This window comes from Hyperoodon ampullatus (assembly GCF_949752795.1).
Source record: "Hyperoodon ampullatus genome assembly, chromosome: 6".
NCBI lineage: Eukaryota > Metazoa > Chordata > Mammalia > Artiodactyla > Ziphiidae > Hyperoodon > Hyperoodon ampullatus.
Window position 1 is genome coordinate 39,988,190 of NC_136919.1, and position 144,179 is coordinate 40,132,368.

A 144,179-nucleotide genomic window follows, 5' to 3' on the forward strand; every position below is an offset into this window, starting at 1 on the left:
GAACCGCGGCTATCAGCACGGACGCCAGAGACAGGCATGAGACGCTTAGGCTGCTGCTGCAGCCACCAAGAAGCCTGTGTGCAAGCACAGGTCACTATCCACACCTCCCATCCCGGGAGCCTGTGCAGCCCTGCCACTGCCAGGGTCCCGAGATCCAGGGAGTTTCCCCGGGAGAATGCACAGCGTTCCTCAGGCTGCTGCAGTGTCATGCTGGCCTCTGCTGCCGCAGGCTCGCCCCGCATCCGTACCCCCCCTCCCCCACGGCCTGAGTGAGCCAGAGCCCTCGAATAAGCTGCTCCTTGAACCCCGTCCTGTCTGAGCGAAGAACAGACGCCCTCAGGCAACCTACACGCAGAGGCAGGTCCAAATCCAAAGCTGAACCCCAGGAGCTGTACGAACAAAGAAGAGAAGGGGAAATTTCTCCCAGCAGCCTCCGGAGCAGTGGATTAAATCTCCACAATCAACTAGATGTACCCTGCATCTGTGGAATACCTGAATAGACAACGAATCATCCCAAATTGAGGAGGTGGACTTCGGGAGCAACGATATATATATATATTTTTCCCTTTTTCTCTTTTTGTGAGTGTGTATGTGTATGCTTCTGTGTGTGATTCTGTCTGTATAGCTTTGCTTTTACCATTTGTCCTAGGGTTCCGTTTTGGTTGTTTTTTTATTATTATTACTTAAAATTTTTTTTCTTAATAATTATTTTTTTATTTTAATAACTATTCATTTTACTTTACTTTATTTTATTTTATCTTCTTCTTTCTTTCTTTCTTTTTTTTTTTCCTCCCTTTTATTCTGAGCCGTGTGGAGGACAGGATCTTGGTGCTCCAGTCAGGCGTCAGGGCTGTGCCACTAAGGTGGGAGAGCCAAGTTCAGGACACTGGTCCACAAGAGACCTCCCAGCTCCATGTAATATCAAACAGCGAAAATCTCCCAGAGATCTCCATCTCAACGCCAAGACCCAGCTCCACTCAACGACCAGCAAGCTACTCTGCAGGACACCCTATGCCAATCAACTAGCAAGACAGGAACACAACCCCATCCATTAGCACAGAGGCTGCCTAAAATCATAATAAGGCCACAGACACTGCAAAACACACCACCAGACTTGGACCTGGCCACCAGAAAGACAAGATCCAGCCTCATCCACCAGAACACAGGCACTAGTCCCCTCCACCAGGAAGCCTACACAACCCACTGAACTAAACTTAGCCACTGGGGACAGACACCAAAAACAACAGAAACTACGAACCTGCAGCTTGCAAAAAGGAGACCCCAAACACAGTAAGTAAAGCAAAATGAGAAGACAGAGAAACACACAGCAGAAGAAGGAGCAAGGCAAAAACCCACCAGACCTAACAAATGAAGAGGAAATAGGAGGTCTACCTGAAAAAGAATTCAGAATACTGATAGTAAAGATGATCCAAAATCTTGGAAATAGAATGGAGAAAATACAAGAAATGTTTAACAAGGACCTAGAAGAACTAAAGAGCAAACAAACAGTGATGAACAACACAATAAATGAAATTAAAAATTCTCTAGAAGGGGGCTTCCCTGGTGGCACAGTGGTTGAGAGTCCACCTGCTGATGCAGGGGACATGGGTTCGTGCCCCGGTCCGGGAAGATCCCACATGCCACAGAGCGGCTAGGCCCGTGAGCCATGGCCGCTGAGCCTGCGCGTCCGGAGCCTGTGCTCCTCAATGGGAGAAGCCACAACAGTGAGAGGCCCGCATACCACACACACACACACAAAAATTCTCTACAAGGGATCAATAGCAGAATAACTGAGGCAGAAGAATGGATAAGTGACCTGGAAGATAAAACAATGGAAATAACTACTGCAGAGCAGAATAAAGAAAAAAAGAATGAAAAGAATTGAGGACAGTCTCAGAGACCTCTGGGACAACATTAAACACACCAACATTCGAATTATAGGGGTCCCAGAAGAATAAGAGAAAAAAAAAGGGACTGAGAAAATATTTGAAGAGATTATAGTTGAAAACTTCCCTAATATGGGAAAGGAAATAGTCAATAAAGTCCAGGAAGCACAGAGAGTCCCATACAGGATAAATCCAAAGAGAAACATGCCAAGACACATATTAATCAATCAAAAATTAAATACAAAGAACAAATATTAAAAGCAGCAAGGGGAAAACAACAAATAACACATAAGGGAATCCCCATAAGGTTAACAGCTGATCTTTCAGCAGAAACTCTGCAAGCCAGAAGGGAGTGGCAGGACATATTTAAAGTGATGAAGGAGAAAAACCTACAACCAAGATTACCCAGCAAGGATCTCATTCAGATCTGACGGAGAAATTAAAAGCTTTACAGACAAGCAAAAGCTAAAAGAATTCAGCACCACCAAACCAGCTTTACAACAAATGCTAGGACTTCCCTGGTGGCACAGTGGTTAAGAATCCGTCTGCCAACACAGGGGGCACGGGTTCGGGCCCTGGTCCAGGAGGATCCCACATGCCATGGAGCAACTAAGCCTGTGTGCCACAACTAATGGGCCTGCGCTCTAGAACCCGCGAGCCACTATTACTGAAGCCCGTGCACCTAGAGCCCATGCTCCTCAACAGGAGAAACCACTGCCATGAGAAGCCTGTGCACCACAATAAAGAGCAGACTCTGCTCACCACAACTAGAGAAAGCCCGCGTGTAGCAACAAAGACCCAACACAGCTGAAAATAAAATTATATAAATAAATAAATAAATAAATTTATAAAAACAAAACAAAACAAAATGCTAAAGGAACTTCTCTAGGCAGGAAACACAAGAGAAGGAAAACACCTACAATAATAAACCCAAAACAATTAAGAAAATGGTAATAGGAACACACATATCGATAATTACCTTAAATGTAATAGGAACATACATATCGATAATTACCTTAAATGTAAATGTATTAAATGCTCCAACCAAAAGACATAGACTGCCTGAATGGATACAAAAATAAGACCCATGTATATGCTGTCTATAAGAGACCCACTTCACACCTAGGGACACATACAGACTGAAAGTGAGGGGATGGAAAAAGATATCCCATGCAAATGCAAATGAAAAGAAAGCTCGAGTAGCAATTTTCAAATCAGACAAAATAGACTTTAAAACAAAGACTATTAAAAGAGACAAGGACACTAAATAATGATCAAGGGATCAATCCAAGAAGAAGATATAACAACTGTAAATATTTATGCACCCAACATAGGAGCACCCCAATACACAAGGCAAATACTAACAGCCATAAAAGGAGAAATCAACAGTAACACAATCATAGTAGGGGACTTTAACACCTCATTTTCACCAATGGACAGATCATCCAAAATGAAAATAAATAAGGAGACACAAGCTTTAAATGATACATTAAACAAGATGGACTTAATTGATATTTATAGGACATTCCATCCTAAAACAACAGAATACACATTCTTCTCAAGTGCTCATGGAACATTCTCCAAGATAGATCATATCTTGGGTCACAAATCAAGCCTTGGTAAATTTAAGAAAATTGAAGTTGTATCCAGTATCCTTTCCGACCACAATGCTATGAGACTAGATATCAATGAGAGGAAAAAATCTGTAAGAACTACAAACACATGGAAGCTAAACAATACACTATTTAATAACCAAGAGATCACTGAGGAAATCAAAAAATACCTAGAAAAAAGTGACAATGAAAACACAATGACCCAAAACCTATGGGATGCAGCAAAAGCAGTTCTAAGAGGGAAGCTTATAGTAATACAATCCTACCTTAAGAAACAAGAAACATCTCAAATAAACAAACTAACCTTACACCTAAAGCAATTAGAGAAAGAACAAAAAAAACCCCAAATTTAGCAGAAGGAAAGAAATCATAAAGATCAGATCAGAAATAAATGAAAAAGAAATGAAGGAAACGATAGCAAAGATCAATAAAGCTAAAAGCTGGATCTTTGAGAAGATAAACAAAATTGATAGACCATTAGCCAGATTCATCAAGAAAAAAGGGAGAAGACTCAAATCAATAGAATTAGAAATGAAAAAGGAGAAGTAAAAACTGACACTGCAGAAATACAAAGGATCATGAGAGATTACTACAGGCAACTCTATGCCAATAAAATGGACAACCTGGAAGAAATGGACAAATTCTTAGAAATGCACAACCTGCCAAGACTGAACAGGAAGAAATAGAAAATATGAACAGACCAATCACAAGCACTGAAATTGAAACCATGATTAAAAATCTTCCAACAAACAAAAGCCCAGGACCAGATGGCTTCACAGGTGAATTCTATCAAACACTTAGAGAAGAGCTAACACATATCCTTCTCAAACTTTTCCAAAATATAGCAGAGGGAGGAACACTCCCAAGCTCATTCTACGAGGCCACCATCACCTTGTTAGCAAAACCAAAGATGTCACAAAGAAAGATAACTACAAGCCAATATCACTGATGAACATAGATGCAAAAATCCTCAACAAAATACTAGTGAACAGAATCCAAGAGCACATTAAAAGGATCATACACTATGATGAAGTGGGGTTTATCCCAGGAATGCAAGAATTCTTCAATATATGAAAATCAATCAATGTGATACACCATATTAACAAATTGAAGGAGAAAAACCATATGATCATCTCAATAGATGCAGAGAAAGCTTTCGACAAAATTCAACACCCATTTATGATAAAAACCCTCCAGAAAGTAGGCATAGAGGGAACTTTCCTCAACATAATAAAGGCCATATATGACAAACCCACAGCCAACATCGTCCTCAATAGTGAAAAACTGAAACCATTTCCACTAAGATCGGGAAGAAGACAAGGTTGCCCACTCACACCACTATTACTTAACATAGTTTTGGAGTTTTAGCCAGAGCAATTAGAGAAGAAAAAGTAATAAAAGGAATCCAAATCAGAAAAGAAGAAGTAACCCTGTCACTGTTTGCAGATGACATGATACTATACATAGAGACTCCTAAAGATGCTACCAGAAAACTACTAGAGCTAATCAATGAATTTGGTAAAGTAGCAGGATACAAAATTAATGCATAGAAATCTCTTGCATTCCTATACACTAGTGATGAAAACTCTGAAAGAGAAATTAAGGAAACACTCCCATTTAGCACTGCAACAAAAAGAATAAAATACCTAGGAATAAACCTACCTAAGGAGACAAAAGATCTGTATGCAGAAAACTATAAGACACTGATGAAAGAAATTAAAGATGATACAAATAGATGAAGAGATATACCACGTTCTTGGATTGGAAGAATCAACATTGTGAAAATGACTCTACTACCCAAAGCAATCTACAGATTCAATGCAATCCCTATCAAACTACCACTGGCATTTTTCACAGAACTAGAACAAAAAATTTCACAATTTGTATGGAAACACAAAAGACCCCAAATAGCCAAAGCAATCTTGAGAAAGAAAAACGGAGCTGGAGGAATCAGGCTCCCTGACTTCAGACTATACTACAAAGCTACAGTAATCAAGACAGTATGGTACTGGCACAAAAACAGAAATATAGATCAATGGAACAGGATAGAAAGCCCAGAGATAAACCCACGCACATATGGTCACCTTATCTTTGATAAAGGAGGCAAGAATATACAGTGGAGAAAAGACAGCCCCTTCAATAACTGGTGCTGTGAAAACTGGACAGCTACATGTAAAAGAATGAAATTAGGACACTCTGTAACACCATACAGAAAAGTAAACTCAAAATGGATTAAAGACCTAAATGTAAAGCCAGATACCATCAAACTCTTAGAGGAAAACATAGACAGGACACTCTATGACATAAATCACTGCAAGATCCTTTTTGACCCGCCTCCTAAAGAAATGGAAATAAAAACAAATGGGACCTAATGAAATTTAAAAGCTTTTGCACAGCAAAGGAAACCATAAAGAAGATGAAAAGACAACCCTCAGAATGGGAGAAAATATTTGCAAACGAAGCACCTGACAAAGGATTACTCTCCAAAACATACAAGCAACTCATGCAGCTCAATATCAAAAAAACAAACAACCCAATCCAAAAATGGGCAGAAGACCTAAATAGATATTTCTCCAAAGGAGATATACAGATTGCCAAGAAACACATGAAAGCATGCTCAACATCATTAATCATTAGGGAAATGCAAATCAAAACTATGATGAGATATAATCTCACACCCTTCAGAATGGCCATCATCAAAAAAATCTACAAACAATAAATGCTGGAGCGGGTGTGGTGAAAAGGGAACCCTCTTGCACTGTTGGTGGGAATGTAAATTGATACAGCCACTATGGAGAACAGTATCGAGGTTCCTTAAAAAACTACCAATGGAACTACCATACGACCCAGCAATCCCAGTACTGGGCATATACCCTGAGAAAGCCATAATTCAAAAAGAGTCATGTACCAAAATGTTCATTGCAGCTCTATTTACAATAGCCAGGACATGGAAGCAACCTAAGTGTCCATCAGCAGATGAATGGATAAAGAAGATGTGGCACATATACACAATGGAATATTACTCAGCCATGAAAAGGAATGAAACTGAGTTATTTGTAGTGAGGTGGATGGACCTAGAGACTGTCATACAGAGTGAAGTAAGTCAGAAAGAGAAAAACAAATACCGTATGCTAACATATATGGAATCTAAAAAAGAAAAAGAAAAAGAAAAAAAATGGTCAGAAGAACCTAGGGGCAAGATGGGAATAAAGAGGTAGAACTGCTAGAGAATGGACTTGAGGATATGGGGAGGGGGAAGGGTAAGCTGGGACAAAGTGAGAGAGAGGCATGGACATATATACAGTACCAAATGTAAAATAGATAACTAGTGGGAAGCAGCCGCATAGCAGCAGGAGATCAGCTCGGTGCTTTGTGACCACCTAGAGGGGTGGGATAGGGAGGGTGGGAGGGAGGGAGATGCAAGAGGGAAGAGATATGGGAACATATGTATATGTATAACTGATTCACTTTGTTATAAAGCAGAAACTAACACACCATTGTAAAGCAATTATACTCTAATAAAGATGTTCAGAAAAAATGAAAAGAAAAAAGTATTAGTGGAGCCAAATGGAATTAATTGTATGTCTGCAGAAGTGGGAGCATGGAAATGGGTGGGCCACTCAGTGAAGGGTATGCTGGTAGCCTGTTTCAATCCATGAAGGTTAAACAAAAGTGTTCATCTGTAAAAGTAAATAATGAGCTGCAATTTTTAAGCTACCTTCTCCTTCACTTCCGCCAGGTCAATGCTTGTTTGTAACTGAATATTTCTTAAGCAGTCTATCTGTCACTTTATCCATAGCTGAGTGACTTCATAATAAAACATCCTATCAACATGTAAATTCACTATTTTATGGATTTTTACTATACTCACATTTATAGCTCCTAATAATATTTACAGTAAATTAATGTTATCACCTTATACACAAAGAACCATTGAAGTGTCATTATAAGGTGACCCCATGGAAGGGTTATATATTGACTTTACAGATTTTTTTAAACCCAGGTTTGGGCCTATAAAGTAACAGTACATTTGCACAACATTTTCTGACTTGACTTTAAGCTTATATATCCTTATTCCCTAGGAAAAGATTATGTGGGGTTCTAGTCTGTACCTAGGGCATTGTCTTTATATAGAGAAAGCATGAAGGCAGTCACTCACAGGTTTGACAGGATCAGGTCCAGAATAGGGGCCTGGGTTCTAACAACAGGATTTGCTCTGGGGTGCCTCTGGCTCTCCCCTGTCCCTTCCCAAGGAGCTCACTTTCTCTCTCCCTTTGATCTGGTCATCAGTCCCTCTTCCTTTCTTCAGTGTCCTCCTCCCCCTTCCCTGCCCTCTCAGGAGGTGGGGCTCAGGCACACACTCCCTGTACACTGTGGCTCCTGCACCTGTCACATTATTCTACAGTTATTTGTTCTTCACACCCCACCAGGCCACCAATTTTTCTAGGGCTACAGTGGTTTCTTTTTAAAAAATGTTTCTACTATGAAACAGATCATACCTTCAAAAGTATATTTATCCCCTGTATGTACATTTTAAATAACAATAAAATGAATTGTTTTTGAACTCCCTAATCCCTTCACCTCCTGTACCCCTAGAGGTAACTGTCCTTGAATTGGTTATTCACAAGGTATGGGTTATTCACAAGTATTGATTTTGAACTTTATAAAAATGGGATTTATATATGCATTCTCATGGGGCTTGCTTCTGACCTAGGTATTTCACCCAAGATAATGTTCATCCATATTGTTACAAAGTAGCTATTGCCCATTTATTTTCACCTCTTGGTAGAATTTCATTGTGTGTATTCTCCACAGTTTATCTTTTCACTTTGATTGACATTTTGGTCACGTCTAGTGTTATGCCATCACAAACAATGCTGATGTGAACATTCTTGAATGCACATCCTCGACCTCGTGTTTCTCTTAGAGATATATCTAGGAATGGGATTCACCCTTTCTAGATAATGCCAAATTATTTTCCGAAAGCAATGAACCCAATCTACACTCCAACCAGCAGTGCTCCAAATTTCCCACTGTTTCAGTCTGCTCACACTTGCTATGGTCAGACTTTTAAACGTTGCCAATCCGATGGGTATAAAATGAAATTTCACGATGTTTTTAAGGAAGACTTCTTTTTCATTCCCCAATTCCTAGCACCTAACAGAGGATTATGCAAGTTTGTGGAAGCTCACAGATCTTTTATTTGGTGAATGAACAGCAATAACGCAATGTGACAAGTACAATTATAGAGAAGGATGTTAAGAATATATTTGTAAATTAACCTTGTGTCCCTTAGGTCTTCCAATCTAGTTGCACAACGGAATCACCTGGGTATCCTTTTATTTTATCACTGGCATTTCATTATGAAAAAAACTTCAAACATACAGTAAGTTTGGGAGGATTTTACAGTGAAAGCATGCACCTAGATCCTACCATTAGCATTTTACTATACTTGCTCTAGGGGGATTCTTTTGAAAAATGTCATGCTCCAAGGCCGGGATTCTGATTCTATAGCTCTGAAATGGAAGAAAAGAATCTATTTTTGTTTCTTTGTTTTTGTTTTTGTTTTTAAACTCCCCAGGTGATTTTGAGGAGCAGCCTGCCTTGGAAACCACAGCCTGAAGGAACTTGATGCAATAAATGAAAAAGACAGATTTATAATTAGCCCAACAGTGTTCATCCTTTGTGGTGGGGAAAAAGTTCTGCTGGTTGCCTAAAGCCATTTTCTCAGCTCACCAGCATTCCTAGGAAATGTGTCACCCAGCATCAGTTTTGCAAAGGTGTGGACAGGTTCTTGGGAGGTGGCAGGCCAGGTCCTCTCAGCACTAGAAGCCAGGAAGGATCCGGCTCCAGTCCATCTTGACTCTTCCCTCTGAGCATCACAGGCAGAGAGAGGAACTCGCCCTTCAGATGCAAGCCAGCTCCTGTCAACATTTGGGTGCTGTTATGGGCTGAACTGTATCCCCCCCAAATTCATATGTTGAAGCCCCAGTATCTCAAGAATATAACCGTATTTCGAGATAAGGTCTTAAAAGAGGTAATTAAGTTCAAATGAGGTCATATGATGGGTTCCAACCCGATAAGACCAGTGTCCTTACAAGAAGAGGAAATCTGGACACAGACACACAGAGTGAAGACCATGTGAAGACCTAGAAGGTGGCCATCTGCAAGCTAAAGAGAGAGGCCCCAGTAGAAACCAACCCTGAGAACACCTTGATCTTGGACTTCTAGCCTCCAAGACTGTTAGGAATTTAATTTCTGATGTTTAAGCCATGCTGTTTGTGGAACATTGTTATGGTAACCCTGGCAAACTAATACAGGTGTGGAGGGGAAGGCACCAAGCCTAGAGCCGGGCAACAGGACAGGCAGACCCAGGCTCCCACCCCGCCAGCTCCCCACAGAGCAGGCCTCCATCCACAACTGGTCAGAGTTGCCGGAGAAGGCGCCACTGCCCAGTGCCCTCCCCATGGGGGCTGCAAGGAAACAGAAACACACATCCTCTCCAGGCCCTTTTTCCTCAGAGGGTACATTTCACAAGCCCAAGGAGTGCTGCTGTCTATATACATGAGGGGTCCTCAGAGCCATCAGCAGGCCCACCTGCAGCTGAGCGGCCGCAGAACGCAACGTCATGACAGGCTCAGGGAGGCTTCAGCCTCCCCGTCACACCTCAGACCTTCCCCCACAATCTCACCCGCACCGAGCCTTGCCTTCACACAGCCTCTTTCACTCACAGAGTGGAAATGAAAGTTGGCTCACTGCTCCAAATTTTGAATCATGTAGCTCAAATAAATAAAGTTTGGTTCTGCACATTTTCCCACCAGTCTTAAGACACATGATGAATTCTGAGAAGCAACAACGTTAATTGTGTAAAACAGCACTTTTTGTCAGACAGAGCCTATTTTTTTCAGAGACAGCCAACTTTAATATTTTCATATCTAAATAAAAATATAAATTATACAAGTATATATGAATACATATATTTTCCAAGGACATAGCTTTGTTTTGTATCCCTGTGACAACAGTGCCATTACCATTACATGCAAAGTTGGAATTGTAAGCATTGCCATTTTTTTAAATGGAAGTATAGTTGATTTACAATAATGTGTTTGTTTCAGGTGTACAGCATAGTGATTCAGTTTTTTTTTTTCAGATTATGTTCCATTGTAGGTTACTACAAGATACTGAATATAATTCTCTGTGCTATATAGTAAATCCTTGTTGCTTATCTATTTTGTATAAAGTAGTTTGTATCTGTTAATCCCATACTCCTAATTTCTCCCACCCTTTCCCCTTTGGCAACCATAAATTTGTTTTCTATGTCTGTGAGTCTGTTTCTGTTTTGTATATAGAATTCATTTGTATTTTTTTTTAGATTCTACAGATAAGTGATATCATACGGTATTTATCTTTCTGTCTGACTTACTTGACTAATTAATTCTCTAGGTCCAACCATGTTGCTGCAAATGGCAATATTTCATTTTTTTAAATGGCTGAGTTATATATATATATATATATATACACCTATATATACATATACACATTATACGTATATAATTATATATATGTGTATATATATGTGTGTGTGTGTGTGTGTGTATATATATATATATATATATACATATATATATATATATATATATCACATCTTCTTAAGCCAATCATCTGTTGATGGGCACTTGGGTTGTTTCCATGTCTTGGTTATTGTAAATAGTGCTGCTATGAACATTGGGGTGCATGCATCTTTTTGAATTAGAGTTTTTGTCTTTTCCAGATATATGCCCAGGAGTGGGATTGCTGGATCATATGGTAGCTCTATTTTTAGTTTTAGGGTTTTTTTTTTTTGTTTTTTGCGGTACGCGGGCCTCTCACTGTTGTGGCCTCTCCTGTTGTGGAGCACAGGCTCTGGACGCGCAGGCTCAGCGGCCATGGCTCACGGGCCCAGCCAGTCCACGGCATGTGGGATCTTCCCGGACCGGGGCACAAACCCGTGTCCTCTGCACCGGCAGGCGGACTCTCAACCACTGCACCACCAGGGAAGCCCTATTTTTAGTTTTTTAAGGAACCTCCATACTGTGCTCCATAGTGGCTGCAAAAATTTACATTCCCACCAACAGTGTAGGAGGGTTCTCTTTTCTCCATACCCTCTCCAGCATTTATTTGTAGACTTTGATGATGGCTATTTTGAGTGGTGTGAGGTGATACTTCATTGTAATTTTGATTTGCATTTCTCTAATAATTAGCGATGTTGAGAACCTTTTCATGTGCCTGTTGGCCATCTGTATGTTGTCTTTGGAAAAATATCTATTTAGGGCTTCTGCCCATTTTTTGATTGAGTTGTTTGTTTTTTCAATATTGAGTTGTATGAGCTGTTTGTGTATTTTGGATATCAACCCCTGTTGGTTGCATCGTTTGTAAATATTTTCTCCCATTCTGTAGGTTGTCTTTTCATTTTGTTGATAGTTTACTTTCCTGTGCAAAAAGCTTTTAAGTTTGATTAGTTTCCATTTGTTTATGTTTACTTTTATTTCCTTTGCCTTGGGAGACTGATACTGCTATGATTTATATCAGAGAATGTCTGCCTATGTTCTCTTCTAGGAGTTTTATGATGTCATGTCTTATATTTAGGTCTTTAAACCATTTTGAGTTTATTTTTGTATATGATGTGAGGCAGTCAATCTAATTTCATTGATTTGCAAGTAGCTGTTCAGCTTTCCCAACACCACTTGTTGAAGAGACTCTTTTCTCCATTGTGTATTCTTGTGTCTTTTGTCATAGATTAATTGACATAGGTGCGTGGGTTTATATCCGGGCTTCCTATTCTGTTACGTTGATCTATATGTCTGTTTCTGTGCCAATACCATGCTGTTTTGATTATTGTAGCTTTATAGTATGGTCTGAAGTCTGTAAGGATTGTATCTCCAGCCTTGTTCTTTTTCCAGACAGAGGCTATTTTTTATAGTTACCACATTTAATATCTTTTTCAGTCCTCTTAGATATAATTTGAAACTTTTGATTATTTTTCTGACCTGCTTGATTGCAATAAGCTATTTCTCCTGACCCTGATCTGCTACTATCACCATCACCATCATCAACAGCCAGCCTGGGCACACCTGCCTCCCACAGTTTAAAAATCTCCTTTGGCATTTCATTTCATACCACATTCTTCATTTGCAAGGCTGCCCCTGCAGGTCTCCATAGAGGGAATCCTCTGATCAGAGGGAGTCCTATGTGGACATCCATTACAAGAGTAAGCAACTTGGATCAGTTTCATTTTTTGAAATAGGGGGTTTCACAGGTATCTCTCTCCCTGCTTCTTCCTCTCCTGAGATTATTGTCCTATCTTTGAATACTATAACTCCTCCATGTGCCTCCCTACTTGGTAATTTTGTCCCTTAAAGACTTTGGTTTATTACATTCCACATCTCACTCCACCTGTTTTGTTTCCAAGCTGTCTGTGCAGGTTTTTCTGTTCTTCAATCCTGTTTTACTTCTTGCTGTTGTTTACACAGTTCTTCTTTTCCTGTTTCAGTGTTGCAGTTAGCACTGTAATTCAGTTGTTCGTTCAGTCTCCTATTTCCAACCAACCACCTTCAAATACTTCTTACCCTTCAGTCCTCAAAGCCCCAATTCTACAAATTGGTTTGGTTTGGGGTATCTTCCTGACAGGAATGGGGGAAGATAGTCATTTTAGAATGGAAATCCCTACATTGGGCAAAATTGCTTTTTATGAAAGCTTCGTCTGTCTGATCCAGTATTAAAGAATGGCCACACCTAGGGTGACTGACCGAGTATGAGAGTGGCATTCATCCTGAGATGGAGAGTTTCTCAAATGTGGACAAATGTTTCTTCTGAACCCTCAGTTATTCATTTGAAGCCCTCCAGCTGCTGGAGGCTGCTCTTAGGGAGGGGATGAGTAAAGTGCCTAGGCACCCACTTTTACTGGACAGGGAAGAGGGAAGCATAGAATGAAAAATGTACGTTCATGCATGTGCCTTTGTGTGTGTGTGTGTGTGTGCGCGCGTGTGTGTGAGACAAGGGTAACAGCTGTATCTCAAGTAGCAGCAGATATTCAGAAACAAACAGAGCCAGGGGTGATCTTGCCCATCAACAGAGTTGATCATGCCCATGTGGTCTGTTTTCAGACCTGTTTCAAAAGGTCCCTCCATTGTCCCCTCCTCAGATGCCCCACATGTCTCCATTGGGTCCTGCCTTAATGCCCTGAAATCTCCAACTTGGGAATTATCCCTCTGGGCATGGCTGTAAAAGTCCAAGTTAACTTGCAAAAGTATTGTCTAGTAGCCCCTTAAGCCACTAACAAACATCTTGACGCAAATTGGCTTATCAGATTGGGCAGGCTACAACTGAGCTCTGCTGCCTGGAAGCCTTGACAGTCATTGACACCTCTCACGCCAAGTGGATTATCAGACTGGGCAGCACTGGAGCTGGCTTTGCAGGAAGGGGAAGCACAAGCAACTTTAGAATGGTGGACACAGCTGTTTGATGAGAAAGAGCCCACCCACCCTGGCAGAGAAATGCCAGAAGGTAACAACGTATGGGGTTCTGGGCCCTGGAGAACCATGTCTCAGAATTGATGATTTAACGTTTCTAACATCTAGGAACAGAGGGAAGAGAGGGCATAGCACTGAGATAATCTTCAAAGCCTGATTTCAGAGGAAGGAAAGGAAGGACAAGCTGCTATTGAGCGAGAGCTGTTCAAGTGTGTTCCCCTCCTTCCTGAGCTTTTAGGTTCCTACACCAAAGGTTTTATCTCCCGGATTCACTAAACCACCACTGTCCAACTCCAATAATTCACACCCAAAGCAAGCTCGTCTTTGCTCCCAATTATAAAGCATTTGACTGAAATATGACATTAACACTTTCAGTCTTAACTAATGGAGACCAAAAAATCTGGGCAGCTCTGTAACCTTCCTGTTCTGTACTATAAAGGGGGCAATTTGACAGGAAGCTCATGCAGCTTCAGGGCCCCATATCGCACAATCCCCCTTCCATGTCCCTGTAGTTGATTTTGTTTGTAATTTTGACTTCCTAAAGAAGCACCCCCCCCCAAAAGAAACTGCATATGCCTGAGACCCCACCAAACCTTGGCCACACTCAAGGAGCACATAGCCAAGTGTGCTTGCATGAGGGTCTTCTTTTTAATTGGGAAAAGCAAACTCCACAAATTCCGCTGGAATTTCCCCACAAAACTAGCTTACCAAACAACTTTATATTATGGGCCGTTTAAATGTCCTTTGCTAAGCTGTTTCTTCTTTTTTCTTATCCCTCTTTCTCTGTCATATTCTAGACCACTCTATTTGGAGATGTACTTATACCTTCCTCTTCCTTGCCCCACCCAAGTTTATAACAGGATATGAACAGAGTCCTTTGATATGACACCAAAATGTAGTGTTTCAGAGGGAAATATTGGTGAGTCTGTTTTTCCAATTATTATTACTCTTAGGATCCATGCTCAACTAATATCCATTTGAGACCCTTTTATACTAAAGTCAATTGGTATGAAACTGCTTTCTGGACCAGCCTAATTCATAGGGCTGTGCAGCATTCCAATGTTTAATTACTTAATGTGTTTCAAACACAAACACCCTGTAAACTCAAATGGCACTGTTAAAGAACAGTATGTCATCTTTGGGATAAGGAGATGAATTGTGACTCTTAGGTTTTGTTTTGTTTTATTTTGTTTTAACAACCACGGGTACACACACGCACACACACCTAATCACACTGTCAGCCCAGAATGAGGTGAGGAAGTTCTGGCTTTTCTTGAAGATCTGCTAGGTAACTCTAGGTAGTTTCAGTAAATTATCTTACCCCTTCCCCCTGTATCTGTAATTCATCTTTATTCAAAACGGGTTCCATTTAAAATAGCACCTTTCCTTTGTCTTGTGTGTGAAACAGTCTACCCTGCAAGTTTGAGTAGATAAAATGTTAAACATTGTAGCAGGGTCTCTCCTGAATAGGACTTTCCATTTAGGGTAAGAGCCTGAGAGCCACAGCACTTCCGTCTAGCCCAATCACCCAAGCTGGCCTCATTTGGGAAGGCAGCGTGGGTGGGAGTGTTTGGGTGGCATACCCCAAAAACCACAGTAATTGTAAGGGAAAAGAGCAAATATCAATTAGTGATTCCTCAGCCAGCTACCAATCTTGGTTTCCAAGGGACTCCACCTAAGTCTCTTCAGAAGAATCAGCTTCCCAGGGACCTCCGACAGAAGCTGCACGAATCCACATACATCTTAGTATATTGAACATTTCCCCCCCGGGAGGCTCTTGTTATCTGCCCGGCTCCCCTGGCTCTCTGCCTCCCTGTCAGCCTGTGGGCCTGTCAACCAGAATGCTCCCAGCTTCTAGGGGCTTCCGTGGGAATGCGAGAAGGAAAGGGCTTTGAGAACTGCGGACAGGAAGGTGGTGTTCCTCTGCAGTGCTCTGGGCACCCCACATTTCCCGGAGTGCTGGGGATGCTGAAATGAGCTTCCCTGCTCCCCCAGCAGCCCCCACCCGGGGGTTCGGGCAAGTGACTAAATGTCAGCAAATAACGTGTGTAGGGTGGGGGAGCACTAGATGGGGAAGGCGAGGCGGCGAGCGGAGACCCCCCGCCCGGCGGCCCCCCGCAGACAGGGCCGCGGGGGGCGGGGAGGGGCGGCCATGGCTCGCAGGAGCTCGCTCGGCGGGGCGCCTCCCAGGAAGGAGGGGAGGGGAGCGCCTGTTTACCCAGGAGGGCTGTGCTGATAGCACGTTCCTCGAGTTTACTTTGCTTTCCTTGAGTTTATTGTAAAGGGGTAAAGTTTTCGGATCTGTCACGTGACCCTGACAGGTCCTGCCTATGGCGCGGCAGACCACCCACGCCGAGGGCCATGGAACTGCTTAATAGAAACAGGCTTGTAATTGTGAGTCCGCGCTGCACTCCGCCGAAAGCCTCCGGCGGCCCAGCGCGCCGGGGTTTTTACACTTTCCGTTCCTTTTGTAAAGACGGAGGAGGAGGAGGAGAAGACGAAGACGAAGAAAAAGACGACGACAGGGAAGACAAAGAGATCCGCGGCGACAAGGCTAGGGGGAGACCAGGGAAGACGGGGAGAAGACGGAGGAGCGGAGGACCAGGAAAGGGGGGCACGGGGGAAAAAAGGAATTGATGTGAAATCCAAGCGCAGCGTCCGCGCCATCGGCACCCGCGCTCCGGGCAGGGCTTGACGGCCGGCTATGGTGAGTGCAGCCGTCTTGGCCGCCGCCGCCACCTCGCCCTCGCGCGGCGTGCGCCCCGGGGACGCGGGATTGCGGGGCCGAGGCTCCCCGCGCGGCGGTCGGAGGGCCAGGCGGGCCGGGCGGGCGGCGCGCCGGGGCCGCGGGGCTGGGTGGGCTGCGCCGGCGGGGCGCGGGGGCGCTGGCCCGCGTCTCCCAGCTCGCTCGCTCTCTCGCACGCTCCGGGCCCCCGCCCCTCGAGGCCGGCCCAGCGGGGCGGGGAGGGGGCTGGCTGCGGGGCCCGGCCGGGGAACGGCTCCGAGGGGAATTCTCACGGAGGGGGTCGCCTGGGATCCCATTTTCACGCTTGAAAGGGTCGCCACCTTGGCTTCCGCTCATCAGCCTGGTGGTGGCTACTGACTGCCAGCGGAGGCAGAGCTGGGGATGGAGGGCTGGTGCGGAGAGTGACAGCGCCGGGGGGAGGGTGCGGGCCGAGAGCGCGCGCGCACCCGGGCGAGTTCTCTCGTCTCCCGGGAGCTCGGGGATGTCTGCCCGAGGGGCTGGGCACATGCTCTCGCATCCACACCCGGTGCTCTCGGCACCCGGGCCGGGACGCTGAATGAGTGGGACGCCCAGGGCTAGGAGAGAAGCACCTTATCAAAACCCGGAGCGCAAACATCCTCCTCCTGGCCGCAGTTGGTGGGAAGAAGAGCCAAAGGGGCTTTCCTGAGTTCAGGAAGGGGCCACGGGTAGGAGCGCTATGTGTTGACCCTTGCACCCACGGAATCGGGCATTCTGGTGCCTGCCAACCATTAAAGAGGTGGGCGGCTAGCCCGGTGCTGAGAGGGCTAAGTGTGGCCTGAGGGGTGCACTGAGGTGGGCCAGACTGATCCAAACCGATTTAGACCCGGTGCCAACACTGGGACCACAGGACTTCCAGAGACTGTACCTTGGGGAGTGACATATACTATGTCTCTAGGTATTTAAGTTCATGTTAAAAATTACCCCTACTTGGTGGGTGAGCAATAACCTCAAAGTTTTCAGATCTCAATTTCCATCACCTAAGAAGAACCATATGGATTGATGTCTATGGAAGACACCTAGAGACCTCTATTTTCCTAGACATGGGAGAGAAGACCATCTTCTTCCCTTTCTATTCTTCCTTCCTCCCTAGGGAGGAAAAATATAAAAGAACCAGAGGTAAATCATAAAGACCCACCATGGGTGGCTCTAAGTATTTAATAATTAGATAACTGAGGTCTTGAACTACTACAATAATCCTTTTTCAGCATTGTGTTCGATTTTTTTTTTTTTTTTTTTTTGGCTCTAGTAGTTCAACATGCAATTAATTGCCTCCACAAAGACAGACAATGCTTTTTGGTATTACCCTTTGTCACTGTCACTTATTATTTCTGGGTGGTACCTCAGGATGAATTATTGCCTCAGGTGCATTGTGTACCCATGTTGTAAAACAAGGGCTTTCAATTGTGAGTTTGTGTGGTGTGTTCCAGTTGTCACCCAGCTTCCTTCCACAAGGCTATAAAACACCTTTGAGTCCAAGATCTTTTTATATTAAAATGTTGAATCAAGGTAGACACCAATGGGCCCATTCTGAATTTGGGGTATTAGCTTCATTTCAAACTCACTGAGAAGTGTATCTAATTCCTGGTTATAATCTTGTCATAATGTAACAAGCTATTGGAATAGGAGTTACCACCATTTGGAATTATTTTGTGGGGAAAAAAAGGCTGTTTTTTTTACAAATTATCTTCAACTTTCTACAGATAGAAAAACTAATGAGGCAAATCAATAGGTATTGAATGGATTAAAATATCTGTCTTCCCTATTTTATCCTCCTCCTCTCTCTCTCTCTCACACACACACACACACACACACACACACACACACACACACACCTTTTATTTTCTCCCGCCTCTGCCACAGTGTATAAAGCCCTATTGAGACGTGTAGGCGTGATGTGTAAACCGGATTAGCAGTATGAAAGAAAGACACACAATAAGCTGGAATTGTTTTACTTCCCTTTCATTTCTCATGCCTATATCTCTAATAAATTTGTTGCTCCAGCAGTGGGTCAAAGGGATCATGTTGCTCAGCTTCTTTTTCATGTAAGACCCGATGGCAGAGATCACGGAAGTGAATGGTGTGCCTTCTGCCAAATGCAGAGCTTGATATGGATATATTAGATGGGGAGACAGAGACGAGGAGAAAGATGCAGGGAAAAACGTTCAAAGTCTAGGTCTTTCCAGAATACATCTCTATTGCTTAAAGTAACGTGGCTAAGAAGATATACAGACAAGGGAGGAAATCACTATAAGGGTCAATGCTGTTCTCTTTCAAGTTCATTGTAGAGTGAACATTTTCTCTGCAGTTGGTGACATTCCCAGCAAAAGAATACCAATAGCTTTGGCACTGCATAAAGTCTAATTCCCTTTTTCAAACTAGTATGTGAACCTGGAGTAATAAATGTGGAGATTTCTGGGACCTTCTCAGGACATCTTCCCTCTAGCACCCCCTCCCCCCACCAAGCTCACTGTAAGCTCAAAAAAAATGCCAGTGCTCCCGGGTTTGTGCTGTAGACCCCTCATTTACTCTTTTGTAGAATTGGGAGCAGCTTCCCATTAAAGGAGATCAGGGGTAATTAGCAGCATTATTTTGACAAGTTGGCTAGAGCTGTTCCCTTTCCTCCAGTTCTGGGGAGGGGGGATAGGGGAGGAAACAGAAGATGGAAGGGAGAAGGGGAGGGGAGTCATGCTTAAGGGGGTTACATTCTGTGACTGCTGAATCGTTTTTTTCCCTCCCCCTTTTAGACTCATTTTCTACCATCACCTTTAAGCAAATACAAAAGCTGCCAATGAGAAAATAATAAGGCATTCTTAGGGAGCCAAGAAATGGCTTGAATTGAGTCAACTCTTATCCAAGGTACCTGCTTTGAACTGCTCAGGCTCTGGGCCATCACTCATATCCTGTACCCTGGGCTCTCCATCCATAAATAGAATATTACATCAAATCCCCAATTCCTCTCCCCATCATAGCCTCTCAACAGGAATACTTGTGGCACTTAATGTAATGTTTGCAGTTCTTTGCATTTGTGGAAAAGAGTATTAAACTCAGTAGACAAAATTATAACATGGCCCAAGGGTCAAATTACTAGATATATTTACTCCTTCATTCATTTGTACTCTGCAAATATTAGCTAAATTACATTACATTTTAAAGACCCAATTAGTTGGATCTGGGAAACCAGTGAAAAGTCAAGTCCTATCGTGGTTTTTCATTACTCCACCAAGTGCAGCTCCCACAATTGCTTATCACTGGAATGTCCAAACACAAAGGGCAGATGTTTTATTTCAGTGTCGTCATTTGGATAATCAGATGTCATTTCTGAGATGTGTGTGGCATGGCCACGGCTGTTTGACTATTGGAGCAGAGAAAAGAGAAGCTATGAGGGAATCATATTTTAAGAGTTTAAGGAATGTGTTTTGAAACTACAAATTCCAGTGAAGTCTTGGATCATGATGGGGAGACCAAAATGACAATTAATGTGTTGAGATGGATTTTACTTGGAAAGGGACAATGGGATACTCAAGAAAGAGGGCCAGCAACTCCTGCTGGTTGAAAAGGCATCAAGCTTCTCACTTGTTGGGTAACTCTCACGGGGGAGCCATGCTGCAGAAAGACCATTAAAGGGACTTTTCCCGGCAGACACCTTCACAGCCCTGGCTCCTCCTGTCAGCCTCATCTCAGGTCTGGAGAATACTAGTTGAAGTTAACAAACCCGGTGTGGCTCAGCGGTCCCCTGCACAGGGCATGCATATTAAAGCCGACAATGCTTACAAATGTAAATAAGGGCAGATTGATTAGGAACAACATTATCACTGGGAATGTCGAACTCACATGCATCAGCAATGAGGCAAATTGGGGGCAGGCTCAGCCCTGACCACCCAAGTCGAGCAGGCTTTTACACTGGCTCCTCTTCCCTTTCTTAAAACGTTACAGAAACAAGGCCAATTAGATCCTCAAAGTAATTCATCTCTGTGTATGAAAAAAGCAGACCACAGGGGAAGCGGCGGGTGGGGGTGGGGAGATTAAGATAGCGCTCGTTAGAGCCCAGGCTGGGGATTGCGTCCTGGAACCGATGGGTAGAATTTACAGGCCGAGACCATTGTCTGAAATGCTGAAAAGTTAACCTATCAAACAGCGGGTGAGGGAGCTCAGGGAGCTGAAAACCCCTGAGATCAATGTTCAAAACGTTTAGGAATTAAGTCAAACCCAGGGAAATGAGCCCGAGTGGAAGAGGCTTTGCCATTGAAATGGTGCACATGTAGCAGCGCCAAAACAAGAGGATATGCAGCTGCGTGCGGAGAGTAATAGGGAACCATTATGTGTACATAGCCTATAATTTCATTTTTGAATTCCATATTCTAAGTAGCTATACTGAGATTGCTATAAATAAAAGATTGGGTGGAAAAACTAATATTTTGGTCTAAAACGTTGTAAAGAGTTTTGTACAGACACAGCACCCTGCCTATAGCTACATGGTTACCTTTGCTATACAGCACGCCTCAAATATAAAAAGACTGACGTGTCTTTTTAGGGGTTCCACCCCCAATCTTTAAAAATTAATTTCCAGCGGCAAGCACAAAATGGTTTGACTTGAAAAGTCTGTAGAACCTTTCAGTGAGAAAAACTAGAATAATAAATCACGTTTCCTGATTTATACTATTTACCAAACATAATAAAGACCAGGATATTGCTCAGAGATTAAGCTTGCTCTGTGTCGAGCCCAATATTCCTGCGATATTATTTATTAACCTACTGTCATTTGAAATGCACGCTGCTTGTCTTCCCTTCTGCATTTTCGCAGCCCTTCCCAGAGCCGCGCACAAAATCACGTGCTCCTTCGGAGTTTGAGTTTTGAATTTCCGCGCTGGCCGGGTACTCCGGTCCTCCTCCTGATCCCGTGAACACCCCCAGACACTTCTATTCTCTTTGTCTCTTTATTCTGCAGGACACCCTACCCTGCCCAGGGTACTGCACACGTTTTGCCGGTTTGGGATTCAGAGGGCAGGGCCTCCCAGTGAAACCAGGAAGGAGAAAAAGCTAGAGGGAAGGTGGTGAGGCTGGTAGGGAGGAGAGAGATGGGGGAGTAAAGGGGTGAAAGAGGAAGGAGAAAGGAAAGGGGAGATTGAAAGAAGTAAGCAGGGGGAAGCCGCCGAAGAGAAAGTAAGGCGGCGGGGAGGGCTGGCCGACAGACCCCCTGCGGGAGCCGCGTGGGTAGCCCGGGTGGCCGGCGCGTCCGGCTGCAGTCCCTTTCGGTAGAGGGCAGCTAAATGGTAAGGGACCCGAGCGCTCAGCGATTGGCCGGCCGCGGGGAGGCCGCACAGGCATTGGGTAACGTAAGGGGGCCGACCGCCTTCAGGAATGTACTACGGCGCGTCCGGCACGTCCGTCCGCGCCGGCGGGGAGTGCGCCTCGCCTGGGCTCCCAGGAGCCAGCGCTGGAGACTTGGAGCCCGCTTGGCGCTAGCCGAGCTCAACGACTTCCCTACCTGCTTGACCAGGGCTGCGCGGGCGTGGGGAGTCCGGAGCTCCGGCGCGCACGCAAGCGGGCGCACTCGGACACGCGCGCGCGTTAATAGGCCTCCGTGCCCTAGAGCGCGCGCCGGCCGGGCCCTGGGTCACGTGGTCGCGTGGGCTCCGCCTTCTCCCCCGCTCCTCCCCCTTTCCCTCCATCTGGGTTTCTTTCTTTCCTTTCCTTTCTTTCTTTTTTTTTTCAATGAACACACACCGTGTGCATCTTAAAGCCACACTGCCCCATTTCACGGCTTCAGTCGGCTGCTTGCTGCCGAGAGTCCCTCTGCAGTTCAACCCAATTTTTAAAAAAGAAAAAAGGAAAAAAACAAATACTAAAACGAGACAGAATCGAGGGTTTGTGGATCTGGTCCCCATCCCAGGGAGGAACTTAACTTGCAAAAGAAAAATACTCTCAAAAAAAAATTTTTTTACGTAAAAATCGGAGCTGTGTAGAGAGTTTAATTTGTCTCTGGCCCCAGGATCCACCTCAGAGTCGCGTGTTTTCTTCTCCAGGGGAAGCGAATCCCCGGCATGTCTCGGTGACACTGGCTGCAGTGTCCGCACAAGTCCTAGCAATCAGCGCACAATTTGTTTCAAATGAATCCAGCATCAAAGCCTTTATTCTCCTTTATGTCACGCTACTATTAAATATAACAGGATGCGTACCAGTTTGGGGGGGGACGTTTAAAACAGACTTTAAGTAAATAGGGACTTGTGGATAATTAAAAGGGGGGGTCCAAATGAATCCAAAATAAGAAAACTTTTCTCTCTTTCCAGAGAAAACATTTGTTTCTCCGGGTTGTTAAAAGGATTCTGTTGTTTCTCCTTTACCTATGTCGCATTAAAGGTTCAAATAAAAACTCCTCTGCCTCCACGAGACTACATCGGTGTCTGGATTCCACGTTTATAAAACCGTGACTCCTTCAAACCAGGACTGTGCTGCCGAGGGGTTTTGAGAGGGAAAGGGGCGGGGCGGGGGGGTGAGCGAACTTTAAGAAAGGTGGCTTTTCCCAATGTCCCTACTTTCCTCTTTAACTTTCCATTTTGTTTATCTTAATGCGAGGCGTTGTTCCCTGCAAGAGCCTAAGTCTTCTCTTTGGTTATAAAAGAAAAGAGAGAAGGGAAAAAAAAAATCTGGCACACACTGGCGCACTATCCACCACCCTGTCATTATTGGTGCAGGCCTGGGAATTCAAGCCGGACCTCCCAGTATTTGCTGCAGCTTGAGGCCAAGGTGCCTCTGAAAGGGTTTTCTTTGAGGAATTTCTGAAATTGTTTAAGCGCTTAAAAAAATTACATTTTCCCCCGTGTCTATCGCGAGGCAAATGCTCGTGGGTGTCTGTGTGTGTGCGCGCGCAAAAAGCATCTTACAAAAAGAAGACACTGTTGAAAAGAAAAGGAATAAGAAAGAAAGGGAGGGGGAGCATTCCTTAATGGAAGTATTGCATGCGAGAAGGTTGGCGCTCTCGGAGGCTCCCCCCGAAGCCGGGGATGCACACACTGGGGTTGCCTACCTGGGTGGTCTCTCTACTTTGGTGAGCTGTTGCTAAGCAGCTAATAATAGTCATGTTTGCTGAGTAATTTCTGCCCTCCGCGAGCCAATCATGTTGCAGAAACCCAAGCCATCTGACAGCCCCGGGGGCGGGAGCTCCAGCCTTTTTCTCTTTCGCTCTCTCTCTCCCCCTCCACCCCCTCCCCTCCTCCTCCTCTTTCTCCAAATGGAGAGAGTTCTTTTTTTTCTTCTTCCATCTCATCTATTGAATCAAGGAGCTGCTGCGGCCGCTGCCCGCTGCACACACACAGAGCGGAGTCCCCAGGTCCCGGGAGCGAGAGAGGCGCGCTGCACTGGGGCAGAATGGTCCAGCGGGACAGCGAGGAGCACAAGAAAGCAGAGTCCGGGACCAAGCAGCTACCGAGAACCCAGCAGCCAGAGCCCAAGCAGCCCGAGCAGTCCGAGCAGCAGCTTCAGGAGCCGCCACCGCCAGCAGCAGCTGCCGCAGGAGCAGCGGCGGCGGCGGCGGCTGCCCCGGCCCGGCAGCGCTGAGACCCACCGGGCGCCCACGGACCCCGCGGCGGCGGCTCTGCGCTTACCTTCCGCGGCCGCTCGGGCGACCCGTGAGACGCCGAGAGAGTCAGCGAGGCCGGCGGGAGCGGCGGGGATTTGCTGGCGCTTTCTGCAGTGAAGGGGTCGCGGCGCGGGGCGGGGAACGGGTAGGGGGAGCTGGGGACAGCGAGGAGCGCCGCGCGAGCGCCCGAAGGACAGGCTGGCTCCACGCGCCGGCTCTCGCTCTCCGGAGAACTGGATGTGGGCAGCGGCAGCCGCAGAGACCTCGGGACCCCCGCGCAATGTGGCAATGGAAGGCGCAGGGTCTGACTCCCCGGCAGCGGCCGCGGCCGCAGCGGCAGCAGCGCCCGCAGTGTGAGCAGCAGCAGCGGCGGCAGCAGCAGCAGCAGCAGGTCTGTCAACCGGAGCCCCAGCCCGAACAGCCGGCGGCCAGCAGCGTCCTCGCAAGCCGAGCGCCCAGGCGAGCCAGGAGCCCGCAGCGGCGGCAGGAGCGCGCCGGGCCGCCCGGGAAGCCTCGGTTCCCGCGGCGGCGGCGGCGGCGGCGGCGGCGGCGGCGGCAACATGGCCTCGGCTGGTAACGCTGCCGAGCCCCAGGACCGCGGCGGCGGCGGCAGCTGCAGCGGGGCCCCGGGCCGGCCGGCCGGTGGCGGGAGGCGCAGAAGGACCGGGGGGCTGCGCCGCAACGCCGCGCCGGACTGGGACTATCTGCACCGGCCCAGCTACTGCGACGCCGCCTTCGCTCTGGAGCAGATTTCCAAGGTGCATTTCAGACTCTCTCCTCTCCTCCCACTCTCTCTTCCCTCCTCTTCCTCTTTGGGATCGTCCCCGCCACACACACACACACACACACACACACACACACACACATACACACACCCCTTTCCAGGAAAAAAAACCAGACAAGTGGGGATTGAAAAATTCAAACCCTCCCTCCGGTCCTGGGAGGAAAGGGCTGTCTGAAGTCCGCAGGGGGTGGAGGTGTGTGTGTGTGTGTGTGTGTGTGTGTGTGTGTGTGTGCACGCGCCCTCCCCGGCGTGCCTTTTCCGGAGCACTGGAAAGCGGTCCACAGTGGACCACCTCCAGGGCCGCCGCAGCGCGGCACTGCCCTGTGCCCCCTGCCCCTGAGCCCCCTACTCCCGCGCCCCTGCCCCTATTTGCAGCCTAAACCCCTGTAATACTGCCACATTTCTTAACCTCTTGGAGGGGGAGGCGGAGTGGAGAGAGGCGGGGGGGAGGGAGCCGAAATAAAGGTGGTTTCCTTTTTTGGCAGCCGGTTTTGCTTTTGTTGAGCATGAAATCTCTGCTCCCTTAAAAATTATCCTCGCAAGAGGGTATCTCCCCTCTTCTTTTTCAGTTTTTGAGCCACTTCTTCTCAGAGCCTGTGGGGAAAGGGAAAGTTGTAAACAAATTGCCACCTTAAATCCGCGGTGCGGGTCTGCCGAGCGGCCGGGTTCATTGTGTTTACGAGGTTCGCTGAAATGTGTGGAATCCGGGGAAGGCGAGCACCCAGACAGGGGCCGGCCGGGGCCGCGGCCAGCGCCGGGGAAACGCCACCGCCGGGAGCAGCCAGCGCCCAGCCAGGACCCCCGCCTGCGTCGGCCCAGGCTCTTCCCCTGTGCATTCTGCTGCTTTTCACGTTTAACCAGAAGGGAAGGGAAAGGAGGGAAAGATCCATGTGGCTGCCCTCTTCCGATCACAAATATTGTCGTAAGTTGCAGATGGCTGCCCCACTTCCTAATTCAGCTCACACGGCGTCTCCCAACGCTATGGAAATACGTCGCGAGTGAGCTCCGGCGCCCACGCTCACCACGTGGATCCCAATTTACTACCACGTCGGGCGGGGGATCAGGATGCGGGAGCCCGCCAAACCTTGTTCCCAAAGTGCTCTCGTCCCCCAGCCTCTGTCCTCGCCGGAGCACCCCAAGAAGGGTGAAGGCTGGGGCAGGACTTGCGGGGAAGGGCGCCGTGGTTTGCTGGTTCTTAAACATTGGGCTCCATCGCGGGGATTACGCAGACCCTCCCTTCCCAGGTTGGTGTGAATATTGCCTGTGTTGAATGGTGTCTCTCCTCTTTGCCTCGGCTTCCCCCTTGTTCTTGCAGCCCCTCCTCCCAGACCTCCAAGTCACACTCGGGGATGCTACGAAGGCCGCGCGTGGGGGCGCCCCTGCTGTGACCAAGGTGCAGCTGCGACGCTGCAGCCTGACTTTGATTTATGATCAGGCCCCCCCACGCCGCTCGTGTTTCCTTGGGCCGACCTGGGTTCCAGCCCGAAGGGCACCCCTCACGGCCGTCGCGGGATGCCGGGCGGGTGCGCGGAAGCTGGCGTGGGCGCGCGGGCCGCGACTCCCCGGCGCTCACTCCTCCTTTCTGCTTCATCCTCAGGGGAAAGCTACTGGCCGGAAAGCGCCGCTGTGGCTGAGAGCGAAGTTTCAGAGACTCCTATTTAAACTGGGTTGTTACATTCAAAAAAACTGCGGCAAGTTCTTGGTTGTAGGCCTCCTCATATTTGGGGCCTTCGCTGTGGGATTAAAGGCAGCTAATCTCGAGACCAACGTGGAGGAGCTGTGGGTGGAAGGTAAGAGATCCAGCGCCCGCCGCAGCGCCCTCTCGTCCCACACCCCGGGCCCCCTGTCCTTCCTTCCAATTGATAAAGATATTTGCCAGCATACACCTAGGTCCTTTCTGTGAAGAGCGAAAACCCCCTGCCCGCAACAGGGGGAATTGTTTATTGTTTGGGCGCCTGGCCGGGAGCCAGGCCCGCCCGACAAAGGCCGCGCTGTAATCTACTCGGGGCGCTGCGCTTTGCGAGGTGTTGTGGGAGAGAGTGGCGAGGGCGGGCCGGCGGGGGCGCGGGGGCCCCTCCGCGGGACAGACCACTCCGCACGGCCGGGGGGCCCCCAGGTCCCGCCGCCACCGCCGCTCGCTTCCGCCGCGCGCCGAGACGCGGCCAGAGGAAGGCCTCTCGGCTCCGGGCTGTACTCCTCGGTTTCCTTCCCTCCCCCACCCCCACCCACCGCGTCCAAAGAGAAAGGAGGGCGGTGGGGGGGGTGCAGAGAGAGGCCACCCCTCCGGCTGGAGGGAGTGTGCGCGCCCCCGGCGGCCGCGACCGCCGCGCGGAGAGCGGGGGGCGGGCACAGCGCGGGCCTGCGGAGGCGGCGGCGTGTGTGGTCCTGTTTTTGGACAGCTTTCAACTCTTGGGGAAAAAAACATTTGTCTCAAGGTACAAAAAAAGGGGGGTGGGGGGAAAGGAGTTGGAAAAAAAGCAGTAAAGCACAGACTAGAACGCTTGTTTGCAAAGTAGATTAATGTTTCCTCGCGGGTGGGGGCTTTTAAAATGGAATTATGCTGGGGGAAGGCTGCGTTTTAGAGGCTGAAAGAATAAATGTGTTTTAAGAAAGCGGGTTTGGAGGGAGGGGCCGCAGGAGCTCTCCTAGGGGTTATGCCAGTCTTTTATCCACATTCCTCAATTTGGGGGTTCTTGAAGCCTTTTTTTAAGTGGTTGTAAAATTAAAATAGATCACACCTCCCATCCCTGACACCCCAGACGGAAACATTTTACTTTTTTTTTTTTTTTTTTTGTAACTCTTGATTCCGGGGTTTTGTTTTAGGAGCGGTTGTTTTTATTTTCTGTTCGTTGTTTTTTTACTCTTTTTGGAAAGTAACAGATGCTGTTTGGAAACATTTTAACCCCTGAACACTGCTTAGGGAATCTCTTACAATGAGCTGGGAGGGAAGGATTGTCGTAACTATGTAGATATTTCACACCACAGTATCTGAGGCATTCCTAGTGAAAGGTATCTAAGACAAAATTTGGAAGCCTAAGAGTTACATGCATAATTGCATAATTGATCCCTTTCAGAATGCTGCTGGAGAACTAACCTTGGAGAATATTTTGTTAATCTTGCCTTGTTTGTGAAGATTCAGCTTTCAGTGTTTTGCAAGAATATGGTGGTGTCTTCCGTTGAGTAGTGACAAAATAATAGTCCAAATAATTAAGACCAGAAAACATTCTTGCCTTAAGAAGCTTGGTAATTAATACAAGTGTTCTTTGGATTGAATCCATGGGGTAATTTACCTCAACTCAGCACCTCATTGTCATTGATAGATAACGAAGGGTTTTAATAAGCACCTGTGATGTCCTAGCAGCAAGTTTACTGAGCATCTATAATGGCCCTAGCACTGTCTAGGCACTGTAAGTGACACTAAAGATGTGAGACACTCCAAGTGCACAAATTCATGCACTTAAAACTACTAGAGTTGAATGTCAGACTTGCACTAAATTTGAGTTCACAACTGCAGTAAGCCATGAAAGTTAAATGGAAAAAGGAAAAAGCTTCCATGGAGTTGGTGAGGCAAATTAGAGCGGCCTAGAGAGTGGAGGGGGGAGAGAGTTGTAGGCAGGAGCTCAGAAATGGGGTCAAACAAAGGCCCAAGCTTGAGTGGACAGCCGGCAGTGGGAGACCCCCAGTGTGGCGGGGATAGGGTGCAGTGGCTCCATTGGGCCCTGGGCAGCAGGTTGGGCCCTGGACCGCAGGACTGCAGTTTGGAAGTGATGTGATTGGCTAGACTGTGGGGAGCTACCACAGGTTCTAAGACAGCAAGTGATGAGCAAAGGGGGCTCCCAGCTCTGTCCAAATGTTCACTTTCTGCTACTTGGGCCAACAGATTTGTTGGGTGTCATGATGATGACAAAAGACTATATCTTCTTGTTTTGAGCAAGACTTTTCAATAGATTGTTAATAAGTTTAAAGAGAATTAATGTAGAAAAAAAGAGCTAATGTAACTTATTTATGTAACATTTTATAAATATTTCTAGAATTAACTATGTTTTTGCATTACACAACTCATGTCAAGTCCTGGGAGGAGAAACATGCTTATTAGCTTTCTTACTTGGGCTCTAGCTTAGTGACAGAGTGTTGGGGAGTGACACACCTGAGATAAGACTCATTTTGCCTACTTTGGGCCTCTGAGCTATTTTCCTTCCCGTTCTGTTTTGGCAGTTTCAGTGTGGCGCACTGGTTCTTTGGCCAAGTATTATTTACTCAATACTATCACTTGTTGAGCAACTACCCTTACCACTTATTATATATTATTACATGCCTTACCACTCAGTAAAGTAGCTATCTATTATTATCTTTATTTTTATAACCTGATAACCTATGTAACATTTTCAACTTGTAAGTGAATTATTGTCCCATTTTACAAATGAGAAACTGGATCCTCTATGTTTCCATGTCCACTTTGCCTACTAGTGACTTAAGTAAACCTGATCTCCTGTTGCCTTGACCTTGATTTCTCATTCATTCATTCATTCACTGCATGCTAGATTCTTCCCCTGTAGAAGGAGCAACAGTTTCATAAATGCAAGTAAACCCAGCCAGGGAGGCCACCATACCATTTTATAATTTTAATTTAAATTCGAAGTAGAGGTAACAGTGAGGAAGTCTTGTCCCTGACATAGTGGGCTTAGTGTTCATGTCAACAGCAAGTAGTGGAAGCATTTACTTTTCAGAGTAAGAATGCTCTGCTATCCTAGACTTTAGTAGAGTAGAATGAGAAGCAATGTGGAATTTAGGTTAATTGTGTACTTTAATGTCAGATAAATTCTTCGTCACTATCAGCAAAGAAGTCTGTTAGATGGTCTTAATAGGGACTGCAGATGTTCTGGACATAAACACGTGTGGTTGCTACACGAAATAAACCCAATGAATAGAGGTTGCATATTTCCTTAGTTAAAAGGCAACAGAAGAAAGGAAAGCATAAGAGATTTTAAGGGGAGAGAATGCTGAGGGACAGTTTGGAGAATGTTATTTCTCCTGTGGGTAAAAAATTGACATGCATATACACAAACACAAAGGCAACTGTGTCCATCTATACTCAGATACATTCAGAGGACTTCCACCCAGCGGACACACAGACAAGTGGCAGGATGGCAGGAGCACCTTCCAGGACAGCCCTGAGGGAGGGTGACTGAGTCAGGATCAGGACTGGAGAGGTGAGGGTGGTGGGGCATTCCAGGCCAAAGGAACAGCCTGGGCAAAGGCACAGAGGACAGGGGTGTGGCCTCTGGGAGAACTCCCAGTGCTTTCCTTTGGTTGGGGCATCAGGTTTGATGTGGAAAGCCTTGAGGCTTGGAAGGTCCAGATGCATAGCAGGAAGGTCTCTGATGTGTGCAGGGTGTTTGGCTGAGGGGGCTGCCAGCTCTTCCTTTTAGCCATTCTTTGCCTGCCTCAAGATTTACACTGGTGTTTTTGGCCTCCAGCGCCCTCCCTGGTACCAGAGTGTTTCTCATCCTTTCGGGCACAGAAGGGAAATGCCTTCTTTTTAACCTTGCCCATTTCTCTGTTGGCTTTTCATTTTTGCTTAGCACTTTTATGCTTCTGTCTCACTTAATATCTACCCCCCACTCCAGCCCTCTCTCAGACACAAGTTTGTTGTCGTGATTCTTCAGTGACGGAACGTTCATTTATCTTTTTGAGCTTTTTGGTTTTTTTCTCAAAGCTCGCCCAGCCCCCAGCCTCCTTTACTGCAAAAAATAACAGCCTTGAAATGAATCCATATTGCCTTGTGTTTGGTTATTAACATCTCTGGAGGCCAGCATCGAGAGAGGACACAAATTGTGACTGTTTTTTTAAGGGAAATGGAAAGTTTTTTTTTTTTAAATGCTTGCTTGATGTTTCTAAGTGCTCTCGAGTTTGTAGCTAGAGTTTGTAGTTGCTAACATAAGCCTTCGGTGTTCTTGGCTGTTCTTGGCTCTAAGTCAGGCAGTTACAGGAGATAATTGAGCTTCACCATCCTTTTCAGTTTAGAGCAAGGTTTCTCACTATTGACATTTTGGGCTGGATAATTCTCTGTTGTGGGAGCTGTCCTGTGCATTGTAGGATGTTTAGTAGCATCCCTGGATTCTACCCACTAGATGCCAGTAGCACTCTCCCAGTTGTGACAACATGTTTCTAGTTATTGTCAAATGTGTGTGGGGGGGCAGTGCAAAATTGCCCCAATGGAGAACCACTGGTTTAGATAATAGATTTCAATTGGAAGCCCCATGCTGTGCAGATGGAAGGCTTTTATTATGACAGAGTTGTGGCTGCTAAAGCATTGCTATAAATGCAAAAGTTTTATTTTCAGGATAACCCTCCCTCCCCATCCCGGTATTTACTGACCCAGGTAACTAACTTTTTTCATGCAAATAATTTAAATTTTTGATTATTCTTAGAATTACATTACATAGCAAATAAAAACATCATAAAGTTGAGAGAGAGTGGGTGGGGATAGGCATAGAAGAAAGGAGAAGTGTTATATTCGAATACTTTTTATTCCTTTTCCTTCAGGTAACTTAATTTTGCAGATAGACCTCGGTGCATTTCAAACACAGTAGGCTGAAGGTTTTTAGCATGAACGTGACTTTGTAAAAAGCGATTAAAAACACCACTGAACTTTGTTCATACTGCAATAACAGCTCCTTTCCGAAGCCCACGTAGCACATTGGCTCTTTGGTGGTCTAGTTCTCCAGATGTTCCTGTCACACACCTCTTTTCCCCAGATGGTCTTATGCAGCAGAACCAAAGAGACAGCGAGGGACTGAGGCACGTCACCCAGACAGGCGGTGCCTGGGCTCTGCTCTTACTGCCCTTTCCAAGGTTATCACCCAGTTTCTGCTTTCTGGGGCTGTCAGTTTGGGGTTTTGGACATTTCACAAGGGACAAAAAGAATGAAATGCAGAAGCTCCTTTCTGCTCCTGGGTCGCCTAGGCACTTTTTAAAATCAAGAATATGTTTTTTAGATAGGTATTGATTAGATTCTGATAGTGGACACATACATACAGGTGGAAGCAATTGTGGCATATCTGGAGAAAAATGATAAAAAAAATTAATGCCCAACAATAATTGCTTTAAAAATAACAAATAGCCTCAGATGCCTTCTTCCCAGGGTAGTTGACCCTGTGAATCATCGTATCTCTTTGCTGCCTGCCGACAAGTTTAGAAGTCAGGTTGGGTGATGGGGTGTTTCAGATACACAGAACACTGCTTGGAGGCTCCAGAAGATGACAGTTTCCAGATGTATGAACCGCTGGATCGGTTTGTTTGGATTATGCGCCACAGCTGATGGCGAGATTAACGCAGGCTGGACAAGCTATGGGAGATTTGTCTGGTTTCCACAATGCCATGTTTATATTTCATTGGGATTTCTCCTTCAAAGTTGACCTCCCTGTGACCCCTGGAGCTCTGTCCACTCGGGCTGAGCTGTAACTTGTCTGCCCTCCTTCTCTTATTGGGGGGTCACAATTATGCAGTGGAAGGGGCCATTTATATGGCTCCCCCCCCATACACACTTTGTCCATGCCAGCAATCTGCCCAGATTTAGCCCCTGAGGAGTAGTCTATTCAACTGGTTGAGAGGAGGGGGATGTTTTATTTAAAAAAAAATTTTTTTTGGCTTTTAAAACAAGTATGGAAATATTTAAAATTACTTGAAAGGAGACCAGATTTAATAGAAGCCACTTTGCAGAAATAAAGTATTTTAACTTAGCACTGTTTTGACACTACTTTGAAAAAAAAAAGTTGAGGGAATTCCTGCTATGTGAGACATCCCTAAATAATCGCCACACCTGTATGATTCTATTAGTATAATACTGTTATCTCCTTTGCTCCTCATCTGTTCCCAGGACCTTTTCTCCATTCTCCTTCCCTCCTCCCTCCTTCCTCACCTATATCCCTTTGCTCATCTCCCCTCCTCTCTTCTCTCCCTCTGCCTCCCACCCTTCCTTCTACCCACCTATGCCCAAATCATTTCCTTGCAGTGGATCTCTGGAGTTACTGGTGTGAAATCTGAAATGGTAGTAAATCTGGTTACTCACAAACTGACAGGAAGAAATTAGTAAATGTATTATTTCAAATCAGCTGTAGGAGATTCTAGATGCAGAGCTGCCATTTGCATCCTTGGGGTTCATAGGTTGGTGAGGGTTTGTTTCAAGACCATGCTCTTTGATGGGGTCTTATCAGCAGATGTGCTTCCCCTATTGAAGAGTCATGGCATTTTAATGAGCTTTTGAGGTAACTTTAGAATCCATTGACATGTGGATTGTGAAACAAGTCTCGGTCCCCTGTGCTTAATGTGCCATATGAAATGTGGAAGAATTGGGCCCCATAGCATTTCTGAGATGGTAAGTGAAACGTGCACCATGACATTCCAGCCCAGGTGTTCCACCTTCAGGCTTTCCCTGGGTGAAATCCACATCAAAACCAAAGGGAACATGGAGCTTAGATCGAGATGGAAGAGGACAGGTTTCCACATCCAAATTTTGGCAGATGCCACAGTATTAGATGGTCCATCCACATGAGAAATCTCAGTTCACATCCCAGAAAGCAGACAGCTTTGCTCATGAAGGCGTTTCTGGCAGTCCAGGAGGAAGGAAGCTCCTTGGGATTTCCTCAGTGGAAACCTCCCTTGACTACAGAGATATCATCAGGATCACCAAAATATAAACACTGTTATTACTCTTTGCTTCCAAACTCTGAATTTAGGTGCTTTATGGTAATACTTCTTAGATTTTTTTCCCTCTTAAACTGGATTTAGGATTGTTGTTTCCTTTACACTGCAATATCTCAGTTTTTCTACATATATCTTTAAGTTTGACAGAAGAAGTAAGCCTTTCAAATCATTAGAATGCTGCCATTGAGAGACTGCTTGGCCATTGTGGAGATTTTGGGGAGTTGTATGTACAGAAATATGCATCCTGTCCTCAGTTCCTTCAGGACTGTGACCATTTTGTTGTATTGGGGGTTTAGAGCATAGTTGGAAAAACAGCTGTCATGTGTTAAGGAAACTGTATTATTGGTGGGCAGTCAGATACCTGCTAATGAGTGACAAGTTTGTTGTTGGAGAAGTTTATAATGTGGAGGCAGGGCCTTATTACCAATCCAGAAACCCAGGTGTGAGTTGGCCCAAATAATCCACACTGCCTGTGGGTCCCAAAACTGGCTATGAAGGCAAGGCTAGTGAGAAGCAAGTCTCCGTACCACAGCACAAGCTTTATTTATTATAGTTAAAATAAATGAAAAACAGTAGACTTCCCCAATTTATCAACCAAGATAGTCTTCAGTTATTGATGAAACATGTATGAAAGTAAGCAAAAGGAGCTGGAAGTGGGCTTTGTTAAGTACACATGCATGATTTTTTCCCCTTAAATCATTGCTTAAGGGCTTCTGGCCCCTAGCTCAGGAATCCTGCCCAAAAATGCCAGATGTATTACACAGTCAAGTACTGCAATGTAAACACTGCTCTGTGCCATGAGGCAGGGTGGTCCATCTTCTGTTTAAGAAGAGCAGGAGATTGAGAGGGAATGAGAGGGGTAAGCCCTCTGCATTGAGCACAGCAGTGATCGTGTCATTTGTATTTTTGGCTGCATAGTCAAGATTTGAAACTACAAAAACCCAGTTGAATTAATACTTTGTACGGTCAAGGAAAAGCAACTTGAATTGGGATGCCAAAGAGAGCAAGATGTGGCTTGGATAATGTTGCTTCATTGGGTCAGATAAGTTTATAAAATGTAGAACAGAATGGTGGGTTGAGCTGATAGGAAGAAAGCTGTTGTCTTCATAGCGGCATCTTCAAGTTACTATGAGCATCACCCTTTTTATCAGCTGTGAGTTAAATTGAAAGCTGAGTGAAGCAAGGCAAGGAGAGGCCAGCTTCTTTCACAGCCCCTTCCTGCTGGATCGGTACACCTTCTGTGTGTAAACCTGAGATTTATCACAAAGCTCCTCTGGTGTTTTGTAGCATTGCGGGGAGGGTAACCCAAGTTACTCTGCAAAATGAATGGCCTTCCAGTTTGCTTCCAGTTTCTAAATTTACATAAAGAATCTAATGATGATCATTTGGAGGTGAGAAAGTAACTAAGGACTTTGGGCCATCCCTCCAGTAGAATGTGTCTTATGTGCTGTGGAAATTGGAATGCCTAGACATATCTGTACACCCAAGTAATCAGATACTAAGCAGTCCTTACGATGATTAGATTCAGGGTTTTCAAAAATTAATAGGGAAGTATTTTGTGAGTTAGGAGGAAATGGGGTTTCAGTTTGGACTTGGGGAATTGTTAAAACAACCTGTAATAATATTATCTTGATTTTAGAAATCCATTCTATAGAATGATCTGAGAAAATTGCTTTAAGAAACATTGATGATAAAAACAGGAATTTTGAGGTTAAGGAAAATGTAGACTTTTTTTTACTCTCTCTCCCTCCCTCCCTCCCTCCCCAACCACTTTTTTTCTTATTTTGAATTCTCCCATCTTCCCCACCCCTATTCCCTTGATTTCTTTTGCTCCTTTAGTGGAGAAGCCAGAAAACTTCACAAAATAGATGTAAATATCACAGTTTCTTTTTAAGTAGAAGCTTTCGAAAAGATAAAGTAACGAAATAATTTTCCCAGACTACCTAAGACATTATTTCTTTCCTCTTACCTGATTTTTTCCCCATGAGGTTCATACAGTGTTGTAATAAGTTAAAAAACGATACCATCATTTTTGTCACACATGATCCAGAAAAAAACTGCACATGTTTAATACCTTGCTTAATTGCAAACAAAGCTTGCAATTTGAGAGAATTGGGATTAGGGCTAAATATCTATTAACTGCTCTTTCTAGAGATTTGGGGAATAGGATGACCCTTTTTTTTTTCTTTTTTTTTTTTTTTAATAGGCTACAGTTTCACATGGCTCCCAAAAGAAATCTCTCTCCCTTTTTGTTTCCCACACCAATTGATTTATCATTTTGCTTGCAAGCAGATCCAGAATGTTAGGGCAAGAACACACTCACTTTTTTCTCGTAACTTTTTTGTTGCGGACCGAAACCAGTTGACTTGAATAAATTTTTCTGAGGCCTGAATGTAGCCAGCAACGTGGAAAAATCTTGCCATTCAGGGCCGTCTGAATGTACATTTCAGCCACACAGTAAGCTGCATTGGTAGGCACTGGACTGCTAAATACAACCATTTTTCGCAGCAGCGAGTTAGACAGGTGATTAGCATAATTAGCACCGAGCAGCTATACATATGGTAATGCTGAGTGTGTAAATGCCAGCTGCGGTGTAAAATTTATGTCAGGGGTCGGCAGGGCTGTGCGAAAGTATTGTGTTCCAGCTGCAGGTCAGGGCCGCCAAAGCTTACCTCCTTTTCTCTTGTTGGTGAATACGCCAAACAGAAGAGAAAGACAGAAATATAACAGATACGGCTTTGATGGAACAGCCCGGTTCTGTGCAAGAGGGACTATTCTATAAAACACACACACACACTCACACACACTTGCAGAAATCCCATTACTTTCTCTACAAATTGTGTTTACTTCATGCAGGGTCCACATGAGTGGCGGCCAGGATGGGAGGTTGGGGTAGGTGAATGGGCCAAATGATTTCCTGGGAGGAAAACTTTCAGTTAGTGAATTTTTAAAAGGAGTTAAGAGTTGTGCCTCTGGTTTTCTCCCCATCCTCTTGTTCCCCCTGCCGCCCTCCCATTCCCTCCACTACTCCTGTCCATATTGTTTTCCTTCTAATTAAACAGGGGAATCCCCCTTAGGTGAGCTAGTGCAAGCATCTTTAGCAGACTGAGAATTGACCATTGTGGAGGTGTTAGTTCGCCTTGAACATAATAAGGTTCCAACAGTTTGACTCTCTTCCCAAACTGCTTGACTGGTTTTAGCAAAGGGCTAGAATAGAAGTTCCCTTGTGTCTTACGGCAGCTATGCTTACCATTCCACCTACCGCCACTCTCAGACCCATGAAATTCTTTATGGGTAAGAAGAGAATCCTGTAGGTTTCTTGTTTAAAAAGGGAGACAGCCTTCAGTCGTTCATGTCCTTCGAAATGCATCATGGGGGATTTTATTGCTATGAGGAGTTCATGCATTTTTGCTCTGGAAGCATTTTTTCTGCCACCCTCCCCCCACCCCCACTTTTCTTCGGTTGGTGACTATAGGAGTGGTGGTGGTGACAGAACATAGTTCACACCACGCTGACCTAGTGATGAAACTTCCTCACAGCACCAGGGGGTCCTTATGCATCAGCCCCTAATCCAGCTAATCCTGATGGCCACACAATCATGAAAGTGGCCCCGAGTGACCAGTGACATGCGTCTCCCCACACAGATGCAGAGGGAAGGGTCGGTGCGGGAGATAAATCGGGCCAGCATGGAGTTCCACAGGGGCCAGGGAGCCTGTATGCGAAGGTGGGGACTCACATTGTCTCCCCGCTCCCCAGGCCACTCAAGCAGGAGGCCAGTGAAAAGAGGCCCAGGCTGGATCATGGCAAGAAGACTGTTCAGAGCAGAGAGGTGATATCCGCCCCACAGAAGCTGGGAGAAGGGAACCGGGGTTGATGTCATGCAACAGCCTGACTACTAGATAGAGAGCCCACAGCCCTTACAAGCATTTGGTTTTGTTGTTGTTCAGTTGCTTTGTGTCCTTATGAAGACCTTAGGAGGCCTTCACTAAGAACTTAGAACTTGATAACAGCATGCTGTCTTTGATCCCTGGGTTCTGCTTCCTGGTCCAGCATTGCCTCTGAGCAAGCATGCTGCTCTGTGTCAGACCCTCCTGGGCTTGCTCAGCTCCTGCTGAAGGACAGGACTGGGGTTTGCATCTGCTTGCCCGTAGCACTTGAGCAATTGGGTGCAATCACGGTAGGACCTGGGACAGTTCACAGCTGGGCAAGTATGCAGTTAGGGATAGAGCCGAGCTCTACGCTGCCACGTTCTGCTGGAAGCCAGCAACATCCAACATCCTGGGGTCTGCAGGCTTGACTTCACTCAGCCTGTCATAGGTGGGGTTGACCCCAGCCCTGATTTGCCACAGCAGCAAGTGACCAGTGAAGAATGGGCCTCCTGACAGATGCAGTGTCATGTTGGGAGCTGGTGGCCCTGTGAGAAATATCGGGTTGGGGGAGCTGTGGCAGGCAGCAGGTCCAGTGTGGGCAGGGTGCTGGGCTGACCTGATCGTGTCCGACAGGGCAAGCTGGCGGATTCGGGGAACGCCGTTCAGAGGAAGCAGCCCGGGTGGGAACAGATGGTACCGCAAACAGCTGGTGCGGGGGCTAGTAGCAGGCGCATGCTCAGAGCAGCTACTGCCACTGCGCTTGGCCCTCCTCCCCCCTCACAGTCCCTGGGGAGGCGTCGCAGTGTGTCTGTCCTGCTCTTGTTTTTGCTGTCTTCATCGCGCTGGGCTCACTTCATGAAGACAGATTCTCTTTGGGCTATATGATTCTAGCATTTTCCCATGGCAACGCCCAAGGGCACAATCCCACCAGGAGAAAAACAGCCCAGAAGCTTAAGCAGCAGTTGGCTAGTCATGAATAAAAGAGATGGGTGGAAGAGTGACTAAAACTCACAGCCCAGGAGTTCTCAGCCAATTGCCCAAATTACTGAATCTTCATTTTTTTCAGTTTAGAAAATGAGCTGGTGCTAATAATTTTACAGTTACACCCTTTTAGAGATTTGCACTTTTTCATGCTCACAATAACTAATCACAAGATTGAAAGAAGGACCTGAAGCAACTAAAGGGGGGGAAAATCTGTCTAGAGGCTGTTAGATAATTCATGGGATTAATCAAATGCAAATGCCCCACTTGCATATACACAGACCCCATTTTCCTAATTGGACTCTGAGTGGGTACTTTTCAGGCTGAAAGGGTCATTTGTTTTGACTGATTGACTTTTGAGGCTTTGGGGAGAATTAATATCTTATACAGATGACTGCCTGTTCCCAAGGCTCTGTATTGAGGCTGTTCATTCATTTATTCATCCGACACACTGAGTGTGCACCGAGGTGAGTGGGCAGCGGACAGTGCCTCCCTGAAAGGACTTGGAATTTATTGTGAAAAACACTTTGGTTGGTCCTTCAGAACATCTTTATGTGAATCACAATAAGCTTTTGCCAAAAGCTTTTTGCATGAATGCCACAGATGTTTATTAAGCTCTGTGTGAAAGGCCGTGCTGAGGAACAATCCAGCAGAACATCATGGGGACCGTCTGGTGTCTACCATGGATGGGAATGTCATTGGCCTGGGGGTATGGACCCCTGAGCGGAATGTTTTCCTACCTATGTTGGCCCCTCTTCACCTTAGAAAACTATACTTGGTTTGATTTGCAGAGGACAGGATCAGCAGAAGTGATGCTTTTTACCCTGCCTCTTTCAAAGAATTGGTTTAAGCCTCAGATTTCTGGAAAACAAAATGGAAGAATTTGTAGGTAAAGAGGCTTAGGGCTGCTTGTTCCTTGTGTGCCCTCATTCTCTCTGCCCCCTCTAAGACAGGCACCTCTGAGGACCAGAGGGAAATGGGGCCTGTCTACTACTGCCCATGGGGCCCTATGGAAAAAAAAAAAAAAACTATCTTTTCAGTGGTGGTGAAAAATCTGAGAGGCAACATTGTTGTCCTTTAAATAAAGATACCAGTTATTTGTCCTGTGCAATACTTTTGTGCATTCTGAAAACTCTTATCTGTGAGCTTACGGTAGTCCGGTATGTGTAATTTGGCGCTCCTGAACTCATAATCTCAGCTGGTGCACAGAAGCCCTGAGGCTTGCAGGACAGTTGGGCTCAGAGTTAAAGGTTGATTCCACCTCGTATCAGCTGGTAACCTTGGGCAAGTCACCCAAACTCTGCAGCTCTGTTTCCTGCTCTGTAAAATAAGGGTGATGATACATGCCCTGCAATAAACAAATAAATGAATGGATGCCTGCTCGGCACCTGGTTAAGGGTTTGGGAAATTTCATATAATTGTCAGTGCTCACACCATCCTATGAGGTTAGTAGTATCATTTTTGTTCCACTTTACAGAGAAGGTTACTGAGACTCAACTGTATCCCAAATTTCAGTGCCTCGGGTGGCAAGACTGGGACTCAGAACCCAGGTCTTCTGATATCTGTTCCCATTGCCTGTCCATTCCACCTTGCCCCATCTTGACTGGGGGCAGCAGTAAGCAAAATGTTTAAAAATAAGTAAATAATGAGTGTGAAGGGCTTTGCAAGTGGAAAGCACCACACACATATAAACGTTTATTTTGTGTCCGGGATCCTAAGTAACAGTTTTCCTGAGTGTTGTTCAGAAAGCTTGGTTGTTATTTTGTTGTTACAGTTGTTCAGTTTGGAAGAAGGAAAAAAATATCAGAGGACTTCAGAATATGATAGAGATGCATAATGTTTTTGCATTGAGTTTATTTTTAATACAGATGCCTGTCAAGTAGCTTTCGTATTTTTCTCTTTTTGTCACGTGAGAGTCTTTAATTATACATGTTTACTGCAGAAGGATTAAGAAATAGAGATAAACCCCAAAAAGTAAAGTGGGTAAATATTATTCATAAACCACTGCACAGTAATAACCACTGTTCACATGGCTGTATACCTACATCTATATCACAAATGCTGGATCTTACAGGTCATTCCGCTCAGTAGTCAAAAATGACTATGCAGTATTTCATAAATATGAGATTATTTTTAAATTAAAAAAGGACTTTGACCTTGATAATGGTAAAGAGAAGGGAGCAAACCATTTCCCCCAAACCACACCTGTAATTTCAGTACTTGAAAGGGCTTCCTGAGACCATAGCTTCACACTCCTGCATGGTAAGGAAGACAGCAAGATAAGGAACAGCTCCTCAGGGCCGTCACCCAGCTGTGATGTAGGATAGGCATTTGCTAGAGTCACAAAAGTCAGTGAATCTGTAAAACTGCCCTGTCCAAAAGGATTTCTGTTCCTGGTAGCTTGTTCTAGAGTGACTTGGGTGAATACTGATGTAGGACCATATGAATGCTGTGCAGTTTATGACACAGGTACACCTGAGAAGGAGCTAAGTCTACCAGTGCAACCAAGTGAATGACATGATTATGGTCTCACCAAGCTCCAGCCACTCTTGCCTTCTTTCTCTCCCCGTTGCAAGCCAAACCTGAGGACTTTGTGGTTGCTAGTTCCTCTGGCCAGAATGCTGTTTCCCCAGGTCTTCAGAGTCAACATAAGTATCTCTTCCTTTTAGGTCTTCCCTGGCAACTCCATTCGAAGTGGCCTTTCCCCTGCCCTACCACCCAGTAACTCACATGACATCGCCACCTTGATTTCCTCCATGCCAGTTGTCATGCCATGAAACTACCACATTGGTTTGCTTGTGTACTGCCTGTTTGCTTCACTGGCCAGCGAGCCTCTTGGAGCTGTCTAATCGACCACACACCCCAATACACAGCACATAGCATGAACCCCACAAATGCTTGCTGGCTGAATGAGTCACGTTACAACTATTTATCAAAGAAAGTGGATATCAACTAAACTTTTAAAAAAGTTACTGAATAGTTTTGCAGAAACATTCATATTTGTTTATAAAAGATGAAGTGTGAAGTAAAATATGGTCATGTAATATGGAAAAGTAAATCTAATTTAACAATACTCAAAAGTAGGATCCAGCATAGCTGGTTGTGGAAACTAGAATTCAGGGTCCTTCAACTCTAGTTGCTAAATCTACCAATGATAATAGTCTTGTCTTGGTTGAAAGTGGTTGTCATGTTAGCAAAATATTCATATTTATCACTAGTGTAAAGAGGTGGAAGAGCAAAAAGGTTTTCAATTCTAGAGATGTGAAAAATGTACCCCTTTATTAAAATATAGGTGTTTATTTAAATATACATCTTAAAAACTCAAAAAAGGTGACATTATGGAATCCCCGAGGTACATTTTATGTCTTGTAGGAAATAGCATCATTTCTGAAACCCCCTGAGGTAAATTAATCGATCCATTATGAGATTGGTCTAGAAAAGTTTAGTTAGTTCTTAGCAGCATGAACCTTGCATGTGGTTTTTATTTCTGTGTGCACTCCTCTCCTGGGTCATTACCTTATTGGTTATAGTTGTAGGCAGCCGCTCTGCTGGGCAGGGGCAGGGGGGCAGTGGGCCGCGGGGAGGTCTATGGTCCTGCTTTGGTGGTGGTTGTTTCTACCTCATGGCTGAATTCACCTGGCGTTACGACTTTGTAAGCAGCATGAGAAGTCACATGCTATGCCAGTGCTTAAGGAGGCAGGTACAGATGATTGATAGGCATGGGGCATTGATGTCTGATAGCCAGAAAAAAGGAGGGGTTGAGCTTTTCTTCAAAAAGGCTATTTGGAGCTCCTTGGTGTGCAACTCTGTAGCTTTTCAGGAGTGACCTCTGGACTAATAATTGGCTTTTGGGGGGGTGGTGCTCATACAGCTTTTCTATCTCTAGAGAATGTGGATTGAGTGTAATTCAGTTCACTAATTGGTTGACATAATACACAGTGATTCCTGGCAGAAGGAGCCAGACCCTGCCTGCAGGCAGCTTTTATGGAGCATCCTGAGAAGGCCTATGGCGTTATGTAAATGCATGCCCTGTTGCAAGTTGCTTCCTATTTTTTCCTATGGTCTTTAACTTCAAACTGATTGCTGGGGCCTCAGCAGTTCACTGGGCTATTTGCCAAAGTTTTCTGCAGCATCTAAATAGTTTTTATAGCCAATGATCATTTCTCTCTCTCTTCTCCTACACCTCCCTTCCCCCACCCCGCCCTCCCTCTTCCTCTTCTCTCTCCAACACACCACAGTATGTTCAACCTCACCTCACAGAGTTCCACGGTGGCCTTGGCCATCTGCGTGAACCTGCACAGATGACTCTGCCAGTCTGCGAATCTGGACTAGTTTTCCTAATGAGGGCATTATTTGCTTTTTAGCTTGCTCCCTTGTTTATAAAATATGCCAAGAGAACTAAACAACCCGCTGTTCCCAGTACTTATTTACTTGCTCAAACCCAATGTTTATGTCCTTGAATACTAAACTTGAAGAAAAAGGATTTCTCCTCATGGGAAAGCTAAGATGATCCCTGAGGGTTCTTTCTAAAAGATAGAGCTGAAGGCCTGCTTTTCAGTAAACATTCAGCTTACAGTGCCTTTTGGAACTGGAGTGTGTAGGGGTGAGGGTGCTCGAGGATTCTCTTCTGTTAGCTGTCCCTGCGGGCCTTCCCTCAAAGCCCTTACCATTTGCTGTGTTGAATCAAAGCAGCCTCTCCAGAGCTTCATTTCACAGCTCCCATCAGGGCCCTGTTGAGAAGTAAAATTCCTTTCCCTCCATATGCCCCAGACAGTGCAGCATCCTGAGCTTGGCGCATCCTAAAACCCTAATTGAAATACAGCCTAGAACCCGAGGAGGAAGACAAAAAAGCAGTTTTTAGTAACAACATTACTCGTGCTTTGTTGTGCTGGCTTCTCTCATGCCCAGCTTTGGCCGCCTGCTGGAGAAGCTGGGGCAGGGGTTCAGAATCACCAGGGGAGCTTCCAGAACACAGGCAGCCCCGCCCCCAGGTGACTCAGAACCTGGCACTTGTGCTTTCTGGATGCTGACCAGGTGAATCTGAGAGAGCAGGTTCCAGGGCCTCCCAAGACAGCCATGGCTGATACATTTGGTTCTTCTCAAGTGGGATTTCCCCTTGTGCATCTGACATAAATCACATTATTTATCTTCTCCTGGCAAGTTTTGTGCTAAATACACATTTGCCACCTTTCCTTGTTTCTTTTTCCAACAAGAAGAAACATTTCCTTGTTACCTTTGCCAGATTATTTAGGAGAAGAGTGTAAATTGAAGCCATTTATCTTGAAATGTGCTGCAGGGGCACATTGTTTATACAAGTGAAAGAAATTGTAACAGGGGTATTTGGTCTGGTCTGCAAGGAAAAGTGTCTCAAGTTTTCCTTCCCCCTCCCCCTTTATACATATGGTGTGTTAGTTAGAAGGTGCACAAAGCACGCATGCATTAGGTTTGTGTGTGTGACAGGCAGGACCATTGTTAATAGGTTTAGTGAGTATTTTTTATGTTTGTTATTGGTAGAGTTAACATTGCCAGTCATAATAAAGTGAATGTTACCCCTAAAACATCAGCCATACATTTCTGTGACCAGAGTTCATTGATCGTGTACCCTGCTCCTCTTAGTGAGGTAACAATGTGAATTTGTGGGGATTTTGCTGTTCTAATTGAAACCTGTACGTGTTTACCAGTTGGTGGGCGAGTAAGTCGTGAATTAAATTACACTCGCCAGAAGATTGGAGAAGAGGCTATGTTTAATCCTCAACTCATGATTCAGACCCCCAAGGAAGACGGTGCTAATGTCCTGACCACGGAGGCACTCCGACAGCACCTGGACTCGGCGCTCCAGGCCAGCCGGGTCCATGTATATATGTATAACAGGTAAGGTGGTGGGGAGAGGCTGCTGGTTTAGACCCCTTTGTTTTAGCAAATAAAGTTGCCCGGGAAGTACAGCGGAAGTGTTAGTTCAAACAGTTTTCTCGTGAAATGATCTTTAAAATCTTGATTTGTCTCTGAAGTTTAGTAACATATGAACTACATTACTTTATAATGTATTTTCAGTGAGTATCTTGGCACTATACCCAAATGAGTATGGTCCTTCAAGCAGCCATTTGGATGGCTGTCCACCGTTCTGAAGATGTTTCACTGCTTAACCTGTTTTTGGAACAGTTACACTTTGAATTGCCTTTAGTCACCTCACAAAGAATAAAAAAGAAAAAGAAGTTACTTCTCATTACTTTGTATTCATTACAGATGTTAGCGGTTGGTATGTGTCACCAAAAAATAGGGGGTTGAGCCACTGTGGTGAATTCCTGGGGACAGGTAGGCAGAGTAAGGTGGATTCACACACCTTTACCAAATACTACCCTTTAGCTTTGTAGCTAATTTAGCAATGCTGTGGATGTAGTAAAAGCATAGGAAGAGTTCTGGAATGAAACCACCACAGCCTAAGTTAGGGAGAGGAAAGACAATACAGAGAAGCATGTACAAAGCCAAACACAGGCAGTCCCTCCTACAGGTGCTCCAGTGTCAAGAAGGAGAGCCGACCAGCATTGCTCTGGGGTTCAAGAGAAAGGGGTCACTTTCAACAGCACCGATCGAAAAAGCTTAGCAAAAAGGTGGCATTTCAGCGGGGCACTGAGGGATGGATGGGAAGGTTCCACAAGGAAGAGGGCGAAGTCCAGAACGTTCTTTTGGGTGACTAATAAAAGAGAGAAAAAGGAGACCAATGAAACAGAACAGTCTAGAAGGAGCTTTGTATTTTTTCTTTTCCTGGAGTTCCCATCCCCACCTTTCCCTAATTTTCTCTTTTTTCAAATTAGACTCATTTCCCTAATACACTTGGGAAGGCCTGGGCTTATATAGCACTCTTCTAGGGATAACAAAATGCTATAATAATAGATGATGGATAGTACAGGTAATTGTTGATCAGTATATTTGATATAATTTCTATAGGACAAGAATAGAAGAATGTAAAGTGGAAAACCAATCTACCTGGTAATATTCTTTATAGCATTTGTGGTTAAGAGCAGGGAAAGTTCATTTTGAACACTCTCTGTTAATAAGGACATAATTTACCAGTAAAAAAAAGTAATATTTTCCCGCCTCAATATATGTTAATACATTATAAACCGTACTAATAATAGTCCCCACCTATTTTGAATTTGTGATAATTCAACTCTGAATTATCTGCCCTGAAGTTGTTTAATGTATGTGGAAAAGCAGATTAATGGTGTAAACAAGATTATTGGGAGAACACTTAAGAAAACAAGACTTTTCAAGTACTTTGGGTAGCATTCATTTACATAAACACCCCACATGTTAATTACAGTTGAGTATTATCTATTCATTAAAGCAAGCTTGTTGAATCCATTTGGCAAAGCTCTGCTCATTTTGACAGATACTGAAAAGTGATCAAAATTGCAGTTCTCTCTGTATGTTCTGTAGTTCTGATTTTGTACACATTTCCTTTATTACTATAAGAAACTTTTGTCTCTGCTTTTTATTTTAATAGGCAATGGAAATTGGAACATTTGTGTTATAAATCTGGAGAACTTATCACAGAAACAGGTTACATGGATCAGGTATATTTTCTTTTTGTTTGCAAAAAATCCTCAAAAATTCTCAAATAGCCCAGTGGTATACATTAGCCTAATGCGTGGCCTATTCTTTCAACTTTGACAGATAATAGAATATCTTTACCCTTGTTTAATTATTACACCTTTGGACTGCTTCTGGGAAGGGGCGAAGTTACAGTCTGGGACAGCATACCTACTGTAAGTGTGTGATCTTGTTTTCTGATGTCTGTGATTTCTAAACTCTAGAATGTTTCTGATGTTACCTTATCATTGTTTATTCTATTTCGGTTTTGGACAAGAAATAAAAACATTGAAATTCCATGTGCATGTTTTGAGTGAATAGTTGGGGGAGAGGGCACTTCGGCAGAATGTTTCTCCTCTTTTCAAAAAAAGTTCTGTAGGCATCATTAAATTTCATTCACTTTTACCAGCCTATTTATATGCAAATAAAATGCAAATTATTTCAGAGTATGTGTGATTTTTAACTCTTTAAAATATTTGCAGTTTTGTACACCGAGCACTTAACGTAGGTTTAGCTTATTTTTTAAGGAGAGAATTTATTAGTGGGTACATGTCGAAGTTCAAGATCTTCCTGTTAAGTGAAATGCTAACCTTTCTTTGGATCACATTGATGGCATTTAAGAGGGAAATCCACTATATTTGAAGGTCATGGTAGGGGATGCTTCACAGTTTAGCAGTTGAATATTATGTACACCGCATCATTTAAGGAATAATTGTTAATCAGTGTAGACATTTTCAGTTAATTATGCAAGAGTTAGTGCTTGGGTTATTGTTTCTCTCCTAGCTTGCACATATCTGCAAAAGCAATTGGCAGTGGCCATACCCTGACCTTCAGTGTACAGTTTTAGGTGGGAAATAAGGGGTTTTGTGTTTTCTGGTTGGGAGATTCTGAATAATGACTTCAGCCTGGTTAAGCAGCTACAGTGTGGTTTGAACCACATAACAGGCAGCCAAAAGCCTTTCTGGTCTGTCAGCAGCACAAATTCAAAAGTGAGTGTGGGGGGAAGTGGCCTTGATGGCGGTGATGGCAGAGGCAGCAGGGGGCTTGTGGGGTTGACTGCCAGGCTGTCAGAGAGAGCTCATAAGTATGGGATTATTAAAGGTAATGGAGATCAAATATTTTGATTGATGACATTTACAAAGCATTTATTAGGCTGGTAAGTGCTAATTTGACATTGTGATTTCCTCTGCATCCCCCACCCCTTAATTTTGGGTCTCAGTCTTATGCTTAGAAGCACCCCATTTGGCGAATTTTGGTTTTAGGTATTAAATATACTATATCAGCAAGTTAAGATTCTTTGGTACCTTTGTTAATTTATAAGCTCTCTGTTTGCCATGTTCATTCATGAATTATTTTCCTGACTTAGGTTTGCATATAGGTATACTGGAAAGGAGCATTTGGTTTTTGTGCCAAGGTCGCAGAATTACAGTTGTTTCCCCAGAAAGCATCATACAATCCAGATGCAATAGATTCAGTCTTGTTATTTTACTAAGGGCTTGGAAGCCTCTTTTTCATTGTCTTGCCTCCTAATTTCTTTCACAGAGGTAAGCCTCCTTTGCAGTGGACAAACTTTGACCCTTTGGAATTCCTAGAAGAGTTAAAGAAAATAAACTATCAAGTGGACAGCTGGGAGGAAATGCTGAATAAGGCTGAAGTTGGTCATGGTTACATGGACCGGCCCTGCCTCAATCCGGCTGATCCAGACTGCCCTGCCACAGCCCCCAACAAAAATGCAACCAAAGTAAGTACAGCCATTGATTGCCCCTCAGGAGGGGAAGGGAGAAAAACTTGATATTTGCCCCCATTTTTACTTCTGTTATTTTTATTTTTAAGATTTCATTCTCAATGACTTTTTTGGTCTATGGAACTAAGTTTGTTTAAAGAGCTAAATTTTGCTGTAAGATTTGCCATACGCCTCTCATTAGCCTTGTTTTTAATGTTCTCACTGAAACAAACAAGCCCTTAATGCACTGGATTTTAACAAGGCATGTGACCTGCCTACTAATTCCTGTAATTATGAGGCTGTCTTTTTATTTTTAGCCTCTTGATATGGCCCTTGTTTTGAATGGTGGGTGTCATGGATTATCCAGAAAGTATATGCACTGGCAGGAGGAACTGATTGTGGGTGGCACAGTCAAGAACAGCACTGGAAAGCTTGTCAGGTAATCCAACACACGGAGGAAAATCCAAGCCATCTATTTTTTGTCCTTTCCTCAGAAACCACTTCCCTTCTGACATCTGCAAGTGTATTTGTATTAATACTTAACTGTTATCCTAGCTAGCTGTCTGGTGTAATAGAATATTAGGAAATATTAGTGGACTAGACCAGCTCAAAAAAGCACCTTATGGGGAATTTTTCAAGATTTATCATTTTCATCAAGTCTGTAGTTAGTGATAGTAGGATTTTAGAAGATCTACCCATCATGTAGAAAATCGGGGCAACTATAAAGTAGGCAAGAGGAATTGGTCATACCGTGTGGAGTTACATGATATGAGCTGAACTCCATCACAGACTGTTAAAGGGAAAGATCAGCGACTGACGGCTAAGTAAGAATTATCCTCTGTGCACTTGTGGACTCCGCTCCGTCAAGTGTCAGGCACTCCGTCTGAGATTTCTCCCTCGGGAGAGCTGTCGTCTGGGATTTCTGCACAAGCAGGCGTGCAGCGCTGAGCCCAGCATATCTGATCAGGCTATCTACTCCACTACCCTTCCTGTTTCGTTGACTAGAAACTGAGAAAGGAAATTGCCTATTAATTTAATTTGGGGGTGTATCTGTAAAAGGTTTGTAAGGTTACACCTTTAATATGGTACATCAATCTATTAAATAAAATAACCATCCAGGTCCCATTTTAATGGAAACATGTGCTCATGTAGGACAGAATGGCTGCGAGTGAGTCGGGGGTGCTCGGTGGGGATTTTGCACAGTGAGAGCTGCTTCCTGGGGATGCTGATGTTGTGCCTTTTCCACCCCATCACAGTGCCCACGCCTTGCAGACCATGTTTCAGTTAATGACTCCCAAGCAAATGTACGAACACTTCAAGGGTTATGAGTATGTCTCGCACATCAACTGGAACGAGGACAAGGCAGCAGCCATCCTGGAGGCTTGGCAGAGGACGTATGTGGAGGTAAATGGGTGGCGTCCTGACGCCCTTTGAATCTGAGTACAAACCCCTTAGTTACTAAATACTTCATTTTAACGTTTTAAAGCATTGTTTTCATTAGAATTTGTTTTCAAAACTGATTGTAATTCTGGGAACTTGGTGGGATGAAATCTTTTTCCTTTTCTTTATATTGAAAATCTCACTATCTGGGTGATGCTAATTCTAATTGTGATGCCCTGAAACATTTTGAGTAACCAATTGTGAACCCCAGAGCTAAGGCATAACAGTGTTTAAAAAAACACTTGGTTAGCAAGAAAAGGTGTCTGGAAAACATTAGCAAGGCATAGAATCTGTTCACAGCTGCAGTCCCCTTGGTTAGGTCATGTGACAGGAGCTGGCCTTTGTTTCCCAAGCAGTGACCTCTACTGAGCTGCATGTGACCTTTTAAAAGTGGCCAGCGAATGAAGAGGGGGAGGAGTGCCCATAAGAATGAGTTGTTTTGGATTAGGGGGGAACTGATGGGCCCGCAAATCAGTTGTAGAGTTATGGAGAGGAGAATAGTAGTCTTAGACATAGCCTAAATAAGGCTGTCGGAGTAAACTTCAATTACACAGGCTCACCGGCTCACCACAGCACCACATTCTCATTTGATTAGCAATAGCCTTCATTGTCCCAGGCTCAGGTCCTTCAGCGTTAGTCCAAGTTCGAACCCCAATCATGTAGAGCTCTTTTCAAGGCATCAGAAAAAAGTGGGGGGTGGGTAAAGGGGACATGTCACCTGAGTTCTGTGCTCTTGAAGCTCATTGTAGCTTTAATCCCATCTGGGAACTTATCCTTGCGTTGTAACCGCAGGTAGTTCATCAAAGCGTCGCTCGGAACTCCACTCAGAAGGTGCTTTCCTTTACCACGACGACCCTGGACGACATCCTCAAGTCCTTCTCTGATGTCAGCGTCATCCGAGTGGCCAGTGGCTATTTACTGATGGTAACAAGCAATTCAGTTCTCCCAGGGGGCGTTTTTGTTTTGTTGTTTAGTTTTTACCTCTCCATGACTGCCCCTGCTTGTTAACTGCTCTTAACACACACGTGCATCCAAGACAGAGAGAGCTCGGCTTCGTAACGGTTTAAAAAGTGGTTGTGTAAAGCATTTATTACCATTTGCAGTTTGCCCATCTTTGACTCGTATCATTTCGTATGATGTCTGTAATGTAAATTTTTGTTGTTGTTGGATTTAATAAGTTCTACCTTTTGATTTGGGGTGATGGGTGAGGGAAAACATTAGAATCTTTACACATTCTAATGTTTGGCTTTTGTTTTGTGTCTCCCCCTTCCTCCTCTCCCCCCTCCCCCAATTCCCCTTCATTCCTTCACCTCCCCACCACCCTGCCCAACTGTTCTGCTTGCAGCTTGCCTATGCCTGTTTAACCATGCTGCGCTGGGACTGCTCCAAGTCCCAGGGTGCCGTGGGGCTGGCTGGTGTCCTGTTGGTTGCACTGTCAGTGGCTGCAGGATTGGGCCTGTGCTCATTGATCGGGATTTCCTTTAATGCTGCAACAACTCAGGTACTAAAGGAGCCATCCGTCTGCTGTTCATTGACAAACACCCCTCTCCGGGCTTGCCCAGTTGGCCTCCAGTGTGTCCATGTCACCTAAAGGGTCTTCCAGCCTTTTCCACTAAGATGCCCCATTTCTCAGGGGGGTGCTGTCTCTAAATGGACCACTTGACAGTGGCAGGTCTGAATGGGCTTGTTGATTAGTTAGAGATGCTTCATTTATCAGTGGAATTTAGATCATTTATTCGAGTAGTGGTTCTTGACCTTGAGTGTGCATTAGCATCACCTGGCGGGCTTGTGAAAACTGATTGCTGGGCCCCATCCCCAGAGTTTCTGATGCAGTCCATCTGGGGTGAGGGTGGAGAATTTGTATTTCTAGCCGGCTCCTAACACTGCTGGTCTAGGCATCACGCTCTGAGAACCGCTGCTTTAAATGAGTTAGATTCCTTCTCACTTTTTTTTTTTTAAACATCTTTATTGGAGTATAATTCTTTCTCATTTATTAACTTAAAAAAATTATTGTATGTGGAGCTTAGAAAGAGTAATGGACAAGATCTACTGTGAGCCACAACTGCTAGACTTTGGGGTCTAACTATCAGATAAAACTAAATTCTTCACATGAGTTCATGTAAGCCATCCTTTGGGTAAGCTACTTGGGGTGCTGGTGGCAATGTTTTAAATAGCTTTGTAGTATTCTCAGAATTGGACCTCATGTGTCTAATGTCACTGTGCTGTGTTTTCACTACAGGTTTTGCCATTTCTTGCTCTTGGCGTTGGTGTGGATGATGTTTTCCTTCTGGCGCATGCATTTAGTGAAACAGGACAGAATAAAAGAATCCCTTTTGAGGTAATAGAAAAACAAAAGAAGAAACCTTTGAGGACAGCAGAAGCCCCTCTCTGTTCCTGAGTGTTTGTCCTTTCACTTTTCTCAATCTGGTGCAGTAAATATTTCAGTCCCAAGTCAGATGACATGTTACTGACTCTAGATAAGTAAAGTAAGTTAGAAGCATCTCAGGACACTTGTTCCAAAGTGCACATTTGTTTCTTTGGGCTTTTTGGTTACTTTGTTCTCATTTCTCCTTGCCCCTTTTTAATAAAACATTAAAAACTTACTTAAATCATTATCTTGCAGCTTTGTGCTTTGGGTAGTAATAACCATGAACAACACATGACTGTATACATAGCACTGAAAACTTGAATTTCAGTGTTGGTGTTAGAGGGAAAGGCAGAGATATCCCTTTCTTTTTTTTTTTTTTTTTTTTGCGGTATGTGGGCCTCTCACTGTTGTGGCCTCTCCCGTCGTGGAGCACAGGCTCTCCTCGGCATGTGGGATCTTCCCGGACCGGGGCACAAACCCGCGTACCCCTGCATCGGCAGGCAGACTCTCAACCACTGCGCCACCAGGGAAGCCCAGAGATATCCCTTTCTTATCCCCTCACGTCAGCATTGTAAACTACCGGTTATCTTATTTTGCCACGTATTTGAATTGTTCACACAGTCTGTGGTCTGAGGGGACTCCGCCCTGTGCAGCTCTCAGCACTGTGGTTTCTCATCCTTAGGACAGGACCGGGGAGTGTCTCAAGCGCACGGGAGCCAGCGTGGCCCTCACATCCATCAGCAACGTCACAGCCTTCTTTATGGCTGCGTTGATCCCGATTCCCGCTCTGCGGGCGTTCTCCCTGCAGGTGAGTTTCCAGTGACTAGATCTGGGGGGAATCTGTGAGCACTGCACTCAGCAGCGAGCCTTCCAGGTCTGCTTTCCTCCAGTGATGTGCTTACAGTACTACCACCATGAAGTAAAGCAGCATGCCAGCTTTGGGGACTCTTTCTTCTGGGTGGATGCTTCTTTAAGCAATAACCTTGACACTCCCTCTGAAAGAAAGTTCTAGGGTTCTTTCTTTCCTTTAAAGCCCTATAGCTCAGAAGCCTGAGGCCTGGGTATCCTCATGACCCAGGGCCACTCCATGTGGGATGCCTATAAGCCCGTACTCCAGATAATCAGGAGTCCTTTGGATTGGGCCCTGGTGCAGCCAGCTCTTGTTCGTCCCTGCTTCTAAACTCCACTCTCAGCTTCTGTGCTCACCCCCTTCCCCTGCTGGCTACCATCTCTCGATTTCCCTAAAGCAGCCCCCAACACAAAGCCGCTGCACAGAGCAGGCTTCACTGATACGAGGATGAGGTTGCAGTGTAGCCCAGGCCAGGCCATAACTTAAAATTGAGCGTTAGATTCCTCACTGTGTGAGGAGGGGTTGGCCAGCCTCTGCCTGCGGGGTTTCCTTGGCCAGCCCTTACTTGCCACCTGTCCTTCCTTGTTCTTCCTGGCCCCTCTTCTCCTTCCTTTTGGTTCCCTACCGGACTCTCAAGCTGCCCAAGAAAACACGGAATTCCTCTCCCTTTCTTGTGCAGAGCAATTTGGTCCATCATGGTTCTGTTCTTTCCTTCCAAACCAGGCCCTTTCACATCTAGAGGCCTCTGAGATATTTTCCCAAAGAGCCAGCTAACATGAATTGTAAGAATGGAGAGTTCCCGCGACTGGGGATGCAGCTATGGTCAGTGCTATGCTTGGTGTAAAGTCCTGGCATTGCTCTTCAGCTGCTTGAAACTCGTGGGAAATCCTGAAATTGGTCAACGCAGCAGATAAAGAAGGCTACTTGCCCAGTTTGTGGCGTGGTCTTCCTAAGCCTGAAGTGGTGTAGGGTTTTGATTTCTCAAGGATATTATTGAGGTTTTGTGAATTAAATTCAAATTTTAAAGCTCCAGCTGTTTTCCAAGAAAGATTAAAGGAGCAGTGGCTTTCCCTTTTCCTTCTCTCTTACAATGTGATAGTAATTCATGAGATGGCCAGGTTTTTAAAGGAAACTATTTTTGATGTCACTTTTTTTTAAAACTGTTGTTACATCCATCCAGCTTATTCATACTGCTTTACTCCTTTTAATCACCAAAAGGTTCTAAGGATTGTGACCAGGAAGAGAAATTGACAAATCATAGATTAGGTTTCTATTTATATTTTTGTCAACACACTCAGCTCTTTTTTAGCCTTCAGAGATGAATCTTATTTCACTAATTACCGATAAAGGCCTAAGCAACTAGTGATCTTACTGCATTTGGGACACTAGACTTGTTCACTATTTGGTGTAAGGTTTTGTACCCATCACTATGACCACCAGGCCCCCCAAAAGAAAAATACTAAAAAAAGCTTATTTTCATTTTATTATAAACATATAGAAAATAGACATAGAGTAGTGAGTGAATAAATGAATAAATTAAATCTGAAAGCGGGACCAAAGTTCAAAGAAAATGAAAATATATCTAACTGCTCAGTAATATGGAAGGTAAATAAAAGATGCCCACTAATTTATTGGTACAGCTGAAGTTTTAGGACGCCTTTTGCACAGGCATGCACGTGTGCAGCACCCTTTGATAGCCTGCTCTTGTCTCGTATACAGCAGATTCTGGTACTGAGAAACTGTTCTAGAGTCTTTTAACAGCGGGACCCTCCCCCCTGCCTCTGTCCTTCTCTGCCTGCCTTTTCCCTCGCTGTTCTTTATCTGCTTTACCTCACGCTCCTTCTCTTCTTCTTGTCCCCCTCTCTCATTTTCTCCTCTCCTCTCTCAGTACAAACTGATGATTCATCAAGGCATACTCTCCTTTAATGATATCCTATGGTGTGGTGGTCTGAAAAGCTACATGAGTTTTCCTTACGCCTTTTAGAAAATCCAGTACGCTAAGTTCTCCCAAGGTAAGCTACCTTACTGAGATGAAATGAATACTGTTGGTTTTGCATTTCTATTCCAAGGCACTGGAGTATCACTTTAGAAATTGCATCTACAGCTTCTAGAAGTTCTCATTTACTAGAGAATGGCTTCCTGTGATACTGGTTCATTCTCTGTCAAAAAACAAACAAAAGTAAAAAAGACTAGAAAATTTTAAGAAAAAAGAGCATGCCATGATCTTTGCAGTAGCCATCAGAAATTTTACACTTGATTCCCTTTAAAATGTATTGACGTTTGAAATTGACCATTATATAGTTTCTCTTTAGTAACTGTGTTAAGTTGTAACTTTGGGTATTCATTTGTATTTGTATTTTCAGGATACTATAGATAAAGCCTCAGAGGGACGTATCCAAAATGGTTCTGTCCAGTAATAAACCCACGTTTAGAATTTTTCCTTGTGGAGCCTTTCCAATTTTGTAACCTTGCCAAAATAAATAGAATTTTTTTCCCAAAGAAACCTCCTTGTCAATCTTTATCCATCTGTCCAAATGCCACCTCTATACCAGAAAGCAGTGGCACTGTTTATAGTTCTTTGAGAACGAATGCCCTACACTGGGGCTTTGCTGGTAACTGAATGGTATTTGTTCTTCACTGAAAAGTCCCAGAACAGAATGCCTTATTGTTCCAAATGGTAAGAGGGTTTAGACGAGGGCCCCTCTAGGCAGGGCCAGTTCCTCTCTGCTCTGCAAGTGTCTCAGTGGGGCCACCCATAGATGCTTTGCAGGGGAATGGGACATTTCCTTTAAGCACAGCAATTAGAATTGGTGCTGCAGGATCATCACCGTCATCTTTTCAGATTTACTTGAAATTTCTTAAAGTGCTCTTTGCTCTAGCAGCAATACTTCTCTCTTACTGAGAAATCCTTGCTGTTTGTTTTTATTATTTCAGTGCACTTTAGAGGATGTTGAAGTTCTGCAACTTTCTCATCAGTAAATGTCCTACCTATATATGTAATAAGCTGTTGGACAGTAAGTTTAGATGGGAAGCTACCTTGGGTTTCTTCTTTCATTTCTCCATTTCCACCACAAAGAGACCAAGCAAGATGCCCATCAGATTTCTCTGATGGATGAGGCTGGTATCAGATACATTCCCCAGCCACGGCAGAAAGCATCAGTGTTGTTTTGGCCACAACATCTGGGCCACCTGTATACATCTGCATGGCTTATCTTTTCACAGTCTCTGTCCTCATCCCCAGGAACTTCTGTTCAAAATGAGATGCCCAGAGTTTCTTGTCTGCAATTACACTCCTGAATTCTAAGCATGACTGTAATAAAAAAAAAAAAAAAAAGCTGACAGGATTCCACCCCCCAAGATTAAGTTTTCCTGGAAAACCCTTGAGGATCAGACGCATTCTCCCCTATGTTCTGATTGGGCAGGAATCCTAACCCTGCCCCCGTGTCTGTCCCTTCAGGAGGTGATCAGATCTAACGAGAACTCCCAGGTCCCAGCTGGGCTGGGGGCTTAGGCATCAAGCCTGTGTTTGAATCTGATTTACTGGGAGCCTCAGGCAGGTGACCTTCCTCTGCACCACGGGTCTTTATTAGGTAAAGGGTCGACAGCAGGACTAACGTCTGCCTCCTGGTTGCTGTAAGAATCGAACGGATTGTGTGTAACTTAACTACCTGACCTCCCATCACTCCTCCTCCTCCTCCTTTCTCTTCCCTCAACAGAATTTTAAACCCAGCAGTGCTGCATAGCTTTTAAACTCAGACACGGCCTATCGGATTTCCTCCATGCATCCTTCCTCCCTGGTCCTCCCCAAATCCTTTTTTGTCTTCTCCATCTCCCAAGAAACCTTTTCTGGCCACTCTCCCCACCCCCATGTGTACCCCCACCTGCATGCTCCCGTCCTCTGAGCCACTCTGGAACCCTGGCATGCTTCTATTACTACACTTGTTAGCCTACGTTATAATTTTTTTATAGTTCTGGCTGTGTCTTTCCTTGAGAGCGGGATTTTGTCTTATTTATCTTTGTGTCTTCTGTACCCAATACGCTGCCCTGACTTTTCTTTTTTCTATTTGCCTCTTAGATAGATCCTCTAGTCGAAATAGTGATTTGCTTATAACATGTTAGGCAGGTCTTTAAAGTACGTTATATACATTAGAGTGGCCAGTTAACATGTTTCATATATTTTGAATTGATGAGGAATTTTCAAGGCAGACGAAGAAGAGAGGGGTTGGGTCATTTTTAGGAGACTCTTGGTTATTTTTTGGTTTTGTAGACTTGACAGGGAATTAATTATCGAAAAAAGCATCTCTCCAGAACTTGGGCTTCCTATTTCACCTCAAGCATAAATTCACAAATTACTATCTAGAGACCTTTGCAAGGTTCTCCTCTGGTATTGTTCGGTACCAGTTGTCATCAGGTTTTCTTTTTCTCACCCTGAAACGTTTACCCAGTTTGAGAAGGTTTTAGAACTAAGCAGTTCTCTGAAAAACCTTGTAAGAGTTTTTATTTCTCAAAAAAACTCTCTGATGATTTCTTGGTTACTTAGCATTCCCGTTGCATTTTTCATCATGCTGCTGCTTTCCATGCCTTTCTGTACGGGAGAGCCCTTTCAACTGTCCTCTGTTGACTTTCCCCTATTAACAGCCCAATTGTGTAATTTTTACTAGGTCAGCAGGAGATTTGCCAAAGCGCTACAGAATCTAGCCCTGTGTTTATTCTAGGTTATGGAGTGACTTTTGAATCCGTACTTATTTATTCTGCATACTAGAATCACACACAGGAATTTCTGCTTAACTCTCCTTGACCTTTTATGTTACTGCGCTCGCACACCCCACAGGCTACTCCAGAGGCTATTTGGAATGTGCCTATTAAAAACCTCGGGGGACGTGTTTGAATTTTTATTTTGTGTTTTAAAGGTGACGTTTGGATATACTCGATCCACTTTATATATAAATTTTCTAAGTGTAAAATCAGGGCTCCGAAAAAAAAAGAAATCAGGGCTACGTGAACTCTTAGAAATGTTCTAAGAGGAAACTGTTTCTTTTTATCTTAAAGTAACACATCTCAAGCATATTCTCTGTTCTGCTTTTGTCAGTTTGGTTTAGTTTAGTTCCTGTGTTTGTACCATATGGGCTCATGGAATTATTAGAGATGGAAAGCAATGATGGGGGCCTCTATTCTAGTCAAATGGTCTCTTAATGAAGGACGAGAAGCAAAGTGATGAGAAACTCCAGCATCTATTTCAGGCTTAAACACCTCAGTTAGGAAAGTGAAAGAAAGATTTTGTTTAAAGCATCTTTATTTTCAAAGCAGTCCTCTGACTGGGAGGAAATGTATTAGTGACCCCTACATTTTTTTTTTCTCCCAGGCGGCTGTAGTAGTGGTATTCAATTTTGCTATGGTTCTGCTGATTTTTCCTGCAATTCTCAGCATGGATTTGTATCGACGTGAAGACAGGAGATTGGATATTTTCTGCTGTTTTACAAGGTACATTTTCGGTCCCCTGTGGCCTTTATTTGTTGGGAAAAGAGTGGTAATGTTTAGAGAAATTTTCAGTCTGTGAACTTAGAAGGAAGCATAGTTAACAGTGTGATGAACGCAGGGGAGATAATGGACAGAGGATGCTTCCTCTGGGGGACATCGGAGTCACTGGGGTTCTCCCCTCCCTCAACTGAACATTCTTACAGCCCCGAGGTTGTGATACACGTGATCATTGTTTACCACACACCAATATTGCTGGTTGTTGGGAATGTGTTGTATCTCTATGGATTAGGGCAGAACAAAGGTTGAAAACCACCATCTGGAAAACATATCACCCTTTGGGTGATTTGGTTTTGGGTTTTTTTTAAGGAATTATGCATTAAGAGGTTCATCAGCATGTAACTTGATTTTTGTCAGCCAAATTCAGGATCAACCATCCATTTGGCCTCCTTTGATTGACTCATGTCTGTGTCCAGCTAGATAAACCGGATGGTGTTTGTGGAGTTCAGTGCTATGTTTTGCTCCTAAATCAGAGCTGTGTAAAGTGGATAATGTCAGTCATTGGCAGAAATGAAAGCACCATTTCCCCGTTTCGGTATACCATTCCAACATATTTCCCCCTCTTTCAGCCCCTGTGTCAGCAGAGTGATTCAGGTTGAACCCCAGGCCTACACAGAGACTCACAATAGCACCCGCTACAGCCCCCCGCCCCCCTACAGCAGCCACAGCTTCGCCCACGAAACCCAGATCACCATGCAATCCACGGTGCAGCTTCGCACAGAGTACGACCCACACACGCACGTGTACTACACCACTGCCGAGCCGCGCTCCGAGATCTCCGTGCAGCCCGTCACCGTGGCCCAGGACACGCTCAGCTGCCAGAGCCCCGAGAGCACCAGCTCCACGAGGGACCTGCTCTCCCAGTTCTCTGACTCTAGCCTCCACTGCCTTGAGCCCCCCTGCAGCAGGTGGACACTCTCATCTTTTGCCGAGAAGCACTATGCCCCTTTCCTCTTGAAACCAAAAGCCAAGGTAATTACCAAAACAGAAGACTCCTACTGTCTGCAAAAAAATAACAGAGCAGGCACCTTTGGAATTCATCAGATTGCTTCCTCAGATGTGATGTATTTCAGGCCTCCTAACGAGTCAGTCCATTTAGAGCTTGAGGCCATTTTAATGAGCTCATCTTCTACAGGAGTGCGTCTCTATGTGGCCAATGTTTCTTTCAATTTACGTCAACTCCTTGCATTTTAAAGATTTTATTCTAAATGCGCTTGTTTAAAAAATGCAATTACCATGATTTTATGTTTTTTCCTCTGGGAAAACGACCCCTACACTGTACATCAGATAATGTGATGGTAAGAGTGAGGTACAAACCAAACAGCTCATCTTTGTCAAGGGAGAGTCGGTTATGTTCCTCCGGGTCTGATCTCGGGCCCCTTACTCTTTTGCAGGTCGTGGTGATCTTCCTTTTCCTGGGCCTGCTGGGGGTCAGCCTTTATGGGACCACCCGAGTGCGTGATGGGCTGGACCTTACAGACATTGTGCCTCGGGAAACTAGAGAATATGACTTTATTGCTGCACAGTTCAAATACTTCTCTTTCTACAACATGTATATAGTCACTCAGAAAGCAGACTACCCGAATATCCAGCACTTACTTTACGACCTTCATAAGAGTTTCAGTAATGTGAAGTATGTCATGTTGGAAGAAAATAAACAGCTTCCCAAAATGTGGCTGCACTACTTCAGAGACTGGCTCCAAGGTAAGGTGCTGCTGGAGGGCCCTTGTCCTTTGTAAACATTCACCATTTGGTCTTTGTTGTGTTCAGCTTCTACAAGTTCCCTTTGTTTCCTTTATTAAAGTCTTAGATTATAATGTAACACTGACATGTTTCATTGACTTCTAATTGTTGCTTAAAATTCTTATATAGACTCTTTCTGGGGCAGCTCCCAAATCTGGTTTTTACCTATAAAACAATGCAAACAGTTCAAATGGCTGATTCAGGCACTTCTGTAAGAATTTACGAGTACACAGAATAAATGAACAGATGTTCTTAGAATCACTGAATACATTCATATTCAGTCAGCAGTTCGGAGCAAGTTTAGGCCCTCTTTCTCTCCAGTTGACTACTATTTCCTAGAAATGTTTCTAAGAGCAAGGTAAGAAGCTGAGAAAGGCATTTTAAAGCAGGAAATGGGAAAGTAGGTTATAAAATATGGAGCTGGATGCTTCTAGTACTCTTTTTTTTTTTTTTTAATGGTGGCTCGTTTGGTGACCAAGTGAAATCCAAGTGTTAATGGAATTTCTAGGCTGACTCACTGCCAAATTGTAACTTACTACATCAGTAGTTTTGCATCATTGGTGAATATAATGTAAAATTCCATATTTTGACTATCTTTTGACTTAACATATGGAGTAAGCTTAATTGCTTGATCACATCTCCTAGTATATCATAAATAATCAATTTCTGCTTTAAAATGCCTTTCTCAGCTTCTTACCTTGCTCTTAGAAACATTTCTAGGAAATAGTAGTCAACTGGAGAGAAAGAGGGCCTAAACTTGCTCCGAACTGCTGACTGAATATGAATGTATTCAGTGATTCTAAGAACATCTGTTCATTTATTCTGTGTTGACACATGCAAAGTAAAGTGGAGAATCAAGATAATTATCCACACAATTCAAGCAAAAATACTCTTACTGAAATACCCAAATAATTATGGCCCCAACATTTTTTGGCTTAAGTTATCCAAATGATTGTCTTAATTTCCCACTTAATTAGGCTTGTTTAAACACAGATTTAAGTGCCTTTTTTGGTCTTAAGTCAATACACTTGTATGTAAAGATTAAGCAGCCAATTTCCCTGTGAGTTTGCATGAAATGGTAAACAACTTGAATTTGATTTGAAAATTCTTCAGTACAGTTTCTGTCTTTGACTCGTGTTCCTAGAATTTTGTTCGTGCATATATACCAGATTTGACCTCTTTTTCTGAGGAAGGCAAAGTGAACTACATGACATTAACATTATTTTTTTAACATGCTCGTGAGATTAACTTGAATTTGTTCCCAGTCTTATTTTTTACAGTAGTTTGGGAAGCAGTGGGTTTTTTTTTTTTTTTTTTTTTTTTTTTTTTCAAATGATGAATCAAAAGAGGACGAGAAAGTTGAGAGATTCCCTGCTTTTCATTTTTCCCCCTTTGGCCAAAGACATGCAAATAACTTGCCACAAATAACAAAGAGATCTGCAGAGCACTGCCAGTATCTGAGCAAAGGAGGGTTATCCTGGAATTGATTTCAGTGTCTTCGGCCATTCCTTTGGATGTTCAATATGGCATGTTAGGCAGAGCTTCGGAAGCGGGTAGAGGGGCATTGTCTCCAGGCAGTGCGGAGGGCTAACCTTTTTATAGCCTACTTAAATTATCCCCATGCTTTCATCCCTTTAAAGACCTAAAGCAGTTGGACTTGGGAATCTTTTTAAAAGGTGCATTTGAATCATGTTTTGATTGCTAAGTGAACAGCACCCACCTAGACCAAGTAAGATCCATTCATGCCCACTGGTCGGCGTTCCAGCCAGCCCTAGACCTCTGCATCTGACTCTACCAAGGTCCAGCAGAGCAGTGTACACGGGATGGCTAGATACTGGGACCACCGGCTGCCTAGACATTTCTCAGGCCTATTGAGGGGTTGATTTGGTCTTTGAACATTTCCTCTTAGGAAGTAGTTATCCTTGAGTCAGCTTTCCTTCAAAGCACTTTGTGTGGTTGCTAAGTGATGGGACCCTCATTAGTTTTTAATGGAATGACCATTACAAACCATGTCATCCCATTGGTCTTTAGCAACATTCCAGTAGTTTTGGGGGGGAGGGATTTACTCATAAAAATGTGTAATGGTAATACAGAAATTATCTCAAATGTCACCTTTAAACATACATGCAAATAAGGTGACCTTGGAGATAAAAACCACACTGTACAAATGGTATTTGTTTATATTTCACACTGAAATATGCAAATAAAATTTAGATTAGCATTTTCTTTTTAGCGTCCTGTATCAAAGAAAAATTGGCAATTGAGATAATTAACTCAGAACTTCACACTAGAAAATAATTTCTAGTATAAAATATTTTAAATGAAAAAGTTCTAGCTAAAACTTTCATGTTTTGCCATAAAATAAGTGAAACGTCACAGTTCTTTCCTACAGTATGCAGGTGTTGGAATGTGAAATATTTGGCCAAGGGAAGAAGCAAATCCTTGTTGCTTGTTTTGTGTCAAGACTGTGTAGTGTGCGTGCACTTAGGCCAAACCATTGTTACTTGAGCCTTTTGATAATTAATCAGAAAATAATACACTGATTATGAAAGAACTTAACTTTTCTGTGAAGTCAGTGATTATTTCTCGTTCATCGTGAAGCCTCAGCAGAGCAAATGGCGAGTAGCGGGCCAGCAGCATAGGTGATGTGTTGAGTGGAATTGCCAACAGGGTTGACCTCCCCAAATCAGATCTTTCTTTCCTTGTTTCACTCTAGGGTGTCCCCAGAGTCTTAGAGTATAAATATCTTAAAACCGCACTCAGATTTTTGGGGCCCCCTATTTGCCACCAGATGTCATTGGTGCCCATATTAACTCTGCTATCTTATTCTCATGCCTTCAACAGATGTTTGTTTCCTGGGCACCGTAGTGCATTCAGGGCAATTTAGAGTATCCGTGGTTCCAGCTGACTCTGGAAGAGGCTGCCTGGGTTCAAAGCTTAGCTCCAGCACTTACCTGCTGGGTGACTTTCCTCAAGTTACTTCACGTTCCCAAGCCTCACCTGTAAAGTGGGAACCATAATACTAGTAGGCTATCTCATGAGGTCGTTTTAAGAATTAAACGAGGGGTAATCAATGTAAAATGCTTCGACAGCCCCACACTCACAATAAGCATGAGTTCTGCTCCTCAGGATAGCAGGTCAAGAGGAAAGGGTTAAAGTGCCATACAAGCCACAAAGTGATGGAAATTCTATTATGGTGAGGAAAACAAAACAGGCCTCTTTTCTGGTAGGGGTTGTTTTTTTCTCTCCTGTTTATTTTTTTCAAAAACAGGAAAAAAAGGCTTTAGGTAATAAAATAACATCTGTTCAGTACTGATGGTTGTATGCATGCCTCGCTATGAAAAACAGTCTGTGTGAGAGGGGAGCGCAACCATCCCGGTGGTCTCCCCGCCCGGCCCTGCGGCCACTCCACGTTCCCCGAACAGGGCTGCCTTTCACCACCGAGCCCGAGGCCCTCATCCCCAAATTGTTCCTGTGAAAACAACGCCCACAGCAACGTCAGAAGGAAGGTTTAGTTGGGACAGAGAGAGAGAACAAGAGAGAGAGAGAGAGAGAGTGTGTGTGAGTCCTGTGTTCCCTTCTCGCCCCAACTTCAAACCCCAAGAGTTTAACCATTTTGAGCACGAACGGAACCAGTTCTGTGTGTTGCGGGGAGCGGGGGCGTGTCGTGAAATGAAACAAACCCTCCTCCCTCCTTACTGGCCACGTCTAACCCGTGCACGTGCAGCTGGTTCAGAAGATGTGGCTTCCCGGGCTGCTGGGGCTTGGGAGCTCAACGTGGGAGGTGGTTTGGGGGAGCAGGGCGACGGAAGAGGGGGGGTGTCAGAGGAGAGCGTGTGCAAGCCAGCAATTGCTCAGACCCGAGGGCCGGGTCACCAGGGCCCTGTTTTCTCTTCCAACACGCTTATCTCTTTACAGCTGTAGCCAAACCGTCAGGTCTGTAATGATGGTTTTGATTACAGAGGCCAAGCGCAGCTGTGTGTGGTGGGCTGGTGGGCGCGCCCATCCCCCAAGCCCAGAAAGCTCTTTCCTTCCCCTCCTTGGCCTTGCGGTTTGTCATCTGTTCTCACAGAGCCCCCTTCTATTGGCCTGTGGCTTCCTGTTCTCAATCTGATCCAAATTTACCCTGTGAGGTATTTCCCTGCACACACATGCTCACAAGATTCCTCCTCCTCTCTCCTCCACAGCCCCTCTTGGAGGAAGGGTGGCAGAGAGGAAGAGAACAGTCCAGAGTGAATAGGTGTCGGCTGTGATCTTTACACAACCTGGCAGCCGATCCCACAGCTTGTATTAGCTCCACAAGTCGAACAGATGGAACAAATTGACAGAATCATGTTCACTCACCCAGGGCTGGAGAAGCAACTGAGTTGCTGTTTGAAGTTGGGAGTTTGAATGTGTTTTTCCTGCTCTGAGTGGAATTTCTGGTTGTATCGAAGAACCCATGGCTTAGCACCTGATGTGGCACGAAACAGTGAATGGGCCTGGCGTGTCTTTCTCACCCAGCCCTCTTGCTTTCTTTTGTCATGGGGGAGAAGAAGGGGAGTTTGGGGGGCTTTTTGAGGTAAAACATGTGTATTTGTTTCCTAGAAATGAATATTCTTCCCTTCTGCCTTTGAGGCAGTGATTATCAGCAACCTGAAGTTCATTCACGAAAAATCTCATAGTGTCACATGAAGTCAAATACAAGTAGAATACAGAGTGTCTGGGGTTGATGGCAAACACTCCACTGTCCTCAGAGCACCCTGTTAGGACCAGGATCATTCTGGTTAAAAGTTATAATGTATTACACACATTTGCCTTTTCTAGGACTTCAGGATGCATTTGACAGTGACTGGGAAACTGGGAAAATCATGCCAAACAATTACAAAAATGGATCAGATGATGGGGTCCTTGCCTACAAACTCCTGGTGCAAACCGGCAGCCGTGATAAGCCCATCGACATCAGCCAGGTACACTCACTGCCTTACACCATGGAAGCTTCAGAGAGCGTCGTTGAGCAGGGCTTTGGGGCAACTGCCACTGAAGACTGCTTGACAGCATGCAATCCCAGCCTGTGCTCTCTGCAGATCTGAGGCATTGGGGGCTGGAAGAATGAGTATTGAGTTGGCTCTAATTCTCTTCATTCCACCAGCAAATCGGATGACTGCAGGCAACCCAGAGAGCCTCACCTTGCTCATCTGTCAAGTGGGGACAAGTGTGTTACTTACCTTCAGAGCAATTGTCAGAAGAAAGTATAGTTGAGGCAATGCAGACTCTTTCAGATGTTAGACATACTGTGTTGCATTGTTCTCTTTCGAATTCTGGTGCTTGTTACCATGTCAGTCTTGGTTTTATTCAAACTTGGAAAGGTGGATCCATTGGGGAGCAGAATTTGAAAGAGTAGAATTTGGCGTGGCTGGATGGGTTAGGAGAGGTTACTAGAAAGATAGGAAGATTTTTTGTGTTTGATTCCTTTGCATCACTGTGGCCTAAGGGGCAGAGGAAGACAGACAGATTGCTCTCTCATGAGTGAGGCAGATGGAAATGCAGATCCTTGGAATCTGAGTGGACTCACGGTTGTGTTTACCCCCTAAGTAAGAAGAGCTATTTCTCTTTGGTAATCATATTCTCCAACTGCATTTGCCTCTTCGCTGTGACACTTGGATTCCGGCATATCCCTTTTGATTCCTTGGGCATGCTGGGGAGGGCGTTTGGACCCTTCAGTTTTCAAATGAGTCCAGCCCCACTACTGGCTTCCCCAGATCCTATTCCCTCTGGTCTTTGTAGCTTACTTGCTTACTTACTTCAGGCAGAAAACCGTCATGCTAATGATCTTCCTAGCAGCTCTGTTTATTGTCTCCCCTTTTTTGCTGGCATTAAAGGTGACAGATTTACAAAGTACATTGTTCAGAGTTATTATGGAGTGTGAACTTGGTGCTTTATGGCCACATGGGGCATGCTGTCTGGTTTGACAGGGATGCGGGCAGAGACGTCTGTCTGAGAGATAGTGGGAATGCCCGGGGGCTGGGTTGGGTTTTAGGGACCAGGGACACTGTGGAACAAATGTGATTGGGCCAGGCCCCTGGACATCATTTCCTCTGCCTGGGAGGGAGAAGAGCGTGCTGTGTGCACGGAGGCCGTGAGCTGTACTATGTAATTCTAGAGACGGCTTGAAGACGTACAGTTGTTACATATCCTGTGGATTAATTGAATCCAGATCCCTAAAATTTAGTTCTCTCACTCTCCTCCACTTTCTTCCTTCACTCTTTCTCTATTAACTTCTGTCATTGGTGTTTTCATTTTGTTAAAAAAGACCGAAAGCATTGGAACCAGTTCTCAATCTAAAGTAAACAGGAAAAAGTATATGCATACATACGTGTGTGTCTATGTATATCCGTCTCCTGATGTTTTTCACCTATGCAAGGCCCACAGACCCACTTTAGAGGGAGCATAGTATTTGGCTTCCTCACAGGATGTGGCGTACTCTGTGTGACCGTCTCTCTCAGAATAAGATTCTCAGAAAGACCAAGGCTGTGCACCCGTCCCTTCCACTTTCTGGCGATGGGCATTTTTTGAATACACAGGTCATAGGAGGCTAGTGTTAGCAAAATTTATACAGATGTTGTTTTATTTTTATAGCTCTCCTCCATTTACTGGGTGGCATTTCCTTTAGTGTTAACAGCAGAGGTTAACTGCACACAGACGTGTATGGGGATTCTTGCCAGGTTTTTTTCCCCCTTCCTCTCCTATAAATATGTTTCTTCAGATTGTTCATTCTCCGTCTTGGCTGCAGACAGTCTTTTAGCATTCAGATTTAATTGGTTCAGTCCATTCCTGGGTCGTCTGCAGAACTGTGTGTGTGTGTTACAAACATGCCGATTATTGCATCCTCTGATAAGTGCATTTTGAAAGAAACCAAAGGTGTTCTGATGGGATTTTCTGTACTTGCAAACAGTGGGCATTCTCTCCTTTGCTGCAAATGCTGGTGCAGAGCTCCGCTCCTATTCTCTCTAGGCAGGAGTGTGTTTACCCCAAGGACCCCTCTGAAAGGTTTCTGTTCTGCCCATTTTGCAGCTGACTAAACGGCGCCTGGTGGATGCAGACGGCATCATTAATCCCAACGCTTTCTACGTCTACCTGACCGCTTGGGTCAGCAACGACCCTGTGGCTTACGCCGCCTCCCAAGCCAACATCCGGCCTCACCGTCCTGAGTGGGTCCACGACAAAGCCGACTACATGCCAGAAACCAGGCTGAGAAGTAAGTAGCCTTCCACTGGGCCTGCAAGCTTATGGGGCTCCTGACACCCCATACCTCCAGGCCCAGTCACAGCCCTCATCCGGTTACACTACCCAGGGTTCAACCGTGTAAACAGAACAATATATTTCTTTTAGTTTAAAACTCTGGGAGACAGATGAGGATGTGTAATCGAATGCAACTCATACTCTATCACACTGAGAAATAAGAGTCTCTAATCTCCCTTCGTGCCTTTGACTCTAAAACATCCACCAGGCCTCTCTCTTTAATGCCAGCTGTTCCATGTGAAAGTTGGGGACGCCTCCAGGTTGAGTGTTGTTTTACTGTTGCAGAGTTTTATCGCTGGGGATTATATGTTTATCTTAACTTTGTCAACTCTGGTGTTGAAGGGATTTTTGGCAAGTTGGGTCATTCCTATAAGCCACCAAGCACCTGTACTCTGTCAAAGCTGTTTAAACCGGAGCAGAAAAGTCTGTATACAACAGCGTCCTCTTCCTTTCACCTCTCAGCCCCGACTTTGAAAGGTGGTTCTGGATGGATTTAATTTGCATTTGTGTTGGAGATATTAGTAGCGTATACCTTGGGTACGAGGCCAAGGGAGGACGTGAGAAAGAAGACAGGTCCCTTTGCGAACATGGCTGGAGAGCAGGCGGGTTGTGCTTCCCTGTATCTAAACCTCAGAGCCTTGTGGCAAGCAGCCAAGGCTTGTCTTAATGAAAATTTATAGTTGAGATTATAATAGGGCAAATCATGTTTAGCAAGTCAACTGAATGACCCCAGAGGGTCTGGAACACACAACGGCAGCAACTAAATGTTTGTTGTGTAAGGATTTCTTCCCCTGCTGCTGAAGACTTAGCATTGCATTAAAAAAAGAAGCATGGAAGGTTTAAGTGTGTTAGATCACTAAAAGGATAAGAAAGTCAAGCATTTTTCTCAGTAAAGCATGACTTTCGAGTTATTTTGTTCTCATAAGTGATTGAGTAAAACAGTTTGAACTTAGTATTTTCACTTGTGTCAGTTGAACAAAAAAAACGTTCCCACAATTGAATTCTTAAGTTGTTTAGAGCCATTACAAAGAGTGACTGCTTCTAGAAGATTAAAATCTAAGGGTAAATCAAAACACAGATCACAGGCTCCTCCTCCACACACACCCCCTCCCCAAAATCTAAGGTTGATCATTGTTTAAAATTTCTTAAACCAAAGATTGAAACTGTAAAGACCTGAAGACCATCACTGGTATTGTTTGTCCTTCATGTTGAAAGAGGTGCAGTAAGTGGACTTTCTTGCCGAGTTCTTTCTCTTCTCGTTGCCACTGTGGAGAATCCGGGGATGCACATCTGGGACGGCTAACAGTGGGAGCTTGCTGCATTTCTTCCACCCTTGGATGGCGTCCGTTTGCCTTTCTCAGTATTGCCAGGAGCCCCTGATCCATGGGCCCTCTCCCTGTTGCCTTCTCTCTCCAGTCCCAGCAGCAGAGCCCATCGAATACGCTCAGTTCCCTTTCTACCTCAACGGTTTGCGTGACACCTCAGACTTCGTTGAAGCAATTGAAAAAGTCAGAACGATCTGCAACAACTACACAAGCCTGGGGCTCTCCAGCTACCCCAACGGCTACCCCTTCCTCTTCTGGGAGCAGTACATCGGCCTCCGCCACTGGCTCCTCCTGTCCATCAGCGTGGTGCTGGCCTGCACGTTCCTCGTGTGTGCTGTCTTCCTCCTGAACCCCTGGACGGCCGGGATCATTGTGAGTTTATTCTAAGGGTCTTTGTGGAAGTCAAATTCCTTTCAGCATAGCTCTTTCTGCAGCCGGGAAGTTTTGTTTATGTCTGGGCCTCTGGAGGAGGGTATAGATTGCATCATCCATACTGTATTTATTCTACTGGAGGTGGTGAGGTTCGTGGTTAGGTAGAGCCTTTAATGGCCTTAATCTTCTGTCCCCTCTCCTTTAAACTTTTTGTGTAAAGATAGGGGAGGGCTTCCCTGGTGGCGCAGTGGTTGAGAGTCCGCCTGCCGATGCAGGGGACACGGGTTCGTGCCCCGGTCCGGGAGGATCCCACATGCCGCAGAGCGGCTGGGCCCGTGAGCCATGGCCGCTGAGCCTGCGCGTCCGGAGCCTGTGCTCCGCAACGGGAGAGGCCACAGCAGTGAGAGGCCCGCGTATCGGGAAAAATAAATAAATAAATAAATAAATAAAAATAAAGATAGGGGAGTTTTTGAGCACACTTTCCATAATAGAGCTGAGCATTTATTAAATACAAACACTTAAAGCATAACTGTTTTTTCAATTCAAGTGTCATTTTGTTACTACAACCCAGACCAAATATAGAGAAGATTTTTCTAAATGGAGGGATAATTCAAGAAGTTAGGATGGTGGTATATGGTTAACTGGTTTTAGGGATGGTTTTGTGTGGTGTGTTTGTTTTAACTCTTGGGCAGAATTGATAAACGAGTATTACCAACCTATTTTTTGCATTCTTTCTCCAAGTATAATACTCTCAGATTTAAAACAAGTTTCGTGTAGAGTCTAATAAAATCATGGCAGTATTTAAATTCCATGAACTGTGGTATAGCCTTCAAAATGCCAGAATTATAAAAACAGAGACCAGGTCTTGTTTCTGCACCATAAGTCTGTGCAACAGGTATGTTTAAAGGTAAATGTTTAGTCTATAGGAGTTTTCATGGTACTTAAGCAATTGATGTTATCCATCTTTCATTAGCTTATTAAAGGAAAGCAAAGGGAACTTTTATTGTACTTGTCTGTCCCCCCTTCACTGCCTGCTGCCCCCCACCTCCAGAAGGAAAGATCATTCTCTCCTTCTTTTGTCCCCGTGTAGTTTATTGTTTTATTTGTATTTTTTCCTCTTTGGCCCAAAAAACTCCAAAGTCTGCCACACAGATTTTCTTTCCATCCCCCTAGAAATTTTTACAAGGCAGATGAAAGAAAGGCAAATAAAAGCTTTTCCTTGGATTTGACTGTTTGCTTTGTCCACCCCAGTAACTCCACATTTCTTCAAAGTGAAGGGGCTGTAACCTGACCCACATCAGCTGACCACACGTCCCCTTTCTCCCGAGTCATCCTCACTCAGTCCATGGACTCTCCAAGCAAAAACAAAGCTACTTTTACGTAAAAGAACTTTCATTCACCCCGTCCTATCAGCTTTCTTTAGAATGGAGGGCAAGGCAACCAAAAACTCTAGTTTCAACTCAGTTATAAATTGAAGGATGGTCTCTGATGGTTAAGATCAAAACAGAAGGAAACACCTTGTTTTAAACTATATTAAATTTGTAGCCAGCAATGAGTGCGTGTTTCTATAATTCCTTATAGATTGCGCTCGGGGAATAGTTTTGAAAAAATTTCTGCAACACCTAGAGTGTGTTTGTGCCCAGCCACTCATCCTGTGTGTCTTTTCAAAGGTGACAGTCTTGGCTTTGATGACGGTTGAGCTCTTTGGCATGATGGGCCTCATTGGAATCAAGCTGAGTGCCGTGCCTGTGGTCATCTTGATTGCTTCCGTCGGCATCGGAGTGGAGTTCACCGTTCATGTTGCTCTGGTATGGGAGACATTTTTAGTGAAAGCTATTCACTATAAAGGCAACCTATTTCCTCTAGCTCTTTTTAGTTTCCAAGTTGGGAGCCTTTTCATTTCCTCCAACATCAAGGAACACACCTGACACACATCACAGCAAAAAGGCTTCAGAGCACAGGCATTCCCTGGGAGTGGCTGAAGTTCAGCTGGACTCCTTTCCCTCTGGGGGAAATCTAAGAAAAAGGGTGTCAAAGGTGAAAGCCAGGCCATGTCAGCAGTAGGCAGTGTCCTTGGTGTGTCCGAGTGGGCCAGGAAGGATTCTGCTTATTTGGTGTTGTCAGTTGCGTCACCACGGGTCCTGAACTTGTCTGCTGGTCCTAAGACAGATGGTGTATACGTGTGTATGAATACACACAATTTTTAAAATCACAGTAATAAAGCAGGGATAAAATGAGACCACATTCACAGATTTGGTGGGGATGGCATAGTGGAGGGTGAGGTGAGTTGGCAGCTCAGGAAATACCCTGGGGCTGATGAACTAGCTCTCCCACCTGAGCCCACCCAGCTCCTTCGACCTCCCAGCCTCCAAATTCATGACAGCAGAAAGTAAGAGAACTAGTGTTGCTCTCAATAGGAATTTTTCCCCCGCTCTTTCTATGCACAGTCCTGTGAATGCTTTGTGGGAGAAAAGTAAACTTCAAGAGGAGTCTAACCCAAGAGACAAGCCCATCGTATACATTTATCAGAGAATCATTCAAAAGCCCTATAGCAATGTATAAATTATGTTCCATCCACACTTGTGTTTATAGTCTGTGTCCTTGGGTTTATGTAGGCATTCAGTAAATACTGACTGACTGAATAAATACTGATGTTTGGAATGCTTAGCTAGGAAACCAAGCATTTGACTTGGATCAGATTACTTTGATTGAGTAAAGCCTTTGCTCTTGCAAAAAGCCTTGCTTTTGCAATCTCTCGCATTGATTTTCTTTGGGCTCAACACATGGCACATGCATATCTACACATATGGGTGTCTAGACAGATGCTTCTGCCTTCTACCTTCTGTTGTCTTCTTTCAGGGCCATATTTATGCTACTTAGAGATTATAAATGTTTGTATTTCCGAAGGAATGTTTTGTTGCAGTTAACTATTTTTCCCCCAATGTATAATAAAAAGCTGATAATATATAGAAACAGTTTTCTACATTTTGAGCCTACCCAAATTACTCTCCTCATTTGAGCTGGGAAGAAGGAGAGGGGGTTTTTAGAAAGAAGAGCTTAGAGCTTAGAGAACACATAATTACGATCTCATTTCTTTTAAAAAGGAGAAAAATTACATGGGAGTTAAAAATCCACAGATCATTTTATTCTGATGTGAATGAAAACCCCTCTTCTTGGTACCTAGCATGACAAACAAGGGTGGTCCTAGAACAGGTTTTTGCAGTGGACATGCTAACGACGGTCTTTAGACTGTAGCGGCCCCTTGGATCTCTGAGGTAGTAGGAACATGAATGTCCAGACCGGTGCTGAACAAACAGTGAAGGAACACCTCTGCTCTTCATGCAAGATTTAATCCTGAGAATTTAAGGAGTCTCAAGAGCCAACTTGGCTTTGTGCTGCTAGCCCGAGTCTTCATCAGGAGACTCTCCACACACAGGACATGGTGTTCTTCCCATGTCCTGTACGTGAAAGTCGTCAAGGAATCGATGGGTGCCTGACAGTTTACCGTTTCAGTAGCATAAGTTACATGCAAGAAGATTAACCCAACTTTGACCCTTATGGCCTCATGGCCCAAATACAGCACAGAGCGACATGGTTCCAAACCATCTTGGTGCTTTCCTCCCAGGAGAAAAAGACAACTACTTTGACCCTAAAGTCTCCCAACTCTGAAAGAGCATCCATACATAGACCCCACTTTAGAGAAAAATATGAAAATTCGCAATGCACCTTTGCTTACTTTTGTGTAATTTTATTTCTTCATCCATTAAGTAGAATAACCTCCTGTCCTTCCCTAGTGCACCTGCAAGGGCCCCAAGCCCTCTTCTCAGCACATCCCAGAGCAGCCTGAACTTTCAGAGAGCAAGCTTCTGCCCTCCCTGTTGGGTCCCACTGGGGGAGCAGGCAGGGTGTATCAGTAACTAACCCACATTAAGATGGCCCTGGGTCCCACTCTCAAGCCAATAGTCTGATATACCAAGATCTCCGTAAAGTTCCCATTTGGTATCAACAGTGTTGACCTAGAAAAGCTTTAGAGAATGCATAAGAGGTGAGATATATCCACACATGTTTAGAACAGACTTGATTGAATTTACAGCCCTGTGTTTTTCTTGTGATACCTTCATGGTATTTACATGTACTACAAACACATTAGTTTGAACACAGTGACAGAATTTCTAACCTCAGCATAATAGTGAGGAAATATATGTATTTAGCACCCAGGTGCTAATAAGCCCATTTGGAAGTAAGATCTTGACCTTTCAAAAAATTGGGCAAAATGCTGTCGCTTTCACAACTGGAGGTCTCCCATGTGAATGATGCTAGATCATTTAAGTGTGGGAAGTAAACTCAAGCGTGAGTAACAGTGAAAAGAAGAACATTTTGCTCATTTGTATAGTTTGGGCATGGTTTTTAAATTTAAAGTAAATATGCTTTTCTTCTTTTATTCTTGATGTTCAAGATTTACATCCATACCAAATACAACCCATTATCATGAACAGGTCAATTTAGTGTAAGCCTAGATTTAGCTAGTTGAGCAGCCCCAATTAAACATTCCAGTAGCTAGAGGGTAAGATCTGAGAGGTTCAGTGGAGGCAGATGAAAGTGGCTAATAGCATTTAAGACGAAGCTGGCCATTGACCAAGTAAAGTCCAGGAATCTGATCATCTAAACTCTCCTCGTTGCGCAGGCCTTTCTAACAGCCATTGGCGATAAGAACCGCAGGGCCGTGCTCGCCCTGGAGCACATGTTTGCACCTGTTCTGGATGGTGCTGTCTCCACTCTGTTAGGAGTGCTGATGCTTGCAGGATCCGAGTTTGATTTCATTGTCAGGTAAGCATGAGTTTCTAATGTGATCTCCGTTGCTTATTTCCTTGTGTCTCTGGAAGATTGCAGCATGTCTTCCTTGTGACTCCACTCCCCTCTCCTAACCCCGCAGCTTTATTGAGGTATAATTGACACATAAAAATTGTATGTATTTAAGGGGGTACAACATGGTGGTTTGATATATGCGTACATTGTGAAGTGATTGCCACAATCTGTGACTCCACTTTCTTTTGAGTTTATTAACTCAGGTATCCTGAGAGGCATAAAAGCAGGCTCCCTTCTAGAGCTGTCTTGGGGAATATCTTAGGGAGAAAAGGTGGAGGGTTTGGGGCTAGCAACAAAGGCAACTCTACAACTTGAAATCGATATCCCAGTTATTGCTATTGAGGTTAGAAATACCAGCAGAAAGAAATGACCTGGTTCCCATTCATTGACTGAATTTGACCTTTACTTCTCCTTCAAAACTGTAGAAAGAAAAACGTACAGATATCTAAAATTTTCACATAGATTGTATTCTTTTAAGAAGTGAAGATGACATGCCTTGATTTCACATTTGAGTTGCCACTAAGATTTAAGAAGCATTTAATGTGTGACTTAACACCAGTCACATTTTTGAAATCCAAGCCTAGTTGGATACATCTTTCAATTTGGATTTCATGGCAAGCAGCTTCTGGTGAATTTAATTAAGGATTTGACTTTGTGAAGTATAAAAGGAGAGCAAGTTTTCCTTTTGAAAAGAATTTGAGAACTGCAGGGAAAGACCATTTTCTTCTCTGAACAGCCTCCGCAGCTTTTTGACATAGCTGCCCTTGGATGTAACCCTGTCGCTCCGTGGAGGGGTGAGGCCAGAATCATCAATAAGTAAAAGATGGTCCAGAATTAGGACCATGGTAAAGCAGAATGAAATGTGAGAAATGACTTGATCGTTAGGGACATTTCGATAATCTAGAGAGAGAATCTAAACAGGCTTTTCTGATGTGTATGTTGCGATAGGCCTTTCAATTCCAAGTGAAAAGAAGAGGATTTTAAGTTGTAGCCAAAGTTGCTTTATTACGAGAAAAGATCAGTCCACTGGTCTGTGACATTACCCCATTGGTCGGGTCGGCATCATGGAGATTTAGCCTTGCTAGAATGAGCGTCAGGGTTGGCTCACTGTCGCTTGGGTGGAGAGTGAGTGGAGAGGTGTAGACCAGTACTTCTCAAACTGTAACGTGCTCATGAGTCATCTGGGGCTCTCTGTAAATGCAGATCAGACTTCATTGGGGGTGGGGAGCAGAGTCTGCGTTTCCAGCCAGCTCCCAGATGACGGCCATGTTGCTGATGCTCTCAGCACAGACGACTGATCACTTAACAAGCCAATTAGTGCACCCTGTTTGCCAATATCAGGTAGACATATGCCTAAACTAGATGAAGGTTTTGGTCTGGGTTTTGTTTTAAGCTCTTAATTTGATTTTGACTTTTCCTTTATTCGGGCATTGGTAGTTGTTTCTCTGTGATGTAAAACCCCTATGTCAAATAGAGTTTCCTTTGTGTAATTTCTCATTCAACACAATGTAGTGAGCACCTCATAAGTGCCATTTCACACAACTGCAAGTAATGTAGACCCCGTCCCCCTCTACATAGTTTACGGTCTATGGGGGGAGAGGCAAGGTCACAGGCAATTCAAAACCATGGGAAACAGAGTGTGATGGGATCTCAGAGGACCTAACTCAGCCTTGTGGGGGATGCCACGGGAGCCACAGAGAAGAAACATAGCCTGAATTAGAACAACCATCTGGGACCTGGGTGGAGAGCAGGATCCCAGCTCTCTCATCTAACCCATGGCGTCTTGTTCTCTCCCAGAGATATCAGGGTTCTTGTTTCAAGCACTTAAAAGGGCTTCCCATTTTCTAGAACTGGATGGATTAACCTGATAAAGCCCTCACTGAGGTCGACTAAATGAGCAGACATTGTATACACTAAGCTGTCAGAAATCTAATTGGTCTGTTTATTCTACAGTTAGATGGATGGGATGCAAATGTCTTAATGCCTGCTGCTGATATATGCCTCAGCCTAAAGTTGCAGCAGTTTACATTAGTGCAAGACATCGGCTGCGTGGTTTTTACTAATGCAGCTCAGAAGTTTCTAATGTTTACAATAGCTGCGAGGTATTTGTATTTTTATAGGGATTCTCTCTCCTTTCATCTAATGTTGAAACATATATAGGCACAGCAAAGTTTGGTGCCTGTTCCGTTTTATGATCAAGAGGACCATTAACAGATAGATATCTTGCCCTCCCTCTTCCCAGAACATCCTGAGCTCTCCCCCACCCCAGCCCACTTCCAGCAGAATTGCCCTAGAAACCGTTAGTTACAGAAACGCATGCTTGCGTGGAGCCCGCTGCCTCCAGCTATGTGCAGCATCCTCCAGCGACTCTCCCCGGCTGACAGGTTCACCTTGGTATTCGTGAAGGATCCCAGACCTTAGCCCTCAACGGTGGGAAAGCAGGGCCACTTGTGCACTCTCCTCTTCTTCATGGTGCTGCGGCCTTTATGTTTGAATTGGCTGACGCAAAACAAGAGTATTCAGAGATGCTAAATTGTTCAACAAAAGATTGGCCGGCAGAGCAGCCCGTCATTGTGGACCGCCCTCCCCTGAAAATGCCCCAGCAACCACAGAATGGGCAGTGTTTTCTTTGCCGAAAGCTGGTTCCAGTGTTCTAAAAAGATTGCAATTGGAACTATTTGGTAAAACTGGAACTCACAGAATTCTGGGCAGAAAGTTGCGGTTAATGAAAGCCCAAGGAAAGCCTTACCTGCTACGCTGGAGACTTAATTAGAGATTCTGCTCTAAGATGCAGAAGCATTTCACAGTGGATTAGCTGCCTGCAGAAGTGGGCTGCTTTTCCTCCTGGGCTAAATTGTTTAAATTCTACACCCTTCACTTCATTTGTTTGCTTCTGCTGGGTTTTCATGAACGGGGCCCCTCTGCATTGTATTTGTGCTTTCAGTCTGCTCGGCCATTCAGTTCACATTCCATATTTTTGTGTTTGTGTAACACATTCATAAATAACATTACATGCCATGAGATTTCAGCGAATTAACCCAATTTTTTTTCTTCCCTTCATGAACTAACACTTTGGGTTGTAGAATGTAGTCCTCAAAGTCATAAGGTTAAAAGAAAAGAAAAGAAAAAAACTAATCTTGTGCTGAATTTGAAACGCAGTGTTGTAACAGCCTTTTCACTGGTGTGGGTTTTGTTAATTTTTGGCTCTGACATTTGGGCACGTGAAGGGTAGCTTAGTTTACTTTTGCCATGGTAAATGTTCCTGTTTCCCTTTTATCTTCAAGGTATTTCTTTGCTGTCCTGGCAATCCTAACAATCCTGGGTGTTCTCAATGGACTGGTTTTGCTGCCAGTCCTTTTGTCCTTCTTCGGACCGTATCCTGAGGTCAGTAACTGTTGCCAGTGTAATGTGCAGTCCTCAGACCACCTGAATATTGTTTTTCCTGGTGTCACTCTTAATTTAGATATTTAAGTGTATCCACATTTGCCGGTTGTTTACTTTTTCAGTAAACAACTCAAATAACTATGGCTTTTTTTCTCTTCAATTTAATAGCATTAGGGGATGTAGGGGGAATGGTTTGATTTGGTTTAGGTTGTTTATTTTTGAAACCCAGTGATTGGCAACCTGGGTCTTGTAGGTCTCTATCAATGAAGCACTTTCCACTCAAGAAGAATATCTGGGCTTGAACAGGAGTAAAAAGGGCACAGCCTACCTTTCCAGAGTGTGAAAGCAGAGGGCAGTTCTTTCGCTCCAGCTGTCAGGCCCAAGGGTCTTCAAAGTGGCAGGGATTGGGCCAAGTGAATACAGGGTAGCGTGAGAGGCCGGGAGGGGGAGCGGGGGAGGGGGAGCGACCCCTGAACAATGTTGTGCGGCCACCAGGTAAATGGTTGATAACACCTGTAATACTGAATCCCCTTAAATAGGTGTCTCCAGCCAACGGGCTGAACCGGCTGCCCACCCCTTCCCCTGAGCCACCCCCCAGTGTGGTCCGGTTTGCTCTGCCTCCTGGTCACACGAACAACGGGTCTGATTCCTCTGACTCGGAGTACAGTTCTCAGACGACGGTGTCGGGCATCAGTGAGGAGCTAATGCACTACGAGGCCCAGCAGGGCGCCGGGGGCCCTTCCCACCAAGTGATCGTGGAAGCCACAGAGAACCCTGTCTTCGCCCGCTCCACCGTAAGTCATAAGTCACCCCAGGAGGCAGCCGCTGCCTGCTCTGAACGGCAGATCACAGACAGCATGCCAGAAAATGTATAGGTTAGGTGGACTCATACGAAATTGCCAATATTTGGCTCTTCTTAAACGATGAAAATGTCAGTTTCCTATGGTTGTATCTCACACAGATTGAAAAGGGCAGGGACCAATATCGGTGACTACGCAAAACATCCATCAGCGTATATCTTGTTTGAGCTAAGTACAGTTTGAGCTTAAGGACCGGAGGTAAAGCATGCCTTGCTCCCCCTGCCCCCCTTTTTTAAAAGCTCCATATCATTGTAGGATGATACCTCTTTTAAAATGTAATGGTATTTGTATTGCCAGCAGAAGTGGTTTCTTTTCCCTTCCACTTCTGTTCCTTTTAATTGCCCTTGGTATAAAAGTAGTTCCATCGTTATTGTCTAAGACTTCGCCAGAAGCTTCTGTGGCTCCAAGCTCGTATTCTAGGCGGCGGGAAGGAACAGAGGAGGTGAGAACCAGCCTCGGTAACTCAGGAAAACCACAAGCGGCCCGGAGCCTCTTCTCAGAGGCCCTGAGAGCCCCACCTGCATTCTCCCCTCTCGGTGCTCCCCAGGATGTCCTCGGCCCCCCAGGCCTGGAGCACAGCACACAAAACCCGAGGAATGTTCTTAGGCTCATGTTGCTCTGACGGGGGGCCTCCTGCTGTCCCTCCAGGAAATGGGTATTCCAGTCCCAGGCTGGAGCTGCCCTTCCATGAAAGAGAGAGAGGCCAACCAAATAACCTAAATTTTCTTCCTCTTACCCCCCGTGACGATGCCTGCTGAGCTGCAGTGTGAATCTGGTTTTGTTCAGCGGGAGCCTAAAAATAGGTACAAGCTGAACGACTTTGAAGTTGGTCACGGTCCTTTTGATTGATGTGGCCACTGTGTTGCTCCATGCTTTGTACAGAGACCCAGAAACCAGATTCCTAACAACAGGATAGAGCAGCACTGCCCGGTAGAACTCTTCTGTGACAGTGCAAATGCTCTCCAGTGCAGTAGCCACTGCCCACATGTGGCTGTTGAGCATTTGAAATGTGGCTAGTGCGACCTAAGGGGCTGAATTTTGAATTTTAGTTCATTTAAATGTAAATAGCCATATGTCCCTAATGGCTACCATATTCAACAGTGTAGGTAACGTCCGGGCAACGTCCTGCATTTGGGCGAGCCAGGGCCAGGCATTTAGTCATTTTAGAAGATGAGGAGCTCGAGATCTGATTCTACCCAGCAGGGTGGGGTGGCGGACTGTGGGAGAGAGGCAGCTTGGGTACTTAGACCACAGCCCTGCATTTATGGGCAGCAGCCATATGTGTCCAGCCAGCTGTGCTGGAGAAAGCCTAGGCATAGTGTCCAAACAGGGCGTACCTCTGCCACGTCGTTGTGGGTGGAAGGGCCCTGTTAGCTCTCTGGGGCGCTCCCAGCCATCTGTGGGGTTGACTAAGCTCTAGTTCAGAAAGAGCTGTGTGTGGGTGGCCAGGCGGGGGCCAGAGCCAAGAAGGGAGGGCTGGGGCAGCGGGGGCCGATGCCCAGCCTGGGGTTAGCACCCGGCCCGTTTCAACCTGCCCTTACCCTCTGCAGGTGGTCCATCCTGAACCGAGGCAGCACCCACCCTCCAACCCTCGACAGCAGCCCCATCTGGACTCAGGGTCCCTGCCACCCGGATGGCCAGGCCAGCAGCCCAGAAGAGAAGCCCCCAGAGAATGCTTGAGGCCACCCCCTTACAGACCGCGCAGAGACGCTTTCGAAATTTCTACTGAAGGGCATTCTGGCCCTAGCAATAGGGACCGCACGGGCCCCCGGGGAACCCGTTCTCACAACACTCGGCACCCAGCGTTCACTGCCACGGGCAGCTCCGTGCCCAGCTACTGCCAGCCCATCACCACCGTGACGGCCTCGGCGTCCGTGACTGTTGCAGTGCACCCCCTGCCCGCCCCCGGGCCCGGGCCCGGTCGGAACCCCCGAGGGGGGCTTCGCCCGGGCTACGAGGACTACCCCGAGACTGACCACGGGCTGTTTGAGGATCCCCACGTGCCTTTTAACGTCCGTTGCGAGAGGAGGGATCCCAAGGTGGAGGTCATTGAGCTACAGGACGTGGAATGTGAGGAGAGGCGCCGGGGCAGCAGCTCCAACTGAGGTGGGCGGGGCCGGTGGGCAGGTGGGTGGGCCTCAGAGGCGCTGCTCTTCAGTGACCCCTCAGGGACTTAGAGGGATGCAGATGGCTGCATCCTCCTGGAGCCCTGGGCACTGACGTGTCCCCTACTGAACCGCAGTGACCTCTTACCCACGGGCAGGGTTGCCTGTCTAAGCTTCGTCATCCTTGGAGAACCAGTTGAGTTCCAGATGGGATCTGTCCCTCACAGTTAGCCTGTGGAGGTTTAATGCATCTCAACAGAGACACTGACAGCTGCCCCTTTCACCTATTTTTCAGTCTTTTAAAGCCATAGCAGGTATGTCTGATGAACGCACAGCTCAGTGAACAGTCACAAAGTGAGCACATCCCTGTCACCAGCCCCCAGGTCAAGGGAGAGATCATGACCCACCCCCTGGAAGCCCCTCATGCCCTCACCCATCCCCCACCGTCCTGATCTCTGTACCCCAGACCCGTTTTGCCTGTGTTTGTGCTTTATAAATAGGGACTCGTAGACCTGTTACTTTGACTTCCTTTTTTTTTTTTTCTTTTAAAGGGTGAGTAAAATCTGAAGCAAAGAGGCCAAAGATTGGAAGCCCCTCCCTACCCCTACCCTGCCCCACCAGAACTGCTTGAAGAGAGCTGCGGAGTTAGAAAGGTGTGCTGTGCCAGATAGCAGTTCATTGTTACTGTAACTGATTGTATTATTTTGTGAAATATTTCTATAAATATTTAAGAGGTGTACACATATGTAATATACGAAGGAACGGATGTAAAGTAGTGTGATCTGGGTTTTCTGCACTCCTGCCTCCAGAGCAGGCAGTGGGGAGACCGCAGCGGAGCCCCTCCCTATTTGTACATTGGTCTCTGTGCCACAACCAAGCTTAACTTAGTCTTAAATTTCAGCATATGTTGCTGCTGCTTAAATATTGTATAATTTACCTGTATAATTCTATGCAAATATTGCTTATGTAATAGGATTATTTTGTAAAGGTTTCTGTTTAAAATATTTTAAATTTGCATATCACAACCCTGTGGTAGTATGAAATGTTACTGTTAACTTTCAAACACGCTATGCGTGATAATTTTGTTGTTGTTTAATGAGCAAATATGAAGAAAGCACGTTAACCCCGGTGGCTTCTCTAGGTGTAGTTGGATGAGATTCTCTTGTTTGGCTGTGTGTGTGAACACGTGTGTGATTTCCCAATGTACTGTACTGTACTGTGATTTTTTTTTTCTTTTTTCCTTTTTACTGTCTGTGAACCCGTGGTGGGCTCTACCTTAGGCCAGAAGAGTCAGGATATCTCTAGTGCTAGCTAGCTGGTGGAGGGCTAGCCCTAAACATCTCCTTATCCTTTTGCCAGACTCACTTCAAGTTCAGGGCATCTCTTAAGATTATTGGCTGCCATCCAGACACCCCAGCTCGTGCCTCAGAGGAGATAAGTTCCTTCGCAGGGACCATTGTGCTGGATGTTGGAACCTCAGGGTACAGAGCTCACATCTCTTCATCTTCATTGGTATTAAAGACCTAGAGAACATGCCTAGTGGGAGCCTCAGCTGGGCCGTGAGCGTATCCTCTAAAGTATGCAGCCTTCATTGTACCTCTCTTGTAACCAACGCACAACACACACACACACACACACACTTACACACACCACCACCACTATCACCAACCAAATTTAAGAGTGGAATGGAAATCTTCTGGAGACAATGACCTCTTAATTCTGGGTCCACAACAGACCCAGAGGTGATGTTTTGAGTCCCTACAATTTAAACTCCCTCTCTTGCTAAATGGCACAGTTGGGGCTTTCTGGATTTGTTTGCATCCTCTTTAAAATAGTGAGCATCCAATATGGTGATACGGAATCAGAAATTCTATAGGATATGAGCTTCAGAAGGATGATCCTCCAAGTGTTAATATTAACATTATGGGTGCACGCTTCCTAAGTATCTCATCGTCCTCTTCTCACCATCATTAGTATTCTTTCAATGTGACATTTATTGAAGAGCAGGAAGATGCTAATTGCATAACCCCCACTGAAGAATGTATATAGAGACGTATCTCTCAACCAGGTGTTATTTTTAAATATTTGCTTCCACATCAATTCTGTTTTCTTGCTCTGAGGTTTGGTCTTCCTAGGCTCTTGGCCAGAGACCAACAAATGTTGGGGAAGCACTCGGTACCCAGACTAAGCTACTGTAGGAGTGCACAAATGGCAGCTCCCATTATGCCTCCTGTTTTACATGGAAAATCTTATTCGAAAGGCAACGGCCCACAGTAGTATCAGCAGTGTAGTGACCTCAGACTCTAAAACTCGCCGCAAGACTGTGGCTACCAGATGTGTGTGTGAATATGCCAGGGGCCCAAATGGCCCCACTGCTACTGTTTGGTGCCTCTGTCAGCCACACTGTCTGTCTACCTAACGCTCAGCTCTGCTCAGAAAACTTATATCCCGCATTCAGGAGAGAGATGATGCAAAATTCAGAGGTCTGCTTCCCTCTGGCTCAAGGAGTGCCCTCGCTCCTTTCCTGAGCCCAGCTTGCATGGTGCCTGACTGCTTGCCTGGCCCCTGCTTTCTGCACAGCGTAGAGCTTTCTCCAGTAGTCACATTGGCAAAGGGAGAACTCGGGGGCTGGCAGGCAACCAGAATTTCTCTCTCTCTTTTTTAAAATAGTTTTATTTTGTCTGTCTTGTTTGTTCATTTGGATGTTTTAATTTTTAAAAAAAAAAATCTTTGCTGATATTTATAATTTTGTATCATAAGAATGTTTTCCTACAGTATTTGTCATGCCAGTTTATAACAGAAAAATGCAGGGATTTTATTTCTATTGGAAACACTATTACAGCTATGTTTTACCTTTGAACAGAATTTTTATTTGTATAGAGTGCTTACTAATGTTAAATAGTTCAGAGTATATAACATTTTCATTAAGGACTCATGGTAGGTTTTAGTGCAAGGAGTTTAAAGGAAATATTCAAACTGGGTCTCATTGTCTGCCAATTTTGGCAGAAATGGGTTTGTGTCATTTCAATTACAAAGATAAAAGTATGCCATATAATTTATTTATATGAAAATTTATTTTTGTAGTGTACATAGTAGTCATCAAGTCTTTTGACAGAAGTATATTTTTAAAGAATTTATATGTGATGAATCCATAATGTCTGGAACTTTGCTGAGACATGAGTGGGGCACACTTTTCATTGTAAAGTACAGCAAGGAAAAGAAAATGTTTAACAGTGTTAAGAGAGTGAGATTGAGTGAATATTCATGCAGTTGTGGAATGTGTATTAGTTACCATTTGTGACCTAGTGTGGTTCTCATTTTAAACCTCAGAAGGCAAAAATGTACAAACTCTCTAAATATTAATGTTCAAACACTGATAGAAATTCTAACATGAATAAAAAATAATATAACTTGTTGGTTACATCTTTGTTTATGGAATGGTTTTTAATTAAAATATTTTACGAAGGCAGTTAGTAGTGCGTCACGCCGTCATAAACTTTGTTTTTTGTCTGACTAACCTTGTTAAATACTCATTTTTTTGTTCTCCTTCATGGAGGCATTATTGACATAGGAAGAGTTCTACATTTTTATTTTCTGACATGAAGAAAGTTCCTAAATTACCCTTCAAAATGATTCCTTCTGTCATCTCTTAGCCTTTTTGTGTTTCTTTTTATGTGATGCCTAATAATTCAAGGGAATATTTATAAGTCCAATTCAATGATTATTAAAATAAAGGAAGGTGTTGTGCTTAAAACAGTATAGCTGACAATATGGGACTGATTGAACCTGATACAAAATGTTTTCTCTGAGTGTTTATCATACCTTGTCTTCATCATAGCCATGGAGAAAATTAAGACCAGGAAGAGCATCCCCATTTTACAGCTGAAAGCAAGGAGTGGTGGGGAAGAACTCAGATTCTATCAGCATGGGGTAAGGAGTTAGCAAACTGCAGCCCTGGGGCCTCCTGTTGATATGAAGATATATCAGAAGACAGACAGGCCCATATGCATGTAGAGATCATCCACGGCCACTTACCAGCTACATCGGCAGAATTGAATAGTTGCAGCACAGACTGTACGGCCTGCAAAGCCTAAAATATTTACTAACTCTGGCCCTTAAGAAAAGGTTTGCTGACCCGTCTTAAGACAAGGTTATCATAGGCCAGTGATACTCACGTGGGGTGCCTGTATCGGCTGCACTCTCATGCTTTGGAAGTTTACTAGAAAAGCAGGATCTTCAGTGCCACCGCAGACCTACTGAGTCAGAATCCTGGGACTGAAGCCCAGGAATCTGTGCTTTCATGAGCTGTCCTCGTGGTTCTGATGCACCAGCAGAGGCGATCTCTAAATTCCTTCCAGCTGAATGTGACCTTGGTTCTATAATTTGACTCGGGCTACACAGCCAATGCAGGCCAGATCTGGAAAGAGCATAGAGGTCCCAACTCCTCTGTGTGGTCTTTCCACAAAAACACATGTTCATCTGTGGGAGAGTGGAGACCCGTGAACTCTGCGTTTGTGCCTGGGGGTTGAGAGAGGAATTCCCTTCTTAGTGTTCTGCCACGGCTGTGGGGCAGGCCTCATTGGAGGGTGTGGGCCAATGACCTAACAGGCCGGGGGAGTGGTGGGGAAGGGGAGGTCCATGCCAGGCCAGACCCTCTTCTACCCTTCCCACCGAGAGGGCTCCAGCTGACCAACTGTGACTTAGGCACGTCGTTTGAAACCTTGGGGCCTCTGTGTCCTCATCTGTACGTAAATTAAAGATGATGCGTGTCCCTCGCAGACTTCTGAAGGTTGAAAGCAATGGTGGTTGTGAAGAGGTCTGGACCAGAGGGGATAGGAAGAGTCAACTGAAAGACTCAGAAGAACCTCTGGACCCTGCACTGAGTTTGGTTCGATCACCACCTCTCGGCCTCCAAGGCAACACAGGCCCTCATACAGAAGCGTGAGAGTAGCTAGGGGAAGGTTTTCGGATATACAGTACACCGACCAAGGAATAAGGTGCTTGGGTAATACAATGTCCTCCTTAACGGCTACTTTACCTGGAAAAAATAAAGTATTAAGCAGGGTTTTCTATCATATATAACCTCATCTTCCTACTTCCTGGTATAATCAGCTACCTGTTCCTCAGCCCTCCAGTGGTGCATTTCATCCGTAATGCTCTCTTGGTTCATTCAGAAGTCGTGGGGAATCTGAACTCCCTGAAACTGAGCATGGAAAGCACTAATTGCATTAATTGGGATTCAAACTGAGAGACACTTTCTTTTCGATGTGTTTTTTATACCACTAAGATGACCATTCATTGCCATTCAATTTTATATTATTTACAAATTACATACACCTAAGTAAGCTAACTTAGTTTTTAATATTGGCCTAAGGAGAAGTTTTCAATCAGATTTGTGTCCCCAAATCCACCACATTTATTCAGGACTTAGGTAAACATAAGGTCCCACTTTTTTTTGTCACGACAGACATTTAACAGCTTCAGGAATGCTGTGTGCTGCTAAGTTTCAGGCAGCAGCCATGTTGATGTAAAGGCAGATGTTCATTTTTGGTAAGTGGCAATGACCTCCCAAAAGGAGAAGTGGAGATGACCTTTTAAGCATCCAACAAGAATATTTGCCAAGTTTTAATTACTTTTAATGAAGCCTGCACCTAATGAGAACATGCCTCGAACGCGAATCTGTTTAACTGTTCACACTGGAAGGCATGTTGGACACCTTTTCTGCATAGGTTCCCCACCAGGAAATTACAGCTGCCATCAGAAGGATCTTGAAAGGACATTCTGGTCTGTTGGGAACATGGTGGACCTCAGGAAAACAGAGGGACACAGGGGACTCTGCTACAAAAAGAAGTGACCAATAGAGAGAACCCAAACTCAGCTTGGCGTGGCCAAAGCAAAACATTCTACATGGCAGGGTGTTATTATCATTGATTTATGCCTTCTCCCTTAGGGATTTCCTTTCTTGGGACAAAGGGAAGGAGACCTTTCAGCCAAGATGCTGTGAAGGGAACCAAACCCTGTAGAGGTAGCATTTGCTCTGAGAATGAGACACACCCCAACGAGCAGTGACAATCAGAAGAGGCAACCACAGCCAAATCTTTCTCAAAGTCAGTTAAACCCCTTGATATATATTCCTTTTTCCCCTGGGAAGTGTCCTCTTCATTCATCTCCTTCCTATCCACAGAACTTGAAGGTATAGGAGTGTGATGTAAGCTACCAACAGGGCAAAGAATAAAGATAAGAGTTCACACTGAAGTAAGCCCGGGAAATACCTCTGTCAGCAGCAGCACCATCTTTGTACACAGTGGACAACAGCTTGTATTTTTGTGGAAGGGGGAGTGGTAGAAAAGAACCTGTTTTATTTTTATAAAGAAAAAAAATCATACAGATGGAGGAGAAATTGATGAGCAAGTTCTGACTGGTGAGTTATTATATAATAATGAGGGTTGCAGCATTTAGCCCAAGATGCCAAAAGAATAATCTTTGTAATTACAAAGTTCAATCAGCAGCAGTGGTAGGTAGACTCCTGATGAGAGCCTCTTTTGAGCAAGAGAAGAAGAGAGATGAGGCAGGAACAGAGAAAAACAGGAGGCTCCCTGCTATGGATTGCAAGAGAGAACAGCTATCCATCAGAGGGGACATGGTTAGATGTCCAGAAAGTGAGGCCGATACTATGGAAAAGACCATTAAAATGAGGAAGAGGTATGAAAAAATTGAGTGGGAAAGATTGTCAAGAGATTGTCAGAACACCCAGGGGCTACAAGAGCGGTTGCCAGATGCTGAAGTGCCAATAAGCTCTCTTGGCCCTTCTATCAGTGGATGCTTTATCTTTTCCTGTACGCCTCCCACCTTACATGGAATCATGGGAGGTTATCATGAATCATGGGAGTTGGCCATGAATCATGGAAGACTAAAGCTGTATGAGACTGTTGTCATCCTGCATCCAAGAAATCTGGAGACTTCATCAGGTGCCTAACACGAGCCAACACCTTCAGCGGTCAAGTCAGATTTAGAAGGTGGATCTAGTTCAGTCAGATGTCCTTATTCTCTCTTATTGCCCTCATTCCTTCCCCCATTTGTTTTATGTGATAATTTCAGAGGTATGGGTGACTGCCGTCCACATAACTACTATAACCAAAGAGCTCTGGGCCTCTCGGCCACCATGGGTACATGCATAATTATGCACACAGAGTATATGTCTGCACTAAATGCAAACAACTGCAATGGGGGAAGCAGTTAGCAAATCTCTGAAGTATCCTTCCAATTACACTTAAATTCCAAAAGCTAATTGGCTAAACTGTTCCTCCTTAATTAGAAGCAATTACTATGTGAAACTAGGTTTGCATTTCACAAGAAAGTTTGCATTTCATGATTGAAATCTCAGAGTTCATTTACTAATGGTCTCTAATGGCCTGTAATCATAAGGCACACACAATTAAGGTGGGCTTTTCAAAGTGTAGGTAAGGGGGCTTCCCTGGTGGTGTGGTGGTTGAGAGTCCGCCTGCCGATGCAGGGGACGCGGGTTCGTGTCCTGGTCCGGGAAGATCCCACATGCCACGGAGCGGCTGGGCCCATGCACCATGGCCGCTGAGCCTGCGCGTCCGGAGCCTGTACTCCGCAACGGGAGAGGCCACAACAGTGAGAGGCCCGCATACCGCAAAAAAAAAAAAAAAAAAAAAGTGTATAAGTAGGGGAGGATGCCTGTATTTATGAATTCTTCTTCCACTGCTGAGGACATAGCCTGCATCCACCCTGGACTGCAAAACACACATCATGCATGCACGTGCTTACCCAAACATACCCACATGCATAGGAAGTCCTGACCTGTCACCTTTGACCCCTTCTGAATTCCTTCCTCTCTACTCTCATTCTCCTTCCCATAAGAAGGTTGTCCTCTCGCATACTCAGTGGAGTCAGACTCTCTCAGCATCAACGCCAATAGAAGTCTATCCAAAATACAGATGCTAAAGGTGGAGCTCCACCCTGGGTAGCAGTGCTACTAGCAATAAAACCACAGTTTCTTGCTTAATATATGTCAGGCCCTAACTTAACTCACCAAACAAACCCAGTAAATATGACCCTAACAGAGACTCAAAATGAGCAGGAAAGGGCACTAAAATGCAGGAGAAAACAGAAAAGATGTGGAAGAGAGAGGGGTGGGGCAGTGAGGAAGGGAAGTGAGCTTCCTTGCAACTGGAGGGGTAAAGAGTTTTTCTTAGAAAGGAGTCAGTAGAGCAGAAGGCAGAGCCAAAGAAGAAAGAAGATGAAGTCAAGACTGGTTGCATCATTTCAAACCTGGATCAAGCTGTACCTAAAGCTAAATCTATGACTGAAATTTTCAGTTCTGAAATGGCTTTTGTGCTCAGGCCAACGGGAATCAGGTTTTTTGTTCCAAATGATCTAAACTCAGCCATGGCATTGGACTTGATATGGGAGTCACAGATTCACAGGACATTGACAGGCTTTAGATTGTCATTGAAAGGAGAAGAGATTGAGGAAGTCAAAAGTGATTGACAGTGCAGAAGGTTGGATTCCAAGAGAAGCAGACTCTGAGAAGGAGATTTGTGTACAGGGTCAAAACCTATGGGAAAGTGAAAGAAGCAGCACTGGTCAGAGGGAGAAGTTGAACCGTCATGCAGCTGGTCCCATGGGGAGCCGAGATGATGGCCCTTCAGAGTCGGCTCAAATTATGGCAAGGAGGCCAGAGCTTGACACCCTCACATTGACTAGTCATCGGATGCAGGCTGCTGTCAGGAAAAAGGCACGATCTTGGGCCAGGTGTCTCTCTTCCATCAAGCACAACTCCCAAAGAGGGACTGAGCCGACACGTCAGTCACCGATACTCCCACAGCTGGGGAAAGAATGCTGAGTCTGGCACGGTGGAGCAGCCTAGCAGGCATGGCAGCTAGGTTTCCTCCCTGGGTGAGCCGCCGTGAGGACATGGATGCCTGCAAGTGAAATGAGGGAGTGAGGAGGGGCAGATGGACTCAGGGGGAGGGTGGATTTAATTTTGAACTGGTAGCATTTAAACACTTGAAAAGATGTTCCCAGAGGCCCAGAAAGATGTCAGTCGGGGAACCATTGGAATAGAAACCATAGTTGGCGGGCACCTGCCGAGAGAGGGTGTAGATAGAAACGATGGAGCCCGAGGAGCGCCCCACTTAGGGAGCAGAGGAAGCAAAGGAACCCTCAAAGGGAGGAATGAGCAGTTAAAGAAGTAGCATAAACTGGGAAGTGTTGCAAATTCCACGATAACAGTCATAATAGCAAATACGTACAGGCTATTTACTCTGTGCCAGACCGTGAACAGTTACTGCGTTCGGCATTCTTAATTTATATTAATTCATTTCTGGATGTGGACCTTTAAAAAGGTGATGCTCAGTGAGTTGGGTGGGGGTCCATCCGTTGATGAGCATTTAGATTAGAGCATTTAAATCTGGAATCTGGGCATGAGGCAGGCGTACTTGAAGCATGTGTATTTGCTGACTAAAACATAAAAGTCATAACGTGTGTTTGCTGAATAAATTTTATCTCTACCTTCTGGATTCCTTTTAATAGCTTTATTGGGCTATAATTCACGTATCATGCAGTTCACCCATTTAAAGTGTACAATTCAATAGTTTTTAGTATAGTCACAGTTATGCGACCTTCACCACAGTCAGTTTTAAAACATTTTCATCATCCTTTAGTTTTCATTCCCTTATCCACCCCTCCCCCTCCCCCAGCCCTAAGCAACTACTAACCTACCTTCTGCTCTGTTTTAGATGTTTCAGATGAATGGAATCATATAGTATGTGGTCTTTTGTGACTGGCTTCTTTCACTCAGCATAATGTTTCAAGGTTCATCCATGTTGTAACAGGTATCGGTACTTCATTCCTCTTCATGGTCAAATAAAATTCCAGTGTATGGCTCTACTGCATTTTGTTTATCATTGGTCAGTTGAGGGACATTTGGGTTGTGTCTGCCTTTTGGTGATTAGGAATAATGTTGCTACAAACATTCTTGTACCAGTTTTTGTGTGGACATATTTTTTCATTTCTCTTGGGTATATAGCTAGGAGTAGAATTGCTGGGTCACATGGTAACCCTATGTTTAGTCATTTGAGGAGAGAGATACACAGGATGAGCGTGAGTGTTTTCCATGTGAAAATATGTGGTAATAATAAAACCAAGCAAATGACCATCCTAAGGAATGATCTAACCTCTGAGATTCTAATTCTTCAGTACCAAAGGGAGGCCCCATTCCGTTCTCATAGTAGCCATGGATTTAACCATATCCCCACCCTTTCCCATCACCACCTGTTGAGGGTGGGGTGAGGAAAGGAAGAATAGGTTGGGTCCATTGATCCCAATAACACATATATTTTGCTTGCAAGGAGTATTATGCAGCTTACAAAAATGTCTAAGTTGGATTCAATTTAACCAGTATATACCCCAATCTTTTTGGGTACCTTAGTGGGAGCTAGGGAGGGAAGAAATGTTGCATAATGTAGTGTATCAGATGATAAAAGGATACTAAAAGTAAAATAGGGGTTAAGCTTCAGGAAGAGGTAAGCAAAACCTAGAAATTCAGAGGCTGGAGGATCACTGTGAACTGACAGAGTCATTTTGATATTTCTGCGGAGAGAGGACTGGTCTTTTTGAGATTACATACCTGGCAGAGCTATAGCCACCCTGTGAATGAATGTCCAGGATTGGATGGGAGCAAAATAGAGTTACATCTTTGTCAGGTACTGTGCTTCACATTCACTCTCTTATGTAACCCTTAGAGAGCAAGCCTAGTGTGAGACAGTAAGTCTCATTATGCAGTCAAACAAACCGAGGCTCATAGAGTGTATCAGTTAGGGTTCAACCAGAGAAGCAGAGGAAGTAAAAGAGATGACAAAAGATGATAGATAGATGGATGGATAGATAGATAGACAGATAGATAGATTTATTATAGGAAATTGACAAATGCAACTGTGGAGCTGGCTAAGCAAGTCCAAGGTCCTTCTTTGGACAGACAGGAAAAAAAGATCATGAGCAGGCTGGAACCCCACAGGCATGAGCTGAAGCTTGTTCACAGGAGAGAAACTCTAAAGCTGAGGAAGGCCTGTACCTTCTTTTAAAGGCCTTCTAACTGATTGGGCCAGGCCCACCCATGATAATCTTTTTAATGAACTTAAAGGTGATTGAGTGGGGATTTTAATCACATCTGCAAAATTCCTTCACAGCAGCACCTATGTTAGTATTTGATTGAACACCTGGGAGAAGGTGTGTGCATGCTACAAAATGACCACTGCTTCCCTTTCATGCTCCAAGTCTGGAAAGAGAATGACCCTAACCAGAAATACACTGGAAAGAGAATGCTGGGGACTGCAATTGAGCCTAGCCAAGGAGGCACATCAGAAGCCATTACAGAGAGGTTAAGCAGCTCTGTTGGCTCCATTACAAAGAACAGAATCCATTCTTTGCTGGTTTAAGCAAAAATAGATTTATTACAAGGTAATGAATGATTGAGAATAATAACAGAATTATTGAGAAGGCTGGAGAAGAAAAGCTGTGGGCTGTTTTGAAGAGCAATGCCAATGCCACAGAAACATACTACCAAGAGGGTTTCTGCCTCTTTTAAGATCAAGAAGCCACCAGTCAAACTGGAAAGTTCTTGGCAGCTTCTGAACCACACCACCACAACCATGCTTCCCAGGAGAAACACCAGAAACAACACAAATATGGCCCCCAAACACACTTCCGCTTTCTGCTTTCTCTGACTGCACTTAATGGGTGGGACTAAACCACATCCTAACCCCTAGCTGCAAGGGAGTCTAGGAAGTGTTTTTATTTCTTCACCTCTGAAATGTAATACGGTTGGAATGGATGCAGGACACCAGTCTGCCACATAATATGTAGCCATTATATGCACCACCACCTTCAGCCATTGGGGAGCAAAGCCAGGATTCAAACTCAGGTCATGCTCTTAACCCCCACACTTCCTCCCAAGATCCAGAACGGTCTTTCATTGCTGTCTGGAGCTTGTCTAGAAATATTTCTGGTCTCTAAATTTGCATTTACCTATTATATCCACAGTTTCCATTGTTGTCATCAGCTGCAGACTCTTCTGATATAGCCTATACTGGAGAAAATAAAAGCAATCAACCCTGTTTCTAGCCTGTCCACATCACCTCAGGCATTGGGAAGGCTGTGGTATGTACAGCCCTCTTTTCTTCTTGAGCTAGTCACTTCAAAATGCTTCTGTTTATGGAAACTAGCAGAGCAGTTACTGGGGTAACTGGGGTAAACCCAGGGGTCTTAGTGACGCTTGGAATTATAAAAAGTATTTGGAAAAATGAAACAAACTTCTGGCAATGATAATAGGAGATATCTGCAATGGGAATCAAGCCTTCCTCGGCCTTTGGGTCTTAGTGACATCAGTCCCACATGTCAAAATTCCTAAATAAACCCCAGTGAACACACCTGGGCAGGGACAACAATGCAGCAGCACAAAGCATCAAAGGACCATGACCGTCCACTTCGGAAGTTCCTGAATGAAGAAAGATTTACACATGGTCAGTATGACTCTCTCATAAATAGATATTATAAAGTCTCTAAGGGGAATCAAATCAGCATTCTTCGCAAACATTCCCAGTATCAAAGTTCTAGGTGAATGATACATAACTTCAAAATCTTATAAATCTAAACAAGTGTACACTTCTTTCTAAGGAAGAATCCCCACAGTAAGCCCTTGTTAAAGAGACATGACATAACCTTTCTTCATGTGATATGTTCAATATATACCACACATACTCTATATTTGATTATATGCATATATATAAGAGGCCTGATAAGTGACATAGCAAAACATATATACACATTTATTTGGGACAATTTGATTATCTGGGAAATCAGAAAAATCCTTGAAGGTCTGCAGAGACCAATGTTTACTGACATTGAAAAAGTTCACAATCTATTCATCAATTAAAAAACAGGTTACAAAAAGTAGGTACATTATAATACTGTTTCTGAAAAAAAAAAAAAGAGTATCTTGGGTTTCCCTAGTGGCGCAGTGGTTGAGAGTCTGCCTGCCAATGCATGGGACACGGGTTCATGCCCCGGTCCAGGAAGATCCCACATGCCATGGAGCGGCTGGGCCCGTGAGCCATGGCTGCTGAGCCTGCACATCCGGAGCCTGTGCTCCGCAACGGGAGAGGACACAGCAGTGAGAGGCCCACATACCGCAAAAAAAAAAGTATCTTTGTATAAGAACAGAGGCAAACAAGACACATATTAATCAAACTATCAAAAATTAAATACAAAGAAAAAATATTAAAAGCAGCAAGGGAAAAGCAATAAATAACATACGAGGGAATTCCCTTGTATGTAAGGTTAACAGCTGATCTTTCAGCAGAAACTCTACAAGCCAGGAGGTTGTGGCAAGATATTTAAAGTGATGAAAGGGAGACACCTACAACCAAGATTACTCTACCCAGCAAGGATCTCATTCAGATACGATGGAGAAATTAAAACCTTTACAGACAAGCAAAAGTTAAGAGCATTCAGCACCGCCAAACCAACTTTACAACAAATGCTAAAGGAACTTCTCTAGGCAAAAAACACAAGAGAAGGAAAAGACCTGGAAAAACAAACCCAAAACAATTAAGAAAATGGTAATAGGAACATACATATCAATAGTCACCTTAAATGTAAATGGAGTAAATGCTCCAACCAAAAGATATAGACTGGCTGAATGGATACATAAACAAGACCAGTATATATGCTGTCTAAAAGCGACCCACTTCAGACCTAGGGACACATACAGACTGAAAATGAGGGGATGGAAAAAGATATTCCATGCAAATGGAAATCAAAAGGAAGCTGGAGTAGCAATTCTCATATCAGACAAAATAGACTTTAAAATAAAGACTATTACAAGAGACAAAGAAGGACACTACATAATGATCAAGGGATCAATCCAAGAAGAAGACATAACAATGGTAAATATTTATGCACCCAACATAGGAGCACCTCAATCCATAAGGTAAATGCTAACAGCCATAAAGGGGAAATCGACAGTAACACAATAATAGTAGGGGACTTTAATGCCCCACTTTCACCAATGGACAGATCATCCAAAGTGAAAATAAGTAAGGAAACACAAGCTTTAACTGACACATTAAACAAGATGGACTTAATTGATATTTATAGGACATTCCATCCAAAAACAACAGAATACACTTTCTTCTCAAGTGCTCGTGGAACATTCTCCAGGACAGAACATATCTTGGGTGACAAACCAAGTCTTGATACATTTAAGAAAATTGAAATTGTATCAAGTATCTTTTCCAACGACAAGGCTATAAGACTAAGTATCAATTACAGGAAAAAAGCTGTAAAAAATACAAACACATGGAGGGTAAACAATATGCTACTAAATAACCAAGAGATCACTGAGGAAATCAAAGAGGAAATCAAAAAGTACCCAGAAACAAATCACAATGAAAACATGATGACCCAAAACCTACAGGATGCAGCAAAAGCAGTTCTAAGAGGGAAGTTTATAGCAATACAATCTTACCTCAAGAAACAAGAAACATCTCAGATAAACAACCTACCTTATACCTAAAGCAATTAGAGAAAGAAGAACAAAAAATCCCCAAAGTTAGCAGAAGGAAAGAAATCATAAAGATCAGATCAGAAATGAAGGAAACAATAGCAGAGATCAATAAAACTAAAAGCTGGTTCTTTGAGAAGATGATAAACAAAACTGATAAACCATTAGCCAGACTCATCAAGGAAAAAAGAGAGAAGACTCAAATCAAAGAATTAGAAATGAAAAGAAGTAACAACTGACACTGTAGAAGTACAAAGGATCATGAGAGATTACTACAATCAACTATATGCCAATAAAAGGAACAACCTGGAAGAAATGGATAAATTCTTGGAAAAGCACAACCTTCTAAGACTGAACCAGGAAGAAATAGAAAATATAAATAGACCAATCACAAACACTGAAATTAAAAATGTGATTAAACAATCTTCCAACAAACAAAAGCCCAGGACCAGATGGCTTCACAGGTGAATTCTATCAAACATTTAGAGAAGAGCTAACACCTATCCTTCTCAAACTCTTCCAAAATATAGCAGAGGGAGGAACACTCTCAAACTCATTCTATGAGGCCACCATCACCCTGATATCAAAACCAGACAAAGATGTCACAAAGAAAGAAAACTACAGGCCAATATCACTGATGAACATAGATGAAAAATGGTCACCTTATCTTTGATAAAGGAGGCAAGAGTATACAATGGAGAAAAGACAGACTCTTCAATAAGTGGTGCTGGGAAAACTGGACAGCTACATGTAAAAGAATGAAATTAGAACACTTCCTAACACCATACACAAAAATAAACTCAAAATGGATTAAAGACCTAAATGTAAGGCCAGACACTATAAAACTCTTAGAGGAAAACATAGGAAGAACACTCTTTGACATAAATTGCAGCAAGATCTTTTTTGACCCACATCCTAGAGTAATGAAAATAAAAACAAAAATAAACAAATGGGACCTAATGAAGCTTAAAAGCTTTTGAACAACAATGTAAACCATAAACAAGACGAAAAGACAACCCTCAGAATGGGAGAAAATATTTGCAAACGAAGCAACTGACAAAGGATTAATCTCCAAAATATACAAGCATCTCATGCAGCTCAATATCTAAAAAACAAACAACGCAATCCAAAAATGGGCAGAAGACTTAAATAGGCATTTCTCCAAAGAAGATATACAGACTGCTAACAAACACATGAAAGAATGCTCAACATCATTAATCATTAGAGAAATGCAAATCAAGACTACAATGAGATATCATCTCACACAGTCAGAATGGCCATCATCAAGAAATCTAGAAACAATAAATGCTGGAAAGGGTGTGCAGAAAAGGGAACACTCTTGCACTGCTGGTGGGAATGTGAATTGGTACAGCCACTACGGAGAACAGTATGGAGGTTCCTTAAAAAACTATAAACAGAACCACCATATGACCCAGCAATCCCACTACTGGGCATATACCCTGAGAAAACCATAATTCAAAAAGAGACATGTACCAAAATGTTCATTGCAGCTCTATTCACAATAACCCAGAGATGGAAACAACCTAAGTGTCCATCAACAGATGAATGGATAAAGAAGATGTGGCACATATATACAATGGAATATTACTCAGCCATAAAAAGAAACGAAACTGAGCTATTTGTAATGAGGTGGATAGACCTAGAGTCTGTCATACAGAGTGAAGTAAGTCAGAAAGAGAAAAACAAATACCGTATGCTAACACATATATATGGAATTTAAGGAAAAAAATGTCATGAAGAACCTAGGGGTAAAACAGGAATAAAGTCACAGACCTACTTGAGAATGGACTTGAGGATATGGGGAGGGGGAAGGGTAAGCTGTGACAAAGCGAAAGAGAGGCATGGACATATATACAGTACCAAACGTAAGGTAGATAGCCAGTGGGAAACAGCCGCATAGCACAGGGAGATCAGCTCGGTGCTTTGTGACCGCCTGGAGGGGTGGGATAGGGAGGGTGGGAGGGAGGGAGACGCAAGAGGGAAGGGATGTGGGAACAGATGTATATGTATGACTGATTCACTTTGTTATAAAGCAGAAACTAAAAAAAAAAAAAAAAAAAAAAAAAAAAATCTAAAAATAGAGCTACCATATGACCCAGCAATCCCACTACTGGGCATATACCCATAATTCAAAAAGAGTCATGTACCACAGTGTTCACTGCAGCTCTCTTTACAATAGCCAGGACATGGAAGCAACCTAAGTGTCCATCAACAGATGAATGGAAAAAGAAGTGACACATATGTACAATGGAGAAAGAAACAAAACTGAGTTATTTGTAGTGAGGTAGTTGGAGCTAGAGTCTGTCATACAGAGTGAAGTGAGTCAGAAAGACAAAAACCGTATGCTAACACATGTATATGGAAGCTGAAAAAAAAAAAAAGGTTCTGAAGAACCTAGGGGCAGGACAGGAATAAAGACGCAGACATAGAGAATGGACTTGAGGACACGGGGAGGGGGAAGGGTAAACTAGGACAAAGTGAGAGAGTGGCATGGACATATATACATTACCAAAAGTAAAATAGATAGCTAGGGGGAAGCAGCCGCATAGCACAGGGAGATCAGCTCAGCTCGGTGCTTTGTGACCACCTAGAGGAGTGGGATAGGGAGGGTGGAAGGGAGACGCAAGAGGAAGGGGATATGGGGATATATATATATATGTATAACTGATTCACTTTGTTATAAAGCAGAAATTAACACACCATTGTAAAGCAATTATACTCCAATAAAGATGTTAAAAAAAAAAAAGAATAAGTCACCTAAGAACTTACTGGGAAATAATAAATTCATTCTGATTTTATATACTCTGGGTAGCACTAAACAGATAAGGCCAGACACACCTTCAACAGTAATTTGAACACTGTTTCGTGGACAGAATGTACTGTGAGCTAAACCACTGTAAAAAAAAAAAAATGTAGCCTACATACAGGATCCCAAAAAGAACAACAACAAAAACACAGATTTATATAACTGTACACCTCTGTCATGCATAAGATGCTTCTGAAATGAGAACCCTGCTATCAACACTGGTACTTGGTTTTAAGAGTTTAAAGTTGTCTGGGTTTATACTTTTAGTTACATTTAGAAAATGTTCAAGCAAAATTTTTTGCAACTTTCGGAAAACTTATTAGAATGTCAACATATTTTATAATTAAAATAAAATATATAAAACCAAAAAAAGATGTTTTTTAAAAAAAGCTAAATTACAGCAATCTGAAAACCATACGTAAAATGAAGATAATTTTTAAAAATAAAATGGAAAAGAAATGAAACCCAAGACTTTAAATCTTTTAATAACCTTTATTGAAATGTCCTAATGCAAAAAAATAATACATTTTCATTATAGAAAATATAACCATTCAGGTAAAGGCACAAAAAAGAAATAAAATTATTTTAATGAGTTTTTATATTTTTTAAAAAAAAGAACAGAGGCAAAGACAGAGAGGGTGTACATTTTCATTATAGTGTTCATGCAAATAGTATTCAATATTATGTATCAATATTAATGTAATATTATTTGATAGTTACATATTATTACTTAATATGTTGCATTTTCATTACTTATTATGTTATTTATTTCATTATATTATTATTTCTTTGAGTGATTTATATTTTGCATGTACCTGTATTTTTTAACAGGTTTACAAAAAATCATCTCTCTGTTACAAGGACTTTTTTTTAATCTTCCTTTCTCATTTGCTTTCCCTCCTCTTTCCCTCTCTCCCTATCCTTCTTTCCTCTTTTTCCTTTTCAAACTAGCATTTTTGAAACTATCTTTCTTCGGGGATTTCTTAAAGCAGCCACAATTCATCACGGAAGCAGAGAGCCTCCTAGAACGTCGTGTAACTTTGTGGAGGATGCAGACGTGCTTTGGGAGAAATGAAGGCAGCCTGGGCCCTGGGAGATGCTGCAAGGCAGGCAGGGCTGGGCTAGAGTCTGCCATCAGACAAAGGAACCACTGCACATGGGAGGCGAGCAGATGCCAACAGACAGCTTTTGTGAGTCCCTTCATGTTAATTAACTTTTGTGAGAACCTTCATGTTAATTAACTTTGCTTGAGCTTTCCCTGGACTTGAAAGCTTTGGAGTGGTTTGTTTTTGTAAAATGCTTTGACTCCAGAGAGAGCCGCTTCAAGAGGGAAAAAAGGAGAAACAAAAAAAAAGAAAGGGAAAATTTATAAGTGGGGCTTTGCTTACCAGGAAATTTCTTCCCTTGGTTCTGTCCCTCCCCTCCCCCAACAAGGACTGACTCAACCATCAGAGAGAATTTTAATGGCCTTTTTCTTACCCTAAAAAATAAACCAGAACCAGACTTCCACAGCAGTGGGAACTGGCTCTGCCTCACCCAGCGAAGACAGGTGTGTGTGTGTGTGTGTGTGTGTGTGTGTGTGTGTGTGTGATGCACATGTACCCACAAAGGAAGCAAATTCAAAGTATGTTTTAAAGGAAGTAAATTCAATATATGAGGGGGCCTTGGCCTAGTTTATTCCAAGTTAAAGAAAAAGGAAATTGGAGTTAGATTTGTGAGGGCCGGTTCGATTCGTGAACAAACTTGCCCATCCAATAGAGCATTAGGACTCAAGTAAGACACAGGTAGTGGTTCCTGTGTTTCCAAGACTTTATGGGACCGGATGTTAGATTCTAAAAGAGGCCGAGTAAAAAGAGAAAGTGCTGGAAGGTGGAAAATCTAGTCAGTCCTCTAGTTATTTATAAAGTCTACATGGCATCAAACTACTGATTTACCATTTTTTTCTCCCATTTTACTATGAAAACTTTCACACATACAGAAAAAGTTGCAATAATCATACAATTAATACTCATATACCCACCATCTGCATTCCGTAATTAACATTTTGCTGTATTTGCTTTTTTCACATTAGTGAGCATTGCTCTTACCTGTCCATTGAGTCACCTTATTTTTTAAGAGTTTTTAAGTTGCTGACATCACCCTTAAACACTTTAGCATATATCTATTCATTAGAGTTCAACATTCATTTGTGATTTGTGGAACTTTTAAGGTAAAATGCACAAATTTAAAGTGGACCTCATTTGATGAGTTTTAACAAATGCATACAATTTGCTTTCTTAAAAAAATAATTTCAAATTTAACAAAAAGTTGCAAGAATAATACGAAGTTCTCCCATTTACCCTCTACCCAGATTCACTACTTTTTTTTTAGCCATTTACAAGTAAGTTGCATATATCATGTATCTTTACATCTTAATAATTCTATGTATATTTCCTAAGAACAAGGCCATTCTCTTATTCAAGAAATATGACTTTGCTATGACACTTTTATCTAAACTACAGTCCATATTGCAGTTTTGACAATTATTACAATAATTTTCTTTATAACATTTTCCCTTCCAAAACAGGTTCCAGTCCTTTGTGAATTATAGTTTTAGTTTTAATAAGTGTTTATCTTGTTTAATGATTTTTGGCTTAAATTCCACTTTGTCTTATATCACAATAACAATCCTTGAATTCTTATTGTTTCCATTAGCCTGGTAAATCTTTGTCCATCTCTTTATTTTTACTCTTTGAATCATTATGCTTTAGGTGTGTCTTTTGATCACATCAAAGAGTTGGTGGTGCTATATAATCCAATTTGAAGATCTTGTCATAATATATAGACAAGTTAGAGCTATTCATATTAACAATATGATATATGTTTGGTCTCAATTTTGTCATACTATTTTATGTTATAATTACAGTGTATATTATATTGTATTTATTGTGGTTCTTTCCCTATTTAGAATATCATCTATATTCACTTTAAATTTTCTTTTGGTATTTAAGAATTTTTTTGTTCTAGTTATTACTTTTGTATTTATATATTTTATAGTTCCTCTAACTCCTTTTTTCCTACTTAACCTCTTATTATCTGACCCATCAATGGTATCGTTTGACTCCCAGTTATTATAACAGGCAGGGATCTTATTCTGCTTTCCCCTATCTTTGTCCTTTCTCCTCCATTTTTTAGTCGCATTATTTCTACTTTATCAGAAAATACAATTTTTATATGCTTGCCACTCATGTTCGCTCCTTTTTTTTACTCCTAGCTCTATAATTAACTACTTGAAGGACCACCATTGGTTATTTTGCTGAAGTTTCTTCTATTATCACTCAGTTGAATGAAGATCATTCTCTAGTATATTCTTCCATGTATTCCAAGTATTCCATGGTTTGGATAGCTCAGATGGATATAAAATTCTTGACTAGCACTTTCCTTGAGTTTCATGAACATGCTGCTTCACTGTTGTCTTAATTTGTGTGGGGCTCAGGAGAAGCTGATGCCATGCCTGATTTTTTTCCTATGAGTAACTGGATCTTTTTGCCTGGAGACTCTAAGAATTTCTTTCGTTTGTCCTAAAGTCTAATAGTTTTACTAGGATATGTCTTGGAAATCATTGTCTCACATCAACTTTCGTAGTTACACAGTAAGCTGTTCTATATATAGACTGAATTTTTCTTTTATTTCCAGGAAGTTATATACATTTAAATACTAGTGTTCCATTCCAGTATTTTGTTTGCTCCTTCAGGAATTACAGTTGTTCATATGCTAGACCTTTTTTGTCTGCCTTTCATTTCAGCCACTTTCTCTTGGACCCTTTTAACTTATTTGTCTCACTTTAATTCTCTTCGTTGGTTGTCTAGCTTTCTTCAGCATCCCTTGTTAAAGTTTCATTGAAATATATTCTCCATTGGCATTTGTAATTTATTCTTAATTTCTGAGAGAAGTGAGTCTTTTTCTCAATATCTTTCTTGAGTTTAATCAATTCATACTGCATTTCTTCCTATTTTGCATCCATTTATATTCTTAGTTTTTTTAATTTATGATTTCTAGGATTTAAAAAAAATCTATCTCCACATATTTGCTTTGGGATACTTAATTCAGTTTGCAGGGTTGTGTTAAGTTTTATTCTGCTTTGTGAATGGTTTGGGGGGTGGATTTTCATCAGCTTAACTTTGTTTTCTTCTTACAATTGTTTCTTAAGAAATCAGCTTGATTTTTTTCAATTTCTAGGCGTTTTGTGGGCAGGGCTCCTGGAGTGCCTTCTTACCCCAGTTTATTGAAGTGCAATTTCTTTAATGGATGATGTTGTTGGCTGTGGTGGTGGTGGTGGTCGTGGAGAAAGGGGATTGATTGGTACAACAACTTGCTGATAAATGTTTAACAACCAGATCTTCAGGGGCATCAGTAGCCTGATTTGTAGCATTTGCTGGTTTCTGTGGTGTGTATACTTCCTCCATGGTGGATTTCAAGCTAATAATGGTATGTCATTGAACACAGGGTTAGGAAGAGATGCTATCAGTCCTTGTGTCCCTGTGCTATCAGTCCTCCTAAACATCATGTTTCTCTTTTGTTGTTGTTGTTTTTTTATTGGAGTATAATGACTTTACAATGTTGTATTAGTTTCTGCTGTACAATGAAGTGAATCAGCTATATGTATATCCCCTCCCTCTTGGACCTCCCTTCCACGCCCCTGCCATCCTGCCCATCTAAGTCATCACAGAGCACCAAGCTGAGCTTCCTGTGCTTTATAGCATGTTCCCACTAGCTATCTATTTTATGCATGGTAGTGTATATATATCAATCCTGATCTCCCAATTCGTCCCACCCTCCCCTTCCCCCACTGTGTCCACATGTCCATTCTCTCCGTCTATGTCTCTATTCCTGCCCTGCAAATAGGTTCATCTGTACCATCTTTATAGATCCCACATATATGCCTTAATATACGATATTTGTTTTTCTCTTTCTGGCTTACTTCACTCTGTATGACAGACTCTATGTCCACCCACATCTCTACAAATGACTCACTTTCATTCCTTTTTAGGCTAAGTAATATTCCATTGTATATATGTACCACATCTTCTTTATCCATTCATTTGTAATTGGACATTTAGATTGTTTCCATGTCCTGGCTATTGTAAATAGTGCTGCAATGAACATTGGGGTACATGAGTCCTTTTGAATTATGGTTTTCTCAGGATATATGTCCAGTAGTAAGATTGCTGGGTGATATGGTAGTTCTATTTCTAGTTTTTTAAGGAACCTCCATACTGTTCTCCACAATAGCTGTATCAATTTACATTCCCACCAACAGTGCAAAAGAGCTCCCTTTCCTCCACACCCTCTCTAGCATTTATTGTTTGTAGATTTTCTGATGATGCCCATTCTGACTGGTGTGAGGTGATAGCTCATTGTAGTTTTGATTTGCATTTCTGTAATAATTAGTGATGTTGAGCAGCTTATCATGTGCCTCTTGGCCATCTGTATGTCTTCTTTGGTGAAATGTCTATTTAGGTCTTCTGCCTATTTTTTATTTTTTATTTTATTTTATTTTATTTTATTTTTTTTGCGGTATGTGGGCCTCTCACTGTTGTGGCCTCTCCCGCTGCGGAGCACAGGCTCCGGACACGCAGGCTCAATGGCCATGGCCCACGGGCCAAGCCGCTCCGCGGCACGTGGGATCCTCCCAGACCGGGGCACGAACCCGCGTCCCCTGCATCGGCAGGCGGACTCTCAACCACTGCGCCACCAGGGAAGCCCCTTTCTGCCTATTTTTTAATTGGGTTGTTTGTTTTTTTGATATTGATCCATGAGCTGTTTGTATGTTTTGGAGATTAATCCTTTGTCTGTTGCTTTGTTTGCAAATATTTTCTGCCATTCTGAGGGCTGTCTTTTCGTCTTGTTTATGGTTTCCTTTGCTTTATAAAAGCTTTTAAGTTTCATTAGGTCCCATTTGTTTTTATTTTCATTACTCTAGGAGGTGGGTCAAAAAAGATCTTGCTGCAGTTTATGTCAAAGTGTGTTCTTCCTATGTTTTCCTCTAAGAGTTTTATATAGTGTCCGGTCTTACACTTAGGTCTTTAATCCATTTTGAGTTTATTTTTGTGTATGGTGTTAGGAAGTGTTCTAATTTCATTCTTTAATTTTCTCTCTTATTTCCTTCTGGTTCTTCATGGCAACATTTTCAAGGCCACAACTACTTCTCTATCTGATTTTTCCACTGAAGCAGCAAGGCTTCTTCAAGGTTTCCACTTCCAGGGCTGCTCATTTTAAGCCTCTTTTCTGTAGCTGGTGCTTTGAGCTACTAAGTCCAGACATGGGTTCAATATTTTGACACTGTTAGGCTTTTCTGGGGTGATTTTGCCTATGCTTCATGTATCTTTCACTTCTGTCTCATTTTTTTTGTGAGTCACTTAAGTCTCCCTCTCTTTACTCTCAGCATCCACAGGCTTGCAGTGGTAGTGGGACTCTCCTGAAATTTGGTGTTTATTTCTCTATTTTCAGGTAATTTGACGGTTGTGGTATTCTCTGTATACTAGTAATGCTGAAGGCATGGGCCTTGTGTGGTTTTATTTGTACTACTTGGTGATTTTATATTTGGGAAGTAGATGTATAAGGATATGTAGAGAGAAATTTGGATTCAGGCAGCCATCATAACCCCAGACATGAAAACCCTTCTGACTTGACTTTTTACTATCATATTCACTGATTGTTTCAATGTCACATTGATACAAGATGTGAAACTTTCACTTCACTTCAGGTGAGACTTACCCCTTGGGCTAAGTCTGTGTACTCCAATAAATAAATCACAAATTTAATATCTAGTCAGAATGATTAATACAGTGAACGGCAAATGTCATCTCTATAATTCTGGGTCAGTGGGGCTGGTGAATTGATCCAACCCAAACTTCAGGTTAAGTCCCCTCCAGCTGTTCGTGTCAGCCTGACCTCAATGTATAGCAATTAGGCAGAAATACTTGGCCTTTGGTAGCAGTGGTAGAGGGATAGGAGGGAAATACGTCAAAATAATAGCAATTTGAAGCTGTTTTTAATTTTGGTGTACAGTAGTATAGGGCAAGTTCTCAGTTAAAAGCTGTTCAATGCTCCCATGGCTCTCAGGATTCACAAATGTATTTAATGTTTGTTATTTAATCTCATCCCAACATGTTCCACATGTAAAGATTTACCATCTTTATGTTTACCACAATATCTAGCCTAGATTCATGAGTAACGTTGCTGATTTATTGATTTGATTTTGACTTTATATTTTAAAAGCTTTTTTTTTTCAACACAGTCATAGAATCAGTGACTCAGGAAAGCACATAGGCTACAACATACAATCTACAGCACAGACTACCCCTCCATATGTTCACATGCTCATTCATTCAGTCAGTCAGTTGGTCAGTCACTCAGTCAACAAACATATTTTGAGCACAAGCTCCAGGGACTGGTCCAAAGATTATGGAAAGAAGAAATAAATCTGACATAGACTCTGCCCTGAAGTAGCTGGACTCTCAGTTCCTTGCTGCCTTCTGCCTCCAATTTCAATTCTGAGCATCTACTGTGCCTCCATAACACTCAAAAAATTTAATGAAAAAGTTTAAAGTCCAATGTACTGTCTATGTCTATATCTTTTGTCTATACCTTTAGATTTTTGATTCAGACATTGAAGCAACTCATTATTTTTATGTATCTGTCACTGGGATAGTAAATGTCAAATCTGACTTCATTTTTACTTTTCATTTCTCTGTTTTGATGCATCATAGGCTCAACCACAGTTTTATGGGACTGGAAAAAAATACAGTTTTCTAACTAGCTTAGAATGGAATGTCTGTCAACTAGTACATAAACACTCATAGAATTTTGAATTTCATCTGAAAGAATTTTTTGTAAACTCTGGTATGTTGTTTTGATGGAAAGAGATAAATATGCCTACAGAAAGATTACAATGTTTTTGAAGATCTTATTCCAAGATTGCCTTCTGGTAATGGGGAAAAAAATTAATTAGACTTCAAACTCACTGACCCTACAGTAGTTTGGTTTGGTGAGGTAACATTCCATATGGAAATTCTGAAACAGAAAAAGGGTAACACAAGTCAGATGTCCATCCAAGGGATTTTAAATATATATATATACGTGTAAATACATCCTTTGAATCCTCAGCAATATGATTTTCTTTGCAGTGTTCTCTTGCACATCATGATATAGGCCCCACTTGGTAAGCAGCCTTCTTTGAAGCAATCCATCACGCTTGGCTCCTTAGATCTTGTCATTTTTCTTTGCTCGTAATACATTTACCAACATACCCCCTTAATTATACATGCCACTGTAGACCCTTATTATGCGGCTCCAGCTTCCTTCGATGACTGGGTGAGGGAGACCCTGTCTGACTTCCTAGCTTCATTGAAGTGGGGAAATGTTTCACTATCCCTCATCTTAAACGTATAGCTAAAAAGCTGCCTTGCTTGGGTTGTATAAAAAAGTTTATAAAGAAGCAAGATGATTAAAGCTGGAAGGGTTCCACTGGCTGTTGAGATTATGGATGATTATTTTTATACTTCTCTATATTTTCCAAATTGTTTGCAATGCCTGTGTATTACTTTTCTCAAAACCGCATGATCAAAATTTATTTTAAACACACACACACACACACACACACACTAAAAACTGAAAGGAAATATACCAAAAGTATACAGTTATAGGAATTGGAGTGATTTTTATGTTCTTCATGCTTTTAGTGTTTTCTAAATATTACTTTTTAAATAAGAACAATAACACAAAAAATGTCCATGAACTACCAACAAAAAAATTATTCTCTTTATGGAAGTCAATAAGCATTATAAATCAGTCTTTAAAATTCTAGATCTAGATTCCCATTGTGTTCATACTCTACTTCAGATAACCCTTCTTGATAAATGTTAATGTTTAAGACCTTTCAGCTTTCTCGACTGTTTTAATATTTCGACACACATGACTATTCACTGCATCTCTGAGGCTTCTGAAAATCAAGTGGTGTTAATTTGCATTTCTTGGTTATTGATGAGACAGCCCTCGGTGTATTTGTCTAGCTCTGCACAAAATCTATACTGTCCTGATGACTACATTGTTAAAATATAAAATCTTGATATCTGGTAGAGCAGCTTCTCCAACCTTGGCCTAAATCTGCATGTCCAATATAGTAGCCACTAGCTATATGTGGTTATTGAGCCCTTGAAATGTGGCTAGTTCAAATTGAGATGTGCTATAAGTGTAAAATACACACCAAAGACTTAGTACCAAAAAAGAATGAAAAATATTTAATAATTGTTATATTGATCACATGTTAAAATGATAATATTTTTAAAATATTGGGTTAAATAAAATACATTATTATTAAAATTAATCATACCTGCTTTTATTCTACTTCTTAAAATGTGTCTACTAGAAAAATTTAAATTACACACATGACTCAGATTTTTGGCTCACATTATATTTCTTTTGGACAAGCACTGTTCTAGAACTATCTGGTTTTTCTACTTTTTCTTAATTCAAAATTGGTAGTTACATTTTTTCCTAGAAATTTTTCCCAGCTTATCTAATTTTCAAATGTATTAGCTTAAAGTTGTTCATAATATTCTCTTATAATCTTTTTAATGTCTACAGCATCTGTAGTGATGTCTCTATTTTCATAAAATTCCTGATTTGAGTTATTTGTGCCTTCTCTTTTTTGCTTGATCAGTCATGACAGGAATTTGTCAATTATTAATCTTTTTAAAGAAACAACTTTTGACCTTATTGGTCCTCATTTTATATGTTTGTTTTGTATTTCACTAACTTCTACTCCTATATTTATTACTTCCTTTTTTTAATACTCTGTGTTTATTTTGCTGTTCTTTTTCTAATTTTTGAGGTATATACTTCAGTTGTGATTTTCAGACTTTTATCTTTTTTAAGATATTTTATGTCCTGTATGTTTTAATATGTACTATTTCATTTTAGTTCAGTATAAGTATTTTCTAATTTCCATTGTGATTTCTTATTTGACCAGTAATATTTTAAGAGTGTCTTTGATCACTTCCAACCAAATGGAAATGTTTTATTTTAATTGATTTAACTTTTAATAATTGATTTCTAACATAATTTCATTGTGGTCAGAGAACATTCCTCTGTAAAATTTATTGAGATTCACTTTTATGGCTCACTAGATCGTTAGTTTTTGTATGTTCCCTGTTTGCTTGAAAAGACTGTGTATTTTGCAATTGTTGGACATGGGTTCTACACATAATTTAGGTTGAGTTTGTTAACCATGCACAAATCTATATCATGAATTTTTCTTTCAACTACTGAGAGGAATGATGTTAAATTTTGTCCTATAATCATAAGCGTGCCTATTTTTCATTTTAGTTGTGAATTTTTAATTTAAATATATTAAGGCTAAACAATAGTGTATGCATATATAAATTTAAAATTATTATTCTTGTAAATCTGTCTTGTGTAATTATGAGCTAACTCTCTTTAACTCTTATATTGCCTTTTGCCTCAAAGTCCATTTTATCTAATATTCATAAAGGTATACAAACTTTCCTTGGTTAATATTTGCAGGTATTTTTTTCCCATTGTTTATATGTGTCTCTCCTAAACAACATATAGTTGAGTGTTTTTTAAAAATATATGACAGACTGACAATCTTTTATCTGAAATTAGTCCATTTACACTTAATATGATTCTTGGTATGTTTTCATTTAAATATACCACCTTATCATGTGCCTTCCATTTATCCCACTTGTTCTGTACATCTTCCTAAACTTTCTTCCTTTTTTTCTCATTGACTATTTTATATCAATCCCATTTTTCTCCTTCTGTTACTTAGAAGTTATACGTATTGTTTCTATTTTATGGTTAATTTAAAAATTACACTATGCATATTTAATTGATGAAAGGTAAAGTTAATCAATACCTTTCTAATCACTTCTCCAGAGTTCCCAGTATCAGTTAATGATAACTCTATTTTTCCAGTTGCTCAGGCCTAAGATCTTGATCAGGGTAGGCTTCATGGACTATGTAACTTGTGCAGTCACACAGGATCCCACACTCAAAGTGCCTTGAGTCTGATTTACTGCCCTGCAGTAGCTGTCTTGAAATTCTTCACAAATTTTGAACAGAGAGCCCCACAATTTCATTTCACACTGAACCCTGCAAATTGTGCAACCAGCCCTGACCTTGATGTATACTTCACCCCCTTTTTTCCCCTCTTGCCTCACATCTATTACATTAGCAAATCATATTGGTTTCCCTCCTAAATAGTTCCAGAAGTTGACAATTTCTCACTGTCCCCCACCCCACCACCACCATCCTAGTTCAAGTCACAATTATCCTTTGCCTGAATTTTCAATTTAGAGCCAAGTGATCCTGCTCAAACTCAAGTCAGATCATTTCACTCTGCTCAGACTCTCTGAAGGCATCCCATATTACTCATGGTGAAACTTACCAAGTCCTTACCATGACATAAAAGGCCCACAGTATCTGGCCCCTATTCCTTTTCTCATTGCATGTCTTTCTATTCTCCCCTTTTACTCAGATCTAGCCACACTAGCATCCTTCCTGTTCTTTGAGCACTCTAGGCTTGTTCTCACCTCAGAGCCTTTGCAGTCTTCTTTCTGCCTGGAATGCTCTCCTTCTCCATCTGCCCCTCTCCCTGTCCCACCCAACACATACATACTCCAGGCATGGCTAGCTTCCTCGATTCTTTCAGATTGACTCAAAGTCACTTTTCTGTGCAATATTCCCTAGCCAGCCCATATATAATGTAAAAGCCAACAACCAATATTTTACATTCCCCTGATTTGTTTTAGTTATTTCTGTACTTATCACGTTATACAATCCTTTTTTTAAACTTTTTTTTGTTGTTTATTTTCTCTGTTTACACTAGAATATAAATAAGCTCTAAAAACAAGGGTTTTTGTCTGTTTGTTCATCAGTGCATTCCCAGTGCCTAGAAAAGTGTCAGGTACATAACAAAACCTCCAAAACTTTTGTTGAATGAATAATACAAGAATTTTTGAAAGCTTTAACTCCATGAACTACTCCAATGTATGTTATTATTGTCTTTATTTTAGTTCTACCTTGTTCTTTTTTCACAAGTAGACATTATTATTACTGTTTTTTAATAGTCAGTGTTCATTTACATTTGCCCATATTTTTACCACTTTCTTTTTTTTTTTTTTTTCAGTTATTCTTTTTTTTTTATTAGTTTCTGCTTTATAACAAAGTGAATCACTCATACATATACATCTGTTCCCACATCCCCTCCCTCATGCATCTCCCTCCCACCCTCCCCATCCCACCCCTCCAGGCGGTCACAAAGCACCGAGCTGATCTCCCTGTGCTCTGCGGCTGCTTCCCACTAGCTATCTACCTTACGTTTGGTAGTGTATATATGTCCATGCCTCTCTTTCCCTTTGTCACAGCTTACCCTTCCCCTTCCCCATATCCTCAAGTCCATTCTCAAGTAGGTCTGTGTCTTTATTCCCATTTTACCCCTAGGTTCTTCATGACATTTTTTTTTTTTAATTCCATATATATGTGTTAGCATACGGTATTTGTCTTTCTCTTTCTGACTTACTTCACTCTGTATGACAGACTCTAGGTCTATCCACCTCATTACAAATAGCTCAGTTTCGTTTCTTTTTATGGCTGAGTAATATTCCATTGTATATATGTGCCACATCTTCTTTATCCATTCATCCGATGATGGACACTTAGGTTGTTTCCAGCTCCGGGCTATTGTGAATAGAGCTGCAATGAACATTTTGGTACATGTCTCTTTTTGAATTATGGTTTTCTCAGGGTATATGCCTAGTAGTGGGATTGCTGGGTCATATGGTAGTTCTATTTTTAGTTTTTTAAGGAACCTCCATACTGTTCTCCATAGTGGCTGTACCAATTCACATTCCCACCAGCAGTGCAAGAGTGTTCCCTTTTCTCCACACCCTCTCCAGCATTTATTGTTTCTAGATTTCTTGATGATGGCCATTCTGACTGGTGTGAGATGATATCTCATTGTAGTTTTGATTTGCATTTCTCTAATGATTAATGATGTTGAGCATTCTTTCATGTGTTTGTTGGCAGTCTGTATATCTTCTTTGGAGAAATGCCTATTTAAGTCTTCTGCCCATTTTTGGATTGGGTTGTTTGTTTTTTTGCTATTGAGCTGCATGAGCTGTTTATAAATTTTGGAGATTAATCCTTTGTCAGTTGCTTCATTTGCAAATATTTTCTCCCATTCTGAGGGTTGTCTTTTGGTCTTGTTTATGGTTTCCTTTGCTGTGCAAAAGCTTTGAAGTTTCATTAGGTCCCATTTGTTTATCTTTGTTTTTAGTTCCATTTCTCTAGGAGGTGGGTCCAAAAGGATCGCTAATGGGTGGGGTTGTGTTCCTGCCTTGCTAGTTGCTTGGCATAGGGTGACCAGCACTGTAGCTTGCTGGTCGTTGACTGAAGCTGGGTGCTGGTGTTGAGATGGAGATCCCTGGGAGATTTTCGCTGCTTGATATTATGTGGAGCTGGGAGGTCTCTTGTGGACCCGTGTCCTGAAGTTGGCTCTCCCACTTCAGAGGCACAGCACTAACTCCTGGCTGCAGCACCAAGAGCCTTTCATCCACCCGGCTCAGAATAACAGTGAGAAAAAGTAGAAAGAAATAATTAGTAGAAGAAAGAAAGAGAGATTGAAAGAAAGGAAGAAGGGAAGTAAGGAAGGAAGGAAGGAAGAAAGAAAGAAAGGAGGGAGGGAGGAAGGATGGAAAGAAAGGAAAGAAAGGAGGGAGGGAGGGAGGAATGAAAGCAAAAGGAAGAGTGAATGGAAGAAGAGAGGGAGGGAGGGAGGAAGGAAAGAAAGAAAGAAAGACAGGAGGGAGGGAGGGAGGGAGGAAGGAAAGAAAAAGAAAGTGGAAAGAAGAAGGGTGGGAGGGAGGGAGGGATGGAGGAAAGAAAAAGAAAGAAGGAAAGGAGGAGCGGAGGGAGGGAGGGAGGAAGGGAAGGGAGGAAAAAAAGAAAGAGCAGGTAAAGTACAATAGAATAAAGTATGAAATATAGCAGCGTTATTAAAATTAAAAAGTAATTATTGAAAAAAAACACGGACCGAAAGAACCCTGGGACATATGGTGGAAGCAAAGCTATACAGAGAGAATCTTACACAGAAGATTACACATACACATTCACAAAAAGAGAGCAGGGGGAAAAATCAAAAATCTTGCTCTCCAAGTCCACCTCCTCGATTTGGGATAATTCGTTGTAAAAAGAGGAAAAGGGCGAAAAGTCTGAAATCTTGCTAAGTCCACCTCCTTAATTTGAGATAATTCGTTGTAAAAAGAGGAAAAAAAAGGGGGGGGAAAGTCTTAAATCTTGTCCTCAAGGTCCACTTCCTCAATTTGGGATGATTCGCTGTCCGTTCATGCACTCCACAGACGCAGGGCACATCAAATGGACCGTGGAGCTTTAATCCGCTGCCTCGGAGGCTGCACAGAGAGATTTCCCTGTCTCTGCTCTCACAGCTCCCGGGTCTCAGCCTTGGACCTGGCCCCGCCTCTGCGCGTAGGTCGCCGGAGGGCGTCCGTTCTTCGCTCAGACAGGACGGGTTTAAAGGAGCCGCTGATTCGGGGGCTCTGGCTCACTCAGGCAGAGGGGAGGGAGGGGAATGCCCTCTCCTCGCGCACCAGGCAACAAAAGGGAAAAAAGTCTCTTGCCTCTCCGGTAGCTCCAGACCCTTTCCCCGGACTCCCTCCGGGCTAGCACTAACCCCTTCAGGCTCTCTTCCTGCCGCCAGCCCCAGACCTCTCCCTGCGCTCCGACTGAAAGCCGATACCCGAGCCTCAGCTCCCAGCCCCGCCCGCCCTGGCGGCCGAGCAGACAAGTCTCTCGGGCTGGTGTGTGCCTGAGGGCACCGATCCTCTGTGCCAAAATCTCTCTGCTTTGCCCTCCACACCCCTGTTGCTGTGCTCTCCTCCGCTACTCCGAAGCTTTCCCCCTCCGCCACCTGCAGTCTCCGCCCTCGAAGGGGCTTGTAGTGTGTAGAAACCTTCCCTCCTTCACGGCTCCCTCCCACTGGTGCAGGTCCCGTCCATATCCTATTGTCTCTGTTTATTCTTTTTTTCTTTTGACCTACCCAGGTATGTGGGGAGTTTCTTGCCTTTTGGGGGGTCTGAGGTCTTCTGTCAGCGTTCAGTAGGTGTTCTGTTGGAGTTGTTCCACGTGTAGATGAATTTCTGATGTATCTGTGGGGAGGAAGGTGATCTCCGCGTCTTACTCTTCCGCCATCTTCCTCCGGCTCTTCTTTACCACTTTCTTTGCTCTTCATTCTTTCTTGTATTTTAGACCTGTCATCTGGGAATAATTTCCTACTGCCTAAAATATATATCCTTTAGAATTAAAGTCAGTAAGTACCTGCTGGTTACAAACTTTCTTAATTCTTTTCTCTGAGAATATTTTTATCTCTCCTTCCTTTTTGGAAGATAGTTTTCCTGGGTATGGAATTCTAGGTGATAGTTACCTTCTTGCAACACATTGAAAATATCATCTCTCTGACTTTGGGCTTCCATGATTCCTAATGAGCCTTTAATCTAACTACTAATCCATTGAAGAGAAATTATCTTTATTCTGTGGTTGCTCTTTTTTTTAAATTTGTTTTTCTGCATTTTCATTTTGATGTGACTACATGTGGGTTTCTTTTTTTTTACATTTATCATGTGTGGTAGGTTGAAAACTCGCCCCTAAAAAAATATGTCCATGTCTTAATCTTTGGAACATCTGAATTTTAATTTATTTGGATAAAGAATATTTGCTTATGCAGTTAAATTAAGGATTTTGAGATGAGAAGATTATATAGGTGGGCCCTAAATGCCACCACAAATTTCCTCATAGAAGTAGGCAAAGAGAGATGTGACAGACACACAGAGGAGGAGGCAATGTGACTACAGAGGCAAGGATTGGAGTGATGTAGCCACAAGCCAAAGAATGCTGGCAGCTACCAGAAGCTAGAAGAGGCAAGGAATGGATTCTTCTCCAGAGCTTCCAGAGAGAGTACAGCCCTGCACCATCTTGAATTCAGACTTCTATTCTGCAGAAGTGTGAAGGAATAAATTTCTGTTGTTCTTCTAAGCCACATTTGTGGTAATTTGTTACAGCAGCCACAGAAAACTAAAACAGCATGCTTGGGGCTCAGTGTGCATCTCAAATGTGTGTACAGATGTCTTTGGTCAGTTCTAGAAAATTCCTAGCCATTACCTTTTCAAATATTGCCTTTGCTATTTCTTTCTTGTCTCTTCTTTTTGAAAATCAAGTATTTGTTATATTTATCTCACTACATCATAGCTCTTACCTTTTCTTCTGTATTTTCCATATTTATTTTCTCTTTGTGCTACATTCTGAATAATTTCTTCTGATTTGTATTGCAGTTCATGGATTCTGTCTTCTGCTGCTAAACAAGTTTTTTAGTTTTTTATTTTATAAAAGTATTTTTTACTTCTACAGGTTTTGTTTGACTCATCTTCATATGTATACATGTTTGTCATGTTTTATAATTTCCTATTCCATGCAAGTTGGCATCTAGGAGACACTTTAAGCTGTGTAACAGCTCCTAGAAGCTAAGGGGTGTGTGATCCCACAACAGCCCAATATGTCTCAATTAGCAGTAATTAAGTCTGGATAGAATGGCGTAAGAATCGTGGCATGGTTTTTGCAATTGGTGTTCTGGAATCAAATACTTAGAAGCCTACAAAGTTTTTTTTTTTTTTTATACTGGCGAAAATGCTACCAGCTCAGAATAAAAGAGGAGACTTAAATGCTAGAATCCTCATGTCTGTAACTGGTTATAAGATTTTAACTGATATTTATGATCTCCCCCCTCCACTACCCATTCCATGTTCCCTTTCAATTCAGGGTTTACATTTCAGAGTTATTTATCCAATGGAGTAACCCAAAATGGATCTGAGCCCTTGGTCTCACTGCACAGGGTTGCTTTGGTCGCTCATTAATTTTTATCACTGAATATGGTAAAACCAGCAGGTGGATCTTGTGGGTTCCACTCATACTCCTCTCGGCTCTTGTTAGGGGGCATCAACCCTATTTCCCTGGACAATTAGTATAAATCAACCCAACCAACACTTAATCCAACTTTTGCATGATCACTTAATAATATGAAGATCCTCAAGCAATCAAGATGGAAGTCACAGCTTTCAATTCAGTAATTGTGTGCCCAAGGGAAGCATTTCTCTCTTGGGCTCTAAGATTTCTTCTAAATCAATACAGACCAGAATCATAGAGGCAATAAACAAAAATTTTGAAAGGGCAATAAGGGAAAATTTTCTAAGTAGATGATTGAATGTAATAATAGGAGGTGCCATGCCCTCTCCAACTCATTAATTCTGGCCATGGGAGAAACCACATTGGTCATTGATTCCAAGCAAACAGCATGTCTCATGAGACAACATGCCAACATCACAAGGTGTTGTTAGCAACACACTCATCTTCTATAGGCTATTTTGTTATGAATTCAGATGCTTCTGGGTATGTGGGAAGTGAAACCCATTTTTATCTTTCCATTACCTTACTTCTTTATGAAGTGAGCTTCTTTGTCAAAAACACAAAGATGCTTAGGTATTCAGTAAATTCATGAATGTCATTGCTGGAAGAAGCATAGTGGGTAGGGAAAAAAAAGCCAAACCCCAAATAAGTGTCTATGTAGGTTCATCAATTGTAATAAGTACACCACTCTGGAGGGAGATGTTGATTATGGAGAAACTAGGCATAGATGGGCTCAAGGGGTATATGGGAAATCTCTGTACCTTCTGCTGAATTTTGCTATGAACATACAACTGCTTTAAAAAATAAAACCTATTTTTTAAATGAAAAAATCTATTACTTTCCCTCTTCACCTACCACAGGTGACTAGATTGCCCTCCCAGGCATGATACCTTGGCAGGGTTTCAGGCACGGTCACTGCTGCTGGCAAGTTAGGAACTCAGGAATGATGTGAAGGGAAGTGACATGGTTTTGTTTATTGACAGACTTCTTTCCTACTACTGTGGCCACTTTTTTAAAAAGCCCATTGAACAAGCAATTGGGAGACTATTGAAAGAGGCTAATTAATGTCCAGAGGGTGGGTCATTTGTCCACTTGTATATTTGTAGCCACCTCTGTGATAGGGGCTTTGGGGTGGCCAATCACATGGGATAAAAATATTGTCACACACTATTGCAAAAAAAGTCCATTTAAAATCTTCTTCTCCAAGCTTCCTTGTTACAGTCCTCCAATCTTGGTCCTTCCAAGTCTCTGATCATTTGTCCAAATGATAGCCACTGCCTATGAAACAATAAAGATCCTTACTTCAGGCAATCTCACCTTTCAAGAAAAGTAAACAATGAGCTGTATCAATTAAAGTTCATAAAACTAAGAAGATTTTCCTTGCCAATGTCCTGCTGACCCATTGACTCCACGTTTCAGTAAACCACCCGAGAAGACCATCAAGACCACTTCCAATTGTGCAGGCTATCGTACTGAGTCTAGATTCTTTGGTAAGAGATCTTGAAAAGTTCAGGTTATCCAACATTCAAATAATTGTTGTTCTAGAGAACAAGAATAGAGAAAATAAAGGGGAGGAAATTAACAATGAAATAATGTAAGAAACATTCCCAAAACTGAAGGATACAAGTTTCTAGATGGAAAGGGCTTAGGCCTTCAGATGAAAATTAACCCGCACCAAAGCACATCACTGTGAAATTCAGAACCTCTAATATTCTAGAGAATATTTTTTAAGGTCACAATCTGATAGACATGAAAACGCTTTTAGACTTCTCAACAATAACACTGGAAACTAAGAGTAATGGAGCAATGCCTCAGAAAACAAGTCTGAAGGAAAGTGATCTCCAATCTAGATTCTATGTACAACAAACTATCAATTAAAAATGAGAGTAAAATAAAGACAAGTTCAGACATTCCAGGTTTCAAAAAATGTATCTCCTACACACCGTTTCTCAAGAAGCTACTGGAGGATACTTTCACAACAATGAGGAAGTAAACCAAGAAAGAGGAAGATATGGGAGATAGAAAACAGGAAATTCTGCATAGCGTAGAATCGAAGGGAGTCTAGGATGCTTGAGAGAGAGCCCAAGATACAGCTGTATCTTGACCAAGTGCAGCCAGTCCCGACAGAGACAGCGTGGCTCAGGGAAGAGCACGTGGGAGCACACTCATCACCGTGCCCTCTGCCATTGTACGACTTGCTTGTTGTCCTCAAACAAACACATACACATAGCTTTAAAAGCCAAATAGTACTGAAAGGCATTAATAAAATACAGTTGTCCTGGCAATCAAAACTATGTGCAACAACATAGATAAATCTCAGAAATATTATGCTGAGTGAAAGAAGCCAGACCCTCAAAAATACTTTTTATATAAAGTCCTAGAATTGACAAAACAAATCTAATAATTGTGATGGAAATCAGATCAATGGTTGTTTGGGGAGTGTGGGGTGGGACTAACTGGGAAATGGCACAAGAGAACTTTCTGCGGTATAGAAATGTTCTATATCTTACTCAGGGATATTCACTTATCAAATCCCACTGAGCTATACAATTAAGATACATGCATTTTACTCAGTGTAAATGATACCTCAATAAACTTAACATGTGATATATGTGTGTGTATACAAATGTATGTGTATGTATCTGTGCTTTGCCCCACTCCTTTCCATTCCTCCCTTGAGAAGATGTAAGATCTAGGAACTAGGGGATACAATCACAGACAAAGTCAAGGCAATTACAAGGATGACAGAAAAGAAGTCTCAGGATGACAGCTGTACCATCTGCCCAGATAGAGAGAGAATGGAGGTCTGTAGGACCTCCAAGAAAATAAATGGAATGCATAGATTCCTTCATGAGGAAGCCTGAGGACTTTCCTTGTGGAAAGTTGTACCAGGAGGTTATTAATAGGTATGGGAAAGAACACTAAACAAAAGAAAAAGAAAGGCAACCATTAACTTCAGGAGAGAAAAGATAAGGAAGAATACAATGCTCAGCTGAGAATATTTGTATAGCCATAGTAACGTAAACACCAAATATTAACTAATTCTAAAATTTGTGACATAATTATATCAGGGGAACAAAGGAAGGAAGTCTGAGAGGATGGCTCCTCTACTGTAGTATGAAGTCAGTAGATAAAACAGATGAGTCAAGGGACTTCCCTGGCAGTCCAGTGGTTAAGACTTCATGCTTCCACTGCAGGGGGCATGGGTTTGACCCCTGGTCAGGGAACTAAGATCCCACACGTTGTGATGGGGCATGGCCAAAAAAAAAAAAAAAAACCAGATGAGTCAAAATAATTCACTCAGTTCATACATACATTACTTAGAATCATGGACATGTAACTGGCGGAAAAAATAGCTTAAAAAAAGTAGTTGTCCCTAGGACAGGAGTGGAGGATGAGGAGAGCAGATACCACAGTTTTGGCACAAGCTGTTGAATACTATTTCACTTTATAAATATTGTGCATGTACTGCACTGACAAAATAAAAATTACCTAAAACTTGTTGTAGACTTTAAATTCTATTTACAAGGCAACATTATTCTTTTCCAGCAGTAGAGTTCAACTTTCTAGGGAGATTTCCAGAGCAATTTGGAAAAAAAATCTGAAGCAATTTAATAAGGTTTATTAATTCAAGAGGCCTTACAGACACACAGGACAGATTCCACAATTTTTCTTTACTCACTTATTTGTTTCCTTATTTTCAGAGGTTCAGACAAAAACAAGTAAACAAGCAAAAACAAAATTTGAAAGTAGCTTAGAAGCAAATAAAAGATCGGAGCACTTACCTCCTGACTGTGAGTGGAGCCAGAGTCCCTCTTCTCAAGCAATTTGCAGACCTAAGATCCCTTTGCCCCCAGAGTCCTATTTATCAGCCCGTCAATTCATCATAGTATTTCCTCAATTCTAAGATTTTCTACTTTAATATCCACCATCAATTTAATAACAGCTTTGGAGTAGGCAGGGTGGGGAAGAGTTGGCAAGCCTATTTTGACATGAATTGCGAAATGCATCCCAATTTCAGAAATATTAACATGTGAAGACTGTGTATCTCTCAACTGAGGGATACTTTAAAATGCCCTGTTTTTTGGTCTTGTTCCAACTTGGCCTGACGGCTTTGGTATTTGGGTACACCTGTACTGTGAATGCATCACCAGAGGCCCCTCTAGGACTGAGGCCCTGGTTCCCTCAGCTGTGCTAAGTGTTGGCTGCCAACAGCTTTTAACTGAGTCCCTCTTTATGGTTTGCCTTTGGTTCAGAAGAACTACCTTTCCCAAGTTCACGCCTCTTCCCCAGAATAGCTTGCATCTAATGAGTAATGGGGCAGGGGTGAGAAATACCAGTCCTGGAGGCCACTTTCAGCTCCAGAGCTGCTGGGGTTGGCTGAGGCCTTTGCTGAGACTGTCTAGCAGCTCATCCCCTCCTCTGTGCAGTCCTGCTCGCCTCCCTTCTCCTCCAAGGATGCAGATCCGAGAATGCTCCCCAACAGAACCACAGAATGCAAATCTGCTGGGATCCGAACCTGGGATTGAGTCTAATTTCAGACTTCAGTCTTTCCCTTCATGCCGAAGGTAAGAATTCTGGCATTTAAGGTTTTTAGGCCTGACAGGATCATCCCTGTCTGTGTGGAAATGACACCATCAGATACCTGAAGCCTTGACTTACTTCCTAATGCCAAAGGCTGGTGCTTTTCTGGGCCAAAGCCGATAGCGACACTCCTGACCATGCCACTCAGACAGACACAGGCTGCAATCCTACTTTTCTGCTGATGGGACACCTCCCTTCCACAAACTGCTTACTGCCCCCGAGCCTCCACGTCCTCCACGTAAAATGAGGATAAACGAGAGAACTGCTGGAAAGCAGTTATCACAGGCCTGGCACATCACAGGGGCCCAGGGATCTGTCCTTCCCACTCCTGTCTCCTGTGCCCCACTCCAGGTTGTACCATATCCCAGTCTGCCGCCCTCACCCCTCCCTCTGAACACCCTATGTACGATCAGGAAAATGGGCTCAGCTCAGGTTCAGAGCAGACTCCACCTGCGCCTGCAGTGAAAGGCAGGACATGAGCAAACAAGTTTTTCCAGGTGCGGTGGGCCACCCTGATCTCTCACCCCGGCCCCAGGGAAGAGGCCACTGCATTCAGTGAACCAAGAGGCACCGAGGGGGAGGGCTCAAGCTGCCTCCCGTTCCCTTGGGAACAGGAGGGGGTATCAGGATGCATCCCCTTTCTGCACTCAGCTGGGAATGAGCTGGTGGAGAATTTCCCCCTGCAAGCAGAGAGAATGCTCTTCCCCTCCCCCATCCCCACTCCCACCCCCGCCCCAGCCCACCAGTTCTCTGGGCAACCCCGGTTTGCAGTTTGGGCCTTTCTTTCTGCACACAATTGAGGTGGAGAGCCTGAATCTGGTGCATTCAAAAACCACATGGAACACTCTGTTTTTGTCACTCAGCTTCTAGAAACATGACCTTATCCAACAGAGGCAAAATCCAACTGGCCAGTTCTCTCCCAGTGACAATGTCTGTGCTTCCTCCCATGGCGTGCTGTTTTCTATAACTTTTAGATTTAACATTTTAAATTATTTTGAGTGGGGCTCCTGTATAGACACTGAGCTCTGGTTACTTTTTTCCCCCTAATGCTGAAAAGGTTCGATTCTTCCACCTATCCATCAACAAATTGCATTGAATGACGGTGCTCAGTGACCCAGGATGCCACTGGAGACAAAACACACCATACATATTTTCTGGTCTCCCTGGAAAATTAGTGCAAACACTTTCACCACTGCAAAGAAGGAAAATATGCACAGAGAGGTGAAGATTTGCTTTGTTTTTTGTTGTTGTTGTTTTTCTAAGAAGAGCTTTCTCCCTCCTCCAAACAGTGAACTTTATGTTGTTCTCATTTGTCTGCAATTTAACTAGTTAACTTAAATTCCTGTGTGATTCACTCACTTTCTCCCAGCTAAGGCCCTCCTTTCTACATATTCTACATATGTATTCTTTCTACATATGTATTCTTTCTACATATGTATTCTACATACTCCAGGATCACGGTCTTTCCTCCTCCAGAGCGGCTTGAAATTCATTTCATCTTCCTCCTGCCTTGTTAAAAGTAGCCCTGAAAATATTTTAATTCGAATTATTATCCCCTATGTCCCTCTTTTTAACCCCACTGTAAAGAATCCTCTTTTGTTCATGAAGGACTTGTTTTTAATTCAGTGGAAAACGGATTGGGCTGCTCAGTCCTTTTTCTCTCTTCTGCTAGATTTTCCCTTTTATGGAAGAGATACAGTCTCACCCTCTGGAAATGAAGCAGGAGGAGACCCAGGAGCTCTGGGCCTCATGGAAGCTCTCACGTCGCGTGCTGTCTGTGAAGTCGCCCCGTCTGTGAGGTCGAGAGGACAATTACTCTTACTACACAGAAGTGGTGCCTGAATGCTTTAAGATGAGAATGTTTGTGTACAGGGTGGTCTATTTAAAACAGTTCCCACATGATGCAATGCATCTTGAAAAGGAAACTCTTTCAGATGAGTCACTCATTTAACAATAATAATTAGCATTTGGGAATCTTGCTTGGAACGCCCAGCAGAATATTTTATTGATTCCTTAAGAGTTTCCACACTCTGGCTGGGGCCTCAAACAAGGCAATATATTAAAGACTAACATCCAGTTTCATTCGTAGGAGTTTGGAATGGGGGAGACCAAGTTTACAACAGTTCAAGAGAAAAGGACTTAGGGAATTAAGAAGACTTTAAACTCAGATAAGCCATTAGTGGGACCAAGCTGTTCAAAAAGCCAATAAAATGTTGGGATGCAATAATAAAAGTAAAATATCTCAAACAAGGAAAGTGATGGGCCCATAGTACTCTTTTATAGTCAGGCCATGTTTGGAATATTTTTTCAGATATAGGTGGTGGATTATAAAAATAGACATTAATAAATAAACAAGAAAGCATCCAAGGAGGACAATCTGAATAATGCAGGATCTGGAAACCATACAAAATAATCATACCTAGATTACCTAGGAAAACAGAGTTCTGAGTTAGGTAGAATTGGGTTACAGTCCCAGCTCTACAACTTACCAGCTGTGACCTTGGGAAAGCTACTTAACCTTGCCTCTGTATCCTTACCTATAAAAATGGACTAATAATAATAAAACCCATATCATGGGGTTATTCTGCAGACTAAATAGGATCATTCATGTATACCTTGTGGCACAGTGCTCAGTAAATATTAGATATTATTATTAATATTGATAATAAAAATAGTCATTATATTACCTTATAGTTGTGTAGCAATTTTCGGTTTATGAACTGATTTTACGTATTTCACCCTGTTTTCTCATGTTCACATTTAATGTGAGTCAGTCGTTATTACTCTCATTTTCAGAAGAAGAGAACTTCATGTGCCCCAAGAGGCCTTTCCTTTATGCTCAGCTACGGAGCACTGATCTCCTATGCCACCACCATACTGTCCTCACAGCCCAGAGCGGCATCTTGGCGCCCAGCAGCTGACAGGGTGAAACGGTCCTACTCCTGAGGAGTGAGCTGTGGACAGCCCAGAGGGAGAGTCCCTGACAATCAATTGGGCCAGTCTTTGTGATCACAAAGCCTCTAGTCAACCTGGCCTTTTGTGAGTGTCTATATCTATAAGTGATAGCTAGATCACCATGCATTATCATCATGCTCATTGCCTTGAGAAAGAAGAGCCTCCAAACTGGCAGCAGTCGAGCCTTGAGCAAGTGATTTTACTTCTGTGCACATCAGTTTTCTTAGCAGAGAAACAGAGACCCTTCCTGAATCAGGCAGTTCATGAATCAAATGTGTAAGCATATGACAGTCTTGTGAAAACACTAGAAAGTGCCCACAACAGCATTGCTAAAGTAATTTCAAAGCAGATGAAATGTTTAAACATCAAAAATGCTCTAAGTCAAGGCTACGCTAAACATAGCAGACTTACGTAAAAGTCATTGGGCAGATGTTGATAATGAGACATTCGTAAATGGAATCACTATTTGGCTCAGCAATTTTACCTGGAGTGGGGGCCCCTGCCTATGCCATGAGCCATCCAACACAGCAGCCTGGTTCAACCAGTCCTGCCTCGGCCGCCTACATAAACTCAGGCAAGCACACCCCCTCTCCTGGCCTCCCCCGTCTCTTTGAGGAAATCTCTGGACTTCTCTAGTGTCCTGGTCTTTCACCTTATCTGCCCTTTTCCACTTCTGCTTTAGGCACTCATCACTTGTGGTCATTCTTCTGACACAAGCTCTGGCCCCCAGAAACCCACTTCTTAGGCCAGCTCCCAGTCCCTGGGGAAATGAGCAAAGGGATTCAAATCCCACTCTTCACCTTCACCTTAGAAGGCACCCCAAGGACATGACATCTCTGGAATTGAGGTCTGACCCCAAAAGTGAGGTCTAGGGGAAAGCTCATGACATTGATCTTGGTAATGATTTCATGGATATGACACCAAAGGCATAGGCAATAAAAGCAAAAATAGACAAGTGGGACTGCATCAAACTAAAAAGCTTCTGCACAGCAAAGGAAACAACTAATAGAATAAAAAGGTAACCTACAGGACTGGAGAAAATATTTGCAAACTATATACCTGATAAGAGATTTATTTCCAAAATAGATAAGGAACTCCTACAACTCAATAACAAAAATATTAATAACCCAATTAAAAAATGGTCAAAGGACTTGAATAGACATTTCTCCAAGGATGATATACAAATAACCAACAGGTACATGAAAAAATGCTCAACGTTACTAGTCATCAGGTAAATGCAAATCAAATCCACAATGAGATATCATTTCACACCTGTTAGAATGGCTTTTATAAAAAAAAAAAAAAAAAAAAAAAAAACAAGTGTTGGCAAGGATGTAGAGAAATTGGAGCCCTGTACCCTGCTAGTGGGAATGCAAAATGGTGCACAGCTACAGAAAACAGTATGGAGTTTCCTCAAAAAATAAAAAATAAAACTACCATATGATCCAACAACACTACTTCTGGATACTTCTCCAAAAAAAATTGAAATCAGGATCTCAAAGAGATATTAGCACTACCATGTTCATTGCAACACTATTCTCAATAGACAAGATGTGAAAACAACCTGTGTCTTTCAACAGATAAACAGATAAAACAAATGTGTGTGTGTGTGTGCGCATGTGCACACAGGTGAGAGAGAATCTATGTATCAGTTGAAATACACGAACATCCTGTTGGGTTGAGCAAGGTTATACCTTCATTCTGCTTTAGAATCAAGCTTATAGTATGGCAATGCCAGGAATAAAAATAAAGATATTCAAAGTTAGTCAGTCCATTTTTTAAAATTATTTTATATGTATGCATGTGTATCATGTGTCTGTGTGTGTATGTTTGTGTATGTGTCAATGTTTGAAAGGAAATACACCTCAAGGTTAACATGGGTTCTTTCTACAGAATAGGTTAAAAGTATTTTTTCTCAATATTGTTTTCTAATTTAAAGAAATTTACAATGAACTTGTATTACTGAATAATAAGGAACTAATAAGAGCTTTACAACAGTCTGGAGCTGTTGTAACTGGCTCATAGAAACTAACATTAGAAATGCCCAAAAGATGGTGAGTTGGCAGAACCTGCTAGTGTCAATCCAATGTCCATCCTCTCCTTATTCCTTACCATCAATCCGTGACTCTGTCTGGGGCAGCACTGGGTCCAGAAATCACTCACCTTCTTTTGCAACCAAGAGTGTTCACACAACCCAGTTCTAATCAACAAGATGTGAGCAGAAGTTACTGAGTGGAGCTTTAACTTTATTCTTGTTATGATCTTCTTCTATCATATCCCTGCAGCAATAGAAGTTTGTATGAAGTATGAATTCAAGCAATTTTCTGACCTAAGAAAATTTTAATACAGAATTGAAGATCATGAAAGCCAGGTGGGCAAACACCTGGAAATAGCATATGGGCAGAATCCTTAATAGGGTACAACACCCATTTGCCCTCCTCATGAAAATGTGGGACTGTGGTTAGATTCCAAATTTGGAGGTCTTTTCAACTGATCTTGACAAAGTAGTGGCAGTAGACCAAGGGAAGGGAGGCAGGTGAGGTATGAGTCTTTTCCTCTTCTAAATTCAGTAATTCTGAATGTCACAAAGGTCCTTTATTTAAGAATACTGCATGTTCCAAGCAATTCCCGGAATTTTTTAAATGGCTTCCATTTTCCTGGAGGAGAAGCTTATAATGATCTGCTTGGCTCTCTGCCTTCATAGCCTCTACTGGAGTCACTTAACCCCCAATTTGTAGGTTCAGCCCTGCTCCCAACCCTGTCCCCAGGCAGGGGGAGGTATGTCAACCCAGTCTTTCCTGTCTGTCTTCCCCGGTCACCTGGATTATCTACGAAAAGCAAGGATCCCTGTTAGTCTCTGATAGAGATGGACATTTGCTTCTGCGTAGAAGTCAAAAATAAACGATGTACTATTTTTTAAAGTCTGTTTGTAAATATAAAACGAAAGTGAAATCTTAAAAGAAAATAAGTGTTCCAAAACACTTGCCAAGTATCTGCACTCTGAGGCGGTCAAGGCATTTAATGCGTGGGGACCTTCTGCTTCCAACTGGTCACAGGAGGCTTAGGGATCCTTTAGGATTTATTCTAATTTTCCAGGAAACATCCCATTTAAAGGCAGAGAAAAAATAATTTAAAAGAATTCCATGAAGCCTCCACTATATAACCCTTAACATACAGCCTCTTCCTTTAAAAGCCTTCACATTTCCATACTATCCCACTTTTATTCAGGCAGGTCAAAACTGTGCTTTTTTTTTTAATTTAAGGAAAGTAATTTGAAGAAATTTAACAGCCTTAATGAATTAAGCTGAGGAAAATGTAGAAGGCTTTAATAACAGCAAACCTATTGAAATGAAAGAGCCTATACATTGTTCTACTGACAGACTTACTAGCAGAGCAAACCAGATGTAGGTTGCCAAGGGAAGTTCAGCTTGTAAATTGTAAGAAAAGAGTATACTGCCAGGCTCTGCTGGGCTCTGTTATTTCTTCATTAAAATGCACTGTCAATCAGGTTGAAAAGAAATGTCTAATTAACACCATAGGGCACCAAAAAATTTAGGGTCAGAAACTCAGCTGCTATCCCCTTTTACAACTGTATCTCTCTAAGCAACTCCATTCGTCTCTTTCAATCCTCCCCCCTATAATAGACCCCCCCCCCACTCAATATTCTAGCTTATGATCAAAGCATCAGAGAAATTACAAAATGCTTTGCCATTGCACAATTCCCTCTTTATAGCTTTGAACAAGCTAGAACTAAAGTTTCCAGTAACTTCCCTTCTTTTTATGCCCTGCATCATTGCAAGGACCAAAATAAAATAGAACATAACAAAAACCAACAGGGTCCATCCTAAGATTCCCCCCCTCCAAGATGTGGAAGAATTAACAGCGTTCTAGCCTGGGAGAGTCTAGTGCTGGCTTCACCACTAAAGAACTTGTGTGACTTGGGGGATCTTCCTTCATATCGCTGAGCCTCAGCTTCACCAGTCATAAAATAGGGGTAAGTAATAAGGTCTCGTCAGCCTACTTCAAGAATTGCTTCCAGGATCAACCAAGACAAGGCGTATAAGAGGGCTTTGTAATATTTGATGCACGATTATTATTATTACCTTGTGTCAGCAGAGTTGTGTGAAGCCAACATATGTTTGGTTAGTAGGAAGCTTACTGCATTCTGATGCTTCCTGAAGGGTCGTGCAGCTCCCCTCAGCTCACACATCGCTCATGCCCAGGTCATGGGGACCAAGTGGAAGCTGAGGATGAATCCAGGGATTTGGGTTTGGGGGAAGTTCTAGGAGAAGGGAATACAAGATGTCAATCAGAGACTCTAAGGCTTAGACTAGAATCCTCCCTACTTGCTTGACATCCAGGCACCAAATACTGTTGGTTTCTCCATCATGATGGTTTTCCCGCTTCCACAAATTCTTTCTATTCTCATTTCTCTTAGGAGCACACACTGGCACTCCCGCCATGGAATTTCCAATTGATCTTTATGGAGCCCTCTAGCCTCTAGTCTCTTCTGCATACAGTTACCAGATTAGTCCTAGTTAAACTCCACTTAACATATGTCAGTCTCACTGTCTGAAGATTTCAATGGTTCCATTGTGTGTATATACAAAGTCCCACGTTCTTCACCTGGCAAGGCTCCCCACAGTTATGCCACTATCTGCTTTGCAGGTTCATCTCTCATCACTTCCCTTTTTAAATCTGCCTGGTCATTTTTAAGTCTCTAGTTGCTTACTTGTACTTTTAATAGCCTCTTTTGTTTCTTCAAATATATTCAACATAGTAACTTTATACTCTGTTTATGATCACTTTAATATTGGGTATATTTGCTGGTCTGGTTCTACAGTTTGTTGTTTTGCTGACTCTCACTCATAGTACCTTGTTTTCTCACATGTCCTCTGATATTTTTTTAAAAAATTTTGATGCACATTCTCTATAATTTTCTCTAAAGAAGTTCTTCAAGGCCTGGTTTTAGGAGCATTCCTCCAAGGAGAATTTTAGTTTGCATCTGCCGTGTATCTCAGCCTGGTTCACTCTGAACTAAATTCTTAGCTTGATATTTATCAAATCATATGGGCAGTGTGAATTTAGGCCACACTCACCATAAGGAGCTGGCCTGTGGTTGTGAATTCTCAGTGATTTCTTTTTCCCCGGAGCTAAAACCAGAAGAGGACAAGTTTTCTTCCAATCTCCCTTTGAGGGGGCAGATGTTTGTACAGGTAACCCACTGAAGTAGTTTCAGGTTTTTGTGGGGATCTCCAAGCTGACACCCTTTGTCCTTGTCACCCTTGGGCAGCCCTTTAAAGAGCAATGCTCCAGGCAGTCAAGGACTGACAAAGGCTCACAGAGCAGCAGCTGGCTTCAGTGCCCATTACTTCCCTAAATCCATCCTTTTTACACATTTTAGAATTCAAAGGTTTCCCTTATTTTTTGAAAATTTAGCTATACATTTTAAAAGACCTGGATAATCCAGAATTTTTAGGGACTTCGTAGGTGAGTGATTTTCAGGACATATTGCTATGACTTCTATACAAGACCTCTTGGATCATCCAAATAATCTTTTTTCAAGCCTGCCATGCACCTTGCACACTCCTCACCACAGCGCATTTTGTCTTGTCTGTTTAGAATGCTGTAGTCATCCTCACCACTCCCATCTTGAGGCTTGTCTAAGCATTGCTCTCTTATTAAGGGCCAGACGAGGCCCACCTCCTCCATAAAGCCTTTCCTCACTACTTTCTGTGGTCATCCCTATTGTACTTTGCATTACCCAGTTGTCATTTACTTGTGCTGTAATGCTACCCTATCATGTTATTTATATTTAACGGCTACCAGTTACTAAGGGCTTCTTATGTCAAGGGCTTCTTATGTTAAGCACAGAGCAAAGTACTTTTCATATATTGTATCATTTAAACTCATGGGCCTCCCTGGTGGCGCAGTGGTTGAGAGTCCGCCTGCCGATGCAGGGGATACGGGTTCGTGCCCCGGTCTGGGAGGATCCCATGTGCCGCGGAGCGGCTGGGCCCGTGAGCCATGGCTGCTGAGCCTGCGCGTCCGGAGCCTGTGCTCCGCAACGGGAGAGGCCACAACAGTGAGAGGCCCGCGTACCACAAAAAAAAAAAAAATAAAAAAAATAAAATAAAATAAACTCATAAAAATTTTAGGGACTTCCCTGGTGGTGCAGTGGTTAAGAATCTGCCTGCCAATTCAGGGGACATGGGTTTGATCCCTGGTCCAGGAAGGTCGCACATGCTGCGAAGCAACTAAGCCTGTGTGCCACAACTACTCAGCCTGTGCTCTACAGCCCACATGCCACAAGTACTGAGCCCACGTGCCACAACTACTGAAGCCTGTGCGCCTAGAGCCCATGCTCTGCAGCAAGAGAACCCACTGCAATGAGAAGCCCGTGCACTGCAATGAAGAGTAGCTCCCATTCGCCGCAGCTAGAGAAAGCCCGCGCACAGCAACTAAAACCCAGTGAGGCCAAAAATAAATAAATTAATTAATTAAAAAACATTTTTTTAAAGAAATATTTTTTAAAAACTCATAAAAACTTTAAGTGACTCTAGCATCTATTTTTTAAGACTCTTTTTAAACAGCAATTTTAGATTCCCAACAAAATTGAGAGGAAGGTATAGAAATATCCCATATGCCCTCTGCTCCCCCTACTCCACATGCATAGCCTCCCGCATTAGCAATATCCCCCACCAGAATATTATACATTTGTTAAAATTGATGAACCTACACTGACACATCATTATCACCCAAAGTCCATAGTTTACATTATTGTTCACTCTTGATGTTGAACATTCTATGGGTTTGTATAAATATATAATGACATGTATCCACCATTATAGTATCATACAGAGTAATTTCACCGCCCTAAAAATCTGTGCTCCATCTCTTCATCTCTCCCTCTCTGCAACCCCTGGCAACCACATATCTTTTTACTTTCTCTGATGTTTTGACTTTTCCAGAGTGTCATATAGTTGGAATTATACAGTACGTAGCCTTTTCCAGCTTCTTTCACTTAGCAATATGCACTCAAAGACTCTCCATGTCTTTTCATGGCTTGGTAGCTCAATTCTTTTTAAAGGCGAAGAATAGCCTACTGTCAGGATGTACCACAGTTTATCTGTTCATCCACTGAAAGGACATCTTGGTTGCTTCCAAGTTTTGACAATTATGAATGAAGCTTTTATAAACATACAGGCTTTTGTATGGACATAAGTTTTCAGCTCCTTTGAGTAAATACCAAGGAGCACAATTGCTGAATCTTATGATAAAATTTGTTTACTTTTTTTTTTTTTTTTGTGGTACACGGGCTTCTCACTGTTGTGGCCTCTCCCCTTGCGGAGCACAGGCTCCGGACGTGCAGGCTCAGTGGCCATGCCTCATGGGCCCAGCCGCTCCGCGGCATGTGGGATCCTCCCGGACCGGGGCACGAACCCGTGTTCCCTGCATCGGCAGGTGGACTCTCAACCACTGCGCCATCAGGGAAGCCCAAGTTTGTTTACTTCTGTGAGAAACTAGCAAACGGTCTTCCACACTGGTTGTATTGAATTCCCACCAACAATGAATGAGAGTTCCTGGTGTTCCACATTCCCACCAGCATCTGGTGTTGCCAGTGTTCTGAATTTTGGCCATTCTAATAGGAGTGTAGTAGTATCTCACTGTTGTTTCAGTTTGCATTTCCCTTATGTCATATGATGTGGAACATTTTTCATATGCTTACTTGTCATCTGTATATCTTCATGACGTGTATGTTAACAACATTGCCCCATTTTTAAAACTGAGTTGTTCATTTTTTTGGTTGTTGAGTTTTAAGAGTTCTTTGTACATTTTGGATAACAGTCTTTTATCAGACATGTCTTTTGTAAATATTTTCTCCAAGTCTGTGGCTTATCGTTTTACCCTCTTGACAGTATCTTTTGTAGAACAGAAATTTTTAATTTTAATGAAGTCCAGCTTCTCAGTTCTTTCTCTCGTGGATTGTCTTTTTGGTGTTGTACCTAAAAAGTCATTGCCAAACTCAGGGTCACCTAGGTTTTCTCCTGTTATCTTCTAGGAGTTTTATAGTTTTGTGTTTTAAAGTTAGGTTTAGGATCTTGAGTTAATTTTTGTCAAGGGCATAAGATCTGTGTCTAGATTTTTTTTTTTTTTTTTTTGCATGTGGATGTCCAGTTGTTCCAGCACTATTTACTGAAAAGATTACCTTTTCTCCATTATATTGCCTTTGCTCTTTTGTCAAAGATCAGTTGACTATATTTATTTGGGTTTATTTCTGGACCCTCTATTCTGTTTCAATGATATATTTGTCTTCTTTTACCAATACCACACTGTCTTGACTACTGTAGCTTTACAGTAAGTCCTGAAGTTTGGTAGTATCAGCTCTCTTCCCCAGGTCACAGACTTCTAGTTTTATCAGCACATGGCGGATGGGGCTAGGGGAATTTATGGGATCTCTTTTATAAGAGTACTAATCCCATTCATGAGGACTCTACCCTCATGACCTAATCACCTCCCAAAGGCCTCACAAAGCAATACCATCACCTTTGGGGATTAGGGTTTCAACATATAAATTTGGGAAGAACACAGATATTCAGACCTTAACATTACTTTAAATATAACTGGTCTTAAAATACCAATTAAGAGACAGATATTAACAGAGTGATTTTAAAAATGAACCAACAATATGCAGTCTACAGGAAACTTCAAATACAACATAGGAAGAATGAAAGTAAACAGAAAAAGATACACCATGCAAACACTAATTTTAAAAAATAGGATTAGCTATATTTATATCAGATCCAGTAGATTTCACATTGAAAAAATATACTACAGATCAAAAGAGGCATTACATAATGATAAAAGGATAGATCCATCAGGAAGACATAGCAATCCTAAATGTGTACACACCAAACATCAGAGCCTCATCATACATGAAGCAAAAACTGATAAAGCTGAAAGGAGAAATGGAAAAGTCTGCAATTATAGTTTAAGGCCTTAACACTGTGCACTCAGCAATTGATAGAACTACTAGATAGAAAACCAGCAAGAATATAGAAGAATTGAAGAACACAATCACCAACAGTATCTAATTGACTTATGTAGAACATTCCATCAGTAACAGTGGAATACACATTTTTTTCTAGTGCTTATGAAATATGACTCACCAAGATAGACCATATCTTGTGTCATACAACAGATCTCAAAAAGTTATAAGAATCAAAATCACACCGAGTATATCCTCTGAGAATAAAATCAAACTAGAAATCAATAACTGAAAGACAACAAGAAAATACCCAATCACATGGAAATTAACCAATACACTTCAAACTAATCCATTATTCAAAAGGAAGTCTCAAAGGAACTATTGTAAAAATACACAGAACTAAATGAAAATGAAAATACAACATATCAAAGTTTCTGGGACACAGTGATGAGAGGGAAATTTGTAGTACTAAATGTTTACATTTAGAAAAGAGGAAAAGTCTCAAATCAATAATTTAAATAGCTTTCTCAAGAAACTAGGAGAAGAGCAAAATAAACCCAAAGCCAGCAGAAGAGAACAAAAAGACAAGAGCAGTAATCAATGAAATGAAATCAGAAAAGCAATAGAGAAAACTAATGAAACAAAAGCTGGTTCCTCAAAAAAAATCCATAAAATTTGTGAACCTTTCATAAGGCTGATGTATTAGTTTCCTAAGGCTGCCATAACAAATTACCACAAACTAGTGGTTTACAATAGAAACCCATTCTCTCATTCAGGAGAACAGAAGCCCAAAATCTAGGTCTCAGGAAGATTGGTTCCTTCTGGGGACTCTGAGCAAGAATCTGTTCCATGCTTCCATCTCCTAACTTCTGATGCTTGCCAGCAAACTTTGGGCTTTCTTGGCTTGTAGACACATCACTCCAATTTCTGCCTCCATATTTTACATCATCTTCTTTGAATCTGTGTGTGTCTCGTCTCCTTCTCCTTTTTATTCTAAGGACACAAGTCTTGTATTTAGGCCCAACCTAAATCCAGGATGATCTCACCTCAAGATCTTTACCTTAATTACACCTGCAAAGATCCTCGTTCCAAACGAGGTGACATTCTGAGGTTCCAGGTGGATATACCTTTTGGAGGCCACAATTCAACCTACTACAACTGACAAAGATAAAAAGAGAAGACACAAATCATCAGTGTCAAGAATGAAACACGGGTTATCACTGAAGACCCTGTAGGTATTTTTTTTAATATTATTCTCTTAGCATTTTTTAATGGATTCAGGATCTTCAGGGATATCCCCTGTTCATTCCTGGTTTTACTAGAGAATTCTACCAAACATATAAAGAAGAAATAATGCCAATTTACACAAACTCTTTCAGAAAATAAACGAGAGAATACTTTGTAACTCATTTTGTGAGATTAGCCTGATACCAAAACCAAACAAAGACAGCCCCAAAAAGAAAACTACATACTCTCATGAACTTACACATAAAAGTCCTCAATAAAATATTTGCAAGCCAAATCCAGTAATGAATAAAAAGAATTATACCATGACCAACTGGAATTTATTCTAGGTACACAAGGCTGATTCAACGTTTTTAAATGAATCAATGTAATCTACTAATCAATGGGCTAAAAAGAACTAATCACGATTATATCAACTGATTCAGAAAAAGTACTGGACCACATCAAAGTTTAAAACATTTTTTTCTGTGAAAGCCCACGTAAAGAGATGAAAAGACAAGCTACAGGTGGGAGAGAGTATTTTCAAACCACATATCTGATGAAGGACTAGCATGTAGACTACATGAAGAAGTCTCAAAACTCAATAGTAAAAAAAAAATCCAATTAGAAAACAGGCAAAAGATCTAAACGTGTATTTTAGCAAAAAAATGCACAGATGGCAAATGTGCACATGAAAAGATATTCAACATTATTAGCCATCAGGGAAATGCAAAAATTAAAACCACAGTGAAATATTATTACACACCTATCAAAATGGCTAAAATAAAAAATAGTGAGAACACCAAATGCTGGCAAGGATGTGAGGAAATTGAATCACTCGTACATTTCTGGTGGGAATGTAAAACTGTACAGCCACTCTAGAAAACAGTTGGTAGATTCTTATGAAACTGATCATGCCACTACCATATCACCCAGAATTTTTTTTTTTTAATTTTTGGCCGTGCCACGCAGCATGCAGGATCTTAGTTCCCTGACCAGGGATTGAACCAGCGCCCCTTGCAGTGGAAGTGCCACTGGACCACTAAGGAATTCCCTCACCCAGAAATTTTACTCTTGGGCATTTATTCCAGAGAAATGAAAACTTATGTACAAAAATCTGCACATAAATATTCACAGCAGCTTTATTTGTAATAATCAATGTGTGAATGGTTAAACAAATTTTGCTGCATCCATATCATGGAATTCTTCTCAGCAATAAAAAGGAGTTATTGATACATGCAGCATGCAACAACTTGGATGAATCTCCAGAGAATTATGCTGAGTGAAAAAAAGAAAAACTAATCCCCAAAAGTCATATACTGTTTTATTCCATTTATATAACATTCTTGAAATGATAAAATTATATAAATGGAAAGCAGATTAATGGTCACCTAGGGAGAAAGTGGGTATGGCTATGAAAGGGCAACAGGAAAGATTCTTGTGGTGATGGAATTGTTCCGTATCTTGACTGTATCAATGTCCATATTCTGGTTGTAATATTGTACAGAGTTTTGAAAGATGTTACCACTGGAGGATTACTGGATAAACAGTATACAGGTCTCCCTGTATTATTTCTTACAAGTATATGTGAATCTACAGTTATCATAAAGTTGAAAGCTTAATTTAATTTAAAAATATTTGCGTGCACATGCACACACACACACACACACACACACACACACAAAGTAATAGGAGACAGAAATGTACACATGAGGAGGAATGCAGTTCTCCCAGAGTTAAGTGGGGAGTTAGGTAAATTTTCATGGATGATATGGCCATTGACTTGATCTTGCAAGGTAGACGTATGTTCTCCAGATGGACAAAGAAAGGGAAAGAAGGCACTGGAATTAGAGAAAATATCCTGCAAGATGGGTAGACAAACTTGTCCAGAGAGGGGAAGAAAACTTCAGGGTGTATCAACTCCTTAATGGGCATTTCCAGGAGTGCCTAAGCCCCCCAAAAGAATCATCCAAGCATGGGGGTAGTCAGAAGGTCAATTTAGCTTAAATGAAATAGTGTCTGTTGCAATCCACTTTAGTAAAATAAATTAACTTGCTGGTACAGAATTAGAAAATTTGGAGATAACTTCTGAATTGTAATCAATGTAATTATTTTATTGATAAAATTATTTTTTCTCAAATATAATAAGGAAAAATACATGAATCAATACTTTCATTCAGGACTCTGTGACACAAGAGATTTCTACAATAGTGTATTTATTATAGGAGGATTTTTATTTGTTTTTAGCAAAGTGACAGTGACATTAACGGAATCTAATCAATCTGTTCTGCCTGTACTCTTCTTTGTGGAGGTTTGAGATATCAGAGCATGTCATCATTTTGAAATGCAAGTCAATACAAAGATAGGATTAGGATAAACAAATTAACTTAATATACACATTGGAATGCAAGTCTTCCAAACTGTGGAATATTTCTGTGCTTACCGTTATCTCATCATCTCATTTTCTAGAATGAATTAATCTGCCTAGAGGTTAACCCCATCAACCACCAGGGTAAGTGGAGATAGATTTTATCCACAAAATCTGATGACACTCCCAAAACTAATTCATGAGACTCTCTTTAGCATATCTTATTTTCTAGAAATAAAGGGAATATTTTCATTGTTAGGTATAAAATGTGCAAATTATTTCTTCACCTTTGAGTATATCTATCAGTAAAAATCTGAAGTTGGCAAGAATGCAGACATCAGCAGGTCAACAACTGCAATACTTTACACAGGGTTGGGGCATATTTTTAAATGCTATTCAGTTATTTTCTGTTTTCAGTCTTTGGTTCATCTCAGATGCTTCATTTATTTTCAGACCCCAGGCTAAAGCTAACTTGTTGAGTTTTTATTAGCCCCAGAAAGATGAAGAAGGAGACCAACCTTGTGTTTGGCCTCCATCTCATTTTCCAACAGCTTGTTTTTCTCCTTCACCTCTCACTAAGCACCCAATATTCATGAGCCACCCCTCAGAATCTATAAACCTTCCCCTAGAAATTTAAGTGAATTTGGCCTGTTGCCAGTCTGACCAGGGCAGAGCATCTGAAATGCAATTGAGTTGTAGATGAGCTTTTGTTCTGAATCAACTTTGAGAAAAGACATAAGCCAAAATGTGGGTGCCTGGAGAGATCATTAATTTGATGACTGTATGATGATCCAACGCAGGTTGGTCTCTAGTTGTTATATAGCATAGTAGTGGGCTTCAAACACAAAACAAACCTTTAGTAAGCTCCTTCCATGTGCCAGAGGCTGTTCTAGGTACTGGAAATAACAAGAAGATGTAATCTATGCCTTCAGGTAGCTCAAGATCTTTGAAGAACTCAGGGTCCAAGGGAAATAATTACAGCATACAATTAGTTGCTCCAACTTAGAATTTCCATTGCATTAGGCACAAATGTCTGTTGGCACTTACCTCACACCATGGTTTCCCCAGCTTCTAACACAGGCATATAGCAGGCTCTCAAAAATACCTGATGAAAGAATGAGTGAATAAACAAATGAGTAAGCAAAACATTACTGAATTATCAATACAGAGTATGGCAGAAGCAATTAACTCTGGTGGAAAAAGGAAGTCTTATAAGAGAGCAGAGACTTAAAGCATGTCTAGCACAGTGTCTGACCTTGAATAAGCTCACAGTAAAAGTCAGATAATTCAATTAAGTGGAAGTTCAGGTGGAGAAAGAAGGCATTTGGAGGCAATGATGTTTCAGGTAGAAGTACCTCCAGCACTTACCATACATAATGCCTGGCACATGATAGGAACACAAGGCATACTTGCTGAAGGAATGAATAATGGGTGAATGAATGGATAAAGGAATGTAACAAACAGCATATACAAAGTCACCCGTATTGTGAAAAAGGAGGAACATTTAGGGAATGATATATTTGGAAAATTATGTAATTGTGAAAGAGAGAAGGAAGAGAGAGATGGTTAGGGCAAAAAAGAATGGAGAATATAAGAAAAACATCATGCAAGGAACAGAGCTGCTTGGAAATAGAGGAACTGGACAAGGAGAAAAGAAATTTTTTAATAAGCACATGGGAATATTTCAGGGACTGCAGAGGTGGAGGTCTGGTGGTTGTGAGGAATGAACTTAAGTGCATCACCAGGGTCAAAGAAGGACTCTGACTGGGAAAGAAGTACTGTAAATTATTAAGGAAAGATCACGCAAAAGATCATGGTCCAGAAGGAGCTGACCCATAAGGAAAATAAAAATGAGAAGAGTCAGGGAAAAAGATGATTGTCTTTAAGCTGGGGCAAATCTGACTGAGCTTTATTAGACTATATATTAGTTATCTAATGCTGCATAACAAATTAACCTCAAAAATAGTGGCTTTAAACAACAATGCACACTTATTACCTCATACAGTTTCTATGAGTCAGGAATTCAGGAAAAGTTTAGTTGGTGGTTCTGGACCAAGGTCTGTCCTGAGGTTGCAGTGAAGATGTTGGCTGGAGTTTCAGTCATCTGAAGGCTTGGCTGGGGCTGGAGAATAACTCAATCACATGTTTGTAGGAGGCCTGAGTTTCACCTTATGTGGAACTCTACACAGAGCTAATTGATGTCCTTGGGGCATGCAGCTGGTTTCCCCCAAAGCAAGTATTCCAAGAGAGGGCAAAGCGGTGGCTGCAATATCTTTTATGACCTAGCTTTGGAGATGAAACTCCATCATTTCTGCAATATTCTACTGGCTACATAGATCAGCCCTATTCAAAGTGGGGCCTCCATAAAGCTAATACAAGGCGGCAAGAATCAGTGGGAGGCTATCTAAGAGTCTACCTTGGAGGCTATGTTGGAGGATGGTTACCACAAATTGCATTCTATGATTGCCCAATCTCATGTAGTTCTCTAAATTTCTCAGGCAGGGAGGTTCAACAAGAGAGACAAAAGTAGCCTTCCATAGTTCCAGGCTTATGATATCCTTGTCATAGTTGGTAATCCTTTCAGAAATAAAACACTACTTCTTGATAGTTCTAGCCAGGCCCCAAAAGTTGAGCCTCATTGGCTTGGCTTTGTTCCGATAACCATGAACCCAGTCATTGTGATGCGGTGGGTGGGGAGGTGCTGACACAGGGACAGCTCCATCTGAACTGCGTGGGCTGACCATGAGACATCTCCCAGCAGTGTGGCAGGAGCAATAAACTCTGGTTGGTTCTGATTCTGGCTTGATTTCCCCCAAAAGAAGAGATGCAGGGCAAACAATAGAAGAGGTGGCAAATACCCTCTACAACACCAATGTAAAAATATGCCCACTCTGCCCATTCTAAGGTCTTCCCTGGCTGGTATAACATCACATCTTTTATCTCCCTGTTTTTCTTTCTTTTTTTAAAAAAACATTTTTATTGGAGTATAATTGCTTTACAATGTTGTGTTAGTTTCTGCTGTATAACAAAGTGAACCAGTTAATGTATACATATATCCCCATATCCCCTCCCTCTTGCGTCTCCCTCCCACCCTCCTTAGCCCACCACTCTAGGTGGTCATAAGGCACCGAGGTGATGCCCTCCGTGCAATGCAGCTGCTTCCTACTAGCTATCTATTTTACAGTTTCTAGTGTATATATATATCAATGCCACTCTCTCACTTCGTCCCAGCTTACTCTTCCCCCTCCCCGTGTCCTCAAGTCCATTCTCTACATCTGGGTCTTTACTCCTGTCCTGTCCTTAGGTTCATCAGAACCTTTTTTTTTTAGATTCCATATATATGTGTTAGCATATGGTATTTTTTTTTCTCTTTCTGCTTACTTCACTCCATACAACAGACTCTAGGTCCATCCACTTCACTACAAAAGACACAATTTCATTTCTTTTTATGGCTGAGTAATATTCCATTGTATATATGTGTCACATCTTCTTTATACATTCATCTGTCAGTGGACACTTAGGTTGCTTCCATGTTCTGGCTATTGTAAAGAGAGCTGCAGTGAACACTGTGGTACATGACTCTTTTTGAATTATGGTTTTCTCAAGGTATATGTCCAGTAGTGGGAATGCTGGGTCATATGGTAGTTCTATTTTTAGTTTTCTAAGGAGCCTCCACACTGTTCTCCTTAGTGGCTGTATCAATTTACATTCCCACCAACAATGCAAGAGGGTTCCCTTTTCTCCACACCCTCACCAGCATTTATTGTTTGTAGATTTTTTGATGATGGCCATTCTGAATGGTGTGAGACAAACCTACAAACAAACTACAAACCTCATTGTAGTTTTGATTTGCATTTCTCGAATGATTAGTGATGTTGAGCATCCTTTCATGTGTTTGAAGGCATTCTGTATATTGTCTTTGGAGAAATGTCTATTAGGTCTTCTGCCCATTTTTGGATTGGGTTGTTTGTTTTTTGGTATTGAGCTGCTGGAGCTGCTTGTAAATTTTGGAGATTAAGCCTTTGTCAGTTGCTTCATTTGCAAATATTTTCTCCCATTCGGAGAGTTGTCTTTTCATCTTGTTTATGGTTTCTTTTGCTGTGCAAAAGCTTTTAAGTTTCATTAGGTCCCATTTGTTTATTTTTGTTTTTATTTCCATTTCTCTAGCAGGTGGGTCAAAAACGATCTTGCTGCGACTTACGTCAAAGAGTGTTCTTCCTATGTTTTCCTCTAAGAGTTTCATAGTGTCTGGCCTTACATTTAGGTCTTTAATCCATTTTGAGTTTATTTTTGTGTATGGTGTTAGGGAGTGTTCTAATTTCATTCTTTTACATGTAGCTGTCCAGTTTTCCAAGCAACACTTATTGAAGAGGCTGTCTTTTCTCCTTTGTATATTCTTGCCTCCTTTATCAAAGATAAGGTGACCATATGTGCATGGGTTTGTCTCTGGGCTTTCTATCCTCTTCCATTGATCTATATTTCTGTTTTTGTGCCAGTACCATACTGTCTTGATTACTGTAGGTTTGTAGTATACTCTGAAATCAGGGAGCCTGATTCCTCCAGCTCCATTTTTCATTCTCAACATTGCTTTAGCTATTCGGGATTTTTTTTTTCCATCCGAACTGTGAAATTTTTTGTTCTAGTTCTGTGAAAAATGCCATTGGTTGTTTGATAGGGATTGCATTAAATTTGTAGATTGCTTTGGGTAGTAGAGTCATTTTCACAATGTTGATTCTTCCAATCCAAGAACATGGTATATCTCTCCATCTGTTTGTATCATCTTTAATTTCTTTCATCAGTGTCTTATAGTTTTCTGCATACAGGTCTTTTGTCTCCTTAGGTAGGTTTATTCCTAGGTATTTTATTCTTTGTGTTGCCATGGTAAATGGGAGTGTTTCCTTAATTTCTCTTTCAGATTTTTCATCATTAGTGTATAGGAATGCAAGAGATTTCTGTGCATTAATTTTGTATCTTGCTACTTCACCAAATTCACTGCTTACCTCTAGTAGTTTTCTGGTGGCATCCTTAGGATTCTTTATGTATAGTATCATGTCATCTGCAAACAGTGACAGCTTTACTTCTTCTTTTCTAATTTGGATTCCTTTTTTTTTTTTTTTTTGCGGTACGCAGGCCTCTCACTGTTGTGGCCTCTCCCGTTGTGGAGCACAGGCTCCGGACGCACAGGCTCAACGGCCATGGCTCACGGGTCCAGCCGCTCCGCAGTATGTGGGATCTTCCCGGACTGGGGCATGAACCCGTATCCCCTGCATCGGCAGGCAGACTCTCAACCACTGCGCCACCAGGGAAGCCCTCCTTTTATTTCTTTTTCTTCTCTGATTGCCGCTGCTAAAACTTCCAAAACTATGCTGAATAATAGCGGTGAGTGTGAGCATTCTTGTCTTGTTCCTGATTTTAGAAGAAATGGTTTCAGTTTTTTCACCACTGAGGACGATGTTGGCTGTGGGTTTGTCTTATATGGCCTTTATTAAGTTGAGGTAAGTTCCCTCTGTGTCTACTTACTGGAGGGTTTTTATCATAAATGGGTATTGAATTTTGTCCAAAGCTTTTTCCGTAACTATTGAGATGATCATATGGTTTTTATCCTTCAGCTTGTTAATATGGTGTATCACACTGATTGATTTGCATATTTTGAGGAATCCTTGCATTCCTGGGATAAACCTGACTTGATCATGGTGTATGATCCCTTAATTTGCTGTTCAATTCTCTCTGCTAGTATTTTGTTGAGGATTTTTGCATCTATGCTCATCAGTGATATTGGTCTGTAGTTTTTTGTGTGTGTGATATCTTTGTCTGGTTTTGGTATCAGGGTGATGGTGGCCTCATAGAATGAGTTTGGGAGTGTTCCTCCCTCTGCTATATTTTGGAAGAGTTTGAGAAGGATAGGTGTTAGCTCTTCTCTAAATGTTTGATAGAAAGCACCTGTGAAGCCCTCTGGTCCTGGGCTTTTGTTTCTTGGAAGATTTTAAATCACAGTTTCAATTTCGTTGCTTGTGATTCGTCTGTTTGTATATTCTATTTCTTCCTGGTTCAGTCTCAGAAGGTTGTGCTTTTCTAAGACTTTGTCCATTTCTTCCAGGTTGTCCATTTTATTGGCATAGAGTTGCTTTTAGTAATCTCTCATGATCCTTTGTATTTTTGCAGTGTCAGTTGTTACTTCTCCTTTTTCATTTTAATTCTGTTGATTTGAGCCTTCTCACTTTTTTTCTTGATGATTCTGGCTAGTGGTTTATCAATTTTGTTTATCTTCTCAAAGAACCAGCTTTTAGTTTTATTGATCTTTGCTATTGTTTCCTTCATTTCTTTTTCATTATTTCTGATCTGATCTTTATGATTTCTTTCCTTCTGCTAACTTTGGAGTTTTCTTGTTCTTCTTTCCCTAATTGCTTTAGGTGTAAGGTTAGGTTGTTTATTTGAGATGTTTCTTGTTTCTTGAGGTAAGATTGTATTGCTATAAACTTCCCTCTTAGAACTGCTTTTGCTGCATCCCATAGGTTTTGGGTTTTCGTGTTTTCATTGTAATTTTTTTCTAGGTATTTTTTGATATCCTCTTTGATTTCTTTATTGATCTCTTGGTTATTTAGTAGTGTATTGTTAACCTCCATGTGTTTGTAGTTTTTACAGTTGTTTTCCTATAATTGATATGTAGTCTCATAGTGTTGTGATTGGGAAAAATAATTGATACGATTTCAATTCTCTTAAATTTACTTGAGAAGAAAGTGTATTCTGTTGTTTTTGGATGGAATGTCCTATAAATATCAATTAAGTCCATCTTGTTTAATGTGTCATTTAAAGCTTGTGTTTCCTTATTTATTTTCATTTTGGATGATCTGTCCATTGGTGAAAGTGGGGCATTCAAGTCCCCTACTATTATTGTGTTACTGTCGATTTCCCCTTTTATGGCTGTTAGCATTTGCCTTAGGTATTGAGGTGCTCCTATGTTGGGTGCATAAATATTTACATTGTTATGTCTTCTTCTTGGATTGATCCCTTGATCATTATGTAGTGTCCGTCTTTGTCTTTTGTAATAGTCTTTATTTTAAAGTCTATTTTGTCTGATATGAGAATTGCTACTCTAGCTTCCTTTTGATTTTCATTTGCATGGAATATCTTTTTCCATCCTCTCATTTTCAGTCTGTATGTTTCCCTAGGTCTGAAGTGGGTCTCTTTTAGACAGCATATATACGAGTCTTGTTTTTGTATCCATTCAGCCAGTCTATGTCTTTTGGTTGGAACATGTAATCTATTTTCATTTAAAGTAATTATCGATGTGTATTTCCTATTACCATTTTCTTAATTGTTTTGGGTTGTTTTTGTAGGTCTTTTCCTTCTCTTGTGTTTTCTGCCTAGAGAAGTTCCTTTAGCATTGTTTTAAAGCTGGTTTGGTGGTCCTGAATTCTCTTAACTTTTGCTTGTCTGTAAAGGTTTTAATTTCTCCATCATATCTGAATGAGATCCTTGCTGGGTAATCTTGGTTTTAGGTTTTTCCTGTTCATCACTTTAAATATGTCCTGCCACTCCCTTCTGGCTTCCAGAGTTTCTGCTGAAAGATCAGCTGTTAACTTTATGGGGATTCCCTTTATGTTATTTGTTGCTTGTCCCTTGCTGCTTTTAATATTTTTTCTTTGTATTTAATTTTTAAAATAAATTTGTTTATTTTTTATTTATTTTTTTATTTTTGGCTGAGTTGGGTCTTTGTTGCTGAGTGCGGGCTTTCTCTAGTTGCAGTGAGCAGGAGCTACTCTTCATTGTGGTGTGTGTGCTTCTCATAGCAGTGGCTTCTCTTGTTGTGGATCACAGGCTGTAGGCGTGTGGGCTTTAGTAGTTGTGGCTCACGGGCTCTAGAGCACAGGCTTAGTAGTTGTGGCACACGGGCTTAGTTGCTCCACGGCATGAGGGATTTTCCTGGACCAGGGCTTGAACCCGTGTCCCCTGCATTGGCAGGTGGATTCTTAACCACTGCACCACCAGGGAAGTCCTTGCTAGTTGTTTGACATGGGGCATCCAGCACTGGAGTTTGCTGACCATTAGGTAGAACTGTGTCTTAGTGCTGAGATGGAGATCTCTGGGAGAGGTCTCACCGATTGACACTACATGAGACCAGGAGGCCTCTGTTCGTCCAGTGTCCTGAACTCGGCTCTCCCACCTCAGAGTCTCAGGCCTGACACCAGGCCGGAGCACTAAGACCTTGTCTGCCCCAGGCTCAGAAAAAAAGAAAGAAAAAATAAAATAAAATAATTTTAAAAATTATTAAAATAAAAAAATAATAAAAGAAAAGAAGAGAGCAACCAAACCAATAAACAAATCCACCAATGATAACAAGAGCTAAAAACTATACTAAGATAAAGATAAAAATCAGAAACAAGTCAGTCACAGACAGGAAACCCCAAGTCTAGAGTTGCTCCCCATGTCCACCGCCTCAATTTGGGATGATTCATTATCTATTCAGTTATTCCACAGTTATTCCACCTCACGTTGATTGTGGGGAATTTAATCCACTGCTCCTCAGGCTGCATGGAGAAAGTTCCCTTTCTCTTTGTTCGCATAGCTCCTGGGTTTCAGTTTTGGATTTGGCCCCACCTCTGCATGTAGGTTGCTGTCAGGCTTCTGCTCCCACCCAGACAGGCTGGGGTTAAAGCAGCAGCTGATTAGGGGGCTCTGGGTCACTCATGCCAGGGGGAGGGAGGGGTATGGTAGTTATAATTTGAATGTGGGGCGAGCCTGTGGCGGCAGAGGCCGGTGTGATGTTGCAACAGCCTGAGGCGCACCATGTGTTCTCCCGGGGAAGTTGTCCCTGGATCACAGAACCCTGGCAGTGGCGGGCTGCACAGGCTCCCGGGGTGGGGGGGTGGTGGTGGAGTGCGTGTTGGTAGTGACCTGTGCTTGCACACAGGATTCTTGGTGGTTGCAGCAGCAGCGTTAGTGTTTCATGCCCGTCTCTGGGGTCCAAGCTGAGAGCCGCAGCTCGCCCCCATCTCTGGAGCTGGTTTAGGCGGTGCTCTGCCTTCTGTGGGTAGACGGGGAAGGAATCCCCTCTCCTTGCGCACCCCGAAGCAATGGTCTCTTGCCTCTTAGGCAGGTCCAGAGTTTTTCCCAGGCTCCCTCTTGGCTAGCTGTGCTGCACTAGCCCCCTTCAGGCTGTGTTCACACAGCCAACCCCAGTCCTCTCCTGGGATCTGAACTCTGAATCCCGAGCCTCAGCTCCCAGCCCCCACCTGCCCTGACAGGTGAGCAGAGAAGCCTCTCAGGTTGCTGAGTGCTGGTCAGCACTGATCATCTGTGCAGGAATCTCTCCTCTTTGCCCTCTGCACCCCTTTTGCTGCACTCTCCTTGGTGGCTCCAAAGCTTCCACCCTGCCCACCCCCCATCTCCGCCAGTGAAGGGGCTTCCTAGTGTGTGGAAACTTTTCCTCCTTCACAGCTCCCTCCCAGCGGTGCAAGTCCCATCCCTATTCTTTT

At 42.6% G+C, this 144,179-nt stretch overlaps 1 protein-coding gene across 3 annotated transcripts; it reads left to right on the forward strand.

Annotated features, from left to right (window-relative positions):
• Positions 1-16,368: 16,368 nt before the first annotated feature.
• On the forward strand, positions 16,369-80,132 carry PTCH1 (patched 1; the record flags this gene model as incomplete). Of its 3 annotated transcripts, none has more annotated exons than XM_079706065.1 (23): positions 16,369-16,560; positions 26,732-26,924; positions 44,372-44,561; positions 46,195-46,264; positions 46,365-46,456; positions 47,823-48,021; positions 48,321-48,442; positions 49,260-49,407; positions 50,236-50,367; positions 50,789-50,944; positions 51,683-51,781; positions 52,494-52,619; positions 58,024-58,142; positions 58,766-59,168; positions 59,591-59,900; positions 64,746-64,888; positions 66,993-67,176; positions 68,637-68,917; positions 70,588-70,725; positions 73,602-73,744; positions 77,068-77,167; positions 77,707-77,961; positions 79,578-80,132. In XM_079706065.1, the coding sequence occupies 23 exons, from the start codon at positions 16,369-16,371 to the stop codon at positions 80,130-80,132; spliced, it is 4,350 nt and encodes a 1,449-aa protein (XP_079562191.1). The 3 variants fall into 3 exon arrangements, with proteins under 3 accessions (XP_079562191.1, XP_079562193.1, XP_079562192.1); XM_079706067.1 differs by lacking the exon at positions 16,369-16,560 and adding an exon at positions 24,896-25,108; XM_079706066.1 differs by lacking the exons at positions 16,369-16,560; positions 50,789-50,944 and adding an exon at positions 24,911-25,108.
• Between the last annotated feature and the right edge of the window lie 64,047 nt (positions 80,133-144,179).